Source organism: Sceloporus occidentalis, unplaced genomic scaffold, assembly GCF_023333645.1.
Source record: "Sceloporus occidentalis isolate IW3139 unplaced genomic scaffold, rSceOcc1.0.p SCAF_7, whole genome shotgun sequence".
Taxonomy (NCBI): Eukaryota; Metazoa; Chordata; class Lepidosauria; order Squamata; family Phrynosomatidae; genus Sceloporus; species Sceloporus occidentalis.
Genome location: NW_028316987.1, coordinates 84,963,229 through 85,091,103, shown reverse-complemented (window position 1 = coordinate 85,091,103; position 127,875 = coordinate 84,963,229). Strand labels below are relative to the sequence as shown.

The window sequence follows — 127,875 nt, the reverse complement described above, 5'->3', positions numbered from 1 at the left end:
CAATATGAGTTGGAAATATTTATGTAGGTGTGAAAGTCTGTAGAATAGTTTTACACCATGCATAGTTTTGGCATAAGAATTCATTGGATCAGATGGACATAAGGAGAGCCAGCTATATTATACTTTAGATTAATCGAAGCACAGAATACACTTTCTCTAAATTCTTTTTTCAAGGAGTAGTTTTTGTTCTCCTTTTTAAATTTGGCAGAACAAATTATGGGCTGATTGCCTGATAGGTAAAGTAACTAATCAAAATTGTACCAGGGAGAATGGTTGTTCCAATAGATACAGAGTCATGATTTGCATTGCATTGTATTCTCTGTCTTGGCCATTTTCTTAATCTGCGTAATGGTTTTGTTTGTGCAGGGGAGCAACAATACTTGTCTTTGGCTATTATTAATTTAGTATTTTGCAGGGGGGAAAATCTGGAAAAGCATAGATGCTACTTTTGTTTAGAAAAATACCACATTCATTCAAGGATCTTCAAATCTGCTTGATCAACAGGAAACTACTATCTTCTCTCCAAGTCAAAAGCGAGGCAAAAGCCAACTGGTCACTTTCAAGCTCCATTAAATTAAAGGGAAAAGGCTTGAGCGTCTAATTAATTCTTCCATTAAAATAAATGAGATTTGAAAGTGCTTGATGCTGGCTGGTTTAGGCAGGTCATGAGAGTGTCATGAGAGTTGAGTGCCTCTGTATCACAAAAGAAGAAGAAATAATATTAGTCCAGGGGGAAAAGGTGTGATTCATCCTAGACATCTATTGAATCTATGCAAAAGAATATGACTGTGTCATTCATGGTTCCCATTCTGAAGACTAATGACATAATCAGAGAGGCATTGTCATGTTTTCTCTTAAAAGAGGTACATGATTGTTCCAATGGATAATTAGAGAGGTGAAACTAACTAACACTTTTATGACTCTCTGCATTTACTCAAAAGTTTCAGATAATCACCTAAAACTACACAGGTGATGTCAGCAAGAGTATAAGAGCTTGAAATTAGAGAGACATAAGCAATTGACACTTTACTTATAGTTGAATGGGAAATGCCCAGCAGCACCACAGAAGACTTTCAGATAACTGAAAGTTTTGATAGCTGTCTCTCTCTAAACTTCACTTTACATTTTGTTGTTGTTTTAGTTGTGTGCCTTCAAATCATTTTTGACTTATGGTGACCATAAGGCAAACCTGTCATGGGATTTTCTTGGCAAGTTTCTTCAGAGGGGGTTTGCCACTGTCATCCTCTGAGGCTGAGAGAGTGTGATTGCCCAAGGTCATCCAGTGAGTTTCCAAGGCTGAGCCACAACTTGAACCCTGGTGTCCAGAATTATAGTCCAATGCTCAAACTGCTACACCACTCTGGTTCTTTTCTTTCCTGCTATGTCCAAAATGGGAACTGTGGCTTAATATCAATCATGGGAATCCTAGATCGGCTACTTAGTTAAGTAGATGTAACTAAGGCTGCATTTGCTCTGCAAACTGTAGTTTTGTGAGCCATTTAGCCTTCTTTGGTACCATAACAAACTATAATTCCCAGAATTCCATAGCATTAAGCCATGGCAGTTAAAGTGATGTCAAACTGGATTATTTCTGCATGTGAATGCAGTCTAAATAACATCTCCTGGCCTAATCCTCCCAGTCTACCTTGGGGGCCTGCTGCTGGATTGCACAAAGAAGGTTGGTTCAGCTGGTGAGCTGGCTGTGTGAAGGGAGGATGAAGATGATGTTTCCACTTGTGGGTGGGACATCCTCCTCCTTGCAGCCCAGCTGTTGCCAAGATGAGTAGCAACTGGTGGGTGGTGGGGATTTTATTTTTAGTAAATTATAATGTTCTGTTTTATTGTTTTGTCCTTGATTTTATATATCTGATTTTCCACCCTTTGGTGAAACGGGTGTTATAAACAAATGTCATTATTGTTGTTGTTATTATTATTATTTATAGTGGACTGGGGGCAGCTGGCTGTTAACTTGGACTGCGACTACATAGGATTCGTGAATAAGAGCAGTTATGGATCCATAACTCTAGGTTATGAATCCATCACTGCACTACTGAGTACCAGTCAATTCCTTCCACCTGGATGTTGTGGTTCTTTCGCTGTTTGCCTCTCCCTGTTCATTACTAATTTAGAAGAAGCATCATATAGGATATCATCAAAGATATAGTATTGGGTGTCAGTATTTTAATACAGTTTGCGTGCCCTACACAAACTGGTCATTACTGAATTACTGAACAATTACCTTATGGCACTGGTGTTGGTATTCTTTCAAATTTTCATTCACAAGCAACTTTCCTCTGCGATTTATTTATATATCAAGCAATTGATGCCAAATCCAGCCTTTTGAATAGGTCTCATGGAAGAGAAACTCTCAAGAATAGCAATTTAATGTGATTGTCTTTCACGTCCCTGAGAAATATTGTGAACTCTTTCCTAAAATGACCCCACATTTTCTTACTGTTCAGTTTCTGTTCCAAACACCAGTTGTGAGAATGTGCCACATTTTGTTCAGTTGTAGTTTTTCATCTCAATCACTCAGTTTGCCCATTTGGATTCTGAGCTGTTGGTTGGCATTCATATTTAAATGTGTCTTTCATGCTCTCTTACAGTATTATCATTTTTAAACTCATAGCCAGAAGAATCTGTATTATTTTTCCAATGGAGAAAAAAAATGGCTTTGGCAAAGTACATTGTGAAAGTCGCAAAGAATGGATTTGTCTGTAATACTAAACTGAAAAAAAAACTGTACTAGTATGTAATACATGAAAACAACAGCAAAGATATTTTAATGTTTTCCTTGGACAACTGATCCCAGCCCTCCTGATGGGTCATGTTGTCTGGAGCTGGTGGGAACTAAGGTTTAACACCACCAGGAGAACTACAGATTCCACAAACTTTGAGTTAGAGCCACACGTTTCTGGATATATCATAAGAATGGTTGTATGCAGAGGTCTGATACACTATTTTGCAATAACTACTTGCTGCGAAGAATTAGGACAGCTCACACACTTTGTTTCCTATCCTGTTAGTCTGGAATAGACAAAGGATATTTTGTTGGACTGTATATTCCAGCATCCCTCACCATTGGTTATACTAGTTAGACCTGATGGGCGTTGCAGCGCAAAAATATCTGCTCACCAGTGCTATAAGTTCCCAGTTCTGGAGAAAGAATGGGATAAAAATAAATATAATGATTATAATATAAAAAGTTGTTTCAGATTTTGATGTGTATAGTAGGATAATGCAGTCCATGTATCTAGTGTCATGGTATAAGATACATACTCCAACCAGCCAGCCCAGATATCATATTTGGTCCTATGCAGTGAGGGGAATCTCTCAAAGGCTGTTGCTTCAGAGCATGCAGGGCTGAGAGGAAAAAGCTGCCTAGAGAAACTACAAATAGTTCCTGTGACAATTTAAAGGCAAACATATTTATGACAGCATGAGCTTTCCTGAATCAGATTCCGGAATCAGATCATCAGATCCACAAGCAGTCTCTAGAATGTAATGTACGCATATGTGTGAAAAAGAGAGATTGAGAATGTGAGCCTGCAATTGCGTTGCTGGTGGGGGATTCTGGGCACTGTATTCCGAAAACCAACTTTTCCGTGCTCTGTGTATACCCAAGCCTGGTTGAGAAAAGACTGCAAACACTGAAATCAAGGGAAATTATGAGCCCAGACTACCGGCAGCAACAATTACATTTTCCAAAGACTTACTTGCATTAGTCTATGGTGGAACAAAGAACAAGGAATTCTTGTAGCACATTTAAAACTAACTTATTTCTCATATGGATTATATAGACCATGTTATCATAAGCACCAGTTTCTGTGGGTGGTCTCACTTTGCTCTCCCAGGGTAAGACCATTTTCTACAGGGAAGTTATGCGGTTGCCTGGTAAAACAACTTGCTTTTACAAGAAATTCTGACTGTTCTTGCAGAAAAATACAACCATTACTCTACTTGCACCATCCTTATTTTCTCAGGCATGGCATGTTAATGAGTCAGTTCATGCATTATGTCAACTTGCTGCTATTAAGTTATGCAGCATGCCATCATTAGTTTCTAATTGGTAATAAATCAACTGTAGCTATTCTTACTAACCCTGTAAATATAATCAATGCTTCTGGCAGGCTTGAAGTCAAGATCTGCACATGGAGAGAGATTACTATAAGCCCACTTGACCTAGGGAAATGAGGCCTGTAGCTCAGGAGCAGAGCATGTTTGGTTTCCATCACAGTTTGGAAAAGTTACTTTTTTGGACTACAACCCCCCGAACCATGCTGGGTAGAGGGTTTGGACACTGAGGTCCAAGAAAAGTAACTTTTCCAAGTTTAGTTTCTGTGCAAATAATCCCTGGTTTAAAATTCAGCACCTGCAGCCAAGAACGAAGGTAGAGTTGCCAGGAAGAAAACAGTACAGTGTTCCTGTTCATTTATTAATTTTGTAGCAAAGGGAATTTTAGCAGGTGATGCTTAACATGCAAGGTCTACCTGCTGAAATTCATTCTTCTACACATCCATTAAAGGCACAGGAGCCTGTCCTGTTTTTTATCTGATAAAATTAAGATCCCTGTCCAAAACTCCTGGAATGCTGCTGTGGGACAGTGTAGTCAATATTGAATAGCCTGCTTTCTACAGTCGAAATCTCCTTGGTGACTTGTCATGGCATAGTGGCATTTGTGTCTGTTGCTATTTTCTGCTTTCAATTATGCGTATCCAGCAAATGGGCTGAGAGAGAACTGGGATTTTGCACAGGAAACCTCATCCACCATGAAACATATTTGTGGAAGGTTGCTTTTGTGTGTTCTTTGCTTAGAATTCATATAAACCTCAAGCTGCCAATGTAAGTCCTGATCTGATCTGATCTTTCTCTTCTTCTTTCTTTCTGGCTTGGTAAGGAATAACCCACAATTAACACCATTGCATATTTTGTAAAATATTTTATAGCTTAAAGAACAGAAACAGGAGGTACAAATGTAGTCTTACAAATATGGAAAGCCAGTCTATTTACACTGTTTTACTTATACATCCCCAAAATGTACACTTTGTAAAAAAAACAGGGGGGGATCACTTTCACTTACATCAAGCTTTACAGAATTTGACAAGTTAACAGGGGCAAAAAAAAAAAAAGAGTACAGAAAATCAGACAATCATAATGACATTTTCTTCTGAAACGTTGTGGTTGAAAACCTGGCAGGGAATATTAAATTCAGTACATAACGTACCAAGATAAAGCCTTTCTGAATGAATTGTCATTGTTCTTATTACTTTTTTTAAAAAACATTTTAACCATTTACAATAATGCTAATTTTAAAGAATAAGCTTTTGTATATATTTGCAAAGAGGCATTCGACATTAATGGCATACTCTTAAGTCATTGATCCAAATAGGCTGGTTGCTCAGCTGTCACAGATGTCTTAGGTTGGAACGAGATCACTATGATAAAATCCAGAACTTGAAAATGTAACTTTTTTGATCTACAACCTTCATAATCCATCAGTCAACACGGCCAATGAACATAACAGTTGGAGGACTGTAGACCAAAAAGAATAGCATTTCCAAGCCAAGCACTGATAAATGAGACCCTGTACCTGCTGCTTGAAACACAAAACTAGGGGTGGAGAACATGTGGGCCCTCACATATGGTTTGACCACAACTCCCATCAGCCTTAGAGAGTATGTCCAAGGGTAAAGGATGAGGAGATGTGAAATGAAATGATGTCTAGAGGGCAGTAGGTTCTCTGTCCCTTTTTCTCATCCTTGTATGCACATCAGAGTTTTCTCAGCTAGGAAATGATTAACCCCCTGCCCTGGACTGTTGTTTCATTTGCACATTTGATTTCAGTAAAATTTCTGCAAATGCATATTCATTCACAATGGGAAAAACTAATTTTGTAGATGTTGGTTAATGTTCTACTAGTATATATGGCAATCTACGTTTTACGAGTGCCAGGTTCTTCTTTAATGTAATTCAGTGATTAGACATTGTTTTCTTTCAATTACATCAAACTTCCCCAACTAGGGCTGCCAGAGGGAAAACTGGAGACAGCTCTAATACTTTGAATGGTCTTATAGAGGAGGGGAATTTCAGCAGGTGTTGCTTGCTACCTGCTTGCATGAGAAGCCCCACCTGCTGAAATTCCCCCTTCTACACAACTATTAGAAGTACAGGAACCATTAAGGCACAGAGTTTTCAATGTGGTAGTCCTATCACCAATTCCCCATATGTATGGAGTTGCAGTTCCCATCAAGCTGAGCTGCTGGCCATGGTAGGTAGATATGGATGAAAAAGAGGGATCTGCTTGCAATATCCCTTTGTTTCAAACCAACAGTCTATGCCCAAACCTTCTCCACTTCACTCACACACTTGGCAGAAGACTCTGCTCAACTGGTCATAGGTTATATTACTTTTGGTCCTTCAGGTGTTTTGTGCTTCAGCTCCCAGAAGCGACAGCTAGCTTGGTTAACAGTCAGTGATTCTGGGACCTGGAGTCCAAAACATTTAGAGGACCAAAATTTGGGAACCACTGCTCTAACCACTGACCTGCATGTCTGAAGAGCCAAGAGGTCATAAGAAGAGTGCTGCTGGAGCAAAATAGCAGATTATAGTCTGACATTCTGTTCCTCACAGTGGCCAACCAAACCCACAAATACAAGAGCACCTTCCCACTCATGGTTGCCAGCAACTGGTACTGTGAAAGGTGTATTGGGTCTGATACTTGAGCTTGTATCTATATTTATATCTGCATCTTTGGCTGGCATCCTCTAGGTAACATAAACTAGTGTAACTGGACGTTACATCAATGTTGTTGACTTCAAATCATATCTAACTGATGGCAACTCTATCACAGGGTTTTCTTGGCAATATTTGTTCAGAGGCAGCTTGCCTTTGCCTTCTCCTGAGGCTGAGAGTGTGTGACTTGCCCATGGTCACCCAGTGGGTTTCTATGGCCAAGAAGGGATTCAAATCCTGTTTTCCAGAGACCCAGTCCAAGGTTGAAACCACTACAACACACTAGCTCTCAAGAGAATAAAATAGAAATGAAATACTTTCAATTTGCATTCCAATTTTGGTATATGTGCCTCTGAAGCGAGCATAGAGATTATGGGCCTGAACAGACAGACCAAAATAAAGCTGCTTCGGGTCACTTTGGAGGTATGCTGTTTAAATGACACACACATTTTAAGAGGCCAGAAGCTGCGTCAAAGCTGTGCTCTAGTCCTTAGGACTGGAGCATGGCTTTGGTGTGGTTTCTGGCCTCTTAGGATGCATGCAACATTTCAACAGCATACCTCCAAAGTTACCCGAAGCAGCTTTATTTTGGCCTGTCTGTATGGCCTTTATGTTAGAAAAACTGTATTCTCAGCATTGCAGATTGGGGATCCATTGCCTTTATGTGCAATGGTTTTCCCCAAGTGGCATGAGGTACCAGTACCTACAGACTGGCTAGGAGATATGCGTCAAGAACCCCAAGACGTGCCTCCCTTTCCCTGGACAACTACCATAGCTATGCTGGTGGAGCTTTACACTCAAAATAATTTATATGATGACCACTAGCCATTGATACTAGTCCTTGAATGTACTCCTTTTTCAAAACGTATCCTCCATTTCAATTTTCTGTCCAGGAGGCATTCCAAAAAGTTGTCCATTTTGAGCATGACTAATAAGCCTGCACTGAGTCACATTTTTGTTCCTCTTCAAGAAATTTGTCTACTTGGCAGCCTCTCCCCACTGCAGATGGAGGGATAGGATGGAGTCTTCTCAAGTTTTTTTTTCCCTAGGAGCAGCAAGCAGACTCGCGCACAGAGCTCAGGGCACGTTTAGGTTTTGGAGAGGAAAAGGACAGCAAATGTGTTAGGCAATGGGCTGCTTGAAGACACAGTGCAAATGTTGAAAGGTTTTTTCCCTCTTGCTTTCAGCACAATGGATAAATGAAAGGAATAATTTAAATGTAGATTCGGTCAAGGGTTTGTTGTGAGTAAAGTACAGTTTTAAGCATTTCTCTTGTTCAGAATTATTGCAAGCTAATAAGACATTTTAACAAAGATAACTTCATCAGAAAAATATGGTCAAGTACATAATAAAATACAGTGTACTGTATGTAATATAGCTCTAAATAAGCCATATGAACTGAATTTATATTTATATTAGTGGTTTCAGCTTTTTATTTCGTAATGTCCCACATGTTTCAATGCTTTGTTCTCCTTTACAGTTATGACAACTGGTCACCCTGATGAGGCTACATACCTACAAAATGTGAAGAAGGCCTCACCAAAAGATAGACATAGGGACAAAACAGGAGCAGTGTTGAACCAGAGACAGAAATGTGGGCTTCTTTTGGTAACTGGGGGCTGTTGAATTGTATGCAGCAATAACAGCTTAACACTAACCCTTTCTCAATCTAGTGTACTCTAGATTTGGATGTTGTTGTTGTTGTTGTTGTGTGCCTTCAGGTTATTTTTGACTTATGCCAACCCAAAGCTGAACTTATCAAGGAAAAATTAGTTCAGAGGAGGTTTGCCATTCATTGCCTTGCTTTGAGGCTGAGCATGTGACTTGCCCAAGGTCTTAGAATAGGTTGCATGACCGAACTGTGAATCAAATCCTGGTCTCCAGAGTTGCAGTCCCAACATGCAAATACTACACCACGCTGGCTCCTTTTTTGGAGCTACAACTTCCGTAATCTTCTAATACAATTGAGAAATTTGGACTACAACGCCCATGATCTCCTGTTATCATAATTCAATATATCTGGAGAGCATTAGGTGGAACAAGGCTGGGTAATCAGATTTAGGTTCAAAGAAGTTTACATGGAAAAAACTGTCAGCTACCTGCCAAAGATACTTAGCAACGGGATGTTATTACATTTAATCTGGTGAGAGAAACCTTGGCACAAGGGATCTATTGTTTAAAAGTATTAGGCATTTAGACATGATTGGTACTAACCCACACTGGCAAATAAGTCAGAAAGTTCTGAGGAGCAAAGCAGTCAAAAACCATCACACAAAGCAAAATCCAATTCAAAATCCAGTTCAAAGCATCCCCACCCCCAGAAACTGGCATGCTGTATAGATTCACTTCATGAAGTGGCAGTGAAATTGGTACATTTATACAAAATAAACATATCTATTTATTTATGGTTTATTCCAGGCCTAAAACTGAAATTCAGCATTTGAATGCAAACACTGATTTGTATGCGTGTGCTTTTCCCTTGTTAGTAAAGAATGCCCTTGCTAATAACTCAGATTAAATTGGCTAAGATAATGTATTATATAACTGGATTTATGCACCTGCCAACATTTCACAGGTGAAAACTAGAAAAACTGGCTTAGCAACATCAGACTGTGGTCAAGTTGGCAAAAGTTATTAGGGAGGAAGAACACAGGCTAGGAGAGGCAACAGCAGTTTGCTTTTGTCTGTGCCTATTGGGAAGGGTAAGATTTTGTTCCTCCTCCCCTCCCCTCCAGCAATAAATGAATGCAAACTACGTATGCACTTTGAATGTAGTTTGCAGCAACCAAAATCTTATTTTTATTATCAATTGTCCCTTTAAATTATGTTTTAATATGGTATTGGGATTGTTTTATGGTTGCATGCAAAAGCCTGATTGGCTAATGTAGAATAAACTTGACTTGGCTTGAGTTTGCAGCAACCAAAGTAAGTCGAGGACAAAGGGGAAAGGTGGGAGGAGAGAGAAACTAGGGCGGGATACACACCGCCATATAGTACGTATTGTATACGTACTAGGGTTAGGAAGGGGCGGTGCTTCCGCACCCCCCTAACCCTAGTACGTATACAATACGTACAAGATGGCGGCGCCCCTTCTACATGGGCGCCGCCATCTTTACGTACTGGACGCATAGCGTCCAGACGTGTCGCGGCGCCTATGACGTCACGAATGCGCCAGCGGCGCTTCGCGACATCATCAGTGCGCCGCAAGAAGAAGCTCCGAAATGGAGCTTCTTTTTTGCTCCGCGCGGGAGCCACGCAGTTTGGCTTCTGCAGCTCCCGCGCGGAGCAAATGGCGCCGGCGGGGAAGTGCCGCAAAGCGGCGGTTTGTATCCTGCCAAGGAGATTTTAAAAGCAGGTGAAAAAGTGGGACAACAGAGGATTAATTGGGACTGCCCTTGCCAAATTGGGACAGTTGGAGGGTAGGGAAACACTCAGGGCAAAAAGTTACACAATAATATAGCCAAGTGACACAACTATGTAAGGTGGCACATTGGCTTCACTGGAGTCAATGCTAAACACTGAATAAAAGGATGGATCCCAGCGAAGTCAATGCTATCTAGTCCCATTGAGAGAAATCAGATTAAATTTAGATCTACCTTTTTGCACAATTTTCAGTGAGAACTGAGGACAACTAACATCATCTAAATTCTCTAAAACAGAAGCGACAACAAAATCTGATTCAAATGATAGTTATCTAGGGAGCCAAGGTTTGGTCCTCTAGAAGTTGTTGGACTGGAACTCCCATTAGTACAGTGGGAGATAGTGGGAGCTGCAATCCAACATCTGGAAGGCCAGACAGTGTAGGGTCATGAAGCCAGTCTCTCCTGTGGAGAGGAAAGTAAAGGATGAAACAGTTCAGAGAAACAGGGAACCACATGCTTTCATCATGTCACACGATAAAGGGGGGGGGGGGAATATACGAAGGAATATGTTTCCCGCAAAGCAAAGGTCACAAGATTATAAAACATCAACCAGGCATGAAATTTTGAGGCGAGGGAGTAGGAGCACGCTTGCTATAGTGTTCTCCTGACCCTAGGATCTGGGTTGAAGAAGTGGATAGTATGAGCTGAGTCACAATGGCTGCAGGTACTAATTGTAGTACTATAGGTGTATCCGTACTGCAGAAATAATCTGTTCTGACACTACTTTAACTGCCATGGCTCAATGCTATGGAATTCTGGGGATATGTGACCCACAGTTGAATGCCAAATGCTTTGTATGCGGTGAAGCTAGGCACATGGATTTGTTGTTCTTCTTGTGTGCCTGCAAGGCATTTCTGACTTATGGTGACCCTATCATGGGGTTTTCTTGGCAAGATTTGTTCAGAGGATATTTGCCTTTGCCTTCCCCTGAGGCTGTGTGTGTTGCCTAAGGTTACCCAGTGGGTTTCATGGCCGAGCGGGGAATTGAACCCTGGTCTCCAGAGTTGTAGTCCAACACACAAACCACTGCGCCACACTGGCCATCATAGGCACATGGAACATGTTTTTCTTACACATGTAGGGAGATGTTTAAACCATATGGGAATCTCAGCTTGAAATGTAAGATCTTGAATCTGCTCCTCAACTGAATTGAACGGTGAATACTATTTTTTAAATAAAAGAAAAAAGAAAAGAAAGCTCCATGCTGTTTGCTGCCTGTAGTATTCTGCTAACACTTCAGTTTATGAGGTTAAAAAAAGGCTCTTGTGGAACAGAGCACAGCAGCATCCTCATTTATTATTTAGAAAAGACTGGTCATAGGCGACAACAGAAGTAAACACAGGCACGCTCCCTTCTTTTAAGATTGCAGGCATGGCATGCTTATATTTATAAGAACTCGTCAGTTTCATGTTTTTCCCCTTTGCAATGGCTTCATAAGGACAGGAGGTTAAAATTAAAAAAGTCCCATTCAGTTTATGCCTTTTATGGTAATTAAAAAGGGATCATGTCAGGCTTTTTTCCGTCTTCTCTTTTGGCCTTGTTAGGTCTGAACATGTAGTCTACAGAACACAGATCTAAAGTGGTATTACGGTAAGAGCATTTACACAGCCCATTGAGTTCAAGCAATATTTATAATTACATATGCTAAACATTCAGTGCCAAACAGATAGTTATGAAATATTAAAGACATTTTTTGGGGAGAAAGCTACACAAAAATAATTGCTTGCCACAAGCTTGGGAATGACTAAATTTGATTATGTATATCACATAACACATCTTTGAATTAATACTCTAGGAACTGCTATTTGTGTTTGGTATGCTACAATACAACCCTTGATCTCTCGTTTATCAATTTATTTTAGAAGTTGCAAATTGATAAAGTGTGAAAAAGGGGGGGGGGGTGAAAAATAGAAAGGAAAAGTTATATTGTGGGTTGACACTTTGGTTTGTTTAGGACATGAAACATCATGGTACTTTACCATGTTGGAAGAACAAAAGGAGACAAAGTCTCACGTGCTATACGATGGTCAAAAACATTTATTTTTTTAAAAATACCATAAATAAGAACCAAGGCAATAAACAGCAACAAATTGTTCATGGGATTTACCGGTACATGGGAATATGAATGCTGACTCAGAGTTGTTGTAAAGCTCACTATGTAAACGTAGGTGCAACGTTCTGAACATTTTAAGTGGCTACATAAATAATACTACATATTTGAATTTGCAGTTATTATTATTGGTTCCACATCTGTAAAGGTGCAAATATACCATAACAAGACACAAATACATCTTCTCCAGTCCTCAGGGCAACAGGGAGAAATCTCAGGGGAGCCTTGAAAAGTGTGTGTGTGTGATCACTTGATAGAATTGGCATGTTCATTTGAAGGGTATACTCTGTGCAAATGTGATTGATACTGAAGGTATCATGTTTAATGACATCACCAAGGCCTGTTCCTATAACATCACAAGGATCCCTAGGTCTTAGATTTGGGACTGAACTCTCAGGACCTTGGATAGTCCTAATATGGATAGTTTTAATCCAAAGACTCCCAGATTCTCCAAATACCCCAACATTCCCTGAGTCCTGTGCCAGCCTGATGCTGCCATAATTAACCTCCCCCTATTGCTTTTGATAGGGAGTTTAAAACGACAACAACATACACATAATCTGCCAGTTAACAAGCCGGAAAAAGAAACAGAAAAAATCCTGCACCCCAGTTCCCTTGACTTGGTTGCAGTGAACCAACAAGACTTGGGAAGTGGCAGATGTTCCCCCATGCCATGAATTGCTTTATACAACAGTGATAGGAAAGCAGATATGGCCTCTGACAGTTCCCCATCCAGCCATAACAAACTTCTTTTGCTATTACTTCCAATCAATGAGCAGCAATAAGAGCGTTTTCAATTAGAACTAAGTTGATCTAACATCATCTGGATCTAAACTGTCTAAAACAACATCTGCAATATTATCTGACTGAAATGCTAGTCAGCTAGAAAGCCAAGGCAGAGGTGTGGTCCTCCAAATGTTGTTGGATTGCAACCCCCCGTCACCACTTGCCAACTGCAGTGCAACATTTGGAAGGCCATCCAGCATAGGGTCATAAAACCAGGAAAAGAAAGAAAGGAAGGAAAGGAAAGGAAAGGAAAGGAAAGGAGGGAAGGAAGGAAGGAAGGAAGGAAGGAAGGAAGGAAGGAAGGAAGGAAGGGAGGGAAATAATGAGCAATGTCATTGCTCAAAGTGAAGCTAAATACTGAATATCAGTATTTTTTGTGAAGGCATGGGGAAACAGATTTGCTACAGAATTTTGCTGAGTTCTGTATCTGGGCACAAAATATACTTAGAGAGCCTTAAAGATGCTTGAATGGGCTGCACCTGAGACATGGTCGTTTGATTAAATATGACACTAAGAATGAATGAAAAAAAATTGCTGACATGCCAGTCCACAAGATCAGTGTATCACTAATATTTAAATGCCTCACTGAAAGATAGTAAACCAACACTAGTCAGATCAGCGATAAGAAGGTATTTAAAGATATGCAAATTGAGAGTTAAATGAGAGTCAGCATGCAGTGGTTTGAGTATTGGACTATGACTCTGGAGACCATGTCTCAACATCAGAGGATGGCAATGACAAACCTCCTCTGAAGAAAACCGCCATGAAAACCCCATGATAGGGTCGCCATAAGTCGGAAACAACTTGAAGGCAAACAACAACAACAAACTTGAAATAATCTCCAATGAATTGAGCTGTGCTTTGCAGGTGGAAAAAATTGCATTTACTTACTCCTGAATAGACATACAGACTCAGATTTGAACTGTGCCTGCCAGGCTTGGTAGGAAAATATATTTGCCGATAAGAATGACACTGGATTCCACCCAAATTGTTTTGGCCTGCCTACTCTGCCCTTACTTCCACTCCATACACATAGCCTCACTTGCTAAAACAGAAGTGGTCAAAACGTGGCTTGAAAGCCACATTCAACCCCACAAATATCAATACAACAGGCCTGGGCTGAGACTCAACAGTGTTTTGGTGCTTGGGTCTAGAAATAATCTAGACTCTCAAAACAAACCATATTGCTTTATAGTCATCTATAAAACTGGTGCAAACATGAGGGTTGTCCAATGAAAAGGACAAAAATGTCTTCTTTACTTGAAATACATTCTAGTTCTCATTGCTACAAGATGTGGCAATGGTCAACAGCACAAATAACTTTACATGGATTTAGACAAATTCTCGGGCAATGTCGATCCCCAAATATTAATCATAATCACTAAGTGTAACTTCCAGGTTCAGAAGTAGGATGCCTCTAGATTGCCAGTGGGAGGGGAACCAACAATGGAAAAGCACTCACTATTGCTGTTAGATTCCCATAGTCATCTAGTTAGCCATTGCAGGAAACAGGATGCTGGACTAGACAGACCTTTGGTCTGATCTTCTAGGGCTCTTCTCATATTCTTAATCCAGTAAATCCCAATTATTTTCAATTATTTTCTGAATCTGACAGACATCAACATGTCTAAAAAGCCAGATAACCTGTGAAAATGCATTAATGGGAAGTATTTCTTATGTTCCAGGGATGAATCCTGGCACTGGAAACAAGTTTTAGGGTAAAGCTCTAAAGATACCTTGCACTGTACTAGGCCACTGTTGAATCTTGGCATGTAGATAGAACAGGGTACACACTCTGCCAAGTTAGAATATATCCTATTGGCTGGGCTGCATATACAGTGATATGCCCCATAGTCTTTTGCAGGGCCACAAATGGCTTATATCACTGTGGTTTCTGTCTGCAGAGAAAACTGAGTTGTTGAATTGCGATGCAATTGAGAGATGCTTTCCGATCCATTTCGTGAAATTGAAGAGCTATGCAGTCTGTAATCTCGCCCCACTCTTTGGTTCAAACACCAGCTCCGCCATTTTCTTTTCACTTCACCTTGTACCTAAATGTAAAAAAGCAACCAAGTATGCAATGGTAGCATTTTGTGTATACTGTATCATGGTGAGAGAAACGGAGAACTCAAAAATTTCAGCAATGCCTGACAGCTGAATACATCAAATTGGGAGACGTATGGGGGTGTGTGCACATGAGCATAATCTATTCTTTAAATCTAGATAGGGGAAATAAAAACCTTATATCTCTTTGATTTGCTCATTGTAACTTCCCACTGCCTCGCTTGGACTGCAGAAGCACAGGATTGCCCAGATTATGGATGCTTCAGGGACTAGATCACCTGGATCTGAGGTTTTGAGGGGTGTCATATCTTGTCTAAGATGTTCCCAAACTTCTCACATGGCCTGTCCCTGAATAGCAACTAGCAAGACCAGGTACAGATGGGCCTTTTGTGACACCCTCATCACGTGCTAGGTTGCCTGGGGCGGAGCGCCCATACGCCCAGCAACCCTCGCACGTGACGAGGTGTAACAATAGCGGCGCCCTGTACACATGGGTACCGCCATTGTTACGTGGTGTCCGCACAGCACTTACATACCAAGTGCGCCAGTGGCGCACTTGTTACGCCGCCACAGTGGGGTAAAGAGAACCTGCTTTTCACGGGTTCTTTTTCCTCCACAGGGAAGCCACACGGTTTGGCGACTGCAGCTTCCCTGCGGAGGAAAAACAGGAGCCGGCAGGCCTCCCTTTTTGGGAGGTTTGTACTGCACCTAAGAAAGGATTAAAAGAGCTTACTCAGCTGATTGGTTAAGGCAGTGGTTCTCAACCTTCCTAATGCCATGACCCTTTAATACAGTTCCTCATGTTGTGGTGACTCCCAACCATAAAATTGTGGTGTCTTGGTTCCTAAGACCATTGGAAGTATGTGTTTTCCAATGGTCTTAGGCAATGCCTATGAAAGGGTCTTTTGACCCCCAAAGGGGTCGCGACCCACAGGTTGAGAACCACTGGGTTAAGGGCTCTCCAGCATTCCACATGGAATGACTTTCCAGCCCTACCTGAAGAAGCCATGGATTGAATCTCAGACCTTCCTCATATAAAGACTCTCCTCTGCCACTGAGCTATACCCCTTCCCCATAACATCACAGGAACATAAATATGAACTTACTTCACTGTTCAGAAAACAATAGAGGACTGCAACAACCAGGCCCTGTTAAATGGGAAATGTTAATGAGTTATAAACCATAATCATCAACTATAAGTGTAGAGGAAAAAATTAAACTTGCAAACATGTTACCTGAAATGATCCCAGGCATAACTCAAAACTGATCTGGTAGTTATTGGAAATGCGAATAGGAAAGACTGCGAACACCATGTAGTGAACTCCAAAGAGTGGAATAAGCAGCAGTGTTGACTTTGCAAGTCTCCTTTGAAAACAAAAACACGCACAAATAGTCATAAATATTTTAATGTCTTTAATAGCTTCTGTTCACTGAATAGATAACATATATAAAGTGATTATTTCATTATTTATTAATTTTGTATATTCGTTAAACGTCATGCAAAGTTTATGACAATAACAAATATGTGTTAAAATACACCTTTTTGTAAAAAAAATAAAGTAGAAAAAAAACCACATTAAAAAAATCTGTTAGGATGAAGTGGAGTTGAATGGGGTTCCCCCAAATAATTATTTTGCCAGCTCTGATCACTCACTTGTATTGGCACTGGTCATTGCCTCCAACATCTGGAGATCTCAGCTTTTGTAGTAATATTCTTATAATGCTAATGAAAAGTATAAAATTCACCTGCAAAAGAACCAACATGTGGATTAACAATTCTACAGACTACTTTTCTGTAATTCAAAACACCCACTAATCAGTCAAGCCATACTCTGGATTTAAAGAATTGGATATAGAGCTGCTTACAGAGGAATCCTGCATTGGTTTACTCAGACTGATTTCCCATTAGGCAACAGTAAAAGGAATTTTAAAAATGAAAATAACAACCAGACACAAAACCCGACTACTGCTGTTCATTAAACATCTGAGCAATAAAAATAAAAATCCTATTAGACCTTTTACAATGACTTCATTTTATTGGTTATTAATTCATTCATAATTCTTTAAAAGATCTTAGATAATTTTTGTCATTTTTAAAAATCTTCACAACAGCCCTGTAAAGTAGATTAGGCTCTTTCGCAGGGCTGGTCACCCCTTTCCTCCAAATCAAGATGAAAAGTATCCAAAATATTTTGGTATGTGATTCAGAAAGTCTTCTCCCTTGCAGCAAACCTAGAATAATACTTCACAACAGCCCTGTGAAGTAGGGTAGGCTTTTATCACAGGGCTGCCCAAGATATTTAGCTCTCTGAGTCAAGCACCAAATGCCTCTTGTGTTCCTTCAAATTAAAGTGCAACATACCCCAAGGTATTTCGGCACTTCAGTCAGAAAATCCCTTAAATATGTCTCTCTTGTACCAAAAGTACAATACTAAATCATTATACACCAATTGTCTACCCTTTTATGATACCTAAAGTCAGCTGCCTAAAGCATTGATTAGGCTACTTCACTGTGCCTAATGGTAAACTTAGGCAGACAGGGGTTTGAGAAATACTGTAAATACGTTTGCAGCTCATAGTGTTGCAAAAGTCCTGTGCTGTTCTGGATTTTTTATTATTATTATTATTATTATTATTATTCTTTATTTATATAGTGCTGTAGATTTAGATTTTTGTTAGACTACAACAACAGCTTCATAGAAGCAAAACATAAGGAAAGAGATAAGAGGTTGCTGTCATATTTCACTGTGGCTAATGCTGAGGACTGGCTTGATATAGGGCATTTCCAGTGTGAAAAATAAAGTCGAGGCTGCAGAGTTTGGACGTGGCATGAAATACAGTACTTGCCAAGGAGGACAAAATGGGATAAGGTTAGAACATGCTGAACTGATGATGAGAGCTGTTTGCACCATCAGAAATAAACTATTCAGTTTGACCCGCATTACCAAAGATAGTGTATAGTAACTATAGTAACTCACTATCCAATGAAAACTAAAGAGAGACAAAGGGTGCCAAAAACCCCCCACAATAGGCTCACCTTAAGGTTGCCATAAGTCGGAAATGACTTGAAGGCACACAACAACAACAAGGGTGCATCTTCACTGTATAAATAATACAGTTTGACACCACTTTAAGTGCTGTAGCTCCAATCCATGGAATCTTGAGATCTGTAGTTTTACAAGGTCTTCAGCGTTCTCTGCCAAAGAGTGTGGGTGCCTCACAAAACTACAAATCCTATGACTCCTAGCCAGATTAACCACTAGTATGAAATTCTGGGAGTTTTGAAGGGCACTGGGTTGTCTTCTACTGACCTTCTGGTTCCCATATAATAGAGTATACAGCAACCTATATGTGAGTTATGATAGATCAGGGATTCTTCCATGGCAATCTAAAACTGGGCAGCAGAACTGAGCAAAATCAACCAATTAGCACTCCTGTTTTACAGACAATGAACAAAGAGGCTCAATTAGTACAAAGCAAACCAGGCAACAACATCCTTTCTCTTGTTAAAGCCTAAAACCTTGGAGGTCTATTACAAATCATGCCGAGATCTACCAGTAGACCCGAGTCTATATTCTACATCCTTATCCTAGCTGTTCACTCCATGCATCTGAGGAAGTAGACCAAGTCAATGAAAGCTTATGCTACGACTTTATTCTAGAGACTTTTGAAAAGGGAGACCCATACATCTTTATCCATGTTGACTTTTAAGAAGCAGACTACATCTGTTTTATTCTTCCAGTCATTTGGGGACAGGATGACCAGATGTCATAACCACAAAGGAGGACAAGACACGACAAAATGTAAGACGTTCAAGAAAAATGTAGGACATTACAAAATAAAAGCTAAAAACACTCATATAAATATAAATTCATGCTTCTTAGTCATGCTCAAAATGGAGGTCATTTTGAAATTCTTCCTGGACAGATGGCTGAAAGGTAGGACATGTCCTGGAAAAGCAGAACGTTTGGTCACCCTGTTTAGGGATGGAAGGCAAAGAGAATGCTGCTGCTGGTTTCCTTCTTTCCTTTTTGAAGAACTTGTTGGGAGTTTAGATATATACTCCATCAGCCATCCCCATTATTAGCAATGGTAGTTGATTGCTTCCATGTCAGTCTGAAAATAAATCAGCTTCAAGTTTTATTCCAAACTGTCAAGGAGCCATCCAATTCTGTTTAGCACCTTGGACAGCTGCTTCTTTAAAGTTAAGAGTAAAACTTGGAATGGATTCACTACCACAGTGACATCGAAGCCACCAGCCACTACTAGCAGTGATAGATTCTTGGAGTGCAGAGCTCTGGGTGTCACATAGCCTATCCTACAATCCTGGAGCCAGCCTGGTGCCCTCAGCAGTGGAAATGCTGCCCTGTTGACAGTGCTGAAGTCAGATTCAGCTACCAGTTTGGAACAGGAGAGTGCCATCTTGTCTGGCATCTCCGAAAGTCAAATCTCCTGGGCTTACTCACTGTGCTATTACACTGCTCTTTTTAATTGGTATCATATTATTAGCTTGCCTTGGGGGATCCTCTCACTCTTGAGCTGAATGTTAAGTGTAAATAAAGTTAATAAATAATGGATGATGGTGATGATGCAATTTAGAAGGCTGCAAACTGCTGTGCAAAACTATAGCATTAACCAAGTATTCATTTTCACCATTGAGTTTACTTACTAAAATGGAAATTAGGATTGGTAGTCTTATGACCCACCAAGGACCGCTGTGATCATTTGTGTCCCAGCAACTATTAGGAAGGGGAAAACAGTGAATGTTACTATTCTTTCCACAAGGCAAGGGAAAAGATAAAAAACAAAGTGAACAGAGATGTTATACCATCATTATAGCATCATAATAATCTGAAGTTTACTATGTTTACTATTTATTTGCTATTTGTTTAAAATGTGTCTATATTGTCCAACTGCCAATACCCTGGGGGCAGATTGCAAACATGAAACAACACAGACAATCAATAAAGTAACCATTTTCATGAAAAAAAAAAAACTAATTAATGCCAAGCAAAAATACCAAGCTAGTGCTAGAAATAGGGCACAAGGCACTCTAAGATTTAATCTTTAGGAAGAAACAGATGCTGCTTTTATATTTTTCCTCACAAAATCAACACCACATAGTGCAGAATCTGGCATGTCACACAACAGAAAATGCAGGAGCATAAAGTGTGAAAAGCAGATAATCCACCTGATTCTTAGGTGGCTCTGAGTGCTGGCTGACAAGCTGAGTTGCCAAACTGCTGCATACTTAAGCCACTTTAATTCCAAGGAGAGTGAAACCAAGACCTTTAGGCAAGTCCTGTCCACAATATCATGCCCTTGTTCCCACCAGATAGTCCAAGTTCGCATGTAACCCAAAGTAGCCCATATCCTCATGTAATGGAGAGCCCATGCATCCACACTTCTGCATACCTGTGGCTGTCAGATGTTGTGGGACAGCAACAACCCCAGCTTTAGCCAGGATGACCAAAGATGATGGGAGCGAGAGAAACTCTGACGTGTTTCCCAAGCCAAGTGTATTAATGTATATATTTGCCTTAGAGTGCATCAGAACTAGATTGGGCTTGGTACTGTTTACTTTGGTTGACAGTGAATTCATACAATCATAGAATTATAAAGTTGGAAACAACCCTATGCAACTGCCAGTCCAACTCTTTGCCATGCAGGAATCCACAGTTAAAGCATCCCCAAGATATACACCTTGGGGAAACCAACCCAAGAAGTAGCCATGCAATCCTGGTTGGAAAACCTCTAGTGAAGACGCAGTTTCTCTCTTCCTAGTCCAGCTACCTGACATGATTTTACAGGCAATGTCAGAACGGAAGAACATAAGTAAAAAGGATCTGTTGGATTCAAACAACAGTCCATCAAATAAAGCAATGTGCTGCATACAGTGTGCAACTACATGTTGTGGGGAAGCCCATAACTATCTCCTTTTGCAGTTGCTGCTCCATAACAGAAATTCAGTAGTATAGTATCAATGAATAAGAAGGTTCTCTATAGCCACGAGGACGTCTTGCTATTCATCTAATGCCCCTTCTAAAACCATTTAAACTTGTGATCATTTCATTGTGTTGTGGCAATGAATCCCACAAATTAAATGTATAGTCTGCAAAAAACAAAACAAAACACATTTGACTGAATTGCCCAGGATCGAAGCTGGAACCTATTGCATGAAAAGTCAATGTTCTGTCACTGAGTATTGGGTCCTGTTGCAGCTATATGGATTTTCTGTGCTAGGGAATACATTGTAGAGTAGCTAATCTGGAACATTAAAAAACAAATTTATATATCTGTCACCTGTCACTCTCCCTCCCTCCAATATCACTGTGCTCCCAGGGTGAGGATGCATTCATGCACAATTCTGTATTTTGAAGAATGTGAGCAGTCCAAGATCTGGACATGGGACATCACAAAAGAACCTTTTGTCAGAAATCATGGAAGCATAAACTTTGCTTTTCTTTTGGCACGTACCCAGTGTCCTCCAAATAGACCCTAGAAACTATCCACATGACGGTGAAAACTGTAGGGATTCCTGGAAGGAAAAATAAAGTCACAATAGAGAAAGGAGTGGAGAGGGAAAAGAAGAAGAAGAGAGAATGCACATAAAATATACACCTCAGAGAAATCAATTGGGCTATACATCATGTTAAAATGCAAAATGTATTTATACACTATGAGAATTAACTATCAGGAAAGTACTGAAAGATCAAGCTAGGATGAGATATGTACTCTCTGTTGTTTAGAGCCAAACAAGATGCTTGGCAAAGCAGCTTTCTTTACACAGGGTTCCCAGACGTGGTCAAAGAGGAGACAGAAAAAGTAAGTAAGGAGCACTCTTATCCTGGCCTCTCTTCCACCTTCTCACTGTGTACTTTGCAGGGTTGAAAAACCCCAGTTTTTTGTTTAGAAACCCCCCCAGGTTTTTTCCAGCCCTAGTTTTGGGTTTTTGTTTGTTTGTTTGAATCTGGGTTTTTGGTTTGTTTGTTTAAACCTTTTTTTTGCATTAATGTATAGTACTACACCAATACAGGATTAAATCAGAAAATTAAGTAACAAAATGCAGTTCATATGTTATGGCCACTAGCTTAAATAATAATTGTTCTTTGAAAAGTGCTCTTTTAAAGCAAGTTGTTTTGGATGAACTTACATTAATGGAAAAATTTGTTTCCAAATGGCATTTCTTGCAGCATAAAATTAAGTGACTAAAAAGAAACTACCAGCACTGGACACTGGTCAATAAATTGTTAAAGTGTTTAACTTCTAAGACTCATTGTTGCTCCAGTAAGAGGGCTGGAAAACAGTAGTAATAGCTAGAATTTAAAGAAAATTCAATTAAAAAAACCAGAGTGGTGTTTGTTTTGTTTTTTTAAAGTTATTTGCTTTAAACCAGGTTTAAACCATGGAATGGTTTTCATCCAAGTTTCAACCCAGTGTAAATCAGCCAACCCTGGTCCTTTGCCAACATATCTTAGAAGTTCATTGTTCTAACCTGGATATCAGCTGGATATAACCTGTGGGGGAAAGGGGTTCAAATAACAGGAAAGTGATGTTCCAAACAACCACAGTTTGCCTGTTTCCTTCTGCACTAATAGTGATTGCAGTGCCCCATTAGAGATGTCTTGTCAACGTCTTTGGAGCCAATGGCTGTTACATGAAGCTGCTTTATACATATTGTCCATGAAGATGCCAGAGATTGAACCTGGGACTTTCTTCATGCAAAATATGGGCTCTGCCATTTATTTATGGCTTCCCCAATTATTTTCAGAACAATGATTCAACTTACCTGTGGATTCTTTCTCTTCCAGAACCTCGCCATCTCCCCACAGAGTTTTGGGCAGTCTTCCTTCCCTCTAGGCATTCTGAGTCTGCCCACCAATCATTTTGAGAATCTAGAGGTGCATCTACACTGTAGAAATAATGCAGCTTGAACCCACTTTAAGTGTTATAGCTCCATGTTATGGAATCCTGAGATTTGTAGTCTTCAGCGGCTTCTGCCAAAGAGTGATGGTGCCTCACAAAACGCCAAATCCCAGAATTCTGTAGGATGAAGCCATGGCAAGTGGTATCAAACTGCATTATTTCTACAGTGTAGATGCACTTTAGGTTAGGCCTGTCCAACATGTGATCCAACCAAGCTAAATACCTTATATCATGGGCTTGATTCATCTTCTTAACTGTTTTTCATCTATCTATCTATTATTATTACGTTTATTTATATAGTGCCACAGACTCTACATAGCGCTTTACAAAGGAGAAAAAAACAATCCAAAATAAAAACAAAAGCCTGCCAAGGGCGCACAATATAAAACCACAAACAAGATTATAAAATTAATAAAATATTACTATAACAAGGTTAAAACAATACTATCTGTCTATTGTATCTGGATTGGTAAAAATAACACATTTTATTATATTCACATGCTAATATTATTTTGTTTCAAGTTTAAGAAGTCTGACCCAGCTGCTAGCACAGAGTGACTAGCGCTTGGAGGAGTTACTTTTTTGGACAGCAACTCTCAGAACTCCCCAGAGAGCATGGCTAGAAAGGTTTGGGGAGCTGCAGTCAAAAACAGTAACTCTTCCAAGATCTGTCAACGGCCCCATTTAATGTACAATAGGGAAAACAAGAATGAAAAAGATTGTATTGATCTTCTTACCCCAACCAATAAGGAGATAGATGGTGAAGTGTCTGTTAGGAGAGAATATGACCATGAGGAGGATGTGGAGATAAAGTCCTTCAACTAAGAGCCAATAAAAGTTGGCCATTACACAGTACTGGAAAAATACCAAGCTAGCCTTGCAGCCGACCTGGAAAGTTACAAACCAAAGATGAAACATTTGTGCAAAGAAATAGCTGTAACACAGTAAATGGCTTCCTTTGTTGAAAACCTTTTTTGATAGACACAAGTGCTGACATGAGTGACTCCCCCTCCTCTGAGATTCTCTATTGGTAACCTGAAAGGACCTCTTTCTATTGTTCAAACTCGGTTCAAAATGCAACTTCATAAAGAGAAGAAAGCTTGGATGAAAACAAATTGCAAATGCTTCGCAAAGATATACTGAGAATGATTTATTGGGTAGCTGTCTCCTAAAGTCTTAGCATGTGTATACATGTACATAATTATTTATCTTGTGCTTTTTCCTTCGAAGCAAATATCTTTTTTTGCTTTTCAAAGCATTACATTCCAGGAATAAAAATACCCCCACCACTGTGGTTGACCTGGAACAAGGAGGCAATATTCAAGACCACCAGTTAACCAGAAGTAATTTGGTTTAGGGAACATGCTCCCAATACTTTTTGAAGCTAGTTTATTCTAGAGAGCTGTGCCAGCAGCAAAAAATAGATCCGTGGAATGCATAACGACAAGAAAAGGCTGAAAGCACTTCCTGACTGTTATGTAACTAAACTGGGGTCAGCAGATGTAATTCTTTGTTGCAGATATTACATCACCTGGACATCACTGCAACATATTGATTCATACCATTTTGACTACAGTGATACCAGCAGTTTGGGCATAAAGTCAGAAAAAGCACAGCATTTCTTCCTCAATTAGCCAGAAATAAAAAAAAAATATAAATATAATCTGTCCCATTTACTAGAATTTCATCAGTCTGAATTTATGAAGTTAAAAAGGATGTCAGTTCCTGAAAATCTGTGTCACAGAAACATCAGCCAACCAAATTCAATTAAGAAAAAAAAATCCTGGATGTTTCATGCAGTGCAATTTCCTAACACAACAAAAATACCGCATTTCATTGGCAATAAAGTGAACAGAGTAGAAACATGAACAACCAAGGAATGGAAAAATCTTCCTACGAAGAAGATTTTCCTACTTGCTTCTTTCCAGTTAGCAAGAGTGAACAGAAGGTAACCAATCAAACATGAAACTGTAATACACTATCAAATCATTCAGCCTGGAAAGACTTGTCCTGACTAGCAGCTACTTTATGTTGATCACTCCTTGCAATGCTACATGATACTAACTGTTTTTTGCAAGAGCTGACAGACCCATAGCCTACCATTTACTATGCTATGACCCTATTATATTATGCCTGGTTTCTAACCTCATGCATGTATTCTCCAAAGTAAGCTCCTCTGTGTTCAACATGGTTCACTCCAGATAAAGTATATTTAGCATTATAGTTTTTTCTAAACTTAAAAAAAATCTTATACAGTAATATATTGTTTACATTATGTCAGTAAATAATCATACTTGTATCTTTTTGTGAATAGCAGTAAAGCAAATGTCACTATTTATCTTCCACACTCTGAATATCTTCCCCAATACTAGCACCATCCATCACTGCACATTTATTATAAATCCAAATGCAGAAAGTGCTGTACAATTATGCTGATCTTCCAGATTCTGTGAGATAGGTCTATGAAATTCTGATTTGCCCAAAAACCAGTGAATGTCTATACAACTGTGGAGATTTGAACACAGGTCTGAGGATCCACAGTCGTAGTTCTCTCTATGAACCTAGATTCACACCTCACCTTTTACATGTTGAGTTCTGATTAGTTCTATCTTTTGACTACTTGCCTTTCATACCAGCTCAACTGCCTTCTTCCCCATCCCCTTCTTGCTCCTATGTTGCCCAGAATATGGGTTGTGTCCAATGCAACCTGTCCACCAATGGAACAGAAATCCCACTAGTCTAAACTGCCCTCGTATTGGGCAGATTAGGTTATTAGGCTGGGTGTATTGGGAACCCTTTGTATCAAATTTTGGAGATTCAGGGGCACAGCAGGAGAGGAAGCATTGTGTGAGTAGAAATCAGCTTCAGTAGCATGGGATGGAGTGTGACCTCAACTATTGTACTACCATTACAAACACATGGGGGAGGATGAAGATATAGGAGACACAGTATGGCTATGGCCATTACTACAATTGCATTTACTTACCCAAGATGGTTGAACATCTGGGCACTGATCTGCATTAGTACTGGAATAGAGGATAGCATCCTTAACTAAGACAGAGATTGCTTTAAGGATGAACGACAGGAACAAATTCAAATGTATGTAGTTCCGAGTGCAGTGAAGTTTCCTACATGTGGAAAGAGAGACACTGTAATATCTGAAAGCTAAGGGCAGGTGAAGATTCATCTGCTCACTCTACAGGTGTTGTCTAGGGAAAAGAAAGATGAATGATGATGAGGCTTCGTTCTCTGAGTGAGCAATCTGTGCCCCAGGTGAAATGTAGTTGCAAATTCTTGTGTAAATCCTGAGATGTGTCTGAAAATACAATGGCAACACACTAATGGTCAGAAAACTTGTATCAAATCAGTTGCACCTAAAATTAAACATGTGCTATTTCTGAATGGTGAAAAGCTTCAAGCATTTAGAGCTCATCCAGGGTCTTTGAATGAGGTATTTGAAGGTTTAGGTATTTCTGGGAAACTTGAGGGGCAGGATCCTGTTGGTGTCATGCACCTTAGTAAATTCCCCTTTGGGCCATTGTTCAATGGATATATCCAACTCATGATTGCATAAGCAGAGTCCCACAAGTGTAACCATGTCACATGGGCCTAAATTAAACGGAGACATTGAGGACAGACACTGAATTAAATGGATTTACCTGCATCTTGACTCACCATCTAACAAATGATTCACAGAGTCTATTCTAGAAGGAGCTAACCCACCAAATTCTAGGCATGCACTTACACATTCTTGGATGGGATATACCTATTCAGCAGTGCCTTCAATGTATCACCTTCTTCATCAGGACTGCAGAAACAACTACTGTGCATTCCACATTTCACAATGGGGCAATAAGCACCATCGGCTGAACAATGTCAGTATTCAACAGAAGGACAATGTAGTTACACAACCATTGTGTAACTACATGAGCATAGATTTACGCTATGCAAGCATGATATAAGATCTTGGCCATGGTGTAAAAATGTATCTGAATTATTTGCAGATCCAAGCAGTAGTTTCAATACAACTCTCATGCTAGAGTTGATGAGGGCTCTGTGGAATTCAGATACATGGAACACATGTTGGGAATGTTATACCAGATGACAAGAAGCTACTACTATTACTTGTTTTAAAGTTCTTAGTATGACTACTTGTATTGTGTGATATTTACTTTGGCATTATTTGACTACATGGCACAAGGTATCTTGTGTTAACACATCCTATTTGTGTTTATTACTATTCACATTTTCTGTGATAGATATTTTAAAAAAATACTCCTCTTCCGTTGTTAGCCAAACTTACCTAAAAAGGCAAAGAATGATGCTTCCTGTAATCAGAGCAACTAGAGAGGCGCTGTGTCCAAGGGTGTAAATTGCTTTCACCAGAACATAGAAAATCTATGGAGGAAAAACCATTTATATTCAGCTGTTACTATAAGTGATCACAAACAGAGCATTTGCTAGTGAGTTCCAAAATTATGCACAGGATGGCATTTGTATCACTAAAGTATAGACCCTTTCCATTCCCTGGGGTCTTGGTATGTCATCAACAGAGGATGCATGAAGAGTGCTCACTCAGTAGCACTCATGCCTAGATGAGAGATGGTGGAGAAGGAAGAGGAAAGGGTTTCATTACACCTTGGTATAGTAATCTTCTCCCAAGTATATGAAGTGATAAATTGTGCCTGTTTTGCAAGTTGATGTCCATAGTCATCTTAAGATATTCTGATTGTCCTTATGCAAAGGACACGGTGATACCTCTCACTGTTCCACACATGTGGAAGCTATTATTATTATTATTAACCTTTATTTATGAAGCGCTGTAAATTTACACAGCACTGTACATGCAAACTTTTTAGTTAGATGGTTCCCTGCCCTCGGGCTTACAATCTAAAAAGACATGACACAGAAGGAGAAGGGAGTGGTGGAGGGAAAGGGTAAGAGGTCCAGCAGTTCCTCTCAACTTCCAAGGCCTGGACCAAGGCAGATGGACTGGAGGGAGGGCTTGGCTTCATAATGGATGGTTAATCTTCTACCAGGGAAAATACATACTCTCAAGTAGGATAATGCATATACAGTACATAGCAATGTAAACAGCAATGTACATAAGCTAGTTAAACCTCTTATTGCAACTTACTTCAGCAATGGTAAAGAGATCTTTCCTCTATCATAGCTGAGTCAACAGGCTTTACACACACTGTTGCTACAACTGTGGGTGTAAACCTTATATGGATCTTTCCTTATTGATCTGGAATGCATTATTAACTGTGTAAGGCTTTACCAGATACATGGCTCAATGTACATGCATTTCCACTACCGAACCTTCTCTTTTTTAAAAAAGAAAAGAATCCAGTCATGCAGAAAAGAATCAGTGTGGCTTTCTATTAATATGCTTGCTGAATATAACAGGCTAAAGTTAGCTTGCTTGCATTTTGTTTGACAGGGCGTTCTTTCCACATCAGAGCAAATTTCTCACTTCAGTTTAACAGAACAAAAAAGTTGTTAGCCAAAAGGTTAATTTGCTGCTTCGGGGTCTATGAAGTCTTTGGAATCCCATTGTAGCTCAGCATCTGTCTCTCTGGAGGGAGTTGTCGAGTCTGACAGTTGTGTTGCATTTGCACACTTGGCATCAACTGACATTAAACTAAATCTTAAGGACAGAAGGAAAGGCCTGTTGGACCAGAACAAAGGCCTAGTCTTTTTCTTGGCACATTTGCTGGCTAAGATGTCCTTCAAGAAACCCACACCAACACTTAAAATAGGGTGGGAAACCTTTGCCCTTCCAGATGTTGATGCCATTGTCCAGGCTGGATAACGCTAAGGGGTCCTGGAATACAAAAACATCTGAAGCGCCATTAGTTCCCCAGCACTGGTTTAAAAACTATAATACTATTGTAGCTGTATGTCTCCAGCAATTGGTATTCACTGGCATACCAATTCAAGAATATACCAGTCCCTCTAATCATATAGGTGAAGATATGGATTCTGTTGCCAGACCAGTCCCCCATTCTTTCTCTAATCCCCTTTAAAAGTCTTGTGGGCAATAAATTCCATGAATTAATCATGCCCTATCTAAAGAAGTGCTTTCTTTTGTTTGCCTGGAATCCACTGTCAGTTTCATTGGATGGCCCCCAAGTTCTTAATACACTGAACAGCACTGTGATGGACAGTTGTTATAATCTATTTATTTTGCCTTCTGAGAGCTGAGTGTTATGGAAGGCAAATTGGTGATTTATGGGAAGCAAATATACCCATCCTTGGCAACTAGTGTTGCAGCTCTGTCTCCCTTTGATAATGAAACAAAATATGAAATATATCGCTCTCCTTCCTAAAGCTTGCACAAGCTGGTGCCTCCATTTGCTGGGCTGTGCAGAAACAGTTTCTACACATTCCATTGTGTAGGTGTTTGTTGACTTCCAGGCTTAGGGCACTAGTAATGCTCATTGATGTCACACCATTTCCATTCCATGTGTTTCTTACCTGAGACACAAACAGTACAGCTTTCTTCTTATGAAACAACCATGAAATAATAGGCAATTATCACCTGACAGTATATTTACTTTTGTTTGAAAAAAAGGTGACTGATCTTTAGTGATATTTATACATTTATTGATTTATTTTCTGCTCTCTTCCAAAAGTGAGACTCAAGGTGGCTCCCAGCAAGATTTTAAAAAGGTGCAAATAAAAATAAAGTTATATTATTAGTACATAATAAAACAATTTATCATATCAGCCCCCCAAATAGCACACTGACTAGAGAAGTATTGATACCACCTCTCCCCAGTTAAAAGCCCCTATCTCAGTAGCCACTCAATTTCTGATAGACCACACAAATAAAAAGATCTCTGACTGCTAGTAAGAGGACAAAGGAGAGCTGGCTAGCCTAGTATCCATTAAAAGGGAATTCCTTTCAAGCAGCTACCAAGAATTTCTCTCTCATATCTCTCTGTGTTGTGAGGCTAATAGAAGGTCCTCCCTGCAGATCTGAAAGCTTGAGCACACTTGTATAGGAAAATATGACAGGACCCAAGCCATATGAGCCTTCATAGTTTTTAGATAGCATTTTGACTCACAGTAAAGCTACTATAAACATGTTGTCTGTCTGGCACATATATGTTTTGTTGTTATATACTACCAAGCCATCTTCGACTTATGTTGACTTTATGCATGATAGATCTCCAAGACCCCAGCCATCAACACCTCCACTCACATCTTGCAAACTTGTGGCTTTCTTTATTAAAGCTATTTCTTTAGTTATCTGGATTTATATCCCACCTTTCTCCCAAAATGGGATTCATCTGTCAAGGGGTCCATCTGTAATGTGTTCTTTCTCTTTTCCTACTGCCTTCCACATTACCAGGCATTATTACCTTTTCTGATGTTTCATCTCATGATATGCTTTAGAGTTTATTCATTTTAGCTTCTAAGAAAGTTCAGACTTGATTTCCTCCTGCACCCACTTTTTGTGCTTTTCACAGTCTGTGGTATGTATACAATTTTCTTCTAGCACCATTTTTCAAATGAGGCGATGTTCTTCCTTTCAGCTTCCTTCACTGTTCCAATTTCACAACCATACATAGAAACTGGAAATGCTATGGAATGCATGATTCTGACTCTGGTATTTATGATATATCTTTACAGATGCAAAGAAACTTCTTTAGTTCTTTCATAGCAACCCTTCCAAGATTTAGTCTTCTGATTTCTTGACTACATTTTGATTAAAGACTGAACAAAGCTATAGATAAATATTTAACTATTTTGCTGACTTCATCACCCACTTTAAAGTTATTTAAACCATCTGTGGTCATCAATTTGGTTTTCTTAATATCCAGCCATAACCTTGCTTTTGCACTTTCTGCATTAACTTCATCAGTTGTCGTTCTTTCATCAGTAGTCATTCCAAATATTTATTTTCTGCTAGTAATATGGAGTCATCTGCGCATCTTAAATTACCAGAGTTCCTTTCTCCAATTTTCATACCGCTTTCCTCCAAGTCTAATCTTAAACAATATTTGTTCAGGAAGACTTTTACTAGCCAGTAGCAAGTACTTTGTGTATACAATGTTTAGTGTTATTGTTTCTCGAATTATTCTCTACACTAATTGCCCATGCATGCAACTATTCTTTCATAACTTAATAACAGTTAATATTTGCTAGTCAGTTGTTTGATTCCTTCTTTCCAAGTACATTTTTTTTACTACTAAGAATGAGAAAATACCCTCATGGGTTTCTGAAAGGATCCTTTTAGGATGCACGTGTTTCAAAACCACCACCAGCATAACAGTGAAAGCACCATGGGAGAGCAAAGATAAGCAGATAAAGTAGAGGCAGAAAACCAGTGCGAACAATACCAAAATGGGTACTGAATATAGTGACATGGCCAAAGAAACTGAAAAGAAAATGTCCAGAGTATAACATGATGCAAGAGGGTTAAAAATAGTGCTGTCTTATGTAAGCTCCTTTGTGAGAGTTCCCTAGCAGCTCCACACATCGAGGCGTTCCGATTTGGAGTTCTTCATCTCTTCCAGAAAATACAGTATCTCAAAAAGCCTTGACAGTTTTAGGTAGAAGACAAGGAATATAAAGCAGATGTGAAAAACACTGTGTGTGCCCAAGACATGCTGGCTGATGTACCACACAGGAGGAAAAAACTGAATTAATTTTTAAAAGGCAAACAACAGAGATACAAATCATACTCTGATTATGGGAGTAAACTGTTGCATTAATCAGCCATGACACAGGAATATGCTCTCTATGTTTACATCTATCGATGATGTAGTTCCAGAGTGAAATAATAGGTGGTTTAAGTGTTGGACTACAACTTTGGAAACCAGGTATTGATTTCTCACTTGGCCATGAAATCCACTGGGTGACCTTTGGCAAGTCACATGCTCTCAGCCTCAAAGGAAGCCAATACCGAACCATCTTTGAAGAAATCTTATCAAGAAAACCCCATGATAGGTTTCCCTTGGGGTTGCCATAAGTCAGAAACGACTTGAAGGCCCATGACAACAGCAGCAGATGGGCTCTCCCAAAAACCTTGATGGTTACCCTCTGTTTGAGGACAGAGTTGTGTTTGCAACACAACATTTGTGGGCTATCAAAACTACCCATCTCTCTCAGGTGTGGCAGGATACGACAATCCCATTGTTAGCACTGAAGTAAGATTCAACTACCAGTCCAGATGTCTCCTCAATGTGGGATGAGATAAAGTGTCTTCTTGTCCTTCATCGCAGCCAGCATCCTATGAAATCCCTGGATTTGCCATTTTTAGGGAGGCGTATCCTCAGCCAGACAGCTTGATTGTCTCATCAAACTACAAATCCCAGGATTCCATATGATCTTGCCAAGGCAGTTAATGTGGAAACATAGCACAATAATTATGTAGTGTGCAAGGACCCCTAGTTCTGTGAAAGGACCATAGGTGTGAAAGATGGCCTACATGAGGCTCAGCTGGACCCTCCTCCATCATCTTTTTGCCAACAGGCAAAAGTATTTTTATTTAGGCAGGCCTTATTTTTTACACTGGCGGGGCAGATGGAGCTTTTAATGGGACGTGTCGTATCTTTAACTTGTGTGACTGTTTTTTTTTAAAAAAGAACTATTGTTTAAATTTTTGAAAACTTTTGGATTAATTCATTTTAGCTGTACTTTGTTTTAACTTGTTCTAAGCTGCCTTGAAGCCTGTGCTGGGACAAAGATGGAATATAAATTCAATAAATCAATGCAATCCCACCCTTTTTAAAGAGACCTGCTCATCCCAGTAAAAAAGAGATAACAAAAATAGGGAACGGATGTATAGGAGAAGTTATGGGGGCCTGTTTTGTACTGGGAGATTTTTTGATACAGATAATCAAATTGTAATCTGGCAGTTCTGTTCCAAAAGCACATGGATGGTGTGTGTGGTGTGGAAACATCCAACTTCAGCCTTTGAATAAAATGGAACATACATTGGCATTATTGTAATTAATTAAAAGAAATAATGTCATGTCCCTCTAGGGAAAAATCTTTTTGTGTGCCAGCAGATATTACTAGGTGACATTATGGCCACCAAATACACTTTCTGTCAGACATCAGAAAGAACCATAATCAACTGTCTTATCTTCCTTCTACTCTGCAATGTGCTATTTTAAAAGACGTGTGTGCATTATGTGATGCACAGAACAATTTTTAATATAAATGATTTTATTACTTTATTTTAGAGATAAGAAGCTTGACAAAATTCATTCCAGGCCTAGATGCTTCATTAGCATATTCATTTCCCTGTGCTTTAATTTGGAAGGCAAGAAAGTGTGATCAAATACAGTATTCTATTTCACCCTTTCCTTATAAATTAGAATGTTAACTCAATTTTTAAAAATTGGCTATGACAAAAGAAAACTACCATATATACTCGCGTATAAATTGACCTCTTGTATAAATGGAGGGCAGGTTCTGGGGCCAAATTATCGATTTTGATATACCCTTTAGAGAAGTCAAGGGTGAAACTTATGCGCATTGTAACAAAGGATGTAAAGGACGAAGTAAAGGAAAACAGTGCCAAAGAACTTAGAAACTTCCTGTAGCTTCCCTAAAGGCTGGATGGATGATGAAGGAACTGTGGTAAATGTTGGATGTGTGATGTGAGGACTGTGTGTCACCAGGCATTGGTGGGGCTAAGAAAATGTGTGCGTGTCAAAAATGAATGAAAGGCAAGAATTAAGGTACTGTATTGCAGTTTGGTGTGGTGTAGAGGTATGTGTGTTGGACTATGCCCCAGGAAACCAGAATTCAGAGAAAGGAGCTGCATCCACACTGCAGAAATAATCCAGTTTGGCACCACTTTAACTGCCATGGCTTAAGGCTATGGGATTCTGGGAAGTGTAGGTTGCTGAGGCACTAGAGCTGAGCCTGCTGAAGCTTGATTCCTAATTGTTTGCCCACCATAATTAACTGCAATCTTTTGTTTGTTTTTGCTGTCTCTCGTCATTCTGGCTTTTAATTATGTTTTATTTTTATTTTTTATCTGCACCTGCTTTTTAACTGTTTTATTGGAGGTTTCTTTCTTTTTTGCTCATTCTTCCCTTCATATCTGGTGCATATTGCTGCTTTTTAAAAACCAACTTGAAACTTTTGATGTCTTCAGCCTTGTCTACATGGGCCAAATAAAATGGTCTCATCCCATCCTCATGGCAACCTGCCTTAATGACACAGGGCCAAATCCTCAACTCAAGTGTGGATTGTCTTCAGGACATGAGGTCAGTTTTGCACTGAAATAACCCCCATCTCTCCATTAAACCAGTTTTAAGAATCTTACCTTTTTGCCGTATTTTGCAGGAAAACCTGTAGCACCCTGTAGCAATGCAAAGGCATCACTAAGGGTTGCAGGGGGCACAGACCTGTAATGGTGTGCCTGTGTAGGTTGTTGCAAGATGGAACCTCTGGCCTCCTGCTGCCAAAGTCTTTGCAGGATCTGGCCCAAGTTGCCAAAGTCCTGGAAGGAGCAGGTATAAGTCAACAGGCACAGCTGGCTCTACTAATGCAAGGCAGCTGGAGCAGCTGAAGGTACAGCCATTTAAGGGCTGCATTGGCCTCACAACCCTTGCCACAGCAACATGGTCTTCTGTGTTGCCTGTAGCACCAGGTAATATGCAAGAGAGGAGTATACAGTTGGTGGGGTGGTACACATGACTACTAGTAGCATCACAAAGGGTATTGCCTCCCTTTCTCATTTACTCAGCAGACATGCCAGATTGTGAATGGGACTTCCAAAGGCTGAAGTACTGCCCCCTTCAGTAGTGGCTACTGTTGCGGGAGTGCTTTCCATTTAATGTCTGATGCAACAGCCATTGCTGTTGGCTACTTTCTGTCCAGAGTCTGATGTGGGTGTCTGGAAAGAGCTGCAGGGCAGCTGTGCAAGATGCTGAATGGGACTTGCTGAGGCCACGGTGCTGCCTTCTTGGCAGAGGTCACTACTAAGGGAGCCATGTTTTCTGTTCAGAGCCTGGTGCAGCAGCTAAGCCAGACTCTGAATAGGGGCTTCATAATAATAATAATAATAATAATAATAATAATAATAATAATAATAAATAATGTTCATTTATATACCGCTTTTCCAAATTAGATCAAAGCGGTGTACAACAGGAAGTTACAATACAAAGTCAAAATAAAACATAACAGGCCTCTCTCCCCCTCAAGATGGTGGTCGGAAGGAGGGCTCTTAGTCTTTCAGGCCAGGCCTCTCTCTCCCTCAAGATGGTGGCTGAAGGGAGGGCTTTTTCTTCTTTCAGGCAGGCAGTTGGAGCTTGCCTGCCTCTCTCCCCTCAAGATGGTGGCTGAAGGGAGGGCATATGTCATGGCATGCCCCCCCTAGCAGTCATCTGGCTGGATGGTAGGTTGCCAGCCAATGGGGCAAGCAAGGCCATGGAGGGAGGGAGGGTGGAACAGTCTGCAGCTCCCCTGTGGCCCTTTCTGGGCAGCCTTTCATCTCAGCAAAAGTTTTCAAGTCTATTAGAAAACTTTAACCCCATTCTTACTCTTTGCAGGATCATTTCAGTCAATCACATATTACAACACAGAAACGTCAAAGCAAATTGTGGAAAAAAACTGTACTTGATATAGCAAATCTGAGGTCACTTTTGGATTTAGAATGCCAAATTACTATAAAACCAGTGTACTTTAAAAAAAAAAAGTTTTTATGTCTCTCAGTTTTGCAGGCCTGTGAATCAGTCAGCCAATTTGGGAAGGATCTTGAGAACGTCCTTTCAATCAGTTAGGGTCCAATTCATCCAGAGGTTTTCTCCCATAAGTTTCTTCAAATTAAGAGGAGCTATTATGCTCTTGAGCAGTTGTTATTCATGTCAAATGAGGCTTGAATCTCCTGGTGGAATGAGTTCTCTATCACCAAGGCTGTACTTTTTAAAGGCATACATCCCTTACAAGGCACCAACACTCCCAAGGAGCAACTAAAATCTGAAAACTTTTATATCTGAGAAGACTATATATAGAAAAACTGCCTTCCAGCTGGAGGACTCAGGATGTTTCCATTCTGCTTCCTTGAGAACTCTGTATTGTTTAGCCTTCTAAAATCCCTTAATTAATGAGATCCGTACATGTGATTTATTTTTTTTTAAAGGAAAGTCTCTTGGTAATGTAATTAGAAAGTAACATTTAAAAACAAGAAAAAGAAAAAAAACTTCTGAAAGGTCTGCAGCTACTATCACATGTACACAATGCCCAAATATTACATTCTGTGTCTATGCCTCCATAGATCAAAATTAGAAAGACCAGAACTAACAATAGTTGTCAAAACTCACCAGAGAAAATATGGCTGAAGTCTCCGCCAAAAGGTCCCTTTTTAAATATATATTAAGCAAAGGGTCACAGGTACAAACACAATATGATATATTTGTAGGTCATAAACCTTCAGACTGGTATCCCAAAGCTATTTTGGAGTGACTAAACATTTCACAGATACAGGAAAGAGACTAAAGTGGTGGAATTATAGTTGGTGAGCACAGAGAGAGACCCGATGAAATGATTGTTCTAATTGTTTTATTCTGATGAGCTAGTTTCTGTCTAGCTGAAGAAATGCTGAGAATACCATGGACAGCCAAAAAGACAAACAAATGGGTCCTTGAACAGATCAAACCTGAAACCTCCCTGGAAGCCAAGATGATCAAATCGAAGTTGTCATACTTTTGCCATGTCATGAGAAGGCATGACTCATTAGAAAAGACAACTCTAGAAAAAATAGAGGGTAGCAGAAAAAGAGGGAGACTGCATGCCAGATGGATAGACTCTATTAGGGAGGTCAGGGGTATGAATTTGCAGGACCTAAGCAGAGCAGTGGAGGATAGATGTCTTGGAGATTTTTCATCTGTAGGGCCAACATGAGTTGTTTGTGAGTGACTCAAGAGCTGTTAACAACAAAAGTTTTCTACCTGCAGGTCATCCATATGAGAACACTTATGCTGTCTCAAGTGGTCCAAAATTCTACTACCTCATTGTTCCTGAAGCTCTTACTTTCAGCTAACCTGCCAAGCTGTCTTTTCTAGTGATCCCTGCATAGTCAAAAAGAACAACTGTTACTCATTTCCTTATTTATTTATAATAAAATTTAATGATAAATAAATACACACTTTAAACCATTTGCCTTGAAGGGCAACCATGTATAAGCATCATATTATCCAAGTAGCTGTGTTTTGCTCATACAATAGGCCTTTGGTATCCATTGGGGTTTGGTTCCAGGATGCCGAGTGGATACCAAAATCTGTGGATGCTCAAGTCCCATTAAATAGAATGGAGGAGTAAATTAGGGTCCCTTATATAAAATGGCAAAATCAAGGTCTTGATTTTATACTGTATATACTCATGTATAAGTCTAGAAATTTTAGTTAAAAAACTGAGTCAACTTATCCATGAGTGCTGTAAGTACTGTACTTTAACACTTCCTAGTGAAAGGCAGAAATGTAATCTGTCCTGGAATCACTGACCCTCCTCTATTTTTTCATCCATCCAGACTTTATTTTGAGCACAAATAGTTATGCCTGCTAGAATTTTGTAAGTTCTTTGGCATTGTTTTCCCTTGCATCATCCTTTAGATTCTTTGTTACATGCCGCTAGATTTTACCCTCAACTTTTCCTTGGGTCATATCAAAATCAATAATTTTGACCCCAAAACTATATCGTCAAGTATATATGGTATATTTTTAAATATTTTTAAGCATGATGGTTGAATCCATGGATAAGGAATCTATTGATATGAAAGGCCGACTGACAGTGCAAATAGCAACCATGGTGCTCAATGGCTGAAACAGTGTAAGGGAAAATAATTAACCCAGCACCATAGGTTCCCTTTCCAAATTTATTTGTCTCAACTCATCCATAGTTAGTATTATTAGTTTCTTTTAAACTGTGGGAAATAACACAATTTCCCAAATGCTGAAATGGGATAAATTGTCAACTGAGCCAATATAAATTGAAGTTTGGTATGTGGTGAATTTTACCAAGTCATCTGAAAAGCTTTATACAGTGGCACAGATGGGGCAAAATAATTTTAGATTAAAAACACAAGATTTCAGATGCTGACAATCAATTCAGTGTGTTCTTAAACTTACTGGGCAGGATTGTAATTTCCAGAACATTCTACCAGTGTTCTAACATTTAAATCTTACTGATAGTGCTGACCCAGAAAAAACTTAGTTGTTTGAATCATATGCCTCTGAACACACCAGTCTCATCTGATTTCAGAAGTTAAACACCATCAGGCCTGGTCAATATTTGGGTTGTAGTTTTACCAAGATATTCAGGGACGGCTAAGAAAGAATCCTGCCTAAAAACATGGAGCGTAACTACCAGTCAGAGGTGACAATACTGAGCTAGATGGACCAACAGTCCTACTCACTATAAAACAGCTTTTTATATTCCTATGTTCCTCAAAATACCTAGGAGACTTCTCTTGACTTATGTATAATTAAGATAACCCGGAAGTGTCTTCAAGGTTTATGCTGGCTTGCACCAGCTGAGATAAAACTGGTCTGGGTAAAATTTAACATTAATTTTTAATCAGCTTTTAATGTTTTTAATCCATTAAACCATTTAATTAACAGCTTCAAACTTGGAAGACATTGAAGGACTAGGATCAGAAAATAATGATTTTAGCTGTACTGTGTGCAGTGGAAACATGAACATATTGTGCAGTAAAGATGGTACTTTGGTACAGTATTTTTAATTCTGAATGGCAACATAAATTGTCTTACCGTGCTGTCCTCTATTTCTTTGTATCCACAAGCAGATATGAAATCTGGAAATATATCTGACCAACCATTGTTTGTACAATTTTTGCTGATATTTCCTTTAAAAAAAGCATACCAATGTAATCCATAAACATCTAGCAATTTTCCTCAGCAAAGATTTTTAATTAAAACCAACAAGATCTATAAACCTACATTTATTAAGATCAGGAGCAGTGAAAAGCTAGTCCCACCAAACTAACAGAACAGACCTCCCCAATTGGGTGTCCTTCTGATATGCTGGTCTCCAACTCCCGTCATTCCCCAAATACCAATGACAATTGCTGTGGAGGGATTTGTAGTCCAAATTATTTGGAATATGCTAGAATTGGAAGGATGGGATGAAAAATTCCTCACTTTTCCATTGTTTAGTCGTGAAAATTATTATAAGTTCAGAGAAATAACAGGTCTTTAGAAACTTCCAAGTAACTTTGTGTTGCTCAGCAATAACTGACCTGTACAGCATTTTAAAAAAAATATTTGGCAGATGTGTTATTAGCTTCCAGACTTTGAGAAGACTAATTTGGGCTTAATTATATTTGATGTGAAAGTAATTTGAATAAAATTGTCTCCATAAAGTCCTTTCACTACTCTACGCTATTATTTTAGATGATACTAAATGATCTGGGGCAGAGTTATCAAAGCCTTCAAGTCTGGTGATGACAAATAACTAGCCAAAGGAATGAATGGACCTCTGACACACAGCACATTTCAATTTTGTTTATGATACATTTTAAAAGCCGCATCCAATTATGGGAGGAGAAGTTCTACAGTGCACAACACATTACAGGGCTTCCCTATTACCCTCCCAGAAGAGGAAAAGAAATCATTTTGAGCTCTAACGCGTAAATAGGCACCCATCATGCATGAAATGTATGAAGAAATATCTTTATTTGTATTAAGCCCAAAGCCTTATCAGGGGTAGTTGGTGCATCTGCTGCTGTATGGGTGGACAATCTACATTGAACAGATACTCTCCAGTTTCTGGGATAGGTTACAACCCTGAGCACCTGCAGGAGGAACAGCGATACAATCAAGTGGATTTTACAGCTGTCCATGCTCTAATTCTGAAATAATATGGGGCCTAATCACAATGCACAATTATAGCAATATATGCCACTTTAACTGCCATGGCTGTGTCCTACAAAGTCCTGGGGTTTGTAGTGTGGCGAGGCACTAGCACTCCTTGAGTAATTTTAAATGCCCCTCCCTAAACTGCAAATCCCAGAATACCCTAAATATGTGGCTCATCCACATATTATGTCCTAAAGGCACCAGATCCCATCTGATCTTGGAAGTTAAGCAGGGTCAGCCTTAGTTAGTACTTGGATGGGCGGCCACCCATGAAGACCAGGTGCTGTAGGCTATAGTTCAGAGGAAAGAATTGGCAAAACCACCTCTGAGTAGTTCCTTGCTTAAGAAAAGCCCTTGAAATTCACGGGGTCACCATCTGTCGAGAGGCAACTTGAAGGCACATGTGCATACATGTCAACCACACAACACAACTATAGCACTATATTCCACTTTAACTTTTATGGCTGTAACCTATGGCATCCTGGTATTTGTGTTTTGTTGAGGCACTAGAGCTCTCTGACCAAGGCATTTAACTCTTCATTTAACTCATATGTTGTAAATTAATTCATAGGCTGCAAATCTCAAGATTCCACGAGATGTTGGATGAGGTGAAGGAGAAGGTGGTACTCTTTCATCCCACATAGAGGACCGTCTGGAGTTGCAATTTGACTGGTATTCTAAATGCCCCTCCTTAAACTGCAAATCCTAGGATTCTACAGGATGTTGCCATGGCTGTTAAAGTGGAACCTTACCACTATGTCTGTGTAGCCTCAAAGGGTGCACAATCAGCGGACTAGGTTGGACAATACTTGCTCTCAGATCCATCCCCAAACATGGGACAGATAGTAAGAGTGTGTTTTCCTTCCTTTTTGCAGCACATACTTGCTCTGCCTTTGATCCCAAAGGATATCCTCACAGGGATGTGATATTCACCTAGGACCTATACCCACAACGGACATAGGTTCAGATTGGTAGGAATGGGGGAGAACTGTGTTCGGTTGTAGACAACTTTATAGGATTTGAAACTTATGAAACCAAATGCAAGCCTGAATACAGATATTGATCTGTATATAATCAGGAATCTGTACATTTGCAAGCCTATGATCCAAATCACATACAGCCGGCCCTTCTTATACACAGATTTTTTATAAATGGATTCAACCATCCACGGTTTGAAAATGTTCAAAAAAATATATAAATTTCTAATATCAAACCTTGATTTTCCATTTTTTTTATAAGGGACACCATTTTGATCTGTCATATTTAATGGAACTTGAGCATCCACAGATTTTGTTATACAAGAAGGATCTTGGAACCAAACACCAGCGTATAACAAGGGTCCACTGTACTAAAATAAATACGTATGTTGGAATAATACGTGCAAAAAGGCAAATATTTGGGGGAAGGGGGAATGCACACAAATGTGCCTTAGCCCAAGGGCAGACAAAATGTGGCTTGTGGATCACACACAACCTCCACAGTTGATTTTTTGGTCTCCAGGAAGTTATGTGATTTCCAGGTCATTCCCTGTTGTAAAAAGGACCCTCTTAGGCCTACAATGGCTCATTCCCCCCCCCCCCCAAAATAGCAAGACTTCCCTCATGTTCCCTAGGGGTGTTTGAGAAGGAAATTCTGGTTTCTTTTGGAAGGGTAAGGTGGGTGTGTGGTTCTCCAAGACTTCTTGGGGGTTCAGTGTGGCCCTCAGCCTCTGACAGTTCCCAAAGTGTGGCTTAGCCAATGAGCAAAATACGTACATTTGGGAAAATCCCTATGGAAATATGTACAAATATCCATACAAGGGAGGAAACCCTTTGCAATCTACGACAGGGTATGGATACAGTTGGCCCCCAACCTTTGTGGCAAGGATCCCTGCAAAGTGGAAAACCCACAAATATAGGCCACTATATTTTTTTAATCTGAGAGAATACTTCTTTAAGCATTTGTAGAGCTTCCAGTGCGATTCTATGGTCAATCTCTGCTGGAATCATGCTGGAAGACCTACAAATGCCTAGAGAGAACATACACTGGGCCCTTGGTATCCACTGGGGTTTTGTTCCAGGACCTCCCATGAATACTAAAACCCATGGATCTCAAGTCCCATTACATACAATGGCATAGTAAAATGGTGTCCCTTATATAGAATGGGAAAATCAAGGCTTGCTTTTTGAAATATATGACCCGTGGATGCTTGAATCAGTGGATAAAGAATCCATGGTTGTGGGTGGCCAAATGTATTTTTTGGTCATGTATGGGGAAATGGCGGAGGAGGTGTTAAATAGAGTAATTGATGGATAATCAAATCCATGAATGTTTAGCCTGCAAATATGGAGGCATAGTTGTATATATATGTATATGTGTGTGTATGTTTTTCTATGTGGACTGGGGTTGGAGTTGGGGGTAGACATTTGGAATGCTCTTGTTTTCTGCCATGTGAATAGAATGGACAGATATTATACAACCTGACCCATAATCCATACACAAGCAAGCCCAACCAAGCCAAAGGCACTCCACCAAGAACGTAACAGCTGCTCAACCAAGCTTTGACCTTATTTGCCAGTCCTGGAAAGGTACCCAAACCAGGTATGGCATGGATCACTAAGTGTGTCTGGTAGACTGGGATTGGATCGATGGGTCACATATTGTACCAAGTCACCCATTTTGTGAGAGGGAAACAGTTATAGCAATTGTTCAGGAATCTTTCCTTAATGCAGACCTGAAGGCTGTGGCTGCATATCTATAGAAGAATGGATATGCAAACTAGCCATCTTTATTGACAGTCCCAATTATCTTGTGACACAGTATTAATTGCAGCCCCTGTTCAATCTATATCCATAACCAAATTTTAAAAAATAAGTTATTGAATTTCTTGCTATTAATACCAGTTCATGCAGAGTCTTTTAGCTTCAGTCATTAAAAAGGAATTTGAAATACCTGGTTTGGTGAAATAGTGGCTGAAGATTTTTGGACAAGGGACTGTCACAGTTTCTCCAATTTCTGCAGGGTGCCAGCAGGTAAGGTTATCCCAGATGCCAAGACATCCTGGAAAAATAAGCAGATAGCATCCAATGTGAAGCATCTTGAGTGAAATTAATCTTTCCAAAATTGCAACCAAGCTGCTTAGAGCCCTGAGGTCTTTGTAAGGGATATAACTTAACAAAGCAAAGTAGTTCTCCTTCCTTGCCACAATTTTTCAGACCACTATGCTATGTAAGATGTATCCATATTTCCAGTTAGTACAAGTTGTAAAAATAAATTATAATAAATACTTTGAAAATAAACACTTTAAAATACATGGCTTTCTTTCTTCCTCTAACGACTGAAATCTTCTTGTATTTTTTGTTAAGTGCAGTTTTGGTACTTAACAAAAACATACTGTATAGGGCGGGTTACAGACTGCCCATTTGGGGCGGGCTGTACCCGCCCCTTTCCCCAGTGTATCAGGGCCACTGAGGCCCCGATCCACTGCTTTTCAGGCTGCGGGGAAGCGGCAAAACACCGCTTCCCCGCAGCCTGAAAAGGGGTGTCCCTGGGGCTTCAAGCCCCAAGGACACCCCGCAGCGGCGGGGAGAAGGAGAAAGGGGCTGCTTGGCCCCTTTCTCCTTTGGTCCGCTGGGCGCAGCCATGTGAAGGCTGCGCCCAGCGGACCAAACCAGGAAGGAGCTTCGAAACGGAGCTCCTTCCTGCTCCGCGCTAAAGGCGCGCCATGCGCCCTGGCGCAGAGCAAGGACGTCACATCTGTACTGCCCTGTATAGAGACAGCGCGGCTGTGACGTCCTCATGGCAGCGGCCGTGTGGAACGGCCGCCGCCATTTTGTGCGCGCAGAGAGCGCACTAGGGTTAGGGGGTGCGGAAGCACCGCCCCTTTCTAACCCTGGTACGCGCTCCGCGCATACTAAAGTGCCCGTATGTAACGGGCCTAAGTCATGTATAAGTCGAGGGCAGGTTTTGGGGCCAAAATTAAGGATTTTGATATGACCTAGACTATGGCTTTTGCAGGGACGTAGCCAAGGGGGGGGTTCTTGGGGTCTGGAACCCCCTTCCGTTAGATAAAATGAATGGTGTGTGCTGCTGCGCCGCCGCACCCAAGCCCCATTATACTGGTGGCACTTAGTCTGGACCCCCCCCCCCCTTCCTAAAATCCTGGCTACGTCCCTGGCTTTTGAGACCAGGGTTCAAATCCTGGCTTGGCCATGGAAACCCACTGGATGACCTTGGACAAGTCACAATCTCTCAGCCTCCAAGGATGGCAATGGCAAACCCCCTCTAAAGAAACTTGCCAAGAAAACCCCTGCCTTAGGGTTGCATTCAACAACAACAACAACAACAACAACCAGCCTTGAACTTTAATGTGATGTGATAACTTGGTGTGATTTTAATCCAGACAGGTTGACCAACATGCACAAATGTCTTTTTCAAATTCTTCACAGCTTGATTCCTCTCGTCACTCCTTTGAGTGGAAGCATCAAAAAGCTGCCACCAATGCCATTTCCCTGCCCAGGCTTGCAAAAAGGTCAGAAATGGCACCATGGCAAAGAGATTGGTGTTTCTTTTAGGGCTCCAGGGACAGACTAAGCTCTCACCTTTCACCACCCTACCCAGGGAAGAGGATGGTTCCTTCTTTAAATAAGAGTTAAAGTACAGCACTTACACTGACCTGTGGATAGGTTGAGCCAGGTTTTCTGGATCAATTTTTTTGACTAAAATTTCTAGACTTATGAACATACAGTTGGTCCTCCATATCCACAGACATTTTATCCACAGATTCAACCATGATAGCAGCCGCAATAGACTTTTCATTATGAACTGGCCCAATCTAAACCTTGAGGCCACCAAAATCATACAAAGGGAGCCAGGAGCTGTTTGTGGCACAAATTGTTGGATCTGGCATATAAGTTCATATGCTAGATTTAGCCAGGGACTCATCGTATAAGAATTATGATCAATGCATTCTTTTTTCTTCTAGCTTTGGGAAAGAGATGTCCATCCTCACTGTATTATACAGAATTACAAACAAAGGACATTGACCAGAACATTTCTCATCCAGCAATTTTAGCACATTCCAATTCATTGCGGATGTGAGTGGTCAGTGAACCGTCCCTTCTGTCAAGAGCAGCCAAATTCCACTCTGTCCCTGCAGAAGTGCCCTTCTGTTTTATTATCATTTCTCTGTTTCTTTCCAGACAAAAAATTATTCAGGAAGAAAAGGCAAAACAGGTGCATAGTATCATTTGATTCCTAGCACTATGAACCTTCCATCCAGAGGCACTCTTGAAATTTTATTTTTATGTTCTCTAAATTAAAGTCAGCTTGTAACGGAAAAACCACAAATGAACCAAATCAATTGCAGGGAAAAAAAACAAACAGAAGTAATCAGTACAATACTCAGTTCCTAAGAGAATCCTTTTCCTGCAAGTTCATTACACTAGAACCTCTGGCAATATTAAAAAGGAAACATTGAGCGGAAAGCCAAATTCAATCACCGAGCCTACAAAAATCAACAGTTTTCTTACCTGTGCACAATAGCTTTTAAAGTGCCAAGCTGTCAATGAATTTGGTATTCTAACAAAGAAAAGGGAAGCCATGGAGGCAAGGTTAAAAATTGTATAAGACTATGTCACTGACAGTAATCTAGCTTCCAACGTTTCACCAATGAAAACTGGGACATCAGTGGCTAAAAGTGTGGTCAAAAAGGTATTACTGTGATGAGGAAGAACACAAGCTTTTGCCTGAGCCTACTGGGAAGGGCAAGCTTCCATTCCATCCCCTCTCCTCCTTCCTGCTGAGTTAACTGAGTGCAAACTACTTTTGCACATCAAACTCAGTTTGCAGTTTGGAAGCAAACATCTACATTTTGGATTCCAAAAACACAAATTCTCAGGATACCAAATCATTTGCAACATTAGAAAATGTGTAGTAAAATTCTGAATTATAATATATACAGTAGATCTACCTATAAGTCAGGATAACCATTAAAATAAAGGGTGGAAAAAACCAACAACAATACAGCCTTTCTCTTGGGTACCTAAAAAGGTGATTCTGACAATCTAAATCAGATTTCCAGACAGCGTAATAAACAAATGCCAGTTGGCTTATTTCCTACAGGATTTCTACAGCAGGAACTCAAGCAGCGTTTTGTCATGAGCACACTAATTAACAAGATATTGTGTTCATCATCTTCCCCCGACACACACAGGATGAAAATGATCACACAAGCAATATTATTGCACCTTAATTTATGTAGTTTCCTTTATTTGTATACTGTATTTAAAAAAACACAATTAAAACAGCAAATTTTAATGAACCATTTTAGCATACTCATATACTGTACCTATGAGTAACACATTCTTTTAGAATCATATTAAAAATGACTTAGTAAGAGCCCAGGAAATAAGCAGCAATATAGAGATTTTCTGTATGCTTATTTGCATAGCAATGAACTATGCCTCTGAGGGTGAGACAGTGTAACTTACCCAAGTCACGTAGTGGGTTTTCATGGCCAAGCGAGGAATCAATCTCTGCTCTCCAGAGTCATAGTCCAACATTCAAACCACTACACCATGCTGGCTCTTACTATGTCTTACCATGTATATGCAAACACAGACATTCCAACATCTGGGGAGAAATCCAAAATATTTCTGGTCCCAAGCATTTTTGGCACATGATATTTAACTTGTATAGCATTATAATTCCACTTTGACTGCCATGCCTGTATCCTACAGAATCCTGGAGTTTGTAGTTTGGGGAAGCACTAGAGTTCTCTGGCTGAGATTTCTAAATACTCCTATCAAAACTGCAAACCCTAGGATTCTACTGGATGGAACCATGGCAGTTAAAGTTGAATTGTAGCACTATAACGTTGTTGGGCAAAAGTGCCCTAAGACAAAGTTATGTGTGTGTCTGTGACCTCTCCTGCTCCCCTTTCATCCTCAGATTCCAGACGTCCAAGCCAACATAGGTAATGGGCAGAGCCAAGTCCAAAACATCCAGAGGACCAAAGGTTGAGAACCACTGCCTTTGAGAACCTAAACTGGCTTGCTTCCCTCGGGGCTAGTGGAGGGCACAGTCCTATTGCCAGTATTGAAGTATGATTCACTTGCCAGTCTGAGTGGCATCATCTTGCTCTTTGCTTGAGGCAGCAAAATGGCATTGGTCTGGCCCTCTTAGAAAATGTGGATTGTTGCTGATATATTTTTCAGAGGCTTAAGTGCCTTCCCAAGTAGTACACACCAAACATTTCTGTGAACAAATTTCCTTTCTAAAAAATGGAATGGAATCTGACAAGACATAAAGTTCAGATTTTATGTTGTATTTTGGGAATAAGATCCAAGTCCATCTCTACTCATGCGTTATTAGTCAGGCATGACAGGGAGTGGCTTACATGGGGAATATACACACTTTTGTTATTTTAGCTAGGAAAATGTAAATGTTACCTTATACCACCTCATATCATTGGATTGTCTAGCACAAGATTATTCTACCCACATGTGGGTGCTGTGTTTTTGTTTTATTTATTTTATTTTGTTTTATATATTTTATTTTATAAAGTTTGCCTCTCAATCAACCAGGGCTTCCAAGATGTATAGTAGATAATTTTTTTATAATATTAAACACAGAGAGATAAAACATTTTAAAACAGATTAAAACAAGAACCACTACTTCTACTGCTACTCTTCCTCCTCCTTCTTGGGTGCTTCCCCTTGGCTTCTTCTGAGGCCGAGAGAGGCTAACTTGCCCAAAATCATCCAGTGCGTTTCCATAGCCAAGCAGAGATTCAGACTCATCCTAGCATCCTAGTCCAACGCTCAAGCCACTAGACCACACTGACGTTCTTTTATATAAAAGATATAATGTAAATATTCTAAAGAAGTAAGGTGAGGGAAGAGCAAAGCCCACTGACTGAGCAAATAAAAGAGATTGTCAACAGGTGGTATTTGCAATTAATTAGGCTCGAATAGGAAATTGTGGCATTGTCATTTGCAAAAAGCAGATTTCTCCAGCCAAGTGGAAGTGATGAGGATTGAACAGGGATGGACAACCTTTGGTTCTCCATTTCTTCTTTGATTGCAACTGCCACCAGACCAAATTCAAACAGTCACTGATGAGAGATTATGGCAGTTGTAGTTGAACAACATCAAAAGGGCATTCATGTTGTAGAGTACCAAAATAATGGAAGGTTTCCCCACTGTTAATGATCTTTCTGAAAAAATAATAGAAAGCTATCTCATAAAGACTTTGGCACTTGTCAGATTATGTGTATGTATATGCGAGCACATACACCTGCCTTCAGATTGCTTGGCAACTTATGTCAACCCCATGAATTTCATCTGGTTTTCTTAGGCAAGGAATACTCAGAGGTGGTTTTGCCATTCCTTCCTCTGAAATATAGCCTACAAAACCTGGTATTCATTGGTGGTCTCCTATCCAGGTATATATGTGGACATTTTGATATTTTTTTTTATCTTGCATTTTATATGTTGTAATTTTGTAACTGTATTTAGTATTCTATTAATAGGGTCAGCTGACTAATCAATAAACTTGTTGTTGTTGTTGACTCCTATACAGGGACTAACCAGGGCTGACCCTGCTTAGTTTCCACAGTCTGACATGATCTGTTGCCATTAGGGTATTTAGGTCCATGTCGTATTGTACACACCTTATTTATATTCAGTCTCAGCAAAACTGATTTGTGAAAGAAAACAAAAAAAAATCCTTTAAGACTGGCAAAAACAAATTGGTGAATAATGCAGTAGAAGTAATTATTTTGATTAAGCTGATTGTATATCAGACACACAGCAATTACCTTGAGATAGTGAAAGTGGGCTGGAAACCAATGTTAATTTGTATTATCTATTTTAATATGGAGACCTTGGCACTGATCTAATGAGATCCTTTGAGTGTTCTTAAATCCTGAACCACAAATTACTGCTGAAAGGCCTCCAAGCTTCAAAATAACTTGCAGCACAGCATGAACAAGCTATTTTCTGAAAGGAAAGGCCCACTGCAGGTGCAAAACTCCCCATCCAATTCTGCAGCACACTAGCCTGCACTTTTAATATTTTTCTCCTTTACTTGTACACTTTTAATTTGATTTCTTGACTTAGATTGCTTTATAATGTTTGCTCTTTGTTGAACATTAACTGGTTTCTCTTAATGGGAAGCACTGTGTGTTGAAATATGATTTCCTGTGAAATGCAATGCCATCAAGGCATATCTTTCTGAAGATGTAAATGCCAGACTCATTGTTTAGTATAAATCCAGACCCACACACAAGACCCAAGCTTCTCATGAAGATAACAGCTTCCTCTGAGATGCAAGGATCCACATATTCCACATTGCTCCAAGATTGGACATTGTTCTGTGTGGAAATAGCATCAGATCCTCCAGTTCTTGAATCACAGAATCAGAATTGGAAGAGAACACGGAGCCATCCAATCCAACCCCCTGCCATGCAGGAAAAACAGAATCAAAGCATCAACAACAGATGGCCATCCAACCTCTGTTCAAAAACCTTCAAAGAAGGAGACACCACCACACTCCGAGGCAGCATATTCCACTGTCAAACAGCTCTGACCACCAGGAAGTTCCTCCTGAGATTTAGGTGGAATCTCTTTTCCTGTAGTTTTAACCCATTGCTCCTAAGAGATTACCACATGCCTCTTTTCGCTTGATCCAGATATGGACACGGGTGAAAACAGATCTTATTGCACCCCTCCATGCCCAAATCAGCCACATTGTGTAACCGGACTCCTGACATACTTTTCAAAGAACAATACTTTCCCATTCTTTGAAAAGTATGCCAGGAGTCCAGATTGGGTATGCGATGCAGGTGAGTTGGGCACCGAGGTGTGCGATAAGATCCGTTTAAGCCCGTGCCCACATCGGGCAAAAAGAGGCATGCAATAATATCTCTAGTTTCTGGAGCTGTGGAAAACAAGCCTGTTCTTTCTTTGACCTTATATTTCTTCCTGCTGAAATTCATCTTGTTGGCATTAGCCCAGCCCTTTAATCTATCAAGGTCATTTTGAATTTTAATCTTGTCCTCTGGGGAATTAACAACCCCTCCCAGTTTGGTATCATTTGCAAATTTGATCAGCATTTTTTCTATTCTTTCGTCCAAGATGCTAAATAGCAAAAGGCCCACTACAGATTCCTGTAGCATTCCACTATCCCAATGTGGCATCCTCCAGAGGATGGTGGGAGCTGTAGTCGAACACTAGAGTGCGCCAGGTTTAGGAATACTGCCACTTCAATTTGACTTCAACCAACGTTCATCGGAACACACTTCCAAAATTAATTCTCATTACACTTGGTCCTATGTTTTCATGGGCCATCCATTCCGCCCCCCTGCCATGCAAACGGAGGCTTGCACATAGTCAAGCCTCATAGGCTTGAATGGGGCACACCCCCATTGCAAAGTCGAAGGCTTTCATGGCCTGCATCCATTGTTTTTTGTGGGTTTTTCGTGCTATGTGGCCATGTTCTAGCAGAGTTTCTTCCTGATGTTTCACCAGCATCTGTGGCTGGCATCTTCAGAGTTGCCAGCCACAGATACTGGCGAAACGTCAGGAAGAAACTCTGCTAGAACATGGCCACATAGCACGAAAAACCCACAAAAAAGATTTAATTGCACCTCGCAGACTAATATACAGATCAGAAGACAACTATCCTTCGATATATATACTTCCCTCAACTGTATATAGTACAAAAATACACCTGAGTTTTCATCCAAAGCACTGAATGTACGGCTTACATTCACAAGCCATATCTGCAATATTCATGTCATATATTCACAAGCCATATGGAATATATTCATGAACAATTGTAAAATGGAACAGAGTGAATTGTGCTTGAAAAAAGCACACATTATATAAAGGGAAACTGACAGGTTCATCCATCCCCATTAATAATCTATTTGACATTATGCCTGCTGCATGTATGCTAATTTCCAGGTCTTGTTTCTCTAAAAGCAAATGCAGCCTTACTTTTTCTCAGCTTGAATGAGATATTTGCATAACAGGACTGAAACATTATTGTAGCATCATTCTTGTAGGGGACTGAGTGAGACAGCGACAAAACCCTCCTCTTGTGCATACAGTCTTTATTCATCCTCTTGCCATAGTGTGTGGAACTATTATTATATTATTATTTTATTCATTTATATCCCACCTTTTTTCCAATAATGGGACTCAATGTGGTATTTATTTCTTGCCTGCCTCTGCTCATGGATCAAGGTGAGGAGCAACCACAAATAAACAATGCACAACATCAATTAAATCACACTAATTAAAACATGCAACAGGAAATAAAACATACACATCTAAAATTCCTAATTTAAATTTCATATTTTAGAAATCATTTGGATAAGCCTGCTAGAAGAGACTGCTCTACAATGCTATCTTAAATTCGGACAGTGTAGTCAGCTGTCGAATCTTTTCCGGCAGGTCATTCCGCTATCGAGGTGCAGCTAAAGAAAAAGTTCTCTGGCTGACACTTGCCAACCTAGTCCTGGCTAACTGGAGTAAACATCTGCCAGAGGACCTGAGTGAAGTAAAAACTATTAAAATTCATTAAAAAACTATATACAGACATGGAACAGCATTAAAAGCCCATCCCAGTCAGTTTCTAAAAGTCTGACAGCATAAAAATGTTTTGACATGCTGGCAGAAGAAAAGCAAGGAGGGGGACATCATAACATCCCTCAGGAGGCAGCTCCAAAGACTGGGAGCAACCACCAAGAAGCCCCTCTCCCTTTGTTCCTACTAAACAAGCCGGAGAAGGTATTAGGAAAAGAGAGAAGGGCTCTCCTGAAGATCTTAGTGCTGTATTGGGCTCATAAGAATGTTACACATACTAGAAGTCTGTTGTACAGAATGATTCACAATTGTGTGTTGTGGGGGATGTCATTTGTGCCTTCCAAATCTCACCAACATACTGGCCTGGGGCCTCAAATGTCTGTTAGACTCCATCAGCCTCCTGTCAGACTTTGAGTCAACAATTATTATTAATATTATTTTTCTTTAAGAAGGAATAGAAAGCATGCCACAGATTGCTCTTCAGCTCCCAGCCACTTGGCCATCTGTCCCAAGAAGTATTCCCCGAAGACTCTTCTTTTCCCCAGAGAGATGGGAAAGCTGCAGGGGTATTTTCAGATTATGATTATCTAGGACAGATTTGTCAGCAATGTTAATATAAGAGCCTGTGGATTCAGGCTTCATTTGTATAAACATCTTGCAATCTCAAGATCAGCCTCTTTCCCAGATGGATTTTGTCACCATGGGCAAATCACTGTTCCCCATCCGGGTTTAGTTTGTAACCACACGTTTAGTCTGTAAAGCTACAATAATTGTTGTTATTGTGTGCCTTCAAGTGGCTTCCAACATATGGTGACTCGTATTTGCTTGGCAAATTTGTTCAGAAGGGATTTATTTTTGCCTCCCTTTGAGGCTGACAGTATGTGCCCAAGATCATCCAGGGTATTTCCATGGTGGAGTGAGAATTTGAACCTTGGTCTCCAGAGTTGTGGTCCAATGCCCAAACTACTACAGTGCAGTGGTTCTCTAAAGCTGCAATAATACGGAGTATGATTTCTGGGCTTTCGAAGCAGGATGACATAATTCTAAACATTCTAGAGTCATTGAGAAAAATTGCAGTTATCTTTGGGTAGATGCAAAGATACTGCAATATGGAAAAAAACAATTTTGGTTTTGCCATTGCCATCCTCTGAGGCTGAAAGATTATTAACCCCTAAAAAAGTTAGTCCCTATTTCTGATGGTGCATTCTTAAAATCTGAGCCAGAAATGAATTAGATTCCATTTATTTCTCCCACTCACCTGGTCCCCAAAGCACCAGGTATGATCCTCTTAGACCCCTTCTACTTATTGATCTGGTTCTGCAACAACAGGCTCCAGGCAGTCCTCCTTTTTTGTTCCATTTCAGTACAATGTACCATGTACCACCCAGGAAACAGTTATAGTTGGGAAAATCAAATTTGCCCGACCACCTTGCTTTTGGTGTGATGCATAGCAAGGTGTTGGAGGTGGAGGCAGGTAGACTTCCCACTACAGTTTCCACTGCTAGAGGATCCACCTGTTAAATACACAGGAGGGGAAGGGGTTTGGAAGGTCATAATAAGGTATACTGTATATACTCGACCCTAAGTCAAAAACGTACGCCTTAACATGGACCCTAAAATCCTAGGTTGACTTATTTACTGGTCAGTGCAGTAATACTGCTCAGAAAGGTCCTAAAAGAGGTACCGCCCCAATGCTCCGCTCTCCCTGCCTTGGCAGTGATCTCTGAAAGAGCTGCCTCGGCAGGGAGTGTGTGTGTGTGTGTGTGTGTGTAAGAGGTGATTCCCCTCTCAATCCAGTCTTAAAACCTTCCCTCCCCCGCACATCTTCCTTCTCCCTCTCTGGAGCTCTCCTGCCCACCAAACACCCCATTTCCCTCCAGTTCATTCCCTTCTCAATCCAATGCTAAAACCTTCTTCTCCGGTGCCAGGGAAGTGGTGTTAGGTGGTCAGGAGAGCTCCAGAGGAGAAGGAGGGAGGGAAGTGGTGCTTTCCCCCTTTACATCCTTTATTAAATGCCCCTAAGTCTTATCCTTTAAGGGTCATATCAAAATTCATGACTTTAGCTCCCTTGACTTATACACAAGGTCAACTTATACACAAGTATATATTAGAAGTGCACAAGGGGCAAATAAAACTTTGGAAACTTCTTGGGAAGAGTTGCAAATCAGACACTATTTTGTTCCCAGTTACATCACTGGGAGCATGGTGGGGTTCAAATAGAGTAACTTGTCAAGGGTTAGGGGGTGAAGGGTTTTTTTTGGAGGGGAAGGGATTAGCACAATTATGAGCCTATGTCCATCACTAGCATGGGAAATTTCACATCTATGTGCCATTAACATGCTCTGAATCCCAGCTACATGGTCAGAATTCCTATTAATTTGTTTTATGATACCAGTGCAAACCCCTAAAGGAGAATCCAGTCCACATAATAGTATTTCAGGCCAGGGTTCCCTTTTCCTTCCAATCAGTTTCGAGCCAAAAGTAGCATTAGCAACCTGACATAAAGGAATCTTTAAAAAGACAATAAATCTATTTTTAAAAATAAAATAAAATTTGGCAACAGTGGTTATTATGCATATACTGAAAAATGAGTAAAACTCTGGCTCCAATGGATGAATAATTCATAGCCGTGGTAAAGGACAGACAAATAAATTACTTTTGCTTCAACACTCTGCTTTGGATCTGACCCAGAGATGAAGGGCAAAGGTCCACACTTCCCTCACTAGTGGAAAATATAGTTCTGAAAGATGTTGTTAATTAAATTTGCCTTTTTTCATGTGCATATACTGTCAGGGCTGGGCTGTGGGCAGCTTACTGGAATGAGCCAGGACCAGAGAACAGGAGAAAACAGAGGGCAAACTAGGAGTAAGGAAACAGAATCATATTGCTGAAAGGGACCCCAGGGGCCATACAATCCAGTATCCTGGCAGTGCATGAATTCACTGCTACCCCTCCTCTCCCGAGAGATGGGAATTCAACCTCTGTTGCAGGAGGTCCGCTACCTTTCAAGCGAGTCTATTCCCATTATCAAACAGCTCTTCACATGAGAAAGTTCTTCCTAATATTAACTGGAATCACTTTTCTTGTCATATGAACCCATTGGTCCAGGTCCAGGTCTCTGAAACTGCAGAATCTTGTTCATCTTCTACATGACAGCCCTTCAGATATATGAAGATGACTATCCTACCATTTCTCAATCCCCTCTTCTCCAGGATAAACGTAACCAGACACTTCAATCCTTCTCTTGTAGGGTTTGGCTTCCAGAGCTTTCCACATTCTTGGTCACCTTTCCCTGGACACCTTTCCAGCTTGTCAATATCCTTCTGAAACTGTGGTGCCAAGGAATAAAGAGAAAGTCCAGAAACACAAAATATGCTAGGGCTCAGGTAGATCTTGTTGCTCAAGCAAACCACACCTGAGACATGACGTCCTCAGCAGTGCTAGGAAGCAGTCGGTCTGTTGACCATCCGGATGGGATCAGTCAACCCAGAACCATGCTTTTCATTGGACAGTACAGTTATGTAGCTCTGGGGTGTCACCTAGTGTGGTCCGCACCTCCCTAGTGATGCCACTGCAGTGATGATTAAATGGGTGGCTACAATTCATTGGCTCACCACTTGTGGTAATAGTCAGCAGTTCTACATGCCACTTGCACACAACTTGGGTATTTGTATTTATCTATTACAAATGTGTTGGTAAGAAGTGAGGGGGGGGAATTAAACAGTCAGTAACTACAAAGAGTTCACTACATCCATCAGCAAAACATACAGTTATAATGCTGTCTATCAAGGTTTCAAGGCAGGTTGAAAGCTCATGCCTTTTACCCTAACTGGATTAAAAATAAATTCCAACAGCAAACAATAACTTCTATAGATACCTCATGCTAGGGCCGAACAATCAAACATTAGTGCCAACGCACATAATAATAAAAAGATTCATTAGAAAGATACACCCCATATTATTTCATGAGGACAGCCAAAATTATTACAATGAAGCTGGTTGCTGTCAAAAGAATGAGAAAATCGTTTCAGGCTTGATTTGTGTATATTTTTGGCAATTAACTTATTGTTATACAAAAAGTTGGAAACAAGGGAGAAAAATCCAAAAGCAGTTTATCATTATGGAAAGATCTGTTTTGCTAGTAGGAATTACTGGACACAAATACTGCACTCAGTGTAAATGCTAAAACCACAAGTCTATAAACATACCTTTTGGATATCGCTTGCTAGCACTTGGAACAATTACTTTTTTTTTTACTACAGCTCCCAGAATTCCACATTCAGGATGGTCTTCTTCCACAAATTTTATTGAGTTTTTCATTCCATGAAATACAGCTTTTACTTTTGCAGATTTGATTCTTCATGGATTTGACTGATATGTTCTCTCTAGGAATCTCTAGGTCTTCCAGCATGACTCTGCTGTGGGTTGACAATAGAGTTAAACTGAAAGACTTAAGGGTTTCTTTTCTAGGCATTTGTAGATCCTCCAGTAAGATTCTATGGTCAACATCTGGCTGATGTTGAGCACAGTGTTGCACTGGAGGACCTATAAATGTCTAGAGAGTTATCCTCTTATGTAAAATACCCCAGTGGTTTCTTATTTGTGTTTTTTCCACTTTCACACAGGCTCTATGTCCTAATCCCAGTGAATGTGGAGGACCCACTATTTTTTCAAAACAATTGACCACTCTTATCTCCCAGTAAAAGTGAGAGATCCTTTCCAAACCACTAAGCAAGAATGGATACCAGCACAGTCCTTGCACTTCTAAACTCTACCAACATCCCAGCTGGCAGCTCATCAACACTTCTAAAATGGTTCAATTCCTGACCGGAGGAGCTAAAGACACCATCTGGATTTCACTGTTTTAAAAGAAGCTGCTTGTTGAGTCACACTAGGGAGGAAAAAAAACACCCTTAAGAGATACAAACATGTCTGAAAGCAGCATGATGCAGGTAAACTATAGTGCCTGCCTCCAGAAGAAGAAACCCAAGATGCATGTGCACAGAAATAAGCAGTTGCCCCTTAAGTAGTGTTGTAACAAAACAACTTAGTGTAGTGGTTGGGTGTTGGACTATGGAATTTATCACACGAGGCACAAGTGGAAGTATAAACAGTGATTAACTCATGATAATCCCACAATTGTGCTAATGGTTTTCACATGACATCATATTCAAAACACTATTATCCCATGAATAACCTGTGATAATCCTACAATTTCGCTAATGGTTTTCACATGACGTCAAGATGAAATGTGATTAGTGTCCATTATCCTGTGAATAACCAGGCAAGAAGCAGCAGCAAATCATTCTTTTTGCTGTTTATTGCCTGGTTATTCTTTGGCTATTCATGTGAAAATGGCTCTTGTGCTAATCTCATTTTAATCATATTTAAATAATTTTGCATGATTTTCATGGGTTAATCACTGTTTAAACTCCACATTTCCCCCCGTGTAATAAATACCTTTGACTCTGGAGACCAGAGTTTGACTCCCCCTTCAGCCATGAAACCCACTGGACCACTTTGATCACGTCACATACTCTCAGCCTCAGGAGAAGGTAATAGCAAACCACCTCTGAACAAATCTTGTCAAGAAAACCCCATAATAGTTTCACCTTATGGTGGCCATGAGTAAAAAAAAAACATGAACTACAACAGCAACAACAACAAGCTGTGCAATTGCTTTGAGAACAATAAGGCTTTCTCCATCTTCATACAACTGTAATCCTAAGCAAACCAACACGGCACAAAGTATCATGGAGTACATTGTGACTTTCCTCCAATTAAACATTCAAGGACATAAGGGTGTTTGTATTGCTCCAGATCTTGTGACTACCAACCACATTTTGATCCTGACATCTATTAGACATACCAGCCAATCCATACAGTGTTTTTGACCAGTGGCAAATCATAATAGCAACATGACTGCATTTACATTTTAATCAATGAGCCCCATTACAGTTGTGATGGCTGCGCTAAAACCATCATTTGTATGGTTTATAAATGGAACTCATTAGGGACTGGAGGTCACAGTCCTCCCCTGTACTTTCCTAGCATTTTCAATGTCTCTGGAAAATGCTTGATGCTGCAATCCTTTGCATCTAATCCAGTCAAAAACATCAAGCCAACTATTATTGCATTCCATTTCTAGTTCTCACCTTTTATTTATTTTGGCAATTCCCTTAAAATCTGGTTAGATTTCAGGGATTTGTAAAAGAATAAAAAGACAGACATTCCACATTTCCTCCCTCCTGCTACATTCCAAGCCATCTCATTTTGCATCACTCTTTTGTCTTTAAAGAGACCAATCAACCCAAAAAGAAAAGTCTAGAAAACCTCTTGACAGACTTCTGTCTCTGTTGAAGAAAAAAGCCCACAGAAAACACAATGTCCACCTATAAAGCAACACAATGGTGGACAAAGTGGGGAGAGTTTTTACAACTTACATACATTGGCCTCCTAAATGCAATACAGGTTACTTCTGAATAAACAGGCATAGAAGTGCCCTATTTAGATTAGACTGGGGAAACAAAAATTCAGATCACTACTCAGTTGTGAAGCTGGCTGGATAGTAGTACCAAAAAAAAGTGTGTGTGTGTGTGGGGGGGGGGGACCCACCAGAATCCACGCAATTCTTAACTAGCAAGTGCTAGACTAGGGTTTATGAAATCATACACACAAACACACACAGGGCTTTATCGCTCAGCATTTTAAACCGACCAGCCTCCCTGGCTAGAGCCAGGACACAGGATGGAGGTGGGGATTATCGCACATTAAATAACCATCAAACCACCGGACACCATCATCCCAGGTCTCAGCCAGGTCCAAGCCATGCTCCATCAGCACTTTTTAGAAGTAGGAAAGTTTTCAGACTTCTAAAAAGTGCTGGCGGATTGCAGCTTGGACCCGGGCTGATGGCAGCTGGAGGTTCGACAGGGATTTAGTGTGCGATAATTTCCACCTCCACACACACACCTATTGATTAAATTTCTGTAGCAACATGCAAATAATTATTAATATTATGTTTTTCTACTGCAGTCTAATAGAAAGGGATATACTCATGTATAAGTCTAGTAATTTTAGTCAAAAAATTGACCCTAAATCTGGGGTCAATTTAATATTATTATTATTATTATTATTATTATTATTATTAACCTTTATTTATAAAGCGCTGTAAATGTACACAGCGTTGTACATACAATCTTTTTAATTAGATGGTTCCCTGCCCTCAGGCTTACAATCTAAAAAGACATGACATAAAAGGAGAAGGGAAAGGTGGTGGGGCTATCCATAAGTCAATGTAAGTACTGAACTTTAACTCATTCACATATATATATATATATATATATATATATATATATATATATGGAGCCATTCTCTTTCTCTGACTAAAGTGTTAAAAGCTGAGAGTTTAGTCCATCCTGGGAGAACTAAAAAGAAGCATGGATCCACTCTGTTCTCTGAGCCATCTAGCCTTTAGGATGAGCACAAAAAGTAATGCTTACCAGAATACTGTACAGTTCTTTGGCTTCATTTTCCTTTGTTTCATCCTTTACATCCTTTGTTACATGTCATATTAAAATCCATCATTTTGGCCCAGAACTGCCCTCAACTTACACATGAGGTCAATTTAGAGTTGAGTATATACAGTATATATTATTGCATATGCTCACTGGATGACAGGGACCAGCCGCTGTAGCTTTCAACCTAACCTGCCTCACAGGGTTGTTGAGAGGATAAAAGCTGGGAAGAACCAAATTCTTGAACATAACATGGACTACAAATGCAACAAATAACTTTTGAAACATAATTAAACTACTACAGAATAGAAGGGCATTTAAGTCTTGCCACATTTATCTATCATTAGGAATTTCTTCTAGGCTTTAGTTGCTTCCTAGTGTTACCAGCATTGGTGCCTTAAAATCCTAAATGTGTATGACTTTTCTTCTGATGACCCTATGCAGAGAGCCTGATGGGATACCTGACGTAGAGTTCTCCATCACTGCAAGACGGACAGGTCACGTAGGCTATTGAAATATAGATCAAAGAGGCCCAGATAGGAGTTGCCAACAGAAAAGAGTCATTTACACCTTTGAGGCAGATTTATGGCCAGGATGCTTTGCCAGGCCAGAACCATTCTCACCTTGAAGACTTCTATAGATCAAGCAATTTTTAATATGTAGATTGCCTTTGCTTTGAAATGTGGAAACAACTCTTCGCCTGAGGCAAGATTTTGTCTATTTAAGGTCCCTCAAATCTTTTGTCTATGTTCCATGTTAGAATTCAGACACGCTTCATGTCAGTCTGAGTTCTGATATAGTTCCAATCCACTCCCCCTGCTTCCTTCCCCTCCGTGTTGCTGAGTCTTCATCAATCTGGACCTGGAGCACCGCCAATACAGGTGAATATAACCATTAGAAAGCCTCATGTTATCTATCCAACGCTAACTTACTATATTCCTGAGTTCTTGGATGATTGTGTGAGTGTATGATTGTCTTATGTGTGAATGAATAATAAACAGTATTCAGTTTTCATAAAACTTGTCTCTGTTGACCTATTACCTTGGCTACCTTCGTATACATAGGATAGAGACCGCTCCTCTGTTTGAGCTAATGATAAATTCCCCAGACCAAGGTCTCCTTATTTACACTAGTTTATGTTTCTAATTGGCTATCAATCCATGTAAACCTTTTTTAAAAAAATATACAGAACATTAAGTTTTTTAAAAATTAAAAAATCTACAGGGCTCTTTTAAAATCTTGATTCACAACACCCAGAATGATCCAATTCATTGCGATTTGTCTGGTTGTGTTTTCCCCCCCTTACATCGTCACATATGTGTTTACTTTTCCTTTTTGAAGCCCCTTGTTATATTTATTGCTGCCTCCTGAAAAAGAATGAAAGATCTTTTATTTACAGGATTAGCAGATGGCCTTGGTTGAAGCACTTATTCATGGAAAATGTCACACTTCTGTATTTGCTTTCTGATAAACTCCACTCAGCTTTTTGATAAAGCTCCACTTTGAACATTAGGGAAAAAATAATAGCCACAGATAATTTGCGTAACTTTAAAGAAGACCATGAAGACACTGAAATAGTGAAAGATTTTCTATACCTTGGTTCAATCATTAATCAGAATGGAGACTGCAGTCAAAAATCAGAAGACTATGACTTGGAAAGGCAGCTATGAAGGAACCAGACAAGATCATGAAATGTAAAGACTATCACTGAATACTCAAGTTAGGATGATCTATGCCATCGTATTTCCTATTTCTATGTATGGTTGTGAAAGTTGGACAGTGAAGAATGCTGATATGATGAAAATCAACTTATTTGAAATATGGTGCTGGATAAGAGTTAGAGGGATACCGTAGACTGCTAAGAAGACAAATAAATTGGTTTTACAACAAATCAAGCTTGAATTCTCCCTAGAAGCCAAGATAATTAAACTGAGACTGTCATACTTTGGACATATAATGAGAAGACATGACTCACTAGAAAAGACAATGGCGGGATACATACCGCCATTTAGTACGTATAGAATACGTACAGTACTAGGGTTAGGAAGGGGCGGTGCTTCCGCACCCCCCTAACCCTAGTACGTATCCTATACGTACAAGATGGCGGCGCCCCTTCCACATGGGCGCCGCCATCTTTGCGTATCGGACGCTGAGCGTCCGTACGCATCGCGCCGCTTGTGACGTAGCGAGCGCGCCCCTGGGGCCTCGCTACGTCGCAAACGCGACGGTAAAAGAAGCTCCATTTTGGAGCTTCTTTTTCGGTCCGCGCGGGAGTCGGGCCGTCTGAAGGCTCCGGCTCCCCCACGGACCTACTGGCGGCGGCGGCAGACCGCCGCAAAGCGGCGGTCTGTACCCCGCCAAAGATGCATGATAAGATAGAAGGCAAGTAGGAAGAGAAAGAGACTGCATTCCAGGACCAAACACATCTGAGAAAGTAGACTGAAGTTTACGAAAGCCCATGCTACCAACTTCTTTCTTTCAGTTAAGTCTCAAAGGTGCTAAAAGACCTCTCTACATACTGCATTCCAGACAGATAGACTCAACCAAGGAAGCCACAGCTCTGAGTCTTCAAGACCTGAGCAGGGCTACTGACCATAGAGTGACATGGAGGTCTCTCATTCATGGGGTCACCGTAGTCAAAGTCCACTAGAAGGCAGCTGACAACAGAAAACACTCTGCTCAACTTGAACTGAAAGTTATCATAAGAGAGATAGAGTAGAGACAGATGAATGGGATACTCACTATCCCATGTAATCTCCTTAGCTCCCCCACCCCTATCGTAGTTTATTGATTCACAGTTGGATTTCAGAAAAAAAATATTTAAATGCTTTTAATTTCAATTTTTAAATTAAAGTTTAATATGTAGCATTGTCTAGTCCATGGGTTTTTAAAAATATATTATACATTGTATTAGTTGTATTTCGTTCTAAGCCTAAACTGTAAACAACCTTGGGCCCCATTATTGGGATGAAGGAAGAATATTAAATAAACTGGATTATTTCCGCAGTGCGGATGCAGCCTTCCTCTTCTCCTCTCTCCTCTGCTCTGCAGGAGTACAGGCTTCTTCCACCAGAATTAATTTAGTACAAAGTACATTGAAGTCTGTTTGCAAACTATGGCAGGCAACATACGGCTGACAGGCAGGAGGAAGAGGAACAAAGATTCTTCAAAATGATCTGGGACTGCAGAGGACTACCTATGACAATTCTGGCTGATCTGTGGCTATTGTTATGCACTGTCTTTTCCAGCAACCATTCAACATAGAAACAAACACAAACTCACACTGAATTACAGTTGGCTGTCTGTACCTGCAGATTCTTCATCCATAGGTTCAACCACCCACGGCTTGAAAATATATATTTTTAAAATCCAAAAAAGCAAAGTTTGATTTTGCCATTTTATACAAGGGACAGCATTTCACTATACCATTGTATATAATGAGACTTGAGCATCCACACATTTGGGTATCCATGGGGCAGGGTGTGTGTGTGTCCTTGAACCAAACCCCATTGGATACCAATGGCCCCCTGTACTGTTTTCACACATGTTCATACCTTTAAATCCTGATGTTCTGGCATTCTTTAGGAGCTCCATACACCTTATTTCTTCTTCATGAATTTCCAGCAGCAATCTGCATTCCGGGTGAATGCTACTCACCTGTTAAATTAATAGAGGAAGCCATTTAAAAAGATTCTGATTTTACATAAAGAGGAAAACTGGCATTGTTCTGCAGAACCCAACATTTTAACATTGTAAGACTAAGAAATATATGTTGACTTTGTGCAGGAATTAATACGATCATTGTGACAGGAGCTAAAGGGAAATGAACTCCAGCAGTATCTGGATGGTCACCAGTTGCCTAGCCCTGATCTAACATACTCAAATTCATCATTTATATTATCTCAGCAGTTCTTATATGAGTTCTTATAAAAGCAATGCCTCTGTTACTACTTTCACATTGCACTGTGTGGCTTTACTTTTACCAGACATCCGTTCATCACACCTGCCCCTTCCCCACCACCTCTCCTTTCTCCTTTTGTGTCGTGTCTTTTTAGATTGTAAGCCCGAGGGCAGGGAACCGTCCAATTAAAAAGATTGTATGTACAGCGCTGTGTAAATTTACAGCGCTTTATAAATAAAGGTTAATAATAATAATAATAATAATAATAATAATAATAATAATAATAGTGATTCATTCAGTCTGCAATCTCTATCTCTACAAAGATCAAAAACATCTAGCCTGAGATTTTCTATTTTATTCCTCCATTATTATTATTTATTGCATCATCTGGCCTGAAGATGCAGCAACATTCAAAGGTTTGCACACTTTGCTTGGTCATGGATTTTGGATTTTGGTTGGTCCTGATAAAGATCCTGACTATGGATTTTGTTTTCATTTATGAACTCCAACAGCTAGCTCTGGGTTCCTCTCTTAAGTTATGAGAAGTTTACCTAATATGTGGCAGATGCTGTTTTGACTGCTTTGGCTTGAATACAACTATTAGTATTAGAACAGACAGTTTTGGTTTTTGTTGAGAATCTGAGACATCCTCAAAATACGTTGAAGTCTAGAGGAAAAGTTCCTTGATGTCCATGTGATAACATAAATTTAATAAGAGTTTGCTGTTGTTTCTCACTGTAATTGAGAACTATCTGATAAAGCAAGGTGAGGAGGATGGACACGCAGACATGCATCATTACTTGATCCCAGGTCTTCTGCCAGGGCCCTGGGGTCATGAGATAATGGGTTACCCAATGCTTCCCACACATAATGCTTCCCACATGTGATGTTCAACTGTTACTCCTTTGTGGCTAGAGGTATTGAAGTGTATTGATTTTGTATTAGAAAAAATCTTTGTCATTTGTAGATGCACATGTATTTTAAAATGATATTCATGTGACCTGATGTTATCTGATGGCCAACTGTGGTCGGAATCTGGTGCTTTCACTATAGACTTTTAAAAGAGGGAAGCTCCAATGTTGGAAATATTCATGATCCATTATTCAGGTCAGAGGATCTTATTGCTTAGCTGTACTTTAAAGTATATTTGACAGATATCAACATAAAGATCTGGGAACACATGGTCTATTTATATTGATGTATATACTCAACAACATTAATATATGTGGAGTCTGGAGGCCCATTCACACTACGAAATAACCTGTTGTAAAACTGGGTTATTTCTGCAACGTTCCCACTGGCCTTGAATACACCCAGTGCCATTTGCGGGGGGTCACAGAAAAACCCTCTTAATTTGATACTGGGTCCTTAAGCATATCTTTTTTTAAAGGTCCAGAGCAATCTGGATCTTCGGTAGTGTGAGTAAGCTACCCAATTGATCTGGATCATGGGAATTGTTTCCAGATACAGAGGTGCCTCCATGTTGATCGAAGTGGTGCATGCATGAATGCCAAAGAGGATTTAAATGCCTCTGAGAGATTCAGTCATGTTAAATGTAGTGGGAACATCAACCCTGTACTGCGTCATCACAGAGATCCGGATCTCCGCAGGACAAAAACGTAAGTGTGAATGCCCCTTGAGAATTCATAGCAAAGTTAAGATGCAAATCACAGGCTTTTTTTGTTTACAGCTCTGTTATCTTTGGTACCATGCTACATTTATCACATTTTCAGCACATAAGAGTCTGAAAAGCTGGACTTCAAATCAGGCAGTCTTGTTGTTCGCTGTGTATGCCAGATGAAACAGTGGCACCATCCTCTTCTGTACAAAAGAAATAGTTCCAAACGTTCTAAAGTGAACAATGCAACTCAAGGTGACAATCACTAGGCACCACAGGTATACTCCATAACGTTGATTGGAGTGACCTGAAGCTTTTGTAAACCAAGGAAACACACTTTTTTTTTTATCAAGGGTCAAATTACTCATCTAACTGTTTTGCCTGAAACAGTTTTGCCTGAAAATCCTAAATGTCTGGATCTTAATATGATAACATTTAAATATTCCATTTCCTTCTAGATTTCTTATTTTCTAGAGGTTGAAATGCTTCAGAACACAATAGTTGTAACTGCATGATGGAAAACTCAGTTCTTTCGTGAAAACTATTCTGTTGCTCCTTATGTTAATTACGGGAAGACCTCAGTTAACAAAACCTCTGAAAAAGAAACACCTTTACACAAAGGGTGCATCTATACTGTAGAACGAACACATTTTGACAATATTTTAACTGCCACCGCTCCATCCTACAGAATCCTAGGATTTGGAGTTTGGTGAAGCACCAGTAGTCTTTGGCAGAGAAGACTAAAGAACTTGTAAAACTACAAATCCCAGGATTCCATAGGATATAGCTACATCATATGGTGTCAAACTGTGTTATTTCTGTAGTGTAGATGCACCCAGAGTCTTGCTAAGCTCACTTAGCCTCCATTTTTGTTCTCCTCAGTTTAGCTGGAAACGATGCTTAAAAAGGGACTAACAACATTGCATTTTATACCCGTCTACTTCAGATGGAAGCATCATGGGCTTCAAAAGGACGTACTCTCTCAGAGAACTGGGTGTAAAATTGCAGCCATATCAGTGGGCAACCTCGGTTTCTCCTCCAAGGAAAGTCTTCCCAGTCTGTGCAAAACATTTACAAGTTAATGACCAGAACTAATATCAAATCAGGCTTCCCAGGCTTTAAATAGCCTATTATCTCAGTCATGATCAGGAATAAGAAGAGAAACCTCATTCTGGTTGGGGAATTTTCACAGGACAGATTATGTCCAAGCAACATCTAGAGGGCCATAGATTCCCCACCTTTCTATAACTGGTGTAGACCCTGTGGCCATCCAGATGTTGGACTGCAACACCCATCACTTTTGTCGATTGGCTAGCCAGGATTCATGGTTGCTGTGGATTCTCTCATCCTTTGCTGTCCTAAGCATTGCTGAATTTCATAAGTGTTTAGCTGGGGGGAAAGATGTCAGCGTACCAATCCCTCATACTACCTTCTTTTTCCAGGTATACTTCTTTATTTACAAATTTGGAATGGATAGCTCAATCCTTCTTATGATTAATTATAGTGGAGGTCACAGAATCAACATATGAAATGCAGCTTCACATACCACCAGTGAACTTGAAATCCTAAAGCAACTGTTTGCTAAGAAAAGGAGCCTAAAAATATCTCTTCTTTCTTCAAAAATCTTTCTATCTTAAATCACATGTTTCAATCTTCTCTAAACAAGGATTTTGCAAAGATGCCTGGGGCATTCTCTGCCAGCTCCATATTGGCCATGGCCAATGCCTAGTTTAAGATAGGCAACATGCTTTCTTTATGAATATTCCTTGAATGTCACGTTGTGTAAGAGCATTTGTTTTTAACAAATGAACCAGTTTAATTCTTTTGCACATAAGAGAAAACAGGAGGCCTTGAGGCACTGAGTGATCTAACATTATACCAAAGCTGAGCTTACTATAAGGAGTGTTTGGGATTTGGAGGCTTCTCCTTTTGCATGTTTATCAATCAGTCATTTCAGTAAGTAAGGAGAAGAGACTGGTGCTACAAGCCATAGGGCACCATTAGTTAAACTGCCATCATTAAGATTCAATAGGACTAAAATCACTCAGAGACAAAACAATTTGACAGCAAACTAACATTATTGGTGGGCATTATTTATCAAGTTAGTTTAATAACAGGTGGTCCCTGACAGAATTCATGACTGTCAAATCTATCAGTGTGTTCCCAACCAGATGCATGAACTGAATAGAAATGCAGTGATTCACAGTAACTACTTTAGGGTCTAGTTTTTTGATCCACAGAGGGAGGATGTCCCAATTTTGCACATGTCCTTCCCTATGAACAGAAAGACAGGAGAGAGAGAGAAGGAGAAATCCACCATCAATGACATACCCTTCAACATTTCACAGATGAAAACCAAGCCATGTCTGGCCAAGCAACATCAGAGTATGCTCAGCATGGTAAAAGTTATGAGGAAGAACACAGAAGTAGGAGAGACTGCAGCAGTTTAGCATTTACATTTCTATACCACTCAATAGTGAACTCAGCACTCTCTAAACAGTTTACAATCTGTAAACCAATTGCCCCCAACAACTGGGTACTCATTTTACCGACCTATGAAAGGATGGTGGGCTGAGTCAACCTTGGAGCCCTGGGATCAAACTCACAACCTTGTGGCTGCAGTACCAGCATTTAACCACTGTGCCACCAGGGCTCCTTTACCTTTGCCTGAATTTACAGTGAAGGGCAATCAATCAATCAATATCAATCAATCAAGATTCTGTTCCTCCTCTCCTCACTCTCTGCTGAATGCAAATTGTCTTTTGTAGTTTAAACTGAGTTTGAGGAACTGAAGTACAGTAATCTGAGGGGAAAGGGGGAAATGGGAATCAACAAGAGAAACTGGGACATTTTAAAAGCAGCTCAAAAAGTGGGATGGCAGAGGATTAAATAGGAACAGTCCTGTCAAATTGGGACAGTTGGGGAGCATGGAAAGAGGGATTTACGCAATTGCAATTGATCAGCAAAGGCAGTGGCTCCCTGTGATGAAGAAGGTTGCCAACACTATCCTGCCCATAGAATAAGGCACACTAGCCAAGCAAAAAGGCAGGCCAAGATTAGAGTGTGATGATTCTGTCTATCCATAGTGGCAGCAACTTCCCTGATTTTAGCTGCAGCAAGAAACTAGGCCGGTGGGATCTAAAAGAAAGTGTGCAGGAGTATAAGCCACATATTGTCCACCCCTGCCAGAAAGGACTGCTACAAGTCATCAATGGTTTCCAAACTTTGGTCCTCCAGATGTTTTGGGCTTCTGCTTTCCGAATTCCTAACAGTTGGCCAAGCTGACTGGGGCTTCTGGGAGCTGAAGTCCAAAACACCTGGAGGACCAAAGTTTGGGAATTATTGCACAATGCTCAACTTCTTCATACGTTCATAAGTGAAGTACAAAAAGTGGACATTTGGCGAGTAAAACCCAGAGCTATTCATATCTTCAAGCAAGGGCTTTGGGCCATTACACATGTAAAGCACATCTGGGTTTAATATTAAGCATTCACACAACTAAGTGCTTCAGCCCATCAATGCTCCCTGAACAGCACACCTGCATGACACCCTGTATTTCCCAACACAAGTAGTTTGTATTCACAAACTAGTGCCTCATTCTGGACTTTGCCCTCTGAGCAAAAATTGCCTATTTGAATCTTCAGCGCCTTAGTGAAGCTCACTTCTCTATTCAAGCATGGTCTTAAAAAGTCAGAATGTAAAACATCACGTTAGAATGACTGATTCAAAAGACATTCCCAAACAAAATGCAATTGCCTACAAGGCAAGGATGAAAGTGAAAGGGCAGCTAGCCTACAAGAGGGGAAAAGCCAAGGAAGGTCTTGCAAAGAGTTTTTGCCTGTTTAAAAAGATTCTATATAATCAAGAGGACAAAACAATTGTTCATTGTATCCAAGGGGGAGATTACTAGGAGCAAACATTAGCATCCCTTAGTCATACCGTTTGTCTCAAAACTGGATAGAATTGCTTTTATTATCTGTTGATGAATAATTGTATTAATTTTTCCTTTGGAACCCTGCTGATAAACTCAGTAGCAGCCATAAGAGAGGAGGGAGAATATTAAGTGGGAAATCCTTTTTAAAAGAAACAACTTCAATAACAGAAGGTGCTCATCATGCAGATATGAAAATCCTTCTGTTACATTTTTTAAAAATAAATTCAGAGACATGTTCTTCTCTGTTAGTCATGTCAGTCTGGAATATCGGTATGTAAAGGGATTTTGTAGCACCTGTTAGTCTCAAAGGTGCTACAAGGCCCCTTGGTATACTAGTTTTTTAAAATAACATTCACCTGGAATCTTTATAAGATTCACCTGGAATCTTTAAGAAATACTTCAGTTTTTGTGCCTTTGGGGAATTTTCCTGATATGAAGTGCTATTTTATTTAAATTGTTCAGTAGTGTAATAAAAACTATAGCCTAAATTCAGTTGCTAGTCCCAGGTAGAGGAGATCCTTGAAACACTTACTGGATGGCAAGCCAATACTGGACTTATTGATATCCAGATGATTCAATGGAAAAGCACTAGTTGGGACAGGCAACTGCATTTAATCACATACTACTATCAAATGCCTTTGATATAAATGCTGTATTTTATCCTTCCAGTGATTCCCCAATTTTGATTCTCCAGGCATTTTGGACTTCAATTCCCAGGATTCCTTAACACTGGCTAGGGTGCCTGGGGCCTCTGGGAATTGAAGTCCAAAATACCTGAAGAAGTGGTATAATGGAGCCAGAGCACACATGGTTGAAGACCCAGAACTTTTCTTTTTATTAGCAAGGACACCACCACTTTCACCAGAGATTCTCAGACTTTGGTTCACTAGGTAATTTTGGACTTCAGCTCCCAGAAGCTCTAGCCAGCTTGTCCAATGGTCAGGAATCCTGGAAGCTGAAGTTCAAAACACCTGGAGGACCACAGTTTGGGAACCACTGATCTACACCTTAGTTCAGATATCAGCCAAAATGGAGACTGTTGTCAAGAAATCAGAAGAAGGCTATGATGATGGACAGCTATGAAAGAACTAAATAAGATCCTCAAGGTGTATCATTAAATACCAGATTTGTGGTAATCCATAGTATGTCTGGTGTCCATGTATGATTGTGAAAGCTGGAGAGTGAGAGAAGTTGACAGGAAGATCTACTCATCTGAAATGCGTTCTAGAGGAGGGTTCTGTAGAATTTCTGCTCAAATACATGGACCTTAGACCAAGCCAAGCCAGAACAATCAACTAGAAGCCAACATGACTACCTGAGGCTATTGTACTTTGGACATATCATAGGACAACGTGTCACTGGAAAAGACGATAATGCTCAGCAAGTTGGAAGGCAGTAGGAAAAGAGATAGACCATATTGGAGAATAATTGAACTAATAAAAGAAGCCAGAACCTTGAGTCTTTAAGATCTGATAAGGGCTATTGATGACCTGGGCTCTGGGAGATCTCTTATTCATATGATCTCCACAAATAAAAGCCAATTTGATGACAAGTAGCAACCAATAATGACATCTATCACCCCATGGACTCTGAGCTTCACTGCAATCCTCACAATACCTAGAAAGAAAATGTCTTTTCTGAGCTATCATTTCTGTTCTCACTCAAAGTATTTGAAGATGGCTTTACAAAAGACATAACTGTGGTACAAATCAAAATGGCTAGAAATTATTTTTGGTCAATGCAGCCACTTTTGGAACCTCTGTGAGGATGTTCTTCTAGGCACTATCCTGGTGAGGGCTTGATCTTCTGATTTTACCACTATTCACACATGCGACTAACAGCAACAAAAAAGGATAAATAAGATGTTTAGTATCATAGGAGGATTCCTTGGAACACAGACCTGAACAACATCAGGATTGGGATCCATTATGATTTTCACTTTATCCTCTCCAGATCCCATCTACTTTGAATCTGCTCCTGCACCCACCACAGAAATATTTAGAAAGACATAACACTTTATCTCTCTGCATATATATATATATTTTATCATTTGCCCATAACTTTTACTCTTTCACCTCTGTCATCTAGAAATCGCCTTCTCTTGGCCAAAAAAATTCCTTTCCTTCCGTGCCTGGAATATTTCCCCTCAACAAGGTCTTAGACAATGACCTCTCTCTCACACACACTTCAAATCCTTCCTCAAAATACATATTTTTCTTTTGAAGTATTTCCCTCTCCCTCAGCCCTCATCTCCAGTACAAACAAAGTTATAAAGGCTTAAGCTATATATTTATGTGCAAGGGATGTCTAACAAAAATGGAAAAATGTTGAGCAGTGGAAAAGTTATTTTGAGGCGTCAGGTCCCAGAATCCTCAGCCAGCATGGCCAGGGGATTCTGGAAGTTAGAACTCCCCAAATGTAATTTTTTTCATGTTCTTGAAATAAGATGGAAATAAACACTCTGGCCCAGTATTCCTTCTCTGAGCAAACTGGCTGCACCCACACTACATAAATAATCCAGTTTGACACCACTTTAACAGCCATGGCTCAGTGCTATGGAATTCCAGGAATTGTAGTTTTGTGAGACATTTAACCTTCTCTGTCAGAGCACTCTGGTGCCACAGCATGCTACAATTCCCAGGATTCAATAGCATCAAGCCATGACAGTTAAAGTGATGTCAAACTGGATTATTTCTCCAGTGTGGATGCAGCCAAGGAGAAGCAATGGAATAGGAGGCACAACCATAGCACCATCTAGAAATCACAAACTTCACCCAAAGCATCACCTTTCTCATATTATATAGTCCAGAACCCTTGAACCAACATTATGGCTGCACCCCCAACTGCAGAAATGAGCTAGTTTGACACCACTTTAACTGCCCTTGCTCAATGCTATGGAATTCTGGGAACTATAGTCTGTTGTGGCACCAGTGCATTCTGGCAGAGAAAGGTCAATGCTTCACAAATATACAATCCCCAGAATTCCATAGCACTGAGCCAGGGCAGTTAAGAGGGGTGTCAAACTAGCTCATTTCTGCAGTGCAGAAGCAGCAAAGGAATGTTGGATCAAGGGTTCTGGACTTCTGCAAAATAGAATTTCCACTTCCAAGTAGAAATGGAGACCGAAAGAGTTGGAAAAACACCATTTTTGTAACGATTTGATGTTGAGTAGAAAAGGGATGTTGGGGCTGTCGGAGGTATCCTGCATTAAAGGATCGTGAGTAGGCAGCCCATAGATATATTTGGCATGGGGTCTAGGCAGCTTGCAAGTATGACTGGTCCAGAAAGCATGATCACAGGGAGGACGGCTGTTTACAGCAGGGATGATGCATTAATTGATTAATTGGCTTTCTGTTTTATCCTGACCTTCCTCAGTCTCTTGCAGGACAATCCAGAAGTTTATCACAATGGAGAAATACCTTAGAGGATTTCCTAGGTGATATGCATGATTCTCCAAGTATGCCATGGAGAAATGTGTCTTGAGCTCCTTCTTCCTCTAACTCCAACCTACAGGATCTTTGGCAAATTCCTCTCCAAGCAAAAGTGAGCCCACCTTTCAATCCATTTCCTTACAAAAATGAACTTTGCCAGTTAGAGCTGCACTTATTCCAATTAACATCCTTCCTTCCCATCCCTCAGGCTGCATCCGCACTGCAGAAATAATCCAGTTTGACATCATTTTAACTATTATGGTTCATTGCTATGGACTTCTGTGAACTGTAGTTTGGAATGCATTCCTCATTGCCCCTAGCCAGAATCTGAGATGATCTCAGATGTGGTGAAGTCCAATAATAGATGTATTAGATGTAATAAATGCATCTAATAAATGTATGAAATACATACATTTCGATGGAGCAATGGGGAAAGACTGCAGTCTTAAGACTGCAATCTCCATTGACCCTGGCCAGCATAATAATGACCAGGATAATGGTTGGACTGTAACTTTTCTGGGCCCTAGGCAGCACAGTCACTGATCCAGTGTGGTGGAGTGGTTTAAGCGTTGGACTACGTCTCTGGAGAATATAGGATTCAAATCCTGACTTGGCCATGGAAACTCGCTGGACAACTTTGAGCAAGTCACACTCTCTCAGCCATGGAGGAAAGCAAAGGCAAACTTCTTCTGAACAAATCTTGGCAAGAAAAATCCAGCGGTAGGTTCACCTGAGAGTGGTCACAAGTGGGAAATGACTTCAAGGCACACAGCAACAAAGCTAATGGTCTCTTCCAACCCCATCATTCTATGAACCAATGATCAGGGATGATGGGAGACGCAGTCCATCAGGAGGTCTCCCCCACACTCCACCTCTGCCTGAACCATTTCAACGGTATCAGTCCTACCCACAACCAGAAACGCAAAATTTGACATCCTTCTGGTTAGTCCCTGCCGGAATAAACCCATTCAATGGGAAATCAACATGTCATTCATTCTCAGGGATTCAATGGGAGATTCAGTCTCCTCTAGTCAGGATTAAAATGGGATTTAGGCCAAAAAGTGTTTCTCGGCTCTTTGAATACATTGTGAGCAAAGTGAAATAGTAAGTCTAATCTACTCTCATGGCTGGACAGAGAGGAAACTGAGAAAGTCCTGCATGCACCTGTAGGATGAAATCCCAATTGCATGTTTGCACACCAGTCCAATGGGTTTCTGGGCATAATAATAATAATAACAACAACAACAACAATAATATTTTTTATTTGTATACTGCTTTTCCATAGATCAAAGTGGTTTACAGACATGCATGCAACGGGGACATCTGTCCCTACTGCCATTTTATTATGGGGTTCATTCTCTGATCATATCAAGGATGATAAACTATAGGGTACTGATACATGGATATTCATCCTGTAAAGAGCCACCTTCGTGTAGCGGTTTGAGCATTGGACTCGGACTCTGGGTTCGAATCCCAGCTTGGCCATAGAAACCCGCCGCATGAGCCTGGGTGAGTCACACTCTCTCAGCCTCACTTCCCAGAATCCCATAGCATTGAGCCATGGCAGTTAAAGTGGCATCAAACCAACTACACTTCCCAGGATCCCATCCCTCTGGTGCCACAATCAACCACCACTCCCAGAATTCCATAGCCTTGAGCCAGAGCAGTTCACACGGTATCAAACCGGGTTAAATTTGCAGTGCGGATGCAGTGCCCCACTACAGAAATAAAAGCTCTTTTGACAACCCTTGAGCCCTCCAGAGTTCTGGGATGTGTAGTTTGGGGAAGCACTCCCCTGCTCTGTCAGAACAAGTTAAAGCGGGATCGAACCGATTCATACTCACCAGCCCCCAAATCCACGAAGTGAAGAAGAAGAAGAGGAGAGGGAAGTTCAGCATCTCTCTCTCCTCCAGGGATGCCAAAGGGAGGCTCAGGTCCAAGAGGCTGGGAGATGCTCTGGGTTCCAATCGCTTCCTAAAAGTCCGGGATTCCTCCAAAGGGACATAAGGGCGCAGTGGAGACGCGTCCGGGTCGAACGCGCTTCAGCGCCGCGCGGACAGTTCTCTCCCGCTGCAGCCGCTGTTCCCCCTCGAAGCCAAAGCGAGGAGCCCTCCTCCTCCTCCAGCTTTTCTACTACTCCTTGGGCTGCTCCGCCTCCGCCTCCTCCTCCTCTGCTGCTGCTGCTGTTTCCAATGCCTCCCTCTCCAAACTCCACCAAGGAAGCAGGCATTGCAACACTTGGGACTCTAAGGCCCATGTTCCCCCTCCTCATGTTGGCTGGCTGGCTGGCTGGGGATGATGAGTTGCAGTGACCAGCAGGTCCTCCTGTCTCAGCATAGGTCTTCCCACTTCAGACTTCTCTCTCCAGGAGGGAATCCACTGTCCACAGTGTCCTCCATTTTGAGTAGGACTAAGAAGCCTGGGTTTATGAATTTAGGAATGTATTACATTTGTTATACATTTATGAATTTATGACCAGGCGTCCTCCTTTTCCAGGACATTGTCTTCCATTTCAGCCTTCTTTCTGAAGGAGGGATTCCACAATGTCCTCCATTTGGAGCAGGACTAGGATGAATTTATATTTATCCAGGGTGACCAGCTGTCCTCCTTTTCCAGGGCAGATCCTCCATTTCCTCCTCACTTCAGGAGGAATTCCCAAATGTCCTCCATTTGGAGCAGGACTAAGTAGCATGGCCCAGGCATCCTCCTTTCTCAGACCATGTCCTCCATTTCAGTTTTCTGTCCAGGAGAGTGTCCTCCGTTTTGAGCAGGGCTGAGAAGCCTGAATTGAAATTAATCACAGGGTGACCAGACGTCCTCCTTTACCAGGACATGCCCTCCATTTCTGCCTTCTGTCCAGGAGGAATTCCACAATGCTCTCCATTTTGAGGAGAACTTAAGAAGCATGAATTCTTATTTCTATGAGTGTTTTTAGCTTTGTTTTGGTCATGCCCTACATTTTTCTTTGAAGGTCCCACATTTCACAGTGCCATGTCCTCCTTTAGGTTTATGGGTCACCCTGGACCCCTCCATCATCCATGCTCAGTTTATCAGGTGCAGGGTGAGCAGGTGTCCTACTTTTTCAGGACATGTCCTACATTTCAGCCTCCTGTCCAGGAGGAATTCCAAAATGTCCTCCATTTTGAGCATGACTAAGCAGCATGAACGTAGGGGTGACCAGACGTGCTCCTTTTCCAGGGCAGGTTCTACATTCCAGCGTTCTGTCCAGGAGGAATTCCAAAATGTCCTCCATTTTGAGCAGGGCTAAGCAGCATAAATTTATATTTATACAGGGTGACCACTTGGCCTCCTTTTCCATGGCAGGTCCTATATTTCAAACTTCTACCCAGGAGGAATTCTAAAATGTCTTCCATTTTGAGCAGGACTAAAAAGCACACATTTTTTAATTGTGTGTTTGGACGCTGCGTTTGGTGGTCCCTACGTAGACTTGTCCGAAGCTGCACCGTATGCGGTAAACCCCTGCAGCCATGAGAGGGTCTCTCCTGTCCTTCACTGAGTGCAGCATTTGCTGGATGTTCTTGGTTGGTTTGTAGATTGTCTGGAGGTTGTTTCCTCACTAGTTTCCCGATTCTGTCTGTGACTCCTTTGATGTATGGTAAAAATACCTTCCCTTTGGGTGGTTGTTTGTCTCCACTCTTAAAGAGTTTTCTGGGTCTGGCAGCCCTTCTGATATCTGAGCATCAATGTGTAAGTTAACTTCCCCCAACAAGTTGGGTACTCATTTTAGTGACCTATGAAAGCATGCAAGGCTGAGCCCCTGCCTGGAATCGAACTCACAACCTTGTGGTTTGTGAGTGAGTGGTTGCAGTACCATCATTTAACTACTGCACCACCAGCACACCAGATGGAGGACATTTTGGAATTCCTCCTGGAGAGAAGGTTTAAATGTAGGACATGTCTGGGAAAAGGAGGATGCCTGGTCCCCATTTCTGGGTGACCAGATGTCCTAACCACAAAGGAGGACAAAGCACTGCGAAAATGTAGGGCAATAAAGGAAAAATGGAGGACACAACCAAATCAAAGCTACAAACACACATCCAAATATAAATTCAGTCTTCTTAGTCATGCTCAGAACGGGAGACATTTTGACATTTCTCTTGGATGGAAGGTTGAAATGTAGGACATGCCTTGGAAAAGGAGGACATCTGGTCACCCTGTGTAAGTATAAATTCATGCTTCTTAGTCTGGAGGAATGTAGGATATGACTAATAAAAAAAAAGTAGGACTTGACCAGCTAAAAGCTGAAAAAACCCCGTAGAAATGTAAATTCATGCTTCTTAGTCCTGCTCAAGATGGAGGGCATTTTGTTTTTTTTTTGTTTTTTTTTTTAATTTTTTTAAAGATTTTATTTGTTAAAAAAGACAAAACAGCAACAACAGATACTAAACAGTAGACAAAACAAAATAAAACAAAATACAAAAAAAAAATCATTCTAACAATAACCCATCTCTATTCCTTTACTTTCTAAACTAAATGCCAACAAATAACAATAGACATTTAAAATCCCTTCCCTTCCTCCAAGTTGAAGACAACTGATTACTATGAACTTTCTCTATTAGTCTTATCCCTTACTTTGTTATGTTAGTTCGAACATTTCCCTATTATAGTGTTACATGTTATATCAGAGTGTATCTATTATCATTTTTCATTATACATCTTTGTAAATTCTAAGATTGATACATTATATAGTCAATATCCCCTTTAAGTCATATTCTATTCAATGTTCGAACAACCACTTTTTTTCCTTTTGCACACTCCTGCATCTTCTTAGTGTTATTGTTCCCCTTATGTAATCATCACTTTACCTTCTTGATATTACAGGTGACTCTTAAGTCAGTATTGTTGAACACTGCATTGTACTACATAAACAAACTATTTTCTTTTATATTCCTAACATTTTGCCCTTTTTATGTTCTATTCCGGTGTTTCTTTATTTGTTCTATACAATGATCTATAATGGGTGCCCACATGCCTTCCCATCTTGTTTCATCTCCATTTCTTAATAAATCTGTGAGTCTATCGGATTCTGTCATATCAAGTATTTTCACATACCAATCTTTTACCTGCAGATTATCTTTACTTTTCCATCTTCTTGCTATTATCATTCTTGCAGCAGTTATCATGTAGAATATTATTTTCCCATAATCTTTTTCTAATTCTTTATCGTTTATCATGCCCAACAAAAAAAATTTTGGTTCAAATTTAATTCTTGTGTTGAGTATATTCTCCATCTCTTTATGAATTTGGCTCCAAAAGTTTTTAATTTTTTTACACTCCCACCACATATGTATGTAATTTGCTTTTTTGCATTTACAGTTCCAACATTCTTTCCTATTGTGATTGTCCTTCTTACCCAATATTTCCGGGGTTATATACCACCTATATTGCATCTTTAGATAATTTTCTTTTACATCTGTACTTAGGGTATATTTCAGCCTAGTTTTCCAGTTTTTTTCCCATTCTTCCAATAGTATTGGTGTTTTTAAATCTTGTGCCCATTTTATCATAAAATATTTGACTGTTTCATCCTCCATCTCTATTTTTAACAATAACTTGTATAATTTGGCAATAATGTGTTCAGTGTCTTTCATCATCAAAAGTCCAAATGTTGAATCTTCTATTTCTATTTGGTATTTTTTGCTATCTAATTTGAATCTTTCTACAATTTGTCTGTATAAGAACCAGTTAACGCTAAAGCCTTCTTCTGTCAATTCTTCCATTGTTTTAATTTTAAATTTCCCTTCTTCCAGTTTTAGTAAATCCTTATATCTTACCCATTCCGTTTCCTTCATTCTTTCTCTCCTAAAAAAAGCTTCGTTTATCGACGCCCACCCTGGGATTTTGGTTACAAAGAAGGGTTTATATTTCTGCCAAATTCTTAGTAGTGATCTTCTTAAGTAATGATTGTTGAAATTTTTGTTTATCCTGATTTGATCATATAGTAGATACCCATGCCACCCTACCACATTATCGAAACCTTCCAATTGTAAAATTTTATTATTCTTAATTTGTACCCAGTCTCTGATCCAAGCCAGACAGCATGCATGATAATACAGTTTGTAATTCGGTACTCCTACCCCACCGTTTTCTTTATTATCTTGTAGTACTTTAAATTTGATTCTTGCTTTCTTTTTATTCCAGATGAATTTGGATAATTCTTTATCCCATTCTTTAAAGGGTTTATCGTTATTTATAATAGGGAGGTTTTGGAATAAGAATAGTAGTTTAGGGGTAACACACATTTGAATCGCTGCGATTCTCCCTAGCCATGATATTCGTAGACCCGCCCAGCTTTCTAAATCCTTTTTTATATTATTCCACAATGGTATGTAATTATTTTTAAATAGATCCGAATTTTTCCTTGTAATGTTTATTCCTAAATATTTTACTTTACTTTTAATTTCAAATTTAGACAGGGTACTAATTTTCTCACATTCCTCCTGATTTATATTCAGGGGTAAAATAATTGATTTTTCCCTGTTTATTTTTAAGCCTGCATATTTCCCATATTCTTCTATTGATTTAAGTAGGTGTGTCATACCTTCCACTGGATTTGATAAGATTATTGCCAAATCATCTGCATATGCTAATACTTTATATTCGAAACTTCTTATTTTTATACCCGCAATTTTCTTATCCTGTCTAATTTTATTATTCAATATTTCCAAGGCGGTAATAAAGAGAAGGGGGGATAGGGGGCAACCTTGTCTAGTACCTTTACTTATTTTAATACTTTTTGTCATTTCCCCGTTGATCAATAGTTTGGAGTTTTGTTCTTTGTAAATTTCCTTGATCCATTTTATATAATTTTCGCCTAATTCCATTTTTCTTAATACAGCAAACATAAATTCCCAGTTTAAGTTGTCATTTTGGAATGCCTCCTGGATGGGAGGCTGAAATGTAAGACATGTCCTGCAAAAGGAGGACATCTCGTCACCCTGAGTCCAAATGCACCTGGAGGCTTGCCTTCACACCCTCAGGCAAGGGGTTTTGTGTTGCTAATGGGATTTAAATATTAGTTCCTAAACTTTAAACATTCTCCCAGGATCCGCAAACAAGGGGAACAGATCTCCTTTTTCCGGACACGTCCTACATTTCAGCCTCCTGCCCAAGAGGAATTTATTGATTCTATTTATTTCTCCCAGAAAAGGACCCAAGGCAGCTCACAGATAGACATTTTAAAAACGTTACAATTTTTAAAAATGTTAAAACAATTAAAATAGTATATATTACGAAATGTCCTCCATTTTGAGCATGACCCCAAATTTGGAAAACCTATTTAGGGGTAGCCGTGTTGGCCATAGTGCAAAGTACAATCGCATCCAAAATCCCCGAAACAGTGACACATTTATGTGGCCAACCAAAAAGCCCAAAATACCTGATGCAAGCTTTCAAAGCTCCACTAGCTTCTTCATCAGGCCAAAGTGTTAAGAATCATAGGAGTTTATTACATGGCAGGAAATTGGCCAAATCCCATGCAGAAACAGGATTAAAATCCACAAAAGCAGGATAGTTTTCAGGTGCATTAAGCATTAATTTGAAATTAACCTGCAAAGAAAGTGAACAAATCCAGCAGAAGTGGGATCATTTTCAGACGCATTGAGCATTAATCCAATATTAATCCACACAGAAAGTGGACAAAATCGGCCACTTTTTACTTTTGGGAGAGGGGAAGCGGCCAATTTTGTCCACTTTCTGTGCTGATTAATGCTCAATGCCCCTGATGTGTCTCAAAACGATCCTGCTTTTGCGGGATATTCACAGAATTTAAAGCTAGTTTCTGCATGGGATTTGGGCACTAAGCCTCCCATGTGATAAACTCCATAGAAGAGAAAAAATATATAAAATGATAGTCACAAGCTTGTATTTTCTCATGGTGTTGTGCGTTTCTTAGTCTTTAGAGGCATGGCATAGTGGTTTGAGTGTCAGACTAGGACTACACATCCCACCTGGTGTGCATACCCAATATTTGGGTATCAACAATATCTGGAGGGCCACACATTCACTAATTCTGGCTTCAAAAGTTTGTTTGTTGTTGTTGCATGCCTTCAAGTTGTTTCTAACTAATGGCAACCTTATCAAAGGGTTTTCTTGGCAAGATCTGTTCAGAGGATGTTTGCCATTGCCTTCCCCTGAGGCTGAGACAGTATGACCTGCCCAGGGTCACCCAGTGGGCTTCACGGCAGTGTTGGGATTCGAGTCCTGGCCTCTAGAGTCATGAATCCAGCACTCAAACCACCATGCCACACTTTAAAAGTAGAACCCAAAGGAAATAATAACAGGGAAAATGGAAGAAATTAGCATACTTGTGAAATAATACCAAATAGTGCAGCACAGTGTAGTGGTTTGCGTATTGGACTATGAGTCTAGAGACCAGGATTCGAAACCCCACTTGGCCATAGAAACTCACTGGGTGACCTTGGGCACGTCACATTCTCTCAGCCTCAGAGGGAGGCAAACGCAAATCCTTTGTGAGCAAATTTTGCCAAGAAAACCCTGCAATAGATTTGTGTTAGGGTTGCTCTAAGTCAAGAATGTCTATCTGGATGCATTATGGCAACCCTGAAATGACCGCATCCTGGGGTTTTCTTGGCAAGATTGGTTCCAAGGAGATTTGTCATTGCCTTTCCCCTGAGGCTGAGAGAGTGTGACTCCCCCAAAGTCATGGGTTTACACAGCCTTCCAGCCTCCCCTTCACTTCCAGCCCAATGCTACAGCCCTTGCCTCCCCCCCATGCTATGCCATCCCATTACTGTCACAATAATAATAATAATAATAATAATACCTCGCCCCAGAATGCCATCTCTACATCCTCTTGCTTTGTTTTCCCTCCTTGCGACCCCAGAATGCACACACATACATATGTAGCAAAAGCATTCACAGATTGTATCAATTTGCCAAATTGAAAGGGAAACATTTGTAACATTCGCATTATAGCATTCACGTATTACAGGAAAAAATAAAAAAGCCTCTTGCAAAGTGAGGTGCCCTGAGGGCAGCAAGCAGAAAGGGAAATGTAGGCACAAGCAGCAGACACATTCTATCTATATGTATCACCCTGTAGAAAAAAACATTTGCATAGTCTGTCAAAAATAAAAATGCCAAAACAAGAGAGACAGAGAAAGAGAGAGAGAAAGAGAGAGAGAGCTGCCTGCGAGAGGGAGGCTTGTTCCATTCTCTGCCTCCCTCTGACCTAATTCCCTCCCCTGAATTTGACCTTTTGTCCTGCTCCTTCTTCCTCTTCCTGCTCCTTTACCCCAATTCTGCCCTGGCTCCCTTCCTCTTGCTCCTTTGCCCTGATTCTGCCCTCCATGGGGCCATTCAGACTACCTTTTACCCCGGATCAGAACCCAGATTAACCACGGGAAGTTCATATTGGCCCCGATGCTTTCACAAGCGAAAATGAGGCTTTCATACCCGTTCAGGGGTAAATGCCTCTTGGCACGGGTCTTTTGAAAGCGGGGTAAAAGCTGTATGTTTTGGAAAAAAAATGGGTTCCATCAATATTAACTTGTCCCCGATCATGATTGGGTCAAGTTCAGGGGAGGGATTTAGGTCAGAGGGAGGGCAGAGGGCGGAACATGCCTCCCCTTCATTGGGAGAAGGAAGGAGATGGAGGAAGGGTGCCAAGGGCAATCGGTAATGGAGCAGGAGGAGGAGAAGGAAGGAGCCTTGGAGAAAGGGTGCCAAGGGCAATTGGGGTAACGGAGCAGGAGGAGGAGCAGGAGGAAGGAGCTGGAGGAAGGGTGCCAAGGGCAATTGGGGTAACGGAGCAGGAGGAGGAGGAGGAGGAAGGAGCCGGAGGAAGGGTGCCAAGGGCAATTGGGGTAACGGAGCAGGAGGAGGAGGAAGGAGCCGGAGGAAGGGTGCCAAGGGCAATTGGGGTAACGGAGCAGGAGGAGGAGAAGGAGGAGGAGGAGGAGGAAGGAGCCAGAGGAAGGGTCAAGTTCAGGGGAGGCATGGTTAGAGGGAGGGCAGAGAACGGAACAAGCCTCCCTCTCGCACCAGGCAGCTTTCTCTCTCTTTTTTTATTTTTTATTTTTGACAGACTATGCGAATGATTTTTGGGTGATACATCAATAGGATGTGTGTGTGCTTCTGCTACATTTCCCTTTCCTTTCTTCTTGCTCCTGGAACGGCAGCCTCACTTTGCAAGAGGCTTTATTATTATTATTATTATTATTATTATTATTATTATTATTTTAATGTTCGAATGCTACAATATAGATGGAATGTGTGTCTGCTTGCGCTACATTTCCCCTTTCATTTGCTTGCCTCGGGAACGGCAGCCGCAAGAGGCTTTTTTAAATAATTTTTTTGTGTTTAAAATGGGAATGCTACAATGCGAATGTTACAAATGTTTCCCTTTCAATTTCGCAAACTGATATAAGAGTGAATGCTTTTGCTACACACACACACACACCTGGAAGTTTTTAAATTTGACTGAATATGCACATTCTGCCACCAGTTTTTTTTTAAAAAAGGAGGGGGGAAAGCACCCATTCTGTTGGCCAATTGCTGTAGGAAACGTCACCTTTGACGAAAGTGGAAGTGAATTTGATTGACAGCAAAGGAGACTCCATTTTAAACCGGTACTGCAAATGTGAACTCTCCACAAAGAGCTGCAGTGGCATTCAGGGGTAAATAACCTCGATCAAGGTAAATGATAGTGGGCACTTGCTTCTGGAGGGATTCGGGAGGGGGGATCCAAATCTGCCCAGTTCCATCCAGGGCAAATACATGAGTGGGAATGGGGCCCATGGCACCCTTCCTCCTGCTCCTCCCTCCTCCTCCTCCTCCTTTGCCTCAATTCTGCCCTTCATGGCACCCTTCCTCCTGCTCCTTCCTCCTCCTCCTTCGCCCCGATGAAGGGGAGGCATGTTCCACCCTCTGCCCTCCCTCTGACCTAATTCCCTCCCCTGAACTTGACCCGAACATGACCGGGGCGAAGTTCATATTTGCCAGACCCGGTTTTTCTCAAAAGATACAGCTTTTACTCTGCTTTCAAAAGACCCACGCCAAGGGGCATTTGCCCCTGAACGGGTGTGCAAACCTCAGATTCATTGTGGAAGAATCGGGGCCAATATGAACTTCCCGTGGTTAATCCGGTTCCTGAACCGGGGTAAAAGGTAGTCTGAATGGCCCCAGCAACTAAGGTCCAAAACACTCTGCAAAAATAGTCCAGTTTGAGACCATTTTAACTGCCCTGGACCTATACTAGGGAAGTCTGTGAACTGTTTTGTGAGACATTTAGCCTTCTCTGGTGCCACAAAAAAGTACAGTTCCCAGGATTCCCCAGCACTGAGCCAGGGCAGTTAAAGCAGTCTCAAACTGGATTATTTCTGCAGTGTGTTTTGGACCAAAGTACAATTTAAATCCAACATTAATTTGTATAGTATATTACCTATTTATTTATGATAGATAGATAGTATAATTGAATCTTTGACTGCCATGTAGTAGAACATGAAAGAAGCAATAGTTAAAGAAGGAAGGGGAAATAACCGCTCTGTTCTCGATCTCTCTGTCACACACAATTACTGTAATTATAATTTCCTTGAATTGTTTAAATGCAGTTTTGGACATCTGTGTGACAAGAAGTGACACAAACATTTTAAAATCCAATTACCTATTTTGCTGCCATCCTCAGCGCTATTAGAACCATTATGGTTCTAATTAGGACCTCCTCCATTCTAGAATAATTCTCTCCCCACTTGAACAAAAAATTAGATCTCCTACACCCGCTCTGCCACCGGATTTATCTGTGGATGTATTTCAAGCATTGTTATCACACCCTTCTGCTAAAAAGATTTTCTGAGCATCTTAAATAAAAACAGGACAGTCTCTGCCTGCAGGCCTACAATCTAAAAGGCACAATATAAAAGGAAAAAGATGGGGAGGGAAGAGGGGGGAAAAAGAAAAGGAAACGTTAAATAATAGTTCTAACGGTTAAATAATAGTTCTAATTGACAGCTTGCAACACTTCTGGGACCCTGATGGAATTAGCCTTTCTGTAGAGTTGATGGTTGCTAATTATTCTATTTTCCAATCTTGAGAATATTGCATCTGATTTGGAATTTGCCCCCCAAACCTCAGCTGTGTTTTCTTCTGGTGGACAATTGTTCTTGTTGTGTATCTTCAATTTGTTTCCGACTTATGGCAACTCTGTGGTGTATCATGGGGTTTTCTTGGTAAGATTTGTTCAGGAGGGGTTTGTTTTGTCTCCCCCTGAGGTTGAAGGAGTGTGACTTACCCAAGGTACCAAGTGGTTTCCATGGCCAAGTGGGGATTAGAACCCTGGTCTTCAGAGTTGTTGTCCAACACTCCCAAGATAAGTTCGAACTGGGGTTGCCATAAGTCTGACACGACTTGAAGGCACACAACACAACACATGTTAGAGCAATATCTAAGCCTGATGTTTGCATAAAATCAGCAAGCGAGTCTCCTATTCAAGCAAATTTGATCAGCAAAACATCCTCCAGGAAATGAAAAGGTAAAACTGCTTCAGGACCTACCAGGACATCTAAAAATAAAAACACTATGGTCTCTATTTGTACTAAAAAAAAAAAATCCAAGAACATAAAAACTAAGTATAGTGGCAAATCTGTTTTCAAAATGAAATTTGATGGTTTCTTTAAAAAACTGGAAGGAAGGAATCAAAAAGAGAGGGGTGTTCTCCAAGACCCAATAACAAAGCAAATTTGAAAAGACATAGCAAGCACATTTCTGGAGGCAAGATCCCCACATCATCAGTCCATCTCTGAAGATGTAACTGTAGCAGTAACTCAGAAACTTACTTCACAGTTACAGTGCCCTAGCAAGGCAAATTCTTCTCCCTGGGAACTCTCAGTGCATGAAACTGAACCAAATCAAAACATTCCCAGATAATAAAATCCCAGCACCTATAGGTGATGAAACAGAATTCGATGTTCATTAACAACCCAAAACCAATGTGCATGCTATCACAGCTGGAGTGTAAAGCATATTTATTGCAGCTTTTAGTATTTAGTGAAGCACCAGTAGAATTGGAACTTAGACAAAAGGCAGAGTACCTTTTTAAAAATTACATCACTCCAAGAGCTGTGATCACTTTTGTTTCATCTGACATTGCTGCTAGAATCTGTTGAGCCAAAGATAAGTTTTACAGGCTGGGCATGAGTATTAGCAGGCATTTTAAGGATATCTCACCAACTGTCTCTTGAGCATCATGAGGAGACATAAGGGATATTTTCAGGAACTCCCTTTAAGGATCCACAATTGGAGACTTGATAGTTTTTTTTTTTTTTAATGCAGTAGTGGTTATGCTATCACAGTTCCTCCTCTTTTATCTTAAACATTATTTAATAAATTCTCATCCTCACTAATTCCCCCTAATAATAATTGTGTCATCCTTTCCCAGACTAATGGTAGCAATGATACCCTTGTATCTGGTAGACTTTTCTACCAGAAGAACTAATGTTAATAAACAGTTTTGATGCTCACCAAGCAAGACCAACAGAAGGCTCTACTAAGGCTAGTTTCCCTGGTTGAATTCTTAAAGAATAAATATAACCCAGGCTTTATGATTCCACCAGCCAAAAATTGTTTGTATATCCCCCAAATGAAAAGGAAGCATTGCTGAGTGAGGAAGGTAAAGTCAATGTAGAGGATCATTTCCGGCACATAGCAAGCATCATTCTTCCAACCCCAAAGGAGCCTTGGCACTAAGTCCCAGGTCTGTGATAGTACAAACACATAAACAATAAAAAAGATTGGCTTTTAAAATTCAGGAGAGCATGGGAAATTTTACAACCTTCCAGTCTGTCCAAATGTGATTCAAAACTGTTTAATATCTTTTCTGTAAAACATAAAAACCCAAGTTTTAAAAATCATGATCAAACCGTTCTGCATCATTTGGACTTTTGTAACCTTTTGTAAAGCTACAAAATCAACACAATTCTGGTGGGCCTGCCTTGGGCTCATTAAACCATCAAGCTCAAGTATCCAAGTGCTGTGTTTTTGGAAACTCTTGGGGAAGTCTGTTGACTGCAATAAAGTAACATACACATAAGCGATGGCACATGAATGCGAATGCAAGAAGGCTTAGACCGGTATCTGCCTGTGCCCCTTATATTGCTTCTCCATGTTCTTGATAGGTTTCAGGTTTACACTGTATGACACCAGAAACTGAGCTGAAGTGTTTGAAGCAGAGGAGGAGAAGGCCCAAATGAGCTTTGGCATGGATCTCTATTTCCTTTCTGCAGTTATTTAGTCATAAGGGATGACTGTACTTCTCAGGACTTGTGCCAGATAAGAGAAAAAGAGAAATGCACCTTGAATGCTAATCAGGGCCCCATTTCCACATCTCAGGGACCCCAACTTAAGCAAAATACTCCCTGCTTCTCTTGGTGGACTCTAGCATGCTTAACCACCATGTAGTCACAGCACCTGGAGCAGTGCTGGACAGCCTGGTCAAATCACCCTTTTCATTTCCCATAATAGGTCGCAGTGATCAGAGGCAATGGGGAAAATTTGAAAGATGGCCCTTTTGGAATGGTTGGGAGTGCAGAGCTAGAGAAAATGAAATTAAAGACGGGCAGAGGGCAGGGCAGGAATTGGCAGTAGACCAACCAGGGTGCTGGAGCCCTGGCATATTCCCAGGGTTGTCAGCCATTTGCTGATGCCAACCCTAGTCCACATTTTGAGTGCTTATAGCGGCGCTCCAAACAACTTGGTCTGTGTGGCAGTCTGTTCATTTACTTTTGAGGAGTACATTATGAATGGATGCTGTTGCTGCTTCATGTCTTCCTCTTCCTATGTATTTACATGCTGCCTTCCTCTCAAAATTGGGACACAAAGTGCCTTAAAATTTAAAAACACAAAGCAGCTAAAAACATGCAAAAAAAGAGAAGAAGTTAGCATTCAAATGTTATTATAATGGGCCCTGAGTGTGGAAAAATTACTTTTGGGGCAACCATGTCAAAATCTAGCTATCTAGGGCTGCATCTGCACTGCAGAAATAATCCAGTCTGACACCACTTTAACTGCCATGGCTCCATCCTATGGAATCCTGGGAATTGTAGTTTTGTGAGCTATTTTGCCTTCTCTATCAGAGAGTTCTGGTGCCACAACAAACTAAAGATCCCAGAATTCCATAGCATTGAGCCACGGCAGTCAAAGTGGTGTCAAACGGGATTATTTCTACAATACCAACACAGCCTATGATTATCTGTTTCAGAGCTTCTTTCTAGCCCTCTAAGGACATTATCACATGAGCCCCATTCTCACTACAATCACACAAATTAATGAAAATGCAAACACATCATTTTGTGAGCAGCCATTAGAGCATGCCTTATCATTTGTGTGACTGGGGCTGCCACTGCCGTGGTACTCTTTTCCCAATACCTCCTTAACCCCACATCCTGCTCTATACCATACCCAGCATGCCTTTTATTTTATTTTATTTACTTTTTAACATAATTCTGAAGTTCTGGTAATGCAATTTAAGTTAAACCAATAAAAGAGAAAATGCATTTAAAAAAAAGCAAATAACGCTGTTTGGGAATAGCCTAAACCCCTCTTTTCAGTGTATGAGAACCAGCATGCGCTAGTGGTTTGAATATTGGACTAGGACCCCAGGAGACTAGGGCCCGTTACAGACGGGCTTAAAAGTATGCGCAGAGCGCGTACTAGGGTTAAGGCGGGGCGGTGCTTCCGCACCGCCCTAATCCTAGTGCGTGCTGTGCGTGCACAAAATGGCGGCAGCCGTTCCACACGGCCGCCGCCGTCAATACGTCACGACCGCGCCGCCTCCAAACGAGGCGTCGCAGTTGTGACGTATTGGGGTCGCGGCAGGGCACCTAGGGCGCCCTTTCCACGACCCCGGAAGGAGCTCAGTTTCGGAGCTCCTTCCTGGTTTGGTCCGCTGGGCGCAGCCTTCAGACGGCTGCACCCAGCGGACCAAAGGAGAAAGGGGCCAAACGGCCCCTTTCTCCTTCTCCCCGCCCCAGGCTGCGGGGAAGGGGCCTTTTGCCCGGAAAGCGGCGGATAGGGGCCTCAGCGGCTGCTGCTCTGGACGCTGAGGCTCCGATCCAGCGGGGAAAGGTGCACCTACAGGCCACCCCAAAGGGGCGGTCTGTAACGTGCCTAGGATTTGACTCCCCACTCAGCCACAGTAACCCAATGGCTGACATAGGCTCTCTCTCAGCCTCCCCTGAATAAATGTTTGCAATGACAAACATCGCCTGAATAAATCTTGCTAAGAAAACCCTTTGATAGGGTTGCCATAAGTTGGAGTCAACTTGAAGGCACATAACAATAACAACTACTGAATCTACTTTGATGTACCAGCATTTCTGAGAAGTCTATTTCCATACTCTTAACTGCAGCCTTCTGCGATGTATCCTGCAATTGTTTTCCATAGCAAGCTAATATGAAAGGGAAATAATTAACGATGGATCTAATGAGAAACATTGAAATAGTGAGCGATAAAAAATGCAATGCATCAGTGCTGAGAACTAAAAGTGTTGATAAAACTTGCAAGTAACTATTGTGTTATTGAATGATTAAGAGGCAATTGTAACCATGCAGTTTTTCTTCCTGCTCAGATCCCTTTGGGTCTTCTTCACCTTTCCCATAAAGGCAGACAGCCTTGTTGTTTCCTGTATATTAGCTGCACTGTATTTTATGACTGCATGTCTGATTCCAGATAGGCTTCTTAGAAGTGAAATTACAAGGAGTTTCTCCTTCCTGCAAGAGTTATGCAACATGCATATGGTACATAATGTAGGTTGGTACTCTTAAAGATGCAGCTCCATCATGTAGGGTTTGAACTCTTATATTTGATGGATATATAAACTGTTTTTCTTTGGGTGGGGGTGGGTAAAATGCTATAAATAGGAATCTAATCCAAATCATTCTGTGTTTAGAAAAATTGTCTGTTGTTTACACATCGTTATCCAAGCAGAGCTGCTGAACTTTCTTCAGGACTCCCATGCCTTTAACAGTTGCATGCAAGAGAGATGGATGGCAGAAGCCTCATTTCTGGGCCTATAGGACCTCTGTCAATGTTTTTGATTTGGATGGGAACTGAGAGCAAGGTTTAACTAGGAGACATATATATCAGTAGCTAGCAGGCCATTCTGTAGAACTGCCATATCACAGCAGTTCATTCCAGAAATTTCCCATCCCCTGTTTGTAATCCTGCCAAGTCAGGAGGTCAAACTCTGTTTTCTATAGCTGTGCATTGGGTTTGTCTGCCATACATGATTCAAGGTTCCATACAAAATGTTTGGAAAGTTGCTTTGTTGGATTACACCATGCAGAATCGGCAAGACACCATTTTCTAAACTCTCCTTAGTGTCTTTGTTGTCTGACTTCCTAAACTGCACCATGTATTACTTTAAAATACCATATTCATTTTGGATTTTTAACATTCTTTATAATATTTGAAATTTTAGGTCTTCGGCTCAGAACTTAATGAATGCTATTAAGGCCAGACTCCAAAGAATATGTAGTGCTTGGTTCCTCTTCTTGAGTAGAATCAACAGATGTGAGGTCTCAGGTTGCTAAATGCCCATACAGCATCATCAGATCTGTCCTGGCAATCCCAAACCAAGATATCAAATTCAGAATGGATCAGTTGTGCCTAGGCTTCATGAAGGTGGTGGTGATGATACACCTTTCTTTTTATCAGTACATTTTGCCTGAGAGCCTACTTTGTACTTCTGTAGCATAAATCTTCACACATGTAGTTGCATGGTGGTTGTGCTACACCACCTTGTATACTGCTGACTGTGAAGATTGTACAACCAATTTGCAGATAGCCAGTGTGCTTGCCTATTATCCCATTGTGCAGTGTGAAAAACGGAATGGCTATTTCTGTAGTTCTACAGGGTAAAGTTGTACTGAAGGCAATGTTAAATAGTCATGTACCATTCAAGAATGCACAACTGCATGGCTGGAGCCCTGTTGGTTAGACCCAATTAAAGCAGACCCATTGAATCAATGGCTGCATGATACAGAAAAACATAGGAAAATTCCAGTTCATTCAAGGGCTTTCTTCTAGTTGGGAGTAATAATAGGATTTAGGCTGATGTGAAATGGTTATACTTATAGAACTCTACTTGCACAGCTATGAACTGAATATTTCTATTGCACAATGACCTAAATATACAACTGCATCTGTAAGGAAACATAGGTGGGTTACAGACCACTGAAAAGCGGCACTCTGCCGCCGCCGCCGGTTGCTGCGTCCAGGAACCGCAGCAGCCAAACCGCGCGGTTCCCGGACGCAGCAAAGAAGAAGTGCCAAAATGGCGCTTCTTCTTGCACCCTGGATGGGATGCCGCAAGGCGCTACTCGCACACTCACGGCGTCATGTCCGGGGCGCGATGTGCAGACGCTATGCGTCCAATATGTCAAAATAACGGTGCCTGTGTGTATAGGGCGCTGCCATTATTACGCCCCCGTCACATGCTAAGGATGAGGCCGGTATGGACGCTAGGTCCTCAGCCAACCCCTAGCACGTGACGGGGGTGCCGCAAAGGCCTGTTTGTAAAGGGCCTTACACACATGTATGACACCAACAGGGTTCCAGCCGTTTGGGAAAGGGGATGTATTCCACCTTTTTATCAGAAAATGGCACTCCGAATAAAAATCCAATATTAATGAAACAAAAACAGATTTAAAGCACAAATAAGAACAGATAGATAAAAAGAAACAACAACCTCCTTTAGTTAAACTAGATGCCAAAGATCCATCTAAATAACAAGAGTTTTGCCTGATCCTGGAGATGGCCCATTGTGAGTGTTTTTCTGACCAGAATATTTGGCTACCAGTGTAGCCAAGGGTCCGTTTAGGGGAATTTTATTTGTAGTTTAGCTCAAATATTGCAAGAGGGGCTGGCTACAAGAGCCCACCGAAATCGCCCTCCCAATATTTATACGAAGTAGACCAGGGGATCCCAATAAATAAAGCTGAGACGGATATTAATAACTAGATGTCTAATTTATTGAAATAGGGAAAAAACACATGCATTGCGCATACACTCACACACACACTCAGGACTCAGGAAAATTAGGGTTGGAAAATGGGAACAGATTTCAGGCGTTACTAATGGAGATACTTACCAGAATCTAGATTCCCTCCGGGAAGCGAATGGAGTGATGGACAGTGAGACAAGTCTGCTCCGCAACCTGGGTTTGAGCAGAAATGCCGGCTACCAAAACAGAGGTCTGACTGACGTGGAGCAAGTAGACCTTGAAAGATGGCGCGCTGAGCAGCCAAAGTGGGGACTTTTTATAGGCCAAATCTGGCCTGGGGCAAAGAGGCTGGCTTGGCCAAAACAAAGGTGTTCTAAAGATTTTCTTTTCACCTGGATGTCTGCTTTAGATAGTATAAAGGGCTTATGCCACTCAGACAATAGGTTCAAGGAGGAGGTTGATAGCTTCAGGGAAGGCAATCCTTTTACTCTTCCCAGCCTTGAGATAATCCCTTCATGCGACTTCCCTGGACCCTCTGAGATGTTAATATGGGAACTCCCTTAGGGGAGGTGTACATGTCCTCTCGTTTTGCCAGTAATAGCGGACAAGCTAGGAGTCTGGCCAGGGGTCATCCAAGGGTTATCATTGATTCCAAAATTTATATTGCAGCATGGGTAACACCAGGACAGCTGAGAGATGGAGGGTTTAGTTTCTGCACCTCCCTTTTATCAGTCTTCACTCTGCCTTCTGTAAAACATTAGCCATGAGTGTAAGACATGATCTATAAAAAGTACTGCAGGAAAATAAATATGTGATTGGTTAATGGAGTCAGAAGGTTGTGGTGTCTGGTTATGTCTGGCTGCTAAGAAACTGGGCTGAGTGATATATAGTTCTTTATAGAATAAGTAAGCCAGGTCAATTTGATATTACAACAATACACTTGGCTACTGATTTAATGGGAAGCTTCATTTAAACACCATGATTTATTACTCCATTAAAGAGGATGGAAAAGTAAGTCAAACCTTTTCATTTTGGAGATACAGGGGGCCGGGGGAAGGTTTTGTGACTGTCTTTTGGCAAAACATCTCAAAGGGTTACTTTTTGCTCTAGAGCCAAGGCAGTGGTTGGTTGATGTTACCATGCTGCCTCACTGTTTAAATAGCTTCATTTTGAATAATCTCACTTTCCCCAGTGCATTAAGCAAGCAAAGCTAGTAAGATTTACTTTTGTTTGACTCTGAGACATCTTCAAAGCAATGATAACCAACCAGGGATGGCCATTGACATCATGGAACCTGGAATGGGAGCCAAGGGGGTTCAAGCCCCTATCCATGCTAGGCTGAGGGGCTGAGACACCCCCCAAAATAATTGGACATCGAGGATCAGGATCACTAGGACCTCTATGTAGCTGAGACCCTGAGGTCGGTCAGAAGATTCCTAGTTCATAGCAATCCTTGCTTTGCTTAATTGGGTCTTAGATATTTCCCCCTTTCCTTTTTTTTTAAACAAAATTACATTCCCCCCATTACAAATATGCCTCAACATATAAACTTCTTGTAAGTTTACTTTCCCTTTTTTCCATCCCTCCCCAATTTTAGTGAATATGCTAGATATGTATCACTGTCTATCACTGTAAATCCAATTCATGTTCAAAGTATTGACAAATAGGTTGTGGATCGCTTTGAACATTTAACATTCAAAATATGCTTTTCCAGCAAAAAACATTTGATCAGATGGTGGGTTAAATTCAGAGTTCACAGATGTAACATATGTAATAAAGGGCTTCTAGATTTCTTCAAATTTATTCTTTTTTGATTTCTTCTCTTATTAATTGCATGTTATAAGACAGCATATATTTATCCATATACTTTCCAGAGCCCAGAGTTGCCCTTCTGCTAGCTTGCCAGCAGAAAGTGTCTTTACAGAAAGGCTGTTTCCAACTTAGTAAAAGAGTGCAGTAGAACTAAAATGCACCCCTTTCACACCAGAAGATGGATATCTTCATTCATTTGTGCAACACTCCTAAAAGATTTTCAACAATCTTTTTCTCTAGAGCTTTTAATGCCCCACTGGAGTTAATGTATTACAGCCTTTACCTTCCATATATATCATACAAACAGTGCAACGACACAGTGGATTTCATTTTGCCATGGCACCAGGAGAAATCTCTTGCCAAGTTGAGCAACAGCTCACAAAATAATAATAATAATAATAATAATAATAATAATACTTTTTTAACCTTCTCCCCATTTGTTGGCTCCTATTCACCGTTGAAGTGTCAGTCAATCAATCCTGATTACATTTCTGTTGGAACATAAGTGATAGACATATTATCAAAATGTCACCTGCTTTGCACTTTGCAGAAGAGTTTTCACATTTAAACCTCAAATACTGAGTCTGATTCATCAGCTATAGTGACTGGCCAGTTATGGAAGTGGCAATAGCAAAACCTCTTGGGCAGACCAACTCTGAAGTTCTGTAGATTTCAAAATGGTTGGCATGAAATCCCCTTTTAATCAACATTTAAACATGGCAAAGTATAGTTATGTCAAACAAATGACAGTATATTATCACTTGCACCTACATTATATACACTTTAGCACTCAGAAAAGCACTTTAGGAACTCCATAACCTTCTACCCATACAGTTTTGCCAATCAATTAATGAAGGTTTGGCTCCTTAACCAAAATTCCCTGAAATTAAATGAATTGTGGAATGAGACCTGTGTGTCCACAGAAACCTTTCTGTTCTCGATTTGCTGGGTTGATTGTTTGCAAATGCCCCTCTTATTCTGTGGTTGAAATTGTGCCTGAAAACATGTTTGCTGATGGCTATGAATTTGTCATTGAAATGTGTATAAACAGACATCTAGATCTGGGAGCTTAGATATAGGGTTACTAGCCTGAAAACTGGAGACGGCTACTGGGCCTTAAATGGATGCAGAGAAGAGAGAATTTGAGCAAGTGTGGTTTGTCACACAACCAGGAAATAAGCAACACCTGCTGAAATTCCTTCTTCTACACAACTGTTACAGAAACCCTCTCCAGTTTTCACTCTAGCAACCTAACCCAGGTGCTTTTTCCAATTCATCAAAAATGATGCTTTAAAAGGAATGAATAAAAAATGATGCTTTGAAACCCCCATGTCCCAAACAATAACAATAATGGACAATAATTTTCCTTATAGGAAATTATAATTGCAGGTCCAAACAGTGTACCACAATCAATATCTTGATCCCTTCTATTCACTGTCTTGTCATATTAAGGTCATTCATTTTCTTCCTCAATCCCATGAAGAAATTTGAAGGGATATCTTGGGCCACATCTCTAATATTTCTTTATGGGACAGAACATTGTAGCTAAGGTAATACAAAGATAATACAATTCTGGAACTGTACTGTACTGCCTTGAATGTGCTTGTTAATTGTACTGCAATTCTTACATTTTAATTGTTTTAAATTAAAATCCCAGTTGGAACAAATCTGATTTATACCGGCAAAAAACAAACCCTCTTGGCTTTGAAATGGAGTGCATGTGGTGCAGTACAGAAAGTGAAACTGGAAATTATGCTTCTGAGAAGGCTTCTTAATTTCCCTGCAGGGAATATGGGATTTCTAGTTTTCTCTGCTTCACAAGTTAAATTGTGAGGTGGAGGAACTTCATCCTGGGGCACCTTTTGGAAGGTGATCCTCTTGCGCATGTCCAAGAGCATCATTTCCTTTTTGTTAAGTGTCTGGTCTTTATCTAATGAGGGTTCTCCACTCCCTGTTACCTCCTCTGCCTTTTCACGTAAGATTTCCAGGTGATATGTAACTGCGTGTGGTGTTTTAATATGCATTGTGAGTTTTAAGTATTTTAATTGTTTTAAAAATTGTTTTACAGGTTGAGTCTCCCTTATCTGAAATGCTTGGGACCACAAGTGTTTTAGATATGGATTTTTTGTCAGATTTTGGGATATTTGCATATACATAAAGAGATATCTGGGAGATGGGACTCATGTCTAAAGATGATGATGATGATGATGATGATGATGATGATGATGTTTTGCACACACTTCACCTTATACACATAGCCTGAAAGTAATTTATGCAAAACATTTAAACACACACACACACACACACACACACACACAGAGTATATATATTTGCATGAAACAAAGTTTGTATACACTGAACAAATGCAAAGGTGTCACTATCTCTGCCACCCATGTGGACAACTTTGGACTTTGAAGTATTTTGGATTTCAGAATTCCAGATAAGGGAGACTCAACCTGTAATTGAAAGCACTATTTAATGCTTTCTAAACTTTTGTACTTCACACCATTTTAACTGCTCTATTTCCATTTATACTGTAAGCTGCTTTGAATACATTGGGAAGGTGGGGGGAATGGGATATGGAATGAATAAATAATACATAAATAAAACAGCACAATGCTCTTGTACCTTTGATGGTTGTGCGAAAGAGAGAATTTCAGCAAATGGTGCACCACCTGCTGACACTCTATCTTTTACACTATTATTAAAGGTACAGGAGCCCTGTCCTGTTTTCACTTGGCAATATTATTCTCAAGAGGAAGGGTTTTGTATTTCCTTAGGAAAGAAGTGAGGTGAACTAGAAGAGATGAGGGGCATGCTTTGTCCAGTTGGTTTCTTCTTTCTTATCTTTTTTTGTCCTATAGTTTCTACAAGTTGAAATTGTAGGCATGTAACATTCTCATGGAAAGCTAATGAAAAATAAAATGAAGTGAGTTTGCCTACCTTTAATTTCAGTAGGGTCAATGTGTGGTTTAGTCCCTTGGGAGACTGTGGTCAGTGTCTTACTCTTAAAAAGTCTTACTTTTAACATTTGTTTCAGCCCACAGAGCAGCCGACAAGGCGATACTCAACTTCTTTCTTTCCTTGGCGCTCTTATCCTAAGACAAATGCACACCCGTGTTTACAGTTTCCATGCAACATCTTTCCATAATAATTGAAGAAAGACGAATCCAGTTTCACATCTTTCATCCTTCACTATAAACAATCCCAGATAAACATCCATAAACTATGGAAGAAGAGTAGGGGAGTCATGAAGAGTACAGGGGACATATATGCCAAATTGCAAAAAAAAGAAAGAAAGTATAATTGGATATGAGGTGGTCTATGTGAGAAGAAAACAATTTTTGTGCTCTGGTTTGGAGCTCTTGTGGTTTTCCTTTCCTTCATTTCCACTGAAAAGACAGATGACTAGCCATCCTTCTCAATAATTGCACCTATCTTGTGCCTACTTTAAGCCTACATCCACACAGACTTCTACCTGTAACTGTTGCCCAGGTTCCCAATTGGCTATTAATCCCCCCCCCCCCCCATTTCTTTGGCCTTTGCACTGGGTACAAGATGCTACTTCACAAATAGAGTCATTACAAGAATTCTCAAGTATTATATCTCAGGCATTTATGCAATTTGTCTGGTACTGGATGTGTTTATTACTTTGCTGTAACCAGTATCTTCTATATAGCATCTGCATCACAGTTTTTAATAACACCTTTCCAATCTCAGTTAGTTATTGTAGTTGTGTAATCACACCCTGCATATCAGTTAAATTTTCAAAGAACATGGAGGGAATTTGCACAGAGAAAGAAGCAGGTGATGCACGTAGCCCAGATAAGATTTTGGCTGCATCCGCACTAATGAAATAATTGGTTTGTCACCACATTAACTGCTATGGTTCAAGGCTATGGAATTCTGGGAGTTGTAGTTTGTTGTGGTACTAGAGTTTTGTTTTCTGTAGCCTTGAGCCATGGCAATGGTAACAAGCCAGATTATTTTTGCAGATGCATCCAGGTACAGGTACAGTGTACTATGGAACATTAAATCACATGTTGTTTTGGAAGAAACCACTTTTCTCCATTTTTTGCCTCCTTGCAGTTTCAACACTGGGAGATTCTGGGAGTCTTTAGGGGCCTCAAAAGAGGTAGACTATCTACTCCTGATGTACCCTAGACTTGATTTCTTTTCATTTAAGTATCCCCTGCTTTAAAGGGGGGCACTACATAAGCAAAAGGCACTCTAGCAGAATAGATTGAATTTGGATTTCTTCCATGTCACAGAAACTTCAAAGTGTGTGGAGTGCATTAAATTCTGAAAATTTAAAGCCAAAACGTGCAGCCATAAGCTAACCAGGTGGCCTCTTTCTTCCTTTTGTGATGCTCTAGGCCAAAAAGGCAAGATTTGGAGTAAAGAGTCATACAAAGGTCAGCTGAAATGCTTCCTTATACTTGCTGCTATGTGTTCAAATAACAAACAGTTTCCATGCAAAAACTGGGGGGGAAACAATAAGAGTTAGTTTATGAGGCTTCTTAGCTACATTGCACAATTTACTCCATGGAGTGCTTTAAAACATAGTGGAATTCTTAAGAATACAATCTATTTTGTTCACATCCTAATTCTACTCTACTCCTGAGGTGCTCACAGAAGGTTACCTATGGTTCTCAGACTATGACCTATGAAGGTTGGTTCATATGGCTAGGATTTCTTAGCTTTAGCATTAATATTCAAAGAGTTTGGCCATGTGGAATGAAAGAAAATTAATATGATAATTAGTATATTATTAAGTTCAGATTTATTAGTGCTTTTGCTATGTTTATTTCCTTAAGGGTATGTTTAGTTAGCTATGATCCAATTCTAAATAGGTTTACTCCAAAGTAAGTACCACAGAATCCAATGTGGCTTACCCGTATGTAAATGCATTTAGGAATGCAGCCATAAGATGGGAAACACTCCCTTCAAGAATTGTTGGACTACAACTCCCAGATTCCTCACTATCAGTGATTATGACTAGGACTGCTGAAAGCCACAAGATTCCTACCTCCTATGAGGGCCATGTGTGAACTGAACACTTCTGTAATTTCTCCTTTGTTCATGATTAGATGGGTAGATCAGGATGCATTGATAGGTTTCTGAATGTCTTGCAAGACATCCGCAAATATTTCTTACTGGTGGTTTAGCAACATCAAATTCTTCCTCTTCTACTCTAGATTACATTACTGAAATAAAGAAGGCAGTGGAGAACTGTACAACCAGGAGTTTATTTTTGTGTGTGAAAGGACTGTGAATGGCACTTAGTTCTGATACCAGGAAATAAAAAATGGTAGTCTTAGATTTTGTAACAAAATAAATATATTTAAGTGTTGTTCTTTTACCTGACACCAGTTAGTAGATTTAGGATTCTAGGTGTTTTTTTAATGACCCCTCAAACTTAAGTCTGCCAACCCCTGGTGCAAGTTACCTATCTGTTTTTTCACGCTGCAATAGGGCAACCCTCTCCTTTTGTTTCAGAGATGTTCTGCTGAAAGACCACAGTTGTGGTCAAGTAAATTGTGTTTCCTTATTGTCTCTTACAGATTGGCGAGAGCTTGCTGTCATGAGCATGACTATCGTGTGAAAACAGCTCTTGGTAAAACTGCTTTGCTGGAGGACCACAATTACTAGAATCCTCCCAGCCAGCCACATTGGTTGCTGGATTCTGGGAGTACTATTTGGGGGGAAAAGCATTGCCTTTCCACGCTCTGAGTGATGACACAGAAGGCATTTAGTTGAATTAAAAACTGCAAATAATTCATTTTAATTTGCTACCCAGGAAACCTGGAATACTGTAATTGACCTGTAATTAGATTAGAATACTGTAATTGATCTGTTAAGCTTTGTTTCCAAGATTCTGAAGGAATCCTTAATGGAATAAATAGACCAAAAAAAAAAATCCTACTTAGTTATGAACAGAATAGAAGACTGGACAGTTCAAACTGCCATAATGATATACAACTGATTGGAACATGACAATAAAAAGTAATAATTCTTGGTTCTATGTCACAGAGAGCAAAATTATCATTTGCTCATCTGCAGAATGGAAAGCAGTATTGGCTATCCTCCAGTACTGCCACAATTTTATAATTATTTCATCTAGAAATTAAAAAACACGCACCTCCATATAAAATGTGAAGATGATAGGGGCTTGCTTGTATTCCACTCCAAATCTTTCAGTTTGAAAGCTGAAATCAAGAAAAAGGGTTAGTGCTATGAGATAGTCAGCATATCTGGATGTTTTCATGAGGAGATGCAGAAAAAGGAGGCGAAAGTTTGCAAGGTTTGCCCCTGCAGAACCTTGGATAGCTCCCAGAGAATGTAGATGCTGTTTTCATGGCAAGTCTGAATTCATCTGAACATCTTAATAGCACACTAGGCTCTAATTCCAATAGTTAGTCCAACTGTAAGCACAGAATCAAGAGAACAGGTTAACTTCTCATGTCCCATTTGATTCAATGGGTCTACTCTAATTAGAATGAAGATTCGGATTCATACCCAGGTCTGCTGAATATTGCTCACCCCTTAAACAGGAGAATGTAAAGCAGCACAGCGCTCCATGATCACCAGGAGCACCTCTATGAACTTGAGTCTTCAGGTAGAGTGTAATCTAGTTCGTTTTTGATTATTTGTTTTTAACTGCCCTCGACTTTACCTTGACTCATGGCAACCCTGTGTATGAAACATCTCCAAGACCCTTGTCCTTCATTGCTCTTCTTAGGTCATGCAAATTCAGGCTCATGACCTCCCTGGTTGAGTCTATCCATCTGGCATGCAGTCTTCCTATTTTTCTACTACCTTCTACCTTTTCTAGCATTATTTTCTAATGAGTCATGCCTTCTCATGATGTGGCCAAAGTATGACAGTCTCAGTTTGATCATCTTGGCTTCCAGGAAGAGTTCAGGCTTGATCTGTTCAGGTACCCATTTATTTGTCATCTTTGCAGTCTACTGTACCCTCAGCATTTTTCTCCAGCACTGCATCTCAAATGGGTTGATTTTCTTATCTGCTTTCTTCACTGTCCAGCTCCTGCATCTGTAAATGGTGATGGGGAATACTATGGTTTGGACAATTCTAACTTTGGTGCTCAGCTATATATCTTTACTATTTAGCATCTTTTCTAGTTCTTTTATAGCTGCCCTCCCCATTCCTAGTCTTCTCCTGATTTCTTGACTGCAGTCTCCATTCTGAATAATATTTGATCCAAGGTATGGGAACTCTTTAACTATTTTGATTTCCTCATTGTCTAGGTTGAATTTATGTAGATCACCTGTGGTCATTTTTGTTTTCTTTATGTTTTGCATCAACTGTGCCTTTACACCAGAAGATGGAATTTGGGAGTTCAGTCTCACCAGTATACTGATAACACATATCTTTGTCTAAATCCAAGGAAACTGTTCAGTTAATAACATTTATTTATAACACCCTTTCCACCAAAGGGTGGAACATCAAACATCAATAATCCAAACAGATGATAAAACAGAGACAATAAAATGCTGAAATGCTAAAATAAAATGCTTATATATTAGAACAACTCCTTATCATTACCCATCTTGGCAACCTTAGGCACATTCAGTGATTTAGCAATCCAGCGAACTGAAGAGGAAGGCCCCCAACACTTTGCAAAAGCTCCTCCAGCTGAAGTTGCAAAGGAAGACTGTTCCATTAACCTGGAGCCAGATCCTGAAAGGCTCACAGGCTTGACAGAGCCTACATGTTGGTGGAACCACCAATAATGCTTTGTCTGCAGATCTTAATTTTCTAGATGATACATACTGAGCTGCCAAATAATGGTGGAGGTTAAAGGACAAGAACCTTAAACCAAAGCCTTGTAATGAGCCCTACCCCAAACTAGTAGCCAGTGGAGGGATCTATGAAGGAAGAGACATGTGAATATTCGGGGAGATTTAAATCAGTTCTAAATCAGTATCTTGTATCATTCTTGAACTCCCAAGTTCCATCTTCTAGTGGTATCATGTATATGGAGTATACAAGATGGGACAAGATGGTTCCCTCCTTCCATAGGCTAATGGCCATAATGTTTAAGAATACTTTTAGAAATCACTCTTCCAACAATACCTCTTCAGCTCTATGGAACTCCTTAGCTAAAATACATGTTATGTGCCATAAGGAGTGGAGAAACAGAGATTGAGCTACAGAAGGATAACAGAGCAGCCTATTCGCTGGTGGTTTGCTGCAGATGGGAGATTAAAAAGTCCAGTTTATGCAAACAGCTTACATAAATCACAAGGGTCAGTACTGAAGGAAGATTGTATCTTACTCCACCTGTTCAAGGTGTTTTAGACTTCTTAGCAGATGATCTTACCTATAAACACACACATATTTACACAAATATCTCTGTATTGTGTGCTGAGTAAATGTCATGTCTGCTTCATGGCAGCTCCCTCTTTCCTGCTTTGATAAACAATATACTTGCTCCTAGGAAACGTGTTTCTGCGTTTGTTCTCACCTGTGCTTCTTCCAAATCAAGAGTCCCATATTACATATTGTTGATGGGGGTTGTCAATAACAGACATCTCTCTCCTGCTTTCTCCTTGATTAGTTTCAGCTATTATTTTTTTAAAAAATGCTAGCACAGATAAGGCGAAAAAGCTAGCAACGCTCTTTGCTGATTGAGAGCTGGCCCATAATCTCAAAAGCACAATGCACACTTAATCAACACTAATAGCTAAGAAACTCACTTTCAGGAGGAAAAGAAAGGATATACGCTATTCCACCAGCTGCAGGCTGGCTTTTTATCTCTTTTTCTGCCATCCTGGGACTTAGAGTTTGTTGTGGCGCCAGCTCTCTAACAGAGAAGGCTAAATATCTCACAAAACTACAAATTCCACAGTTCCATAGCATTGTGCCATGGCAATTAAAGCAGTATCAAACTGCATTAATTCTGCAGTGTAGATAGAGCCTGTGCGTAGTTTTCTATTTCCTTGAGAGTTCTTCCCCTCACCCTTAGGACTAGAGAAGAGGGTCCAGATTCAGAGGTATGGGATCCTCAGTTTCCCGTTCATGATTTTTTCAAGTCCAAACTTGAATATTATAAGGTCATGCACACATACACAGCATGGCCTTAATACAATTTGCAGCTATTTTATAGCTGAATTTTATTTATTTTTTAAATCATATCGAATGCCATGCTGGGCAGATCTCCAACATCTTCTTGACTTTGATAGACACTGATGTAGACCAAAAGAATTCCAGATTTTCTGAGAATAATGTTTGAAAACTACTGCTGTAATCAAATTAAATCAACACACTTGTTTCCTGCCCTGAGAAAGAAAAACAAAAGACATCAAGCAAAATAAAGCTCAAACAAGTCACCAGTTGTGTCAGTTCATAAATCACAGATTATTGTAACAAGCTAAATCATTTCCCCCAAGCTAAAATGTTGTTCACCACCATCAATGACTGGAGAGTTACCTAAAGGGCGATGGGCAAAATTGTAACTTCTGTTCACAAAGAATGAAATCAGCCATTATTTCAAATCTTCCCCTTATTTTATTTTTTTAAAAAGGTATGTCAGAATTTTGTACTGATCACCAGAATTTAGACCAGAAATCGTATCAGAATTTCAGCAACATCAGTCTTAGCCTGGAACTATCAACAAAACAAGTTCACTTTTTGGATAGCACTGAAGAGCTACACGACAGAGCTATATCACAGTCCTACTGAGCACTACACATACTTACATGTCTCCAGTTTCCACTCTGAACACACTACCAAGTCCATAGTTTAAAGCCAAGCCTTCTGATATCACATTTGCTCAGACCCACAAGCCAGGTGCATCAAACTCATGGAATTACAACTAAGCATTCCTCAAAGCTATACAACCTACCATACGAAGTAAAGAACAACCAACCAACAAGGCAAAACTTGTACCCAGGACTAATCTATTACACAACAGATTAAAAACAGGAATGGTAGAACACCAGTAGTGGTCACATTTAGTTCCCAATTCAGATGTATCATCAAAGAGTTACAATCTATTCTGAACAATAATGCTGCCCTTTCAAGGGCTCTTGGTGGCAGGCCTCTCCATGCCTATAAACAGCTCCTGAATCTCAAATAGTTACCTACAAGAGGCCACACAACATGGATGGGGAGATGGCTACAAGAACTTGCCACAAACCAAATGCCACCTCTGTCCACACATCTACTGGGGACATGTCATCACAAGACCTTATCATATCACTGACAATATTAGAGGTACTTTCACTTGCTTGTCTTCTGATGTGATATATGTCACCCTCTGTCAACAGTGCCCTTCAGTACTCTGCATTGGGCAAACAGACGAGTCCCTGTGCCAGAGTATAAATGGGTATAAATCAGACATTAGGAATGGATATATACAAAAACCAGTTGTAGAAAATTTCAGTCCTTCTGGGCATTCCATCTTGGACCTCAGAACAGCAGTCCTCGAACAAAAAAACTACAAAGAAATATTGGAAAGAGAAATAATAGAATTGCAAGATATCCACAAACTGTTACTATATTATTGCAATCTATGTGAAACTGGTTGCTTTTAGTTGGTAGGAATCTAACAGCTTAGCAATGAATGTAGGATGTAACCTCTAATCCTAGGCAAATTTACTTGGGAGTAAGCCTCATTTAACTCAGATGCCCAAATGAGTAAAACTGGAAAGGATCCCGTTGTGAGCTGAGGAAATTTACAGCATGTTGACTGGCTTTGGGAATTGAAGCATAGCTCAGCCATTAATCAAACACTACTTAGCATCTGTACAAATCATTATTGTGATTAATGAGCTGTTATTAAAACCTTAATTTTGAACGTTTTTATCAGCACCAATCCCAACGTGCCATTGCAGGTAAATACCGCTGTGCTGATGTTTATTTTAAAAATAAGGGAAGAGCTGATATTTTCTGCAGATGAATGTAATGTGGTGATAATGGTAAAAGAAAAAGTAAAGAAGGAAATTTTACTTCATGTGTGTCTAATCGCTGTATATGTTAAATATATATATATTCCAGGATATAGAAACCTGCAAGATGCATTGTTTTTAAGAACCCTACATGCAAATACATGTGAATAAATCAGATTGACTAGTTGTTACAGAGGATTAAATGTCTAGCTAAATTAATTGAGGACAAAGGTTTGCCCACACCTAAGATGCCACTAAAAATTAAGCATCATGCAAGCCTGCAAGTATTTGACCAAGGTTCAATGAACTGGGCCAGGCTTGGCAGTCCCATGCATTACAGTCCAAAACGCCCAAGTATCGAAAAGGAGATTTATTTTTCATGACACATGGATGATGGAGGTGATAATAGGCAGCCAAAAATAAGCTTGAAAGTACAGCAAAGCAGTAATTCCTATAATTCATGTCTTGTTCATTCAAGAACTCTAGATGATACATATTGACTGTAATATACAGTATATAAAAGAGATAGTTTCACTAACTTTTCGTTCTGTGCTATATTATTGTAAAGAAAACAGGTTCATTGTTGTTATGTGCCTTCATGACTCTAGCTTAGGCTGACCTTATTCTAGGGGTTTCTTGGCAAGATCTGAAGAGGATGTTTGCAATTGCTTTCCTCTATGGCTTAGAGAGGGTGACTTGTCAAAGATCGCCCAGTGGGTTTCCATGGCTGAGCAGGGAGTGAAAAAATTGTTCTCCTGAAGTCCTTGTCCAGCACTGACATTACTATATTGTGCTGGCTCTTTTTACACCTTTTAATTATAATATTGCAATAAAAAGACAAAGTACCTCCAAGCAGGGCAGGGCCACACTGGATAATCTATGTGAGTTTGTTGTGTTCCACCACTGCTTTACCTGCTACAGTTGCTGAAAGCATTATCTTTGAATCAAGGGCAGAATCAGCACTACATGAATCCCAGCAACAGGTAAGAGAGCTGTGGTATAGAGATCAGAGAGTTTAGCTTGGTCATAACATTGTGCTTCTCAGTCTATTTGGTTAACCAGGTGCTAATTGTTATTATTGCCTTTACCTAGTTTGTGGCTATCTTTTGGATCAAAATGACCACATTACTAGTGAATAATCCCCACTGGACACAGAACATTTAACCTCCAGTTAATCAGATACATGCCTAGACTGCCTCAAGCTCATTTTGCAACTCTGTTAGCACAAATGGATCAGATTGTTTCCTATCCTATTTAACTGAGTTATGGGTTAGGGTATCATATGACAAGGAATCAGAAAGCACTGTGTAATATGAACTATTTCTGAGTTGATAAAAGGAATGTTAAGATTCATCATCATCACCATAATAATTAACCCCTTCCCTTCCCTTCTACACTAGACCCTTGTTATAATTGGGGTTTGGTATCCCCTGTGGATACCAAAATCCATGGATGTTCATGTTCCCATTATTATACAATGGGGTAGTAAAATAGTGTCCCTTATATAAAACAGCAAAATCAAGATTTAGTTTTTGGAAGTATATATACTATATTTGGAGATACTATCCAAATCTAGTGTCTGTCTGTCTGTCTGTCTATACTAAAGAACTAATGCAGTTTAACACCATTTTAACTGTCATGGCTTCATCCTACAAAATGTTCAGATGATTTGGTAGAGAAGGTTAAAGACCTTGTAAACCTAAAAATCCAAGGATTCCTTGGGATGGAGCTACAGCAGTTAAAATGCTGTCAAATTGCATTATTTCTACAGTGTAGATGCATATAAATGTGTGTGTGTGTTTCTGTTTAATATTTTGAAGCCACAGATGCTTGAATTTGTGGATGCAGAATCTGTGTATATGGAGGACCAACTGTATAGGAGCTCAAGGCAGCTTGCAATGTAAAAGAAACACAATATAGTTAAAATGTACAAACTGTCAACATTGAAATGGAATTCATGTTAACCACATGAAAAATAATGTACAACACACAATTCAAAATGACAAAAAGCCATTTTGAAAATAGAACAATTAAGACAGTACTGTAGCCTCTTAAAATACCTTTCTTTAAAGACCTTTCAAGACCTCCAAAAATCTGTTGGACTAAAAAAGAAAAAAAGGTTTTACTTGACAACTGAAGGAAAGCAAAGGGGGGCCATTGGGCTCTTTCACACAGAGGAGGCAGCATCATTAAATTGTGCTAATAGTGCAATCAGGGGAAAGATTATCACACCACCATGTCCTGCTCCCATTCATGTCCCATGCATAAACAGTAATGGATGCATCATTGGGTAATAATGAGAGTTTCCGTTATTGCCCAGTGACGCATCCATTACTGTATATGCAAAGGACACGAATGGGAGAAGCACATGGGGGTGTCATAATCTTCCCCCCAATCGTGCTATTAGCATGATTTAATTATGATTTAATGTTGCTTGCCTCTGGTATGAAACAGCCCATTGCCACCACATCAGGAAGAAAGTTTCATAGTCGAGGAGCGACCGCTGATTGGCCTAGTTCATGTGATTAAAAGAAGATCTCCTTCTAAGGATCTTAGGGTGCTGGCAGGCTCTCTTGAGGTGATAAGGTCTCTCAAGCAGTCTGGACATGATCTGCATAGGGCCCTATAGGGCAAATACTCTCCAGTTGTTCCATTTTGGAAGGACAGTCCCCAGGTAATCCTCTGTCATCCCACTTTTCCAGTTTCTTTTAAAATGGCCCAGTTTCCCCCTCCTGCTCTCACTTTCCCTCATTGTCCTCAGCTTGCTTCAATTGCTGCAACCTGCATTCAAAGTGCGAAAGTAGTTTGAATTCAACTCAGCAAGGAGGAGAGGCGAGGTAGTGGCAGAATCCCACCTTTTCCCAAGTAAACTTAAAATTAAGCAAACTTCTACAGCATTTCCAAGCTTGTGTCTTCTTCCTCATTAATATCTTTTGCCATCTTGACCTCACTCTGCTGTTGCATGGCTGCACATGCCCCATTTTCATCTATAAGATGTTGGAGGGTTTGCAGTCCTAACCAGAATTTTAATTTGTGTCTGGAAAGAGATGAGAAGCCAGCAGAGCTCTTATAATAAAGTCATTGTCATAGTCCCTGTAACCAGCCCCAGACAATAATATGGCTGCAATTCATTGTACCAACCAAAATTTCTGAACATGCTTCAAAGGTAGCCCTTGTGATTTTATTAAAGGCAAAACATATTCATCTTGGAATTGCTGACTATGAAGTGGAGAGACATGACCAGTTTGTGTGCTGAACATTATTCCATGTTTCCTTCCCACTTAATGTACTTGATGGCTGATTTTTCAACTGCTTTAAAACTGAATCATCCTAAATTAAAACAACAGACATTGGAGCAAGTGTATCAGCTAGAGTAAATAATTGAACATCTTCATAAAAGATTAAACCATTTTTTTCAGTGATGGGTTTGAAGGCAAACATTACATTTCAAACTAACATTATTTACGACAAGAATGGAAAGTTTTTTCACTAATTTTTAAGGGAAAACGTTCTTCCCGAGTTTTCTTAAACTGATAAAATAAAACAATTGTCTGAGTGTGTGTATATATTCAAACCATATGGCTTAAAGTGCATAAGGGTCCTTTGTGACAGATTTATGTTCTAAAAACAGATGAATGTTTTATGTTTTTCAAGGCTAATTAGAATCAGAAGGCCCAATCCTTGGAAGGAAGTGTACGACTATATATCATACTACCATTCCATAACTTGAACAGCAAATGAGAAGAGGTTTAGGACAAAGTTGTTCATAGCTGCTTGAAAGATCATCCAGATTGCTGAACTGTTTGCTCTGCATATACGGTTTTGCCTCACAAGGGGCAAAATCTGCAATAAAAAACCTTTACAGCATCAAGAGATTTGTGGAAACAAGGAACATCATGGCCAATGCATGAATTCACTCCCTAGAGATGAGAACTCCATCTCTGTTTAAAACCATCCAAATAACAGAGTCCACCATGTTTTAAAAGAGTTTCCTCTGTTACCCAAAATGCTGGAATCCCAGGAGGGCACCCACAGATTAATAAATTTTAGGGGAATTTTAATAGCTCAAATTATGTTTTGGCTGGAGCAACAGTCGGTCTTGGGATCACAACCCTATGTATAACAGTTCCAAATCACGCAGAACTCCAGAGGTAATTCCAAATTGCTTTTATATTTTATTAAGTAGATAATCAACACAAACACACACTAACACACAAAAACAAATGAAGCAAAGGTGGAAGAAGGTGAATAGTGGAGACCTTGATAATGGTAATACATTACCGATTTTGAAGCGTGGTTCAAATCGATGGGTGTCTGGAACAGAAATAACTCAATAGCTGCCAAGGCAAGTAGGGTGGCTGGCTTATTGACATACCTAGTAGAACCAACAGAGTGTCTGCCTGGTTACAAACTAGACCAAATTGCTAGTGTTTAACTGGTGGTATATATACTCAAAACAATGTCTCTGGGCCGTATTCTTCAGTATGGATGGATTAACTATCTGTTAAATGGTTTTCCAGGAGAAAAGAATGGTTGGAAGCTGTAGTAAATGTTCAGATGATTGGTGTGAATATCTCAGACAAAGCGAACTCCTTGCTGCTGGAGCAGTGTCCTTTGTCTCTGTATGCACAACCATCTCCTTCGGCCATAGTCCCATCATCACCCTCCATAGACAGAAGGGCTTATGTTGATGTCTTGGGTGATTGTGGTGGGTGCCTTGCTTCTTCCCTTGCTGGAGCCAACTGGATTATGCCCAGATTTCCACCTTGGGGTTGCCTTTACAGGGCACTCACTGGTCACTGGACTCAGTGTCCCTTTTAATATTAGTTTGATATCATATATGAGAGGGGTGATTGGGGGCCTGGTCCCTGGTCACAACTCCATTGCCAAAAATATCCTAATATCAGAAAGTTCTTTGAAATATTTAATTTGAATCTCTTTTCTTGTAATTTGAACCCATTGGTTCAGTTCCTATTCTCTGGAGCAGCAAAAAAACAACCTTATTCATCTTTCATGTGACAGCTCATCAAATACATCATGATGGCTATCCTATCTCTTCTCTTCTCCAGGCCACCTCAACCCTTCCCTTGTACGGTTTGGCTTCCAGACCTTCCATTGTTCTTGGCCACCCTTCTCTGGACACATTTCAGTTTAGCATAGAATCTCACTGAAGGGACCTAGAGAGAACATATTTTTTCAGATGTGGGTAAGTGAAACTGCAGGTACCAGTCCCAAGGATATGGGGGTCATACTGTAATGAAGAAGAACAGACATGCAGAAAAGGCTGCAGCAGTTTACTTCAGTGTGAGTCTATTGTGATGGGCAAGATCTTACCAAATCCCCTCCTCCCCCAACTGCACACTGCTGAGTTGAGTGCTTTTGCATGCTGAACCCAGTTTGCAACACATTTTACAGAACTACTTTTGCACACTGAATTCAGTGTGCAGCAGGTGGACACAGAGGAGGAAATTGGGAGGAGGTGAGAGAAACTGGGAGATTTTAAAAGTAGCTGAAAAAGTGGGATATTGGTTTTGTTTGGTGTTGTTGCCTTCAAGTTGTGTCTAGCTTATGGTGACCCTACGGTGAACCTATCATGGGGTTTTTCTTGGCAAGAGTTGTTCAGAAGAGGTTTCCCCTGAGTCTGAGAGAGTGTGACTTGCCTAAGGGCACCCAGCGGGTTTCCATGGAAAGTGGGAAAGTTGGAAGACAGAGGATTAACTAAGACTGTCCTTATCAAATCAGGACAGCATGTCACTCACACACATAATGAAAAATGTTTTGAGAGAGGAGAATTGGTCAGAGAAGAGAAATCTAAACAGCCTTTTCTCTCCCACATTGCCTTTTCCTCCACCGAAAATGTATAGATTTTTTCATTATTAAAAAAAAAAGTCAGTAGATCCTTAGGCAACTTAAAATAGGTTTATTTCCATGAGGTTAAGCACCTTGTGTGATAGGTTGTATCTGAGAGCATTTGTGGTATCTGAAGCTGTTGCCTGAACAGTCGTCTTCAATCAATTTCAAAAAGGAAGGCACAGCAGCTGAGGGAATATTACTATAATTCCTACAACGATAATGTATCAGCAGGCAGAATCTCTCTTTTGTAAAAAATCCATCTTGAATATACAGCCAGAGATTTCAAACGTTTCATCAAGCATTGTAGTTGACAAAAGAGCTTTTGAACCATTACTCATTCTGTCTTGGCCTTTACTCTATCACATTCTTCTTCATAAGTTAAAGCCCCAGCAACATGCAAGTAAATTATACATTAATATTTAGAAGGGTTTTTTCTCTCCTTCCTCACTTCTCCTCCAGCTAATGTACATGATTTCCCCTAGAGAAATCCCTTCCTGTCTCAGAAACAAAGGCTTTTAACCTCAAAAGTGATTCTACTATCAGAGGGAAAGCAAAGCCTGAAGGACCACCATCCTGAAAGTGTGTTTTTAAAAGATTTGCACCCTCAGTGTAATCCCCATTCACACTAAACTGTGCATTAATCCAGTACCCAATTGATCTAGAATTCGTGAATAATACAACACACACAAATAACACTATCTGAAACATAACCTAGCCTGAGAGATGGAAGGAAAGAGTGTGATCTTTGACAGAAAGTAAACAGCATTCTGCAAAATGCACTATCAAGGGAAAGCTGAGGACAGTGAGCTACTGTGAAGGTTTTGGCAATACAATACAGCAGGAGGCTTGTTGAGTGTTGAAAGCTGTCAGGAACTCTCTCTCTCTCTCTCTCTCTCTCTGTGTTTGTGTATGTATGTGTGTGTGTGAATGGTTTGTGCATACAAGAAAGAGAAGCAACCTTAGGCAAATGGAAATGGCAACCTGTGAGTTATGTAGTTGGCCCTTCACATTTGCACCTTTGACTTTTGCGGATTTGATCATTCACAGATTTGATTAATATATTCTCTCTAGGAAACTCTAGATCCTCCAGTGGAACTCTGTGGTCAACTTCTGTCAAATGTCATGCTGGAGGATCTAGAGATTCCTAGAGATAACGCTTTTCTCGGCATTTGTAGATCCTCCATTTGCAGGTCCGCCAGGTCCTCCAGCGCAATTCTATGGTCAATTTCCAGCAGATGCTGATGAAAGAGTTGCCCTAGAGGACCTAGAGATTCCTAGAGAGGTGATCCCTCAGGTAGAAAAAGCCTTTTTTATTTGAATTTATTTTTTTCACTTTCACAGGGGTTCTGTGCCCCTAACCCCAGTGAATGTGGAGGGTCCACTGTACATTATTAAAACTTTGACTTGCAGCAAAATTTTGCTGCATAGAAAGCTCCAGTTCAGAATTCCAGTTAGCCATACCATAGCCTCTCCCAGAATCCTCTGTTCACTCACTACTCCACCTGGTTTTCCATTACTCACCCCCCAAATTAGCATTATTTGGCCCATTTTTGGCCTGGTTGTTTGTCCATTAGGTTGTCCCTTATTTTTCTGAAGAATTATTGCACTTCTGCAAATACTGAAGCTCCCCTGAGCTTACCAATACTGTACTTATGCCTTATTTATCAGTGGCCAGTGGCAGCTGATCGCTCCCCTGTCCATGGAGCTGTGAATCTGCTCTGGGTTTTAGTATGAGCTCGAAAATGCTGAACCCAATAGTCAAATGGGATCAGCCCTTTGGATAGCTCCTTTAAAGTTTTACTGGAGTGGATTGGTTTCCTGAAGTGGGTAGTATGACACCCCCTGAAAGATGGAGGTGGTGGTGAGGGAAAAGGGGGTGGGTGGCAGGGGCGCTTTCAGTAAAAGTACTGGAAGAGAGATAAACTCCAGCAGTATAACTATTGAATCATGGCCTAAAAGCCAGCTGCTATATACATAATTCCTACTTTATAGCAGCTGCATTGAGTGCTAATTTTTTTTGCTGGAATCAATTGGAAGTATCAATTGCCCTAAACAGATCCAACATTTTCTGGGCACAAATTCCATGCTAGAGAGCATACACTGAGCCCTACCATTAACCATGTTTTGACAGGAAGGTATCCATCACAGCATCTTCTTTGTGGTGGCTTTCGGAGTTGGAGAACTCTCTCCACTGGGAGATTTACTAAACCTAATCCCTTCCCACTTTTAGGAGTATTCTTGGAATGGCAGAATCATAGATTTGAAAGAGACCATCAGAGCATCCAGCCCAACCCCCTGTCATACAAGGATACACAGTCAAAGCACTCCCAACTCAGCCTCTGTTTAAAAACCTCCAAAGAAGAAGAGGAAGTGTATTGCACTGTGGAACAGCTCTTACTACCAGGAAGCTCTTTCTAATATTTAAGTGGAATCTCTATTCCTGTGGTTTGCATCCCTTGTTCCTAATCTCTGGAACAGCAGAAAACAAGCTCGCTCCATGCTCAAGATATGATCCCATCAAATATTTAAACATGACTATCATGTCACCTCTTAACCCTCTCATCCTCAGTCTAAACATGCCCAGCTCCATAAGCTGCTTCTCATAGAGCATAGGGTACAGATCTTTCACCATTATGGTCACCCTTCTTTGAACACATTCCAACTTATCAATATCCTTCTTGGATTAAAACATTTCTTCTTTTAGAAGGCTACTCCTATTTCAGCTTTTTATTAGCATATTTTTTTAAAGTACCAGTATTGGTTGGCATCTCACCACATTTACTTCTAGATTCAGGAAGATGTTGCTGACTTTTTTTTTCCTGTTTTCTGAATCTGGATGAAATCAAAGGATTAGATTATTTGGGAAAAAATCACACCAAGATTAATTGTCTACTACCATGGAATAAGGCCTTACCTTTTAAGCCACTCTGCCAAGATTTTACTTTTTGGTATGTTGTCAGATGAAACATTAATTTGCTGTGTAGAAATGCACTGTTTGTTAGAGGTAAATTGAGGTGGCAGTGTCAAGAATAATTTGAAATATCTATATTTAAAATCATCTCTAAATTGCAGTTTTCTTTGTTCTTGAAATGAGTTCATTAACACTTGGGTGACACTACATTTTAATGAAAAGAGATCATATCTCTGAACATAATGTATACTTGTATAGCCACAAGTAAAATACATAGGAACTATTGGTTGTTGCTACTCTTTCTCCATGTGTCATCCTCATTCTACAATTTAATTTATATAAAAACTCAGATTTCTTGTCTTCCTGAGCCTTCAAGACATAAATGACTGCCACTCAGCCCCAAAATGTACCCTTATGATCTCCAGGGTTATTTACCTCATGGGTACAGTAAAGCCATTCTGACATGTGCGAATGACATACAGAAAGATTATACAGTGTAGTGTCTTAAAAGTCCTGAGCCTTTAGTGAAGAAGGCCTAATGGACCTAGGATTTAGTGGATTTACATGATAATCTAGCAGGGCTTTGATTTTTTTTTTTAAATGGAAAGCAACATTGGAAAAACCATGGTAGAGAGTGAGCTGAAAGACTTTAGTAATATGATACTTTATTGGGAAAGTGTAGGTAGTGTGGTGGAAAGTGCTGGATATTCCAAGTCTGACTGGAAAACAAATCTAAAAGGAAAGAATAAAGTTCTGGAATTACCAGTTCCAACAAAAGAAGAAGAAGAAGAAGAAGAGATAGAAAGATTGTGAATTAGAAAGCAAGGGAGGGCTTTGGGCACAACGGTTGTGAACGTACAAATGCATGTGTACAGTAACAATTACACAGGCACTGTTGAATATGGTGAGGGGATCCTCTGATATGGATGATGGTGCTACTCCACTCTACAAACCAATATCCCCAGAAGCACTATACCTCTAAGAACCATCTCCCCCAATAAACATATACCAACTGTAAGCCCTTCCCGGCTGCTTTGATGACAGAATGGAATTTGTTGCCTTTCTCTCTCTGGTGGTCTACCAAGTCCTTATAGAATAATGCTACTCAACATGGTGGTTCCCAGACTGGTTCTACTTCTCAAGCAATTGATTGCTGGTCCCTGGAAAGTTTCCAGGAAAGACTGTAACAATCGGAATCAAGACTCACAAATACGGTGCTGGTACCTGGTACATTGGGGGGGGGGGGGAATAATTGTGGTGCCTCACATAAAATCACATGTGAAGCACAGTTGTAGAGTACCAAGAATGAGTCAGAGACAAAGCCAAGGGGATACATCTTGCTCTCTGAGATTGTCACGTTCTCTGCTAAACAATCTCTCGCCTCACCAATAACCGAGCTCTGGATTATCTCTCAGAATGGATTTATTGGCTAAAAGAAGACATAGAATAACAGGCATTTAATGTCACTGGAAAAAAATTGTCAGCTCTGAAGCACATTTGTTAACACACACCTTTATGCTGTTCTTTTGGAGATCCCACCCCCAAAGTCAAACAACAGTCATCATTGGTCAGTTTAATTTAGAGGGTCCTGCTCAAGTAACTTTTTTACCACGTTCCCACCACCATGTTCTTTTTATTATAACTCCTAAACATCACATCCTTTCACACAGGACAATCAGGCTGTTCTCACTCCTCCCATCTCTTCGAGAGAGGACAGCATCCAGATGGGCAGAGTCATAAACATGTCCCTCCTCTCACAATGATAGCACCACACCTGACTCTCTCGCAAACAATCCCATGTTCTTACAAGCACCTCCCATCCCACCATTCCAGCCTGCACTGGGATGACTGTTATACTGGTATAACACACACTATATTCCTTCCAGCAAACTCTAAAATGTAATCTAACATTGACCCTCTGATGAACGTTATCACATTATATATCTACTTCATATACTCTCTTTCCCCCACATACTATGGGGTCGACTCCTTTCATTATATACAATTGTCTTCTCTTTAAATAGGCTGGCATCCATTTTGTCTAGCATTCAAAAGGCAATTAATTCACCGGTTCACTTTAACATCAGTCAACTAGAGCAAATAATATCCTTATGACTGTTGGGTTCCCATAAACACTTTATAACAACTGGGTTGGACACTGGCCATCCCAACAGATAAACCATATGGTGACAGATAGGACGTAACAGATGTAACAGCTGTTTAACATATGAACATCAGCAAGCAACATAACCCCTCTGTCCCCACAACAACCCACTTGCAATGTATACAATCTGTGCATTCCCAATTACCATAACAGGTATGGGATATGGCAGAGATGGAGTAGCAAATTATGTCACCCACTCACTCAAATTACATTGCTTGACAACCCAAAGCCAGACAAGTTATTCTGGCTCTTGGGGCAGGAAATCCCAGAAGTACCTCTTTCCTATCCTGGCAGTGAAAACACAATCACAAAACAGTTTGCTGCCATTTCATACCAACCCAAATCTGATGCCTGATATAGTCACCTAACTTCCTAGCAGCAGGATCAATCCTAGTCAGGAAAAACTGCACACATTTGTTGACTGCCTTGATGGTGGGACAGAACTTCTTTCTTTGTACACTGAATGATATTTCATCCACATAACCTTTTCTGGTGCCAAACAAAACCACCTTTTAGGTAGGCTTGCCATTTGTCCTGGAAAACAGGGGAAATCCCTAATTTAAGGGTCTGAAAAATGTCCTGGTGGGCTGTACAGGTTAAAGCAGGAGATCCTGGATTCTTCGAGGCAGGAGTGAAACTAATGATAACAACAACAACCAAAATATGTAATAAAACAATGTTAAATGTCAAGTGGTGTGTATGTGTTTGGTTTTTTTTTTTTTGGGGGGGGGGGGCATTCAATAAGCCTCCCAATTCAGTCCTGTATACATTTGACCCAGTTTTGAGGAAGAGAATTATGGCAATCCCACTTTTAGGTAAATTGACACCCAATGAATATTTGCATTTTCAGAGCCTCAGTGAAGTCAGAGCAATGCTTAGTGCAAGTCTAAATGACCCTTAGCTATCAGTTATGGGAAATTACTGTGAATGAAAGAACTAGCAAGTAGCATTTCTCTGGGAGAAGAGCAATGGAGCCTCTCCATGACACACTTTTTGTTGAATGATGTCCATCCTGTATCAGGCTAATCCTCTGAATCCCTCTGGCAAAATTGTCAAACTGTGTTTCAAAAAGAGAGCAAACATATGAATAAAAGTTTAAGAATGCAATGTCGTTAAATTCTAAGTAAGTCAATTAAAGAGTCTGATCTAAAAGCCAACTCTCTACTTAAGCTGGTTTATTATGCCACAGCTGAAGCAATGGTTGTAAGTTTTCAATTAACTTTTATTGCTCATATACACCCATAATTTTCCTCACTGATACTTTCTCCCAAACTCCTGTGGACAATGGATGAAGTCCTATCCAAACACATGCTCATGTAACCTGGGGTTCTACAAGCACATGATCTTTCTTGTACATTATGGAAGAAGGTATTGTACAATATCCCCAACCCCTATGGAAAGCAGCTTTCAGGCTCCAAAATGCACTGCCCCAGCAGATTACTGGCCTGAGAGAGATCAGGAGGCACCCAGGTAAGGTCTGGCTGCAATCTTGTTATTACTTGCCCAGATCTCCAGCAACTTGCTGGATATGTAAGAAGGTGATGCCAGTTCTCTTCTCCCATCTATAGAAATCCTCCTGAACACTGCTCAAGTGCCTTCTGTTCACTTCTGGCCAGTAAATGAGCTTCATTAACTACAAACTACAATATTTGAGATGGGCTATTAGAAAGTGCAGGGTGTGTGTGTTTCAAAATAATGAGTCAACACATATGTGGATCCCATTGCTTTAATGGTCAGTTGAATTCAGTTGAATTTATTTGCTAGAATTCTGGCCATAATCTCTCAAGGCCAATGCTACACCTCATGGTTTACGTTTCTTATTGATAATTTGGATTTCCTGCACTAAAGTGTCTCTGGTCATCTCTAGCAGGTACCCATGTCATTGATGGAAAATAAATGTTAAATAAAGGCAAATCCATATAAGTGAACGTAATCACGTTAACCCAGCATTAAGTAATTTTGAGTTCTGGGGAAATGCAATTCTACAAGGGCAGGGAATCTGTGAAGGCCATGTGCAATAAATGAAAAGCAAATTCCCATTAATTTTGCCATTACTTGACTGTGTGGGAAGCTCTCTTGGATACAAGTGGGACATTCTGTTTAGGTCTAAACTCTTTGGGTAGGCAATCCGTTGGCTTCAATGCAACTCTAATGTACAGTTGTTTATGATCTACAATCTGTGGATGGGGGGAAAGACTCCAGTGATGTCAGTTGTAGTCTATTGTTTTTCCCTCCCTAGCATAGTAATGGTCTTTTTTTTTTTAAAAAAAATTGCCTTCATACATGGATGCACATGTCACACAATGTGAAGTAAACTACTGGGTTGTCCTACTGCCTTCAATGTGCCATTTCCTCAAATGGCTGCTGAAATTCTTTTGAGGGGAAAAAATTACCTGCCAACATCCTACTCAAAAATACAGGCTGTTTTGCCAAAACAAGTGAGACCTCCATGCGTCTGCTGTCAGACCTGTGACTCCTCACAACAGTTTGGATTTAGAGTAATGTTTTCAACAGCATAATCTAAACAATATTCATTCAGTGACAAGGAGAAACAGCTTGATCCCATGCCTGTGAAAGTCTCTGCCAAAGAGAAACTAATCTGGCTTCCTCTTTGTTGTCCTGCTGTCAGGAGGCAAAGACTTTCTTGTCCCAGGTGTATTTTTGACAGTGGACTGGTTTCTGAAGGGGCTTTTCCACTGAGGTGTTGTTGGTTTCTGAAGAGGTGTTTCAACTGAGGAATTGACATTCTTTTAATTCATCTTTTAATTGACAATTATAATTTGTGTAACAGTGCATTTGTATTAATTTTCCATATGTGTGATGAAAATAATAAAAATGGAAACTCATATTCTTAATTTATAAATCTCTGTCCTATGGTTAACATGTGGATAAGAAGGGGAATGTCCTCCTTGATTTACAAGAGTTAATCCATGATCTACAAGTGTTCATTAAGAAATTCCTTGTTTAAGTGACAGGCTCTTTGCTGAAAACATCTGAAGTTCCTGTTGACTGAATTTTACATACTTTGATAAACAGGTGAGAACAAACATCGCCATCTCTGGGACAGCCCAAAGGTGTCGATGAATGGTTGACAGGTGGATGTGCTTTAACCTAAGATAATAATAATAATTTAATAATTTGTTTTATTTATATACCGCTATTCCAAAGATCATAGCGGTGAACAGCAAGTAAGCTAATTAGCAAGTAAGCTAATTTGCCCCCAACAGTCTGGGTACTCATTTTAGCGACCTCGGAAGGATGCAAGCCTGAGTTGAGCTTGGGCCCTTTTGCTGGTCTTGAACTCGCAACCTTGTGGTTTTGAGTAAATGGCTGCAGTACAGGCATTTAACCACTGCGCCACCAGGGCTCCATGTTGTTAATATTTCTATGTCCACATATAAAAGCTGGACTCTGAGAACCATTCAGTTGGCTTACTTTGGACCTTTACAGCTGGACCTATTTCTGCAGAAACCAGCTTTCCCACAATGACGCTTTGCTTGCATTGTTTCTGATAGTTTGGACCCTCTGTTGGGCAATGAATCTTACTCTTGTGTTTGTGTGTTTTTAACTAGATCCTGAACAAATGTTGTTGTTGTTGTTGTTGTGTGCCTTCAAGTCTTTCCTGACTTATGGCAACCCTAAGGCAAAGCTATCGTGGGGGTTTCTTGGCAAGATTTGTTCAGAGGAGGTTTGCCATTGCCTTTCCCTGAGTCTGAGAACATGTGGCTTGCACAGGTCACCCAGTGGGTTTCATGGCCAGGCGGTGAATTGAACCCTGGTCTCCAGAATCATAGTCCAACACTCAAACCATTATGCCATGCTGGCACTTAAATCACCCCCCTGCATTCACCTTAAATTTTCCTATGAAAATGGGGACAGCTTGGGGTAAACAAGAGTGGGGTTTGTGTGGAAGGACTATGTACTCCTTTCACTTCCAATATTCAGAACAAGTTCCTGGGCTTGTGTCAGGCTGGGAAAGGTTGCTCCAGAATGCTTTACTGCAAGGTACCAGGACACAGTGCTAAACATAATGTACCACAACCAGCAAGTTTAAAAAATGGGGAGAGGGAAGAGAAAAGAAGTAAAGAAAAGATCACTTTTCACTGTTATCACTGTTATGAACATATCATAATTGCCCAATGTCTTATCCACTACCTGTAAGGGTACAGTCAACAACATAAGGCACAGTGTCCCATATTAAGAACCACATGGTAGAATCGAGTGTTGGAGAGCGATCGTTTTATTTGAGGTACAATTGCTGCTCAGTTCCTATTATTCAACAGCTAAATCCTCCCCTTCGTGTACACTATAATTTCGACGGAGAGACAGTTTAATATCAGGATTGGCAGCCAAACTCAGAAAACAGCAGATTGACAAAGAAAATACCCTGCTGTGCCTCTGTCAACAGAGCAAAATTTTCAACTGTTTTCTCTCTTCATCCAAAAGGACAAGGGATGGCAGACAAGAGCTACACTTCAGTAGCCATATTAGTAAGAGGCTTAATGGACTGCTTTGCTAAGAACCAGGTTTTTAACAAAAGTAACTGCCTATCCAAACTCCTGTTACATAGACTTTCTTCTGTTCTGTTTGCATGTTGGGGATTACACCAACAAAGTACTCTTTGTGCTTTCTAATTTTAATATTTTGTTCTTTTCTGGTAAAGATTGACAAATAATTAAATTTAAGACTCCTCTGCTGTTTATTTCTCACTGATATGATTATCCAAAAAGGTTCTCCTGCTTGCAGAACTTTCACCCTCCCCATAGTTCTATAAAATCTGATTTATTCAATTAGTATACTTTAACATGGTGAATTGTTAAACTGCCCCGGTTTAACAATACTAGCTTTAAATATCTGCTTTAAACACAATGCATTTGTTAGTTTTAAAGATGAACCAATAACTCTCTAGAAATTCCATCATTCATCTGTGAATGTCCTTAGGAAGTATTTTTGGGGAGGGGAGGCAGATATATATTCATACTTTCTATCAAATTCAGTTAGTATGAATATGTCTACAGCTGCATCTGCACTGCAAAAATAATGCAGCTTGACAGTGCTTTAACTGCCATGGCTCAGTGCTATGGAATTCTGGGATTTATAGTTTTGTGAGATGTTTAGCACCACAACAGATTACAAGTCCCAGGATTCCATAGGATGGAGCCATGGCAGTTAAAGTGGTGTCAAACAGTTATTATTTCTGCATATCTACAGCTTAGATCCAATCTTATCCAATGATATGCAGAGGTTTTGGTTGGTTGATGGACATTGTAGTCAATAAACCAAACAGAGGCGTATTAACTTTCTTTCTGTTACTAATTTACAGTTGAACTACATAAATGTTTTGTTCTGCAAAGTTATAGTGAGGTTAACAGAGAATATGTGAATGGACACAATCTAAACAAATCAAATGATCCAAGCTAAAAGCGAATGAAATGGTACTAGAATTTTTTAGTGGAAGCTGAACTCTATTTCATATGTCTTCTTCTTCACAGGAAAATCATGAAACCAAAGAAATTCCTTGAAGAGGCTAGACTTTTCATGAACAAATGGTGATGCCAAGAGAAAATACTTTACTGGAAGTTTGGTGTGCCACCTTTTAAAAACTAAACACATTTATGTGTGATTTATTTCAGTGGGGCAGAGTTTCATACACCACATACATTCCTGTGTGATTATATAAACAGTGTGTATGAAGAAGTGTGAGTCACTTGTCAGAAACTTTCTTCTATATCAAATCCCCATATGATTCAAATGTTAAGTTATTGAAAAATGCCCCCATCTAGATGCATGTCTGTTCAAAATATTACTGTCTTGTCAGTAACCACAGTCCAGTTCAAGATTGTAGGTCCATCTAATTCCATTCAGATCAATGGGACTTAAAAGCTGCATGTTGTGTGTCTCACATAATCTATAGTCCCTGTTTATCCAGGCTGTGGGCCAGTATGTCCAGATATTCTTCTATCCACTGAAATAGGTGAGGTACATGCTTTAAGGTAAAATGCATTCCATTTGTGGCTTTTGCTTTCAGTAAGGTATTTGTTCAATTACCACAATATTACATATACAGATATAAAGATTACTGTGGAGTTTCTGGCCTTTTATATACTGTATTAAAAGCAGGTTGACCTTTCCCAACATGGGAACTTGGTTGTACTCATTTGTTAAACTATGGCTTTTATCATCCTCAGCCAGAATGGCAAACTTCAGTGTTAGCTGTTGCTAGCCCAGGAGAGGACAAAATGTGGTCCATGAGCCACTTATGGCCCCCTAGGAGTTTATCACACAGGGAAAAGTGTGGAGTTTAAAAAGTGGTTAACCTGTGAAAATCATGCAATTGAAATTAAAACGCAATTAAAATGGGATTAACACAAGAGCCATTATCCCATGAACAACCAGGGAATAACCAGGCAATAAAAAGTCATTTATGGGAAAATCCTATGCATGTTTTGCTTCTGTTTCTTGCCTGGTTATTCATTGGATAATGGCATTTTAATCACGTTTCATCTCGATGTCACGTGAAAACCATTAGAGCAATTGCGAAATTATCATGGGTTATTAACAGGATAATAGCACTTTAAACATGAAGTCGTGTGAAAACCATTAGCACAATTATCACAGGTTAATCACCGTTTATAGTTCCAATTGTCCTCCGTGTGATAATCTCCTTTGCATGTTTTTTCAGCCTTGCTAAATGCTCCCAACCTATTCTCCCCAATGAAAAATGTTTGGCTCAAAAACTAGAACTTCTGCTGCTGAAAGCCCCCAGGGATAATGATCTTCCTTAAAAACAAAGTGCAGCCCTTCTTGTGCCTTGTTCACTCTCCCAGCCAGGTTTTACCAAACCAAACGTGGATGTTGGGTTACTTTTAGCTTTGTTTTCCATGGGGGAGGGAGAATTGGCCAGGACTGGTTCATCTCATGGTGGGTCCTGGGAGTGAAGAATTGGTCTCAGGCCTCTGGGGTTCTTGGAACCCTGAAAATTTGCCTTGTGTTATAGGGAAAGTGGTGGTGGTGGTGGGATTCTTTAGACGACACAGTGCTAAGAAAGAACAATCAGCTTTGCTACCCAAAACTGTGGGCACCTTCCTAAAGGCAGAAAGATCCATGTTTTGATGTCAAAATGCAGTCTCTCTCAGCTATGGGAAGATGGATGAGATAAGAAATCTTGCCCCAAACCAATTCCTGCACCCCCATCTTCAATAATTAAATGTCTCACCATGCTCTCCCACCATAAGATCTCAGTTGTCAATTCCAGCTTACATGACTCTAAGGTCACCGGCATGGAGTTTTCCTGGCAAGATTTGTTCAGGGTTTTTAACCACTGCCTTCTTCTGAGGCTGAGAGAATGTGACTTGCCCAATGTCATCCAGTCACACAAGACAGGTTTCCACGGTTGATTGGGCATTTGAACTCTGGTCTTCAGGGTTCTAGTCCAACACCCAAATCACTACACTACACTACACTGGCTCTCAACCTAAAACAAAGGCAAAATCGTACCTCCCTGTGAACAAATCTTGCCAAGGAAACCCCGTGATAAGTTCATCTTAGGGTTACTGCAAGTCAGAAATGAGTAAGCAGTACACACCACTAAGATGCTGAAAGCAGTGGACAGATTTTTTTAAAAACACACTCTCTCATTCTGTTCAATAAACACAAATCTTTTCCTGCTGGAGGGTAAGAGATGGGAAAGGATCAAACTAGTTCCCATCCTAAAAATACACCATCCACAGTTTCATCATAATGGCAAAATGTTTCCACTGATGTATTACTGCAATACTCTTAAGTATACTGCTCTTGTGCTCTTAAAATATTTCGTATAAACAAATTCTCACTGAGATGATAAACCTCCAAAGTATTCCTCTTGGACAGAGACACATGGGATCCAAGGTGGTGTACAACATTTTTAAAGCACAATACAGTTAAAAAAATTGTTGATACAAAAGTTAAAGCATGATTAACCGAAATTTCTATTTCAAAAAATGCAAGTTTAAAAAAAGTTTAAAAGAATATTTAAAAAACAAGCTAAAAACAACATTAAAGATGCTTAAAGACATAATCAAACATTAACATTACATCCCCCATTTAAAAATGGTTTTTGATCACGGTCCACTGACAATGTTCTAATAGGAATTCCATACCATTCTATAAATTGTAAGCAATGCATACCATAAAATATATTAAACAATATGCCAGTCAGCAATGAAAACAGAGAAAGAGTACAGAGCAAGACAGTTTCAGCAATCAGTCCTCAAAACGATACTGAAATTCTTTGCTTGCCTCCAGGAAGAAAGAAAGTCAAGACAAGACAACAAAAGATGATGGACAAACATCACTCAATAGAGAGTTCCAGGACACTGTGGCTCCCTTCTCCAGATTTATCAGAGGAGGTTTACCTTTGCCTTTCTCTAAGAGTCTCTAAATGTTATGTTTTTAACTGTTGTGTGTTTTTAATGTTAGTTTTATACTGTTTTACCTGGATTATTTTAATTGTTTTAAATTTTTTGTTGTAAAATTTTTAAAGTGTTTTTATCCTGTGATCTGCCTTGAGTCCCTTTCTGGGAGAAAGATGGCACAAAAATGAAATTAAAAAAAAAAAAAAAGATTGAGAGAATGTAACTTGGCCAGGGTCACCTGGTGGGTTTCCATGGCTGAGCAGAGATTTGAACCCTGGTCTTTTGGAAGCCTAGTTCAGCACTCAAATCACTACTGATTCTCAAAAAAAGAAAAAAGAAAAAAAGAGTTATTGTTATGCATTTCAGGTTAACACTGACATGGCAAACCTCTCACAGGGTTTTAGTGGCAAGATTTGTTCAGGGGAGGTTTGTCATTGCCTTCCTCTGTGGCTGAGACTGTAACTTGCCCATGGATTTCCTTGCTGAGCAGAGATTTGAACCTTGGCCTCTGAGTGTCCTATTGCCTTATTGCATTACAAAAATAAGACAAGATGCAGCAAGATAGAAGTGGCTTTCTGTTTGCCTCCCTGCATTACCTCTCCACTTCTATCTCACTGTCTCTTGCTTTACTCTTATAATGGAATGAAGCTCCTAGTCCAACTCTCAAACCATTATATCACACTGGCTATTTAGTTATTCCCAACTGTTACGTCATTCCTGCATTGTACTGATGAATGGGGGGAAAAACTGTATTTTCTCAATGGGTAAAAAGAAGACTTTGAAGAAAGTAGCTTATTTTTTAAAAGTCTTTGAGTAGCATTTTCTTTTCTTTATATTAAGGCAAGAATGTGTCTGTAAAGCTAAAACTAGCATTCACCTTAATTGTCCACTGGAGCTTTGGATTACCTGTCTGAAAAGGACAAGATTCAATAAACACCACAGAAACTACAGATGTTATCTAACTGGCAAAGGGGGCATTTATTTCCTTTTGCAAGTGGATGTGCTAGTATTGTAATTTCTCCCATGTTAAAAAATGGCTTTTAGCTAAGTACAGGTGGTAAAGCATAACAAAGGCTCCAGAGACTTCGCTTCCCAAATGGAGGAAAAATAGTAGATTTTTCTCTTCATCAGCTTATTATTATTATTATTATTATTATTATTATTACAACCTGTCAAAAACTGTCAGTAACCCAGAGGTTAAGAGTGTTCTAAATGGAAGATTTAGTAGCTAACTTCTCCTAAACCTCCCTTTGAAAAACTGGATGTTAGAGATACTGTAAAACATGTAATGGTGAAAAAGGAGAGTTTATATCCCCTCTCAATCATTGATGGCTCTTCTTCATCATTCTTCTTGGAAGTTGCCTCAACTCCGACACATACCAACTGTCACATCTCTGTTCCAGAATTAAACAGTTTCTCCACTGTCTTTGACTACTTGAAGCATGACAGGGGCAAGAAGACTTCAGGCTGATGGAACTGACTTTTTTCTTTGAAAAACAAAACAAAACACTAGAATCTTAAAAACCACCAACTTGAGCCCTGATTGAAAAGTTCTATAGAGAGAGAGCAAAACACAGTGGGGATGCATGTGTAGACAGCCACCCAGCATCTTTACAGAGTGCCCTGGGTTTTCCTGCAAAATCCAGAGCAAAAGGTGAGTTATTTTACACCACTGTAAGGGAGGAATGGGCTGGACTTGGTGTAGAACTGGCCTCAAGTCATGAAGACAATCTGCACTCAAATCAAGAATTTGGTCCAGTATCGTGAAGAATTTGGTCCTGTATCATGAGAGCAGAAAGGAACTGTTTAATTTGGCCTGTGTAGACATGTCCTAGATCATGATGTTAGTCCTGCCTAGAGTAGAGCTTTTGGAACAATTCAGCTACCGTTAGCATACCCTACATCCCTCTTGCTGAATATGGGTTTTATATTTCCATATTTGGTATCTACTGTCAGGCATTTTTGAGAGGTCACAATGACCTTTGGAACACTAGGAAATTTCACACGGGAAAGGCTTGCTGGTCCAAGGACATATGGAAGATCTAGATAATACTACAATAAACGCAGAATGGGTTTGCTGATCACTGTACCCACCATTGGGCTTTCCACATTTCATCTTGCAATGGAGACTGAGCAAGCCCCATTGCAAAGCAGTTAAAGACCATACCTCCAGCTAACCCCAGGCAGTGTCCCTATTCTCCCTTCCTGTCTCAAATCCAATCCAATCTCAAATTCAGGGGTTATCTCAAATCCAATCCTTTTGTTCCACACCTGAGATACACACAGGAAAAAGACAATTGGAAGGCAGCATAGTTTTTTTTTAAAAAATCTGGTACTGCTGGGATTCAGGCATTATCTTTATGATTTATTTGTATAACCACCCTTCACCCTTGGTTATATTGGGTGGTGGAATTGCTGATATCAAGTTTATGTATGGAATCCTTTAGGGTTGCTAGATCTCAGGGCCTGGGTCCTCTTCTCTGGTCCTCAAGGCAAAGAGAAGGAATCTCGGCATGAGTGTTGCATTGAAACATGTGTGGAATGAGTATCATTTCTTCATCTATTAGACTTAGTCTTTTAAAAAAAATATTAAAAAATCAAAAATTATAATATGTGTGAGCACCAATGTGTAGTGGTTTGAGTGTTGGACTACAACTCAGAGAGGAAGTCATATTTGTGAAGGTGTTACATTCCTCCATCCTAGCAGGTATAATTTAAGTCACACCTGAGTACGTAACTAACAGGATGCTAGCTATTGTTTGCTGTCTAATCAGACCAAAATATAGACTGTATTAAGATTTGGGATTTGTTCCATTTACTATTTCAGATTCTTCCTGGTGTATCTCTTTAGGTTTCCACGTTTTTGCTCTAGAATGCATATATGGACTGATTTGTGACCAAACTGGATATTTCAGAGTAGTGCTACCAACATTTTAATGGATGTACAGGACTGATGAGAAAACTTTGACTGGGTTTGGTCCATTTTGCATGGTCACAGTGTGACATGAGTCCTTATGACTGTCAAACTTGTTTCCTTGAAGTCATGAGTGTAATCATCAGGATCAACTAGGCAACACCAGGTAAGTTTCCCGTGAATATGTATATCACCAAAACACTGTAAAACACTTCCAATACCTCATTCCGAGGAAACTAAAATAATGGGTAGTACAGATAGTACTTTGGACCCAGTGAGTTTTTACTGCTTGGAGAGCTGAACAAAATCAATTGTTACTTAAACCTGAATTGCCCTTTAAAAAATATCCAGTGTAAATTTGCAATCAAACAATTTGCAGATTGGTTTTCTGGGAAGTAAGATGCTGGCCATTCTGAATTATTAATATTGCATGTTTTGCTGAGCAACAAAGTCTTTCTCCAAGCACTGAAAGGTGGTCTAACTCCTGAACTCAATCTGTTATCTAATATTCATATCTCCTGGATTAAACTACAGATGCCCATTTCCTTACGTTTTTAAAGCAGAACAAACCATCCACTTTTCTATTTGCGCTGATCAAAGTTGACATTGCCATGGTGATAGAGATGAAGAACTAAGCCACTGTAAGGAGGATACATATTTTGTAACTTGAGGAGTCTAGGTAGAATACATTGAGTGTTAATGTGTGACTGTAGGAAGAGTTCTCTTGCAAAGTGGGGTCCTTCCACACTATGCAATTATAGTGCTGTGATTCCACTTCAGCTGCCACAGCAATAGCCTGAGGAGTCCTGGGATTTGCAGTTTGGGGAAGGGGTCTTCAGAATTCTCAACCACAGAGCTCTAGAGCCTCACCAAACTAAAAACCTCAGGATTCCAGAGAATGCAGCCATGGTAGTGGAATCATAATGCTATAACTGTGCAGTATGAAAGGGCCCAAACGTGCCAACACATTTTAGTAGTAAATTTTTTTGCAGCCTCCATCAAGAATGGATAGACAGCAATGCTGACAAGACCAAGTGCATAATTCTAGTATCTGGATCCAGAAAACTATTCCAGAGGCAAATGTTCATTCCAGATGATTGGTTCAGAGGTAGAGGCAGGATAAAAAGATGTAAACATAGGAAGACTGCCTATTTACAGGATCAGTTCAGTAATGTAGTTACTATAGTTACTATGAGTTGGCTGTGTTGCTGTGCTTGAAACAAGGTCAACTTCATCTCTGAGGAAACTTGAGACAAAGTGCCATTGAGGGCTGAACTTTTCTTGGTGGGCCATTGTAGCTTTATCTAGCAGCAATGTTCAAAACAATGCCAGCTAGCTGGGAGCTGGTGAAGGATGATACTCATTGGATTCATTAAGTTATCCAGCAAATTCGGAAGACAAATGTACACAGTACATACTGCCTGGAATGGAACACAAACCTGAATGCATGGATCTGAGCTTGCAATGGGACTTACATAGCAAAATGTGCAGCTGTGAAAAATGTGCATGGCTATAATTGGAAAAAGGTTCATAAAACATTTGTAAGCATGCACAGAGAAATGACTACAAATTTCCATGGGGGGAAATAGTAGTAGAAGGGGGCATTTGGAGTTAAAAAATTTAATTTAAAAAATGGGGGCAGGGAAACCTTGAGGGGCTACAAAAATAACACTGAGTGCTGCATTTGGCCTCTAAGCTGAACCTTTCCCACCCTTGCTGTGGGAAATTCAAATGGTCAATATACCCAGATGCCTGGTGCTGCATGAAGTAGTGGGGCATAATTTTTTTAGAGGGAAGAAAAAGCAGGTTATACAGGCTATATATGATATAAAGTTGTAGACAGCTACCATCAAGTTGACTTTGACTTATGGCAATCCTATGAATGAGAGACCACCAAGTCATTAACAGCCCCGCTCACGTTTTGCAGAATCAAGACCATGACTTCCTTGATTGAGTTTATCCACCTGTAATGTGGTCTTCCTCTTTTCCTACTGTCTTCTACCTTGTTGTTGTTGTTGTTGTTGTTGTTGTTGTTGTTGTTGTTGTGTGCCTTCAAGTTATTTCCAACTTA

At 40.2% G+C, this 127,875-nt stretch overlaps 1 protein-coding gene across 1 annotated transcript; it reads right to left on the bottom strand.

Annotated features, from left to right (window-relative positions):
* Nucleotides 1-10,033: 10,033 nt before the first annotated feature.
* Nucleotides 10,034-73,944, bottom strand: VIPR2 (vasoactive intestinal peptide receptor 2). The gene is made up of 13 exons (XM_089533542.1): nt 73,706-73,944; nt 62,532-62,634; nt 42,819-42,926; nt 38,781-38,875; nt 27,344-27,438; nt 26,027-26,168; nt 23,778-23,928; nt 21,592-21,652; nt 19,784-19,853; nt 16,769-16,860; nt 16,350-16,479; nt 16,221-16,262; nt 10,034-15,101 (listed from the first exon to the last, which is right to left on the bottom strand). Exons 1-13 carry the CDS (start codon nt 73,757-73,759, stop codon nt 14,928-14,930), a joined length of 1,317 nt encoding a protein of 438 aa, XP_089389668.1. The 5' UTR covers nt 73,760-73,944; the 3' UTR covers nt 10,034-14,927.
* Between the last annotated feature and the right edge of the window lie 53,931 nt (nt 73,945-127,875).

Excerpts from the sequence above, each read along its gene's own strand:
- VIPR2 (XM_089533542.1), bottom strand. The coding sequence starts at position 73,759 with ATGCTGAACTTCCCTCTCCTCTTCTTCTTCTTCACTTCGTGGATTTGG. Across the intron at positions 42,927-62,531 it reads CAGAACATCAGGATTTAAAG|GATGTCTTGGCATCTGGGAT; the intron begins GTATGAACATGT and ends TTATTTTTCCAG. Across the intron at positions 26,169-27,343 it reads ATCATTCTTTGCCTTTTTAG|GAAACTTCACTGCACTCGGA; the intron begins GTAAGTTTGGCT and ends TTCCACATGTAG.